The 119,048-nt window shown below is 37.6% G+C and overlaps 4 protein-coding genes across 4 annotated transcripts; 1 reads left to right on the top strand and 3 right to left on the bottom strand.

The window, feature by feature from the left end:
- Positions 1 to 8,839: 8,839 nt before the first annotated feature.
- UBR3 (ubiquitin protein ligase E3 component n-recognin 3) lies at positions 8,840 to 99,989 on the bottom strand (the record flags this gene model as incomplete). The annotated part of the gene is made up of 40 exons (XM_079539337.1): positions 8,840 to 8,957; positions 9,291 to 9,430; positions 10,525 to 10,734; positions 11,835 to 12,011; positions 12,708 to 12,818; positions 13,314 to 13,421; positions 16,455 to 16,579; positions 24,880 to 24,976; positions 31,903 to 32,012; positions 39,653 to 39,738; positions 42,996 to 43,132; positions 43,872 to 44,084; positions 45,728 to 45,838; positions 48,068 to 48,201; positions 48,613 to 48,762; positions 53,703 to 53,791; positions 55,887 to 56,347; positions 57,451 to 57,480; positions 57,678 to 57,851; positions 58,411 to 58,518; positions 60,109 to 60,250; positions 61,666 to 61,762; positions 64,461 to 64,602; positions 65,865 to 65,950; positions 66,437 to 66,570; positions 67,122 to 67,174; positions 67,255 to 67,383; positions 68,052 to 68,141; positions 68,221 to 68,286; positions 68,891 to 68,977; positions 70,816 to 70,949; positions 71,611 to 71,790; positions 72,612 to 72,840; positions 77,405 to 77,535; positions 81,207 to 81,273; positions 84,277 to 84,326; positions 84,919 to 85,062; positions 86,719 to 86,877; positions 87,076 to 87,215; positions 99,544 to 99,989. The coding sequence occupies 40 exons, from the start codon at positions 99,987 to 99,989 to the stop codon at positions 8,840 to 8,842; spliced, it is 5,595 nt and encodes a 1,864-aa protein (XP_079395463.1).
- A 628-nt stretch (positions 99,990 to 100,617) lies between these two features.
- Positions 100,618 to 103,618, top strand: METTL5 (methyltransferase 5, N6-adenosine; the record flags this gene model as incomplete). The annotated part of the gene is made up of 6 exons (XM_079538764.1): positions 100,618 to 100,726; positions 101,380 to 101,494; positions 101,915 to 102,096; positions 102,460 to 102,542; positions 102,836 to 102,887; positions 103,503 to 103,618. 6 exons carry the CDS (start codon positions 100,618 to 100,620, stop codon positions 103,616 to 103,618), a joined length of 657 nt encoding a protein of 218 aa, XP_079394890.1.
- A 474-nt stretch (positions 103,619 to 104,092) lies between these two features.
- On the bottom strand, positions 104,093 to 108,968 carry SSB (small RNA binding exonuclease protection factor La; the record flags this gene model as incomplete). Its single annotated transcript, XM_079538917.1, has 11 exons — positions 104,093 to 104,190; positions 105,491 to 105,613; positions 105,773 to 105,956; positions 106,332 to 106,472; positions 107,168 to 107,210; positions 107,296 to 107,367; positions 107,584 to 107,684; positions 107,782 to 107,889; positions 108,055 to 108,229; positions 108,386 to 108,489; positions 108,903 to 108,968. 11 exons carry the CDS (start codon positions 108,966 to 108,968, stop codon positions 104,093 to 104,095), a joined length of 1,215 nt encoding a protein of 404 aa, XP_079395043.1.
- A 3,643-nt stretch (positions 108,969 to 112,611) lies between these two features.
- KLHL23 (kelch like family member 23) lies at positions 112,612 to 116,306 on the bottom strand (the record flags this gene model as incomplete). The annotated part of the gene is made up of 3 exons (XM_079538742.1): positions 112,612 to 112,922; positions 113,479 to 113,631; positions 115,094 to 116,306. 3 exons carry the CDS (start codon positions 116,304 to 116,306, stop codon positions 112,612 to 112,614), a joined length of 1,677 nt encoding a protein of 558 aa, XP_079394868.1.
- Between the last annotated feature and the right edge of the window lie 2,742 nt (positions 116,307 to 119,048).

Here is a 119,048-nt window from a genome sequence, read left to right as displayed (position 1 = left end):
TGACCCTCCTGAACAGCTAGCAATCTTGTCTAAGCAGGACCTCAGCATTTAATTCTACATGCTTTCAGCTTACAGAAGTTAGAACACACAAAGATGGGAGCTCTGGGTACTCCAGATTTCTCCCACAGTTCATACGTTGGTTTTTGAATCACAGAAACTTCCCTGGTTATGACTCTTTTGTCTGCTACAACCTGGACTTCCTTGGGCTCTGTTACAAAAATTCATCCCTATTTACTTATTTTTTAATCAATCCCAATGGAATATTTTTTCCACAGTTAGTACTATGCTGCATTTAACTGATGAGTGTATTCTATGAATGAGTGCAGTTGCTGCACATTGTAATTTGTGTCAGCGTGCACATGTGTGAATCTGCTGGTATTTAAATAGGCATACGTTACTGACTAGAAGTCAGTTGTGTAGCCAACAAAATATAAATGAAAGTGTTTTAAAAAAAAAAATATAATTGTAATGAAACCTCCTCTTTCTATAATTGAGAAATTGAGATGCCCTGATATAGTGCTAAAATGATCTTATTTAAATGGGTATAAACAAGCATTATTCACTACAGTACATTTCCTCTAGAAGTCCAGATTTCATGCTTTTTAAATGCCTGTACTGAATGCAATTTACTTTGCCCAGAGATGGCCTTGTAATTACAGACAGAATGCCTGGCTGCATTAACCTACACACATCCTACACACTGTTTCATCAGATGTTAAAGCAACAACATTACACCGGTTTGCCTGAAGAGATATTATTGCTGGAGATCTTGAGGAGACTGCTGAAGTGTGTACCTACTTCCATGAAAATCCTGAGGCAGTTTGAATTTTGGCTTAGTATGGACACAGCACTATGAATCATAAGTATCTAAATCAATATTTTGTTATATTTTCTTGACCTACCAGGTCATATGGGTGCTGCTTTGATTTTTCTGTCCTAGCTATTAAGTAAAGGCAAACGCATCCTTGTTCAAGAATTGCCACCATCTTGGAGGAAAAAAAAAATATCTGTGCGTAAGTAGAAAAAAGAAATCCTGAATATAGAAATACTGTATTATCTGAATACAGAAAACAGGAAGGGGGAAAGAAACTGAGGTGTTTTACAGTGCGAATTTGAAGGAAAACAAAAGAAACAGCAAAGGAGGCTGAAACCAACCTCCATTAGGAGATTATTAAGCAATGGATTAAAAGAAATAACAGATAGTCGCAGAATAGTTAAGGTTGAAAGGAACCTCTGGAGGTTATCTTGTCTTATCTCTGCTCAAGATGGGGCCCAGAGCAGGTTGGCCAGGAGCTTGTCTAGGCTGTTTTGGGAGGAGACTCCACAAATTCTCTGGGCAATCTGTGCCAGTTCTCAGTAAAGCAGGGCTTCCTGATGTTTAGATGGAGCCTCTTGTGTTCTAGTTTGTGCCTACAGTGACTTGTCCTAGCGCCAGGTACCGGAGAAGAGCCTGAGTCTTCTTTGCACTCTCCCTCCAGGTATTTATACGTGTTGATAAGATCCCCTCTGAGCCTCCTCTTCTCCAGGCTGAACAATCCCAGCTCTCTCACAGACTTCTTACAAGAAAAGTTCTGCAGTCCTCACTAGTTTTGGTGGCCCTATGCCAGCAGTATGTCCGTATCTCTCTTGTACTTCAGAGCTCAGAACTGGACAGAGGACTCATGAATGCTGAGTAAAGGGAAAGGATACCCTCTTGACCTGCTGGTGATACCTTGCCTAATGCAGCTGGCAGTATTAATACAGGGGTGGATGCTAGCATAGAGGATTCCACTCTTTAATTATGTTTACATTGGTAAAGAGCAGGAGAAGCCACTCAAAATAATAGCTCTAGCCAAGACTAAAGTGCAAGGTATATAACCATAGTCCAGCCCTTATAGATCATAACCACAGTTATCACTTATGATTACAGTTAACCACAGACTACAGACAGACAAGTGTAAACAGAAGAGGTGAGAAGAAATACCTGATGCAGAGAAAGCACTGAAAAGTAAGTAGCATGACTGAACTATAGGGAGTTATTGGATTAATTCCGAGCTGTAAACTCCAAGGGAAAGGTGACTCAGAAGACTTAAAAGCCAACAACAAACAATGCATATAAATCCTACAGATTATATATTCTAGAAACCAATTGCCAAGACAAGTATCCTGATTTCCTACATTCTAGGAAATCATCCATACCACAATTAGCAAATGTAATGCTCTTCCACTACATGAGCCAGGTCTGCAGAGTTTCAGTGTGATGCTCCACAGACCGATCCTTAAGAATAAACTGTTTCGTACAGCTTTGTTCACAAAGGCAGCAACAAAACGATTGTGAATGCCATTACTGTCCTCATGGCTGCGTTCAGAATTACTGCTGGACAGACAACAGAATTTTTTAAAGTAAATATAATTATAAATATAATTTTTATAAATATCTAAATTTACACTCAGTTGGTGTATGTCTGAATCACCAAGCTGCCTACATCACACAAATGCTTGACCTGAGGAAGTATGTAAGACATAATGAGTAGAATTTGAAAGACACTTATGATAATTGTTTATCTTTCTCCATGTTCTTTCTCCTGCATTTCCACACACAGCATATACTTTTTTTCCATAGTACAGGAAATTAACTGCTGCATTAAAAAAAGAACAACCATTAAGAATCTCATTTTATACAAATAACCTTTGCAAATTCCAAACAATTATGCAGTATACTACTCAAATAGTAACACTGGGTTAAGAGAAATCTAGTCATCGGCCTCCTTTCTTCTTACAGCACAGTGCCTTTCTAATGAGTTCCCTTAGTGTTCAGCATCCCTCATTGTTGTGACACGCTTATTAAGGTAAATCATTTGAATGGGCTTAGCTTTCTTCTATTTACTGTTGCCACGGGAAACACTTTGTTGGTATTCACCAATGCAACACTTCTTATGATGTGCATTTCAGGGGACCAGATACAATAGATGTGCAGCACCCTTGGAAATACACTTGCACAGAACAAGCATTACTGAAATACGTCTGCTTGAGATTGCTTCATATTTCTTACCTCTTTACAATGACTGTAAATTATGACTACTAATTGTAAAATTATATGTAGCAATCTGATTAACATTCACCATTTCTGCCCACAATTTAAACAGAGTCCCAGTCAGTGAAACGCATTGTTCTAATAGAACCCATTTACATTATTATTATTTTAAATATTTTCTCCCTTGTATAATATGAATGGATTATTTTCCATACGTAGTCTTGCCTTTATCAGATGTGTGACTGAAAAAGGGAATCCAATAGGAATAAAGCATAATTATGAGCTATTTCTGAATAACTAGGTATCTGAGGGTTATTTGAATGACATCAATCACTTGCTGGGAAGCATCAGTTGCACAAATACATTTGTACTAAACTCATGAAAGGCAATAAGCATCTTTGACTCCCTGCATATTTGTTTGTTCCTTAAGATAGCAGCTTCTGGCAGGAGAAGAAAGGGTGATGTACAGATGCACATGATAGAAATGATGATGAAGAGTCAAGGTTGGCTGCAAGAAACAAACCACTTTTAATTTCCTGGTGATTTTGATTATTGCCAAAGTACCTATGTGGAAAAGGGTGACGTTTGAGTGTGGAGGCAGTAACATATGAAAACATAAAAAAAGCATGAAAGTAAGGGGAAGCATGAAAGAACCATATCTCACTCAAGTCCTATGTGCATATTTATAATTCTTTGATGATGGTAGATCCTACAGTCTAGATTGCTGTAACACCATTTGCCCTACCATTACAGAAGAGCACTTTCATTTATTTGCAGTACAGAGCAGGAGATGCTCCTTGCCCTAAAGGAGTTTACAACAGAAGTGCAAGACAAGAACAGTGGGCTCAAGCAGACAGCTAAAGAAACTAAATGACACAATAGTCAGCTAGAGCAAGAAAGCAAGCAGCCACAACTTCTCCAGAATACTTTTCAAGCTGTACCCTCTGGCTTGTTGTCCCTCCCTAACACTCTCTGAGAAAATGCAATCTTATTTGCCAGCTATTATTACATGATCTTCTGGAGCTGCCTGGGCTTCTTTTGTTGTGGAATGATACACAAGGTAGTTGCACATAAAATATGTAGCCAATGAAAAGAAGTTGCATTATATGGAGAGAGCCCCAGGTTGCCAAAGAAACAAAAGGAAAATAAAACTTCTCACAAACTGCATTAGTGGCTTCAACAGCCAGGTGCAAATGATATTCCTTGGCACCTGGAAAACAAAGGCTCATTATCCACTGTATGTATATGTTCACATGTAATGCCTTAAAACACATTGCTCTGTTTTGATGAGAAGTGGTTCCGTACACGATCCCATTTCTAGTTTAGTAGGAATCTCTTTTAAGGCTAATGCATAGATACAGTGGAAATGGCTGAATGCTTAAAAAAAAAAAAAAAAAAATTTCTCAAATGAAGACAGTTTTTATTCCCGTTGAAAGTAGAAGTGGAATGAGCCTAATGTTATTTTTTGTCACAATGATCAGAAGTTCAGCAGTTGTAAACTGAAAGCAGTCCTACAATGGGAAATGTATTAGACAACAGGAGCTACAAGCAATTCAGCTGGTTAAAACATACAGACATATATGGCATAAGGAATTGACTGAGAGAGCTTGACTTCACAGGAAAAGTTTATCTTAGAGAATTCTTGCTCTGTGATAGCAAGTAATGGAAGAAAAAAATACATTTTTAGCTCCTGTCATTAAAACACTTGTTTCCATGCTCAAAGGAAATGAAAAGGTTTACCACTCATGTGATACCTACAAGAGATAAAGACAAAGGGATTTTTACGTTCAATAATGTGAGGGATTTCTATTGAACTGGCTGCTGTTGTTACAAATTAAGAGAATAATCTGCTCTACATCAAATAACAAAATTACAGGAAACTACTTTATAAATAATGGTACTTTCATGAAGGCTCATTTAGAAACATTCCTAACTGGGACTCAGAGCTAAATTCAAAATGCTTTTCAAAAAAATATATTTTTTTTCCACTTCATTGTTTCTGGTACCATGCATAAGTACACTTTGCAAAAAAATCATGTCTTAGGATGGTAAGATTGGCTTTTAAAAATATCTTTTGTTTAACAACATTCAGCTGTTCTTTCTCAATGGCATTTCAAAGAAACAGCATTTGAAGCATGGAGCATTAAATCTTCTGAGCAGTTTTGGTGATGAGAAAGTACAAATGCTATTGTATGGAAAAATCCAAACTCACCAGGGGAAAAAAAAGTTAATTTACTAAACCACTCTGCCCATTTATACAAGTAAGATCTCCAAGTGCTCAACTTCACTGAGTATGTTTTTCCTACTTAGGCATGTTCATTTGCAGGAATTAATAGCTAATATAACCTAGTAGAAATTACAGCTGCAGTGACAGTATATTGGCAGAAGAACAAGTCCCAGGTTTGGACGTGCAGCAGCTGAGGCTGTTCTCAATCTATGAGCACTTGCAGGCTAACTGCCCATCTGAGAAAAAGCAGGGGTGCCCAGGGCACAATTTCTACCAAAAGACTAACTCTAACATGGGCTTTCAGTATAGAAATCACTGACAACAGTGAATAATCCATGTAACAGAGAACTGCCACACAGCCAGCTTTCTCATTTTACATGCATCCATCATATCCAGGAGCTGGTTTAATAGAGAGCTGGGCACCTTCATACATTGGGTCAGCCCATCCCTGTGATATTCTTATGTTGCAGACAGCATTGCTTCATTCTTATCTAGCTTAATGCTCAGTCTCCATTCCTCACTATCCCTGCCTCTGAAAACAAGGAAGCGCAAAGCAGGACCGACAGAATCTGGTTTAGATGAAAATTACATGTAAAACATACCAAGACCTGCATACTAATTTACTGTATCTTCTGGCAGCTGCATACACACAGCACAAACTGATCTCATGGGATTCCAAAAACTAAAATCATTTTTTGGATGCTGGAGCAAAACAAGCACTTTCTTAAAGCAAAACATCGCATTCTTGTGCAATAATGTGAGCTACGCGAGATTCCTACTGTAGAGATGATGAAAAGATTCACTTAGAATTTCAGGCTGTTCAATCAAGACTGTTTCACCAAATTCATCAAAGGTTAAAAAAAAAAAAGGCAAAATTTAATACACAAATGTATACATACAAGAACTTGCAGTGATAGTTATTCCAGAAGCACATTTGACAGAAGAAATGATCAAGAACCGCTTTCCCAGAAAGACAGTTTCTTAACTCAGCATTTTAATGTTAGTGCTTTGCAGCAGCAACACTGTAATAACAGGCATAAAAGTAAGCACAGCCTTAAGTGGTGCAGGTATGCATAAAATGAAATAATCTAAATTACTCATCAAACATACACAACTGCATGCAAGCAACAAAGGAATAAACAAATCAGAATTATTCTCTACACAAATTACTTTGCTTAAAATTCTGACATTCAAATAACTGCCTGACTATTGTGTGGAATTCAATAATAATTGCATTTTGGATGTCTGAGGTGGAAAGAAACAAATTCACCAACACACAGATTGACAGGAGACTTTTATTAACATATCTTACAATGCCGATTACTGTATTCCTAGTTTTGTAGTTCTCTGATGCATTTTTAAGATAGATTTATATTCTACAGTAATGTACTGTACTTAAATGATCATTCCTACAGGATATCACACCAGAACATTTGAGTAATGCACACACACGCCACTCTAGTTTGGACCTGTTATTTTTTCAAAGTTAGCTTCATAAAACAGGATAAAAAAAAGTAATGGGGGAAATCAAAACTCTTGTTTAGCAGCATGCAAGGATATTCAAGTACAATTTTCAACATAGTAATTTTTTTGTGTTTTTAAATTGACTGGTGACTAATTCACCAGTACTAAAATAAACGCTATGAAATACCCCAATGTTAAAGTTAAGGCTAATAGTTTAATTCACATCCATATGCACAACCAGAGAACGCTCCATTTCAAATAGAATACAGTAATCAAATTCTGGATACGTTATCTCGTGTGAATATAGCATTGGTGCTTCAAACTAAGGATTACTCAAGTTCATGAGCCCTGTAATAATGTTATGCTGGAGATGTAAAGAAACTTTTTGCTTCTCAACCACACTTACAAAATGGCCTGATACTCATAATGAGCAATGCAAAAATATTACAGGCAGAACTTATAATACAGTATCAAAAAAGTAATATTCTGGAAAAAGACATAGCTGCTTAGTTGGTGAAACAGTAATTTTAATCTTACAGGAAGTACTGTAATATTTTTGAAATATATATATATATTTATACGTATGTATAAAAACCAGCATCCATTATTGTGGGGGGTTTTGAGTTGCAGTTATCCAGAAAAATTCATTGTATTTACTCACTTTTCCTTCTGTCCATTCTCCTTGATTACTACTCAGTCATTCTGTTTCCCCTATACACTTTTCACTATATAATGACTTCCACTGGGGAACTGTTTTCACTGTATACATGTTTTTTTTTTAATCATAAGATGTTTTTATCTTACACATACAAATTTTATTTTACACACAAGCTATGAAAGTCAAAAATACCAGGAACTGCTTGGTAGTGCTGTATGAAATAGCCAACATGTCCAACACCTGTGGAAAAACATCAGTAGCGATATATTACATACCAGTATTTTAACTGTAATCTTTCCTGCCAATGTACACAGAGCAGGGTTTAGTCCAGTCTGGCCTGTTCTCTTGAATTGTTTTAGCCCTCTAAACATGAACTGATCTGGCATTCTTCCAGCGAGGCTACATATGCACTGTGTGTTCACACAGGCTACCCCTCAAGGTTTTGTTTTTTTTTTCTCTCTCCTTTCCTTTGGAAAACCAAGCAGAAAGAATATTGATTATTCTGAACAAATGCAATAGAAGAACCTCCCAAAATGACAGGAAAGGTACAAAATTATGTTTCCTTCGTAGAACAGCCTGCACATTTCCAAACCAATAATTCTGAAACATACGTTTGGTCTGTAATGAGAGACAGGCTTATGGTTGTTACATTTATGATTGGGATCTGCTGTGTCCGGCGCCATACTAATTCCCTATATACAGCAACTTCTGTACGTGTTATCACTAATGGTTTATTCAATTGATATGGGAAAAAAGTCAGGAAGAGAACAAAAAGAATGTGTTTTCTGGATTATGTTAAGAGCAATGACCTACCTAATTTACAACTATTTCATGTATTTTATGGAAGAAAAAAAATAATCTATGAAATTCCTGAGAAAGCATAAGTTTTCAGTAATGCCTGAAATATTTCAATAGACCTCTTGTGGTAAGTGAAATCTTTAAAATTCAACTTTCAGACCAATTGTTACCATGCAGTCTCACAATCATTGTACAATTCATGTCTAATTACAAATGCATACCAAGCAAAAAAACTCAAACCAACACAAGAAAGGCAAAAAAAATATCCAACATAGAAGATGTAGTACACATATACAGTTTCAGCAAAAATTGCTAAAAACTCAACTCCACGCAGAGAAAAATAAAAACTTGTCAGCTATCCCTGGAGCCTCTAAACAACTGTAAGTAAAACTTGTGCTTCTTAACAATATCAGACAAAAAAAGTAGGACTACTGAGTGCAATCATTGCTCACACCATTTTGAGGATTTAATTTCAAATTATTATATGACTATTTAATAGCAACAGCAGCATATTATGCAAAAAATTTCATGTGTTGACCAAGTTCCATTTCCCTTTTATGCCCATTCCCCACTCTACCCCGAGGCAAAGAGCTCAACTCCCATTCATTTAAAGCTACTGTCAGTCAAGATGCATTCATTCGTGGTAACAGCGATGATATGGTATGAAGATGATGGTGATTTACAAGCCATTATAATGTGGCCCCCATCTTTTATTGATATGATCAAAAGTATGAGACACCCACTGCTGCTCAAGCACTTTGTATCTTTCCTTGCATATGTAGAGAGGTTTGCCACGCCTGTTTAAAAAAAAACAAAACATACTAATGGTTAATACGTCACATAAAATGGAAAACAACTTCATTGTTAAAACAAACATTGTCAATATAAACAAATATATAGAATATTCATATTTCATCCTTCCCCTCCCCCAGAGAAGCATATATTTTTATTAGTAGGGGGCTTTTGGTTTTAAGTAAGATTGCTGCACTCCTTCTCCGTCTTGGAGAAACTTGCAGAAAGTGGGTGTTTTCCCTTCAAGGAAAGTAGAGACTTTTATCTGCTACTGCATTATATATAACTGATACACACAGAGCAGCAACAATAAAACGTATATGTAATTAAATCATTACCTAAGATCTCTGTCTTCTTCACCATGTGCATCTAGATAAACAGAGCCCCAAAGGCAGAAACGATGGCCTCTTATGATGATGATGACAGATGCATTAATCAAAAGAAATATTCCTGTCCCAGCTCCACAGTTTTGTGAATGCTGTATAATTATGAGTGCAGAAAGGGAAGAGTACAAAGATTGTTAGTCTCTGTTAACTTTATAACAAAAAGGACTTTCAAAATATAAACTAGTTTTTCTTGAAACATGCATTATTTACTAGGGTACAGTTTGATAAGGTATATCCTGCCCCAAAATTCACCAGACAAACCAGAACTCTGTATCTTGTGCTGCCATAACTTTACATACAAAAATGGTTCTGATAACACAAGGGAAAGTACTCATATTCTGTGAAGAGTCACATAAGAAAAATGAACAAAAGCATTCTCTACAATATTTATAATTTGATGTATAACAAACCATTTAGAATCACCAAATATTCTGCATAGATGGCAAAAAAAAAAGAGAAAATAGTTAAAAAAAAAAAATCTTGCTTTCTCTATCTATGCTCACAGATCTAGTATGCAGTTCTACAAATCTTTTGTTTAATTCCTGTTTGCTTCTGTATGTAAAGTATGTATTTTTTTCTAGATAGCTTTATTACAAGCAAAGGGTATGACTCCACTGACTGAAGTAAAATGTAATTAGTTACATAGGTTCTTAATTTTTTCCAACTGTTTGCATGAAGCATACATACACCTTGTATGTAACTGTTAATTGCATTTTAAGTTTTGCCTACTTCTCTCTTCTCCCACTGTAATAGCAGAATAAGGGAGAAAGATATGTGTAAGGAATTACATGATCCTTATGGAATTTATTTGGGCTTGACTTATGCCCTAGCTATAAATTTCTCCTCAGTTTTGCGAAGCCCATGTATTTCCAGACTTCTTGTAACTGTCCAGTGATAAGAGCATTCTGAAGGCAGCAAATTTCAATAGGTTCAAATGAAAACAATGTGTCAACACTGCCCACAACCGCTTTTTAAGAGTTTTTCCACAAGGGGAAATTAGGCCAGAGGCTTAAAAAGATTAATAAAACTGTTTTTCAGAATCCAATCTAGGTTCAAGTATTAGAAATAAAGGCTTAACATGATACAAACATTCATATGAGATCAGGATCACATCAGGACCAAGCAATGGAGTTAAAAATGCCTGTCAGAATGAGAACAAGTACAGAACTGGAATTATCTCTCTTACCAGTACACATTCACAGTAACTCTGTTGTTTGCAGCATAATCCTTTCAAGCATACAAAAGTACCACAAACTAGACAAACAGCAGGATCTTTAGGAACCTTGGTACAAACAGTACAAGTCTTTCTGTGATAATACTGAAAAATGGTATTATAATTCTCAGGCAACTGAAGGAGACGTGGTAAGTCCCACTTCGGCTCCTGGACAAGCAAAGCCTAGAAAGAAAGAACAATGTATCAGTTCTGCACATTCACTTACATAAAACTAAGACAAGATTATCGAAGAACGGAAGAATGTCATTCTCTCAGTCCTTCTATATTTCACATACTAGGAAGTGTCGTGCAACAGTCCCCTGCTTCTGCCTGAACACCCTTCCTGTGGACACATTTTGTCTTTTTAACAGGTACAAAATGAGTGCTAACCATTTCCCAAGGATGTTTTCTAAATGTGAAATCACTGAAGTGCAATAACCTTCATGGCTAAAACGGAGAGGACTGCTGCATCCACATCCACTGGAGGAAAAGTGAAGGAAAATTCGGCTTATTCAAATCCTGTTTTTTTGTTTTGTTTTGTTTGCTTGTTATTGTTCTTGGGGTTTTTTTTTCGCATCTTTGGCAGAAGATGCAGAATCTGTTACAAGTAAACTGTTAAACAGCTTTTATCATTTTGATCTTTTTCAATACTGATGATGATTTAGATTGGACATAAGGAAAAAGGTGTTTTTTTTTGTTTGTTTGTTTGTTTTTACAATAAACATAAAGCATTGGAACAAGTTGCCCAGAGATGTGGTGGATGACCCGACCTTAATATTGAAGACCTGGCCAGACATAATCTGGCTCTGAGCAACCTAATCTAACCATGGATGTCCCCGTTCACTGCAAGGGATTGGACTAGATGACATTTAAAGGACCCTTCCATCTCAAACGATTCTTTGATGCTCAAAAATATCGCTAGCATCTAATAGGCACAACAGACTTCTGCTAAGTATTTTCTTTGAAGAAAGCTTCTGTTACATGACCTGAATAGGCACTAGGTGCAGAAAATATGGGAACAGTTAGAAAATAGAAATGCCATCCTTAGATTATAATGCCTCCAGTAATCATATTGAAAATAGTTAGGCTTTCTTATTCCTTTTTGTAACCATTCAAATCCATATCCACTAACTAACATTTCTAATCACAATCTCTTTCTTATATACAAGTCAGGTTCTCTGATCCTACACAAGAGAGCATGTACACAGTCAAACAAGTGGCAGCTGCTTCTGCATCAGCACCACATCAGCTACACTTGCATCACAAGTAGTTTTGCTACATACCTTTACTTGATCTGGATGTCTGTCTGCAAAGGAAGCCAACTCTGAGCACCATTGTGATATCATGTCAAATGCTGGCACTGGCCAATCAAGACAAGAGGCACTGGTGAATTCATCAGATGACTGAAAAGATGGTAACAGACCCAGACAGCTTGCAAGAACTGTGAATTCTTCATCTTCCTTTTGATACAAAACCAGAGATTTTAGATTAGTGCCTGTGCTTTAAATTTTTATATTTATTAGACTATACACAGTTTATTTAAAAATGTCTCTATTCCAATAGCAATAGCAAATATATTAGCATTATTGTACTAGAATATATTCACAAAAACAGAAAAGGTTCTATTTCCTAATTTCTTCTTCCAAATTATCTCAAACTGGATTCTCAAAATAAAACCAGTCAGAATAGGAAAAACAGAACAAACAATAAAAACCAAAAAGTTTGTAGCGGTAGGTGATAATTTTGATGCCATGAAACGAGAAGCAGAAAACTATTTAAATCAGCTTAATATCTCACAGAGCTTAAGCACGATTGTCTACTGATGCATTGTCTCTAAATTAAGCAAACTCAGGACTGAAGTCTAGTTTGTGTGCAGATTGTCAACTCTGCAAACGCACTGTAAGTTTTAAAGCTCTGCTGTAATTTATGAGACAGATAGGTATGATCAGTTAAAATAAGCACGTATCTGCTGTGAGTCTTTTTGTTGTTGTTTTGTTTGTTTTAAATATAACATTTTTCAGGGAAAACGCCCTGGAAAGAAATACAAAGAAGAGAAATAATGTTGCAGAGGAATAGGCGTTAAGAAAAAAAAACATCAAAATCAATACAATAGCTTTTAAGTGGATACATTTGAGTGCGCCCTTCCCAGTCTGTACCTGGCAACTAGGTAAATCCCCTCCAAAAAGATGGTGTTGAAGTAGGCTGGTGATCCTGAGGAAAGGTAGGCAGAACTGCTGCAGATAGCACTCTACAGAATCAGGATTTACCTACAGGGGAAGGAAGCAATTACTAAATTCTGAATAAGCTGTCGCCAATGTAAGAAACTGCAGTATTTGTCAAATGTATCCACATGCACTCCCATTAAGATACAGTGTATCACACACATTTCCAGGGCTGGCAGTCCACTAATAATCTGAAAGAACTTTGTTGCTTCCAACCCCCTGCCCCCCTCCACAGAACTTCCCCAGGCAGATACTTAAACATTCAGTTTTCCAAGTTTCCGAAAGGCTTTTTGTGCATATGATTAGAACACGCAATTACAAGAAATATTTGTCAACAACTTTCTCAACGCAGCACTGTCAGTAAAAGAAAGGTTTGCATAGACAAATTCTCCCAAGGGGATGTGCTTTGATCTAGAAAATAGAGTGGTACTGCAGTCTTTAGCAAGATCAGAGAAAAGTCATTACAACAACCACGCTGAAATACTTCAACAAGAGATAGAAAAGGGACGTTATATAAATTTTCAAGAGATTTGCCAATACCACTGTTAATTCATCAGTCTCTTGTTCTTCATATATCTTCCCCATAGACAGCTCGCTCACCACATGACCCAGCAATACTTCCCAAGATTTTTCTCCATTGCATGTATTCTGAAAATAAAGAAATAAAAATTGCCTGGTCACAAAAAGAAGAATTTCCTGTAAAAGAAACAGTGATAAAATACACATTCTTTTCATCAGCACATGCATTTTGACTGATAAAGCTGCATGTTGTTTAAAATAATTTTACAAAAAGGAAATGCATTTAGTTCATAGAATGAAATACGATTTACTACCTTAATTATATATATTCTAAACAGTGTTCTATGAAAACACTTTTTTTTTTTTTTTTTTTTTTTTTTTTTTCGAGAACATAAAAATGTTTAAAGTTAGAAATAATTGCTTTATGGATAGATTGTGTTTTGGCAGAACTTGAATTTTAATAAAACTGATTTTAGAAAATGATTTTTTCCTAAAACGCATCAGAGTAAGTTACAAACTCTTGCCATGTATTGTAAATTGAAACAAGTCTATGAAAAAAAAAAAAAAAAAAAAAAAGTTGTGTTTGAAATGAACAGTATCTACTGCAGATGGGAAAAACATGTTTAGTAGAAAGAACAAATAGCCACTTAGCTTTGCATCACACCATTTAAAGGCAACAATTACAAAAGCCATCAGAAACAGAAAGCTGTATTCCCATAATTACTTTTCTTCCAAGTCATACCAGATTGTACCTAGGGAAATCACAGTAAGAATTCTGAGCTACGTTAGTGGTTTGATCACTTGGTGTCAACAGAGGGGAAAGACTTCAGCTCAGGCATGGCACCCAGAATACCGAACAAAGACTCACTTGGCATTATCCACAAAAGACAAAAGTGTGATCTCTGTAGGCATCAGAGGATCAAAACATCCAGCGTTGTCAGCATGCAAGAAAAAGCCAGCCTGAACCAAATTTTTAAAACCATTTGGGCCTTCAGAAACTCTGAGGAAAAGCTATGTTCCTTAAATAAAGACAATTTCCTTCATCACATGCAAGCAAAGTACTTAATCTGAGGACTACGGCTAAGATTATGTTTGCTAGGTAGGCATTAGCAGGAACATGGCTGATGAAAGAAGAGATGGGCCACAGCAGAAATGGGAGAGAGGAAGAGGAAGCTGTGCAATTACCACCAGCCAGCACTCAGAGATCTCTTGAACACACATTGGGTCCATGCAGCAACATTATGCAGGATGAAGAAGAGGAAGAAAATCCAGAAATACATTTGGGGAAGGACAAGCTCATCTGTGGGCCTTTTGCAAAACTACTGCTCTTGGGCTGGAAGTCAAGAAGGAAAACACAAGGATAACGTAGAGAGTAACCTGAGCACGTACAGCCAAGCTTCTGTCAGAACTTGGACCTCTGTACACAGATGATCTACACAAGACAAGAGCAAGGAGGAGGATGTTTTTAAGAGGGATTGAGAGACTCTCCATGCAGAATATATGCAGCAAGGAGCAGCATTCCTATTTACCTCCTACTTCTTTGCTCTACCACTCAGAAAACTGTCAATTTCCAATGGGCTTATCGCAGGAGAAAAGCCAAAATTCTCAAGCTGACAGAAGTTAATTTGTTGGGCTCTTTGAACCACATTAGATAACAGGATCCATTCACATTAACGTCCTGTTTAATATACTACAATTTCCCACTCATTCTTAACATCCAAAGACAAGCATACCAGTGAAAATTTCACTAAAATGGAGCTGTCTTCAATATCAAAAGAAACAGCTACTGTAGAAAACCATTATCTGAGATATTATCATTATTCGCAAGCCTAAAGCACAAGTTTCTTTATGTGCTGCAAATGCTTTTATGCTTCTATAAGAAAACATCTTAGTAACACAGGTAGCAAGCTTACTTGTCAATGCCTTAAGTCGGTTTTTATACAATCGAATCTCTCACTGCAGACAGCAAAATAAGCATTGTAAATGTATGTTCAGATAAACCCAAACTTCTGCTGCTAACAAAAAAGCAGCCCGTGTTTATCACATGGACTACAAAAGAATATAAACTGGTAGCACTTAATATGTTTTAATGCCTTCCACCAATGATTTAAAATTGTAGAAAATCCATCATTTGGGAATCACTTAAGTAAACAGAAAAATACAAAACAAAACCAAAAAAACCCACAACAGCAACATTCTTAAGCAAACGTTCTTGAAACTGTAATGACATAAAAATACATTGAAAGAATTACATGAATGGAAATTTAATGAAGTGCACTATTATTCAGTGTTGGCCAATGCATGTCATTGGCACCTTGGAGTACTGACAGACCAGAGCTACAAATCCAACTTACACGTGAAATGCAGGTCGTGTTTCTCAGTGTGCCTTTCACTTTACAGCCAACAGGCTGTAGAGGAATACTCCTGCTTCCATTTCCTCTCTTGCCCCAACACTTCCATCTTTTCCGTTGGTATGCACAGGCAGCCTTCTGACTAATCAATCCATTGAGCAGAAGACTAGCTGAAGGATTAAGTGAATGATAGTGCCAGTGCAGGAAGAAGGTGGGGAAGACTGGCTAAGGGAACTGTGTCTTTTGGTAAGAACTGGCATTCAATCAGCTGAGCTTCCCTTTAACTCGTAAATGCCATCAAAAGATAAGGAAATGATAAGGAAATATTTCCCCTATTTAGTTCACACTTTTCTTAATTTCCTTCTTTGTTTCTCACCTGAGCACCTCAGACTGCAAATTGAGAGACATGAGGATGGCTAGCCAAGAACAGCGTGAACAAGAAAGGTTTTTTCCAGCAATAAGCTTGTCTGCCTGTATGTCTGGTAAAGGAGTGGTGCATCTGACCAACACACGGTTTATCTAGGAAGGAATACTACCTTTTTACCATTGTAACAAACTCAAAAGTGATACTACATAGTTATAATCTCAAATCTGAAATTCACTTCTGGAACTGGAAGGTTTCCCTGAAATCTGCAAAGCCTGTAAAAATGGCACATACAGAAACAAAATACTCGATTTTTGTTAAGAAGAAGCAAATTATTATATGTAAAGCAGAGCATTTTGTTACATTTTTACCAGGAATATAAATGAAAAATTTTAGTAATAAATAGTAATAAATGAAAAATATTAGTATTTTAATAAATTAACCAACCTTTTTGAGAGCTCCTGACTGCTTCCATGCCATCCTATCTTCAGCACTGCATTTAACAGAAAGTGCTGCCAAGGCTTGGGTGTACAATAAAGTAAACAGCACCTTTACAATGCAGGTGAAGTGTTCTGTAAAACAAAGCAAGTCATTTACAAACACTTTATATTTTTAGCAATCATACTGACTGCAGAGGCTTTAGCTAAAGATTTTTTTGTTTGCTTTTCACTTGAAAGTATAAAAAAAACCCAAAGACATAAAACCATTATATTTACTTACTTTCAAAACCAACTTCAGTACCCTAGTGAACTGAACAAGTAAAGGGCAAGTAATTTGCCACTGTTCCATATGTTCATCTTAATCCTGATCACAAGTAATCTCTCCTAAGGACTTGATGGTGTTACAAAATTCTGTTTTGTCCAAATGTTGCCTCATGTTAAGCCACTGACTACTGATGGCTACAACTAACTAGGTCCTGTAGATGTAAGCTAGCATCCTACCACACCAACTGGTAATGACTTAATTTGAGTTAAGTCACAGTCATACAAATACTGGAAGAGTTAATTTTGTAAAGAAATCACAGCACAAAGGACATTTATCATACTCCAGTTTCTTTCTGCATCCAGATAAGGATCCAGTCATATCAGACATGCTGCAAATCACTCTTACACTGAATAATTATTAACCAAACATCATGTGAATACAGAAGTAGGATAAAGGACAGATTATTGTTTTAGAACTTGGTTTAAAAGAAAAATCTTTATTTGCTTACGCTTCTTCATAATATTTAAAGGGCTTATCTCCTACATATAAGCCGCAGGAAAAAGGCTTTGAAATCTTTTCTGGGAAGCTAATAGAGTTGATATGCAATGTCCTAAAACTGGAACAGGAAAAAGGTGAATGTAATCATCTCTAAAAGGAAAATGCAGCAACAACCTCTGTCTCTTTTTACTTTGGGCTGTATCTCTCTTTGCAAATGATCTGATTTCTAAAAACTTCAGGTAGATCAAAGAAATTTCTATCATTAGTTTTACCACTTCTTAAAGCACAACTATAACAGCAATATATTAAATCTAAAACAATGTACACAAAAATGAAGATTTTATTAAAAAAAAAAAAATCTACTGAAGCTTTGAAGTTAAGCAAAATAATTTTATTTATGTAAACACCTTACAAAAATTGGGTTAAACTTCATTTTTTCTTCCCAAAGGATTTTAACAAGCTTCTTACATGAAGATGAAAAGGAGATAAGCGAGATGAAATGCCTTCCTTCTCTTTTCTTCTACCTGGTATCAAAAACAACTACTGATTTCTGAAATGAACACACCTAAGACTTAGGTGCATAATGAAGTTTATGAACTAACAATTGTTTTTATATTTAACAAATGTTTACAAATGAATGCGGAGATAGATTTTGATACTTTTAATGTCATTGAGTGTATAAAACAAGCATAATTTAAGCACTTAAAAAGATTGTTTATTCTAATGATGAAATTAATACTTTTTTTTTTTTTTTTTTCTCATTATCTTCCTGACTTGTTCACATCAAACATGACAACAAACTCCGCTACACTTCACTCAACCAATTCTTCAGCAGGTAGCATTATAGCTGGCTTTCCTCTCCACATTTTCCCAGAATGGGAATCCATCATATCCCATTAACACTCTAGGCCACACTTTTCTCCTCTGCTGAGACTTCTACTTCCTTAGAAATCCTTCTGAGGAATAGAAGGGGTAAAATTTCAGTAAGCTTTTTGGGCTGAGATGCACAAAATTCAACTATGAGCACTCTGAGAATTTATAATTGCCTCTTCAGCCTGAGCTACAGCCTACAACTGCAGCTATAAATGACCTCAAGCACAGAGTTCCAACTCAGCCAATAGCAGACACAAGCAATAAAGACCTGTGAAAACAATAATGAAATTGTTTTTTCTGCAGATATAACTGACTCAGACAGAAGTAAAAACTTCAAATTTCACAATCTCCTATATTCATAAGACAAGCTTACTGCAGAAGTTATCTACTTTAAAAATATTTGGTGCTGCTCTAGCTTTAAAAAAAGAAAAGGATTCAAAGAGAATGTAGGCAAGTGTGATTGCATACCTATGCAAGTACCAGTTGTCTTCCCAACCTCTTGCCTAACTGCAATCTCTTTTGAATACTGACTATCTTACATGAATATGAAGACCAAGTGGGGCTCCAAGAACTTTGGTGAAGCAAACACTCAGCAAGAAGGTTGCTATTTTGGCTAATCTACCAATACAGATTAGCTGTAATGGTTCTCACACATTTGCTTTATCTCTTTACATATTGTGTTAAATTTTAAAGTTTAACTTTTGATGTTCTAAGTAATACGAATAGCTCTCTTTATTCTTAAAATATTGAAGAACATAATTCACTCAATTCAACCAGAAGATATTAACACTCACCTGAGAGAACATTTTGTTGTTCTTTTCTTTATATTTTAGTCACATGTTCAAAATCAGAACAATAGATATATTGAAACAGCTTAGTTAGCTCAGCTAAAAACACTGGTATGCATCTTTTGTGTTTTGATTAAATTGTTCATAATTTAAGTGAACAGAAGACAGCACTCTTGAAGCATGAAAGGAGGTTTGGAATACACCACCCAAGAGACTCTCTGAGCTGGGCCTAACAAGACAAGCAGGATCTGGAGATAGAGAGCAGTAACATCTGTATTTTAAATACTGCCCTCTCTGTCCTTTGCTTTTTCTTGGAAATTCTAGGCTTTGCTGACTAGAAGAGCCTCTTAGAAAAGTTCTGTTTGCCAGCTGTGTTTGAATACAGCCTGTGTCAATAACAGCTGAGAAATGATTCCAACATCTAACTGAAGAAGAAGCAAAGTGTGCAGAAGGCTTTCTCAGTGGAAATCAAGATATTCCTCCCTAATACAACATTGCAAAGATTTCGGTTGTATCAAAATTATTTATGCCAGTAACAACAGTCTGCATTTCAATTATCAGATTTGCATCTTGGAATTTATTTTTGTTGCAGGAAAATCAGACCACTGATCACCATTCAGCAGTCTGCCACAGCCATGTCCTCCTCTAAATAGTTTCTTCTGTGATCCTACAGTGCACACATGGCACTCCTTAATATGCTAAAACTATTACATTTACTCAAATCTGATCTTCGTTAAATATGATTCTTCCTCATCTCTAATTCAACCCCATAGCTTATTTTTAAATTCACTAGAGATCTTTATATCTTACATATATGTTTAAAAATAAATTATTGTTGTATTTACTTACATAACTCATAAATGATGACGAATTTGTTTTTTTGAGAACAGAGAATTATGTTCCAAAAGCACACGTTCAGCTAATACAGGAGAGTGCCTGGGCTACTATTAGGAGGTCCTGACTTCTGTAAAATTTCATGGCATATTTTCAGGAAATAGATAAATAAATAAAATCAGAGGAGCATCTCAGAGACAGTCTGCTAGTCTGCTGTATAATGAGGGCCCAGGCTTAGAGACATGTATTTTATTAACAAAAACATCCCAGGGGAGCTGCATTAATAAAAAAAACCACTAGGATGACCAACTATCATCCCACTATTATATGAAATTTCTTACTACTAAAATGAAAGATACTTGACATCTGCAGGTATCCATAACTGTAGAGCTGTTACATTCTCATCTAGCACAAAGAGCTGCTTCCTTCCTTTGTGAAGCGCTATCTTGTCTGCCTTTCTGTTGATGCTGCACTGTGTTTTCTTAATGGCCCCCTGGTGGAGCCTGTGCACTTCTGTTGTTTTTTCCCCCTCTAGTAATTCTAAAGATTGCTAGTATATTTGTAAGCTGTGATGCCTTCATCCCTTCTGCTGCAGATGATACACTGTGAAACATCCTGCACTAAATGCAATTAGGACTTAGGTATATGCCTACAAAGACTAATTAGTACTATTCTGACAATCTAAAAGTTACATTAGTAAGACTAGGTCACTATAAGTGAGAGAGTTTAGTACTCAATTTTTGTTCTTATTTTTGCACAACGTTGAGAAATGCTTTTATGTTCCTACTTGTAAAAAATTTTTGGAACGAAATTACTTCACAGCACCCTATTCCATTAAGAGCCCCTTAAAAACAGAGTTTAAAATACCTTAAGAATAGAGTTTATATAGGAAACATTTCAAAAACCCTAGCTTTAGTATTAGTGCAAGAAGTGTGCAGGTTAGTGCATTATCAACAATCTTCCAGTTTAATTGTTAGCAAATCAGATAGCATATGCTGGCAGGTGATGACAGCAGAAAGAAAGCAAAAGGAAGAATCTTCGAGTGAACTCAAAAGGGCATCTTCATATAAACAGCCTTTGAAAATTTTCTTCCTCATCTACAACTTGATCAGTTATTTGAACAAGTATCTTCAGAACAGAGCGCTGAACTTAATACAATCTATGAAAGGCATACTGAAAGCCTCTATATATACAGATAAATACTTCAGCTTCCACATTCAAATTCGATACTATTCAAGTTGATTACATTCATCCTATTTTTAGACAAGATCCTTATCCAATCATTAAAGGAAAGCTTGAGTGTTCACCCCGGTGCTGCCTGCTCTACTTTCGCTGCATGTCATTGAAACTTTAGAGAAAAAAGAACATGTCAGAGCATGCAGGTCAGACCCTTCAGCATCCAGGCCTTATCAGAGCTGGGAAAATAGAAATAAAGGTGTGTGTGCAGGCTGAACTTAGGTGTTACACACTAAAGAAGAAAACCTTTCCCACAGCATATGAAAGTTAGGCTAAACTCTCAGTGTCACTCTCACATCACAGACGCTCCAAGCAGCACCGCTGGGCTGCACAGTGGAGCCCCAGCTAATTTCCGCCCCTCCCTGCATGTGAGGCACTGAGGACAGCACCAGGCCACTGACAGCCAGCTAGCTCAGCAATGGCCCTGTGCACCTGTGAGCCACACACACACCTAGAATCAGTTTTGTTTTGTATTTTTAAGTACTTTGCAACAGTGATTTTATTTATTTATTTATTTTAATTTTTATTTATTTTACTTTCAAAGCAAAACAGAATTTGAAAACAGTAGAAGCGACAAACACTGTGCAATTACAAACCTGCTTGCAGGGGTCTCAAGTCAGGTCCTTGGACAATAAAAATTTTCACATTTAATGGCAACTATGAAGAATAGTTTATTTTTAATTAAGAGATTTGTTCAATATATAGGAATTGTGTCACCAAAAGGCTGTAAATTTGGTTTACAAGGACAATTAAGTTTTTAGCATCCAACAAGCTGCTGTCTCCATTTCTGTACTGCCTTTCTTCATACAGAACACCATTTTGTATTTCGATAAGAAAGGAGCTAGAGCTGCTAAAAAAACAAAATCCTCATTTACTGTTACTCACTGTTGGTAAGTCCCAACTGTGAACTGCCTATCCTCTGCACTACAGCTGCAACAAAATGAAACCAGAACCTCCTTTGTGGATTATGTGTTTAGTCTTGAGCACATTTCAAAATGCTGAGCATGTAAAACTATAAAAGCTACACCCATGTTCTAGTATCAAGCATTTTAACAAATTATGATTAAAAACATAAAATTATTTTCATTTATTGAACGCAGAGGCTATTTTGCTGATTACACTACAAAAGAAGTATACTGTATATTTTTCATTCTCTTCTTGACAAATTCGGTAAGTGCTTGTAAATGCCCTGACCTCCACCACAAAGTTCCTCCAGCAGAAAAGGATTTAATTTGCTGTGTTCGTTGCGATGTGTCCAGATCAATTTTCTTCTCTGAGTGAAAAGGCTGAACGTTAATGGCATTTTTATTACTTAATTGATGTCAGATTGTAAAAGATACTGACAGCCATCCAAGAGTTAATAGGATAGTTAACACAACTCTTAGTGCTGTATCCGAAGGGCAGAAGATGAAGTTTGGGTCCTTTCCTTACAGAGCCCTCCTGTTTGCCTATTCTAAAAACAGTTTTAATGAACAGAAAGATGATTTAATACTTGAGCTATTTTAGTTTCCTATAAGGATACAAATATTGCTTCTATGAACACATTAACATGCCTATAAAAAAAAAAAATACTGCAGAACCAGTCCCATTAAAAGACAGCACTAAAAGAGGAAGGAAATCTTTCATTCTCTAAGCCCCAAACATTCTTCATCACCATTACCATGAGGTTCTGCAGCACACTGCAACTACACTGCAGATGAGGCGGTGTTAAGTCTTTTATTAAAAGAATATACTCAAACTTATCTATCAGCACACTGGCGCCTGCCCTGTCTGAGTGCTGGTGTCAGCCAAGCCCACAACTCCTGCACCCTGCAATCACCTCAAAGCAGCAAAGAACATTCAGGAAGCAGCAGGGTCAAACATGGATTTTTCCATCTGTCCCTAGCCTGGCATGTGACCCAGCAAAACTCATTTTTACCTTTTCACGCCTAGCCTCTCTACCAAGAATTAATGATATCTGCACTCAACTCTGTGACCTATACCCCCAATTACAAAAGTTCTACACAAATATGTTATTACCTATTTTTCTGAACTGCATTCTACACCTCAGGACAAAGTATTATGAAAGATCTTTTCACTCTGCCTGTTTTGATGAAGCAAAAATTAGAAAGATAAATACTAATTTATTTCTGATTTAATGCTCTGCAGTTGTGAAGCGGTTACATTCATCACCTTCCTGCCGCCTGCCTTTAACCTTTCAAATGCAACAAATACTAAAGCTAAGAGCAAAATCAAGATGTGCTACTGATGTGTAGTATGTTACAGACTTATCCATAGGATGCCTTACCATCACTAACTGAACACTGCCTTTCCTAGGATAGGCTTTCATAAATGGTATTCTTCAGTGCTGTCATGGTTCCATGTTTTTGTTTTTGTTTTTTGTTTTTGGGTTTCAGTATTCCACATCAAAACATCATGTAGTATATGGGGCATTAAGGTGTCACTGCCCCAATCCCAGGTACCTGTCCCTGTACATTACTGAAGTCACGGGATCTGGCCCTTCCGGGTGGGGGGGCCGCTCACTTGCTGCCTGGCAGTGGGTGCTGGAGGGTGCTTTCCTAGCCGTTCCAAGCTTTTCAGGTTTGAATCGGTCCCGGGAACTCTCTCTCTCTCTCATCTTGTCTGGTTTATTAATCTCAATTTCAATTAAATTGTATTATATTTTGTTATTTTGTATTGTATTTGATATTATAGTAAAATAAGTTTTCCTCCATAGATTGTTGCCGCTGTTCTTTTCCTCCCTTCCTTCCTTCCCATTTTTGTGGGACTGGGGTGGGGAGGGGAGGGCAGAGGCCTGTTGCCCCGGTCACAGACATAGATTGGTCTAGTCAACTCCATGACAAGTGCTCAACTGTAAGCTACAAAAAGACTATCGTTTGGACTTTGGCTTGACCACTCCCTTCCCTGAAGTTTCTCTGTTTAGGCTATATTTTGCTGCTCTTAACTCCAACAAAGTTAGTTTACATTAAAACTGGTTTAAAAAAACAGAATGGTAAGTGTTTTCAACAGTATGCTTCCTACTCCAGATTTTTTACCTAATAATCATTGGACATGTTTAGTCCATAAACACATACAACATAACAAACAACACAACCCACCATGTTGACTGACACAAAGTTGTTTGAGCTCAAGTTTTAACTCAATTTGAACAATCAGTAGTGAGGACTGAACACTTCCTTCAGCAGAAAGTTAGGTGTATGTAAAACAGCCCTCATATTTACCTATTCAGAAATTAGCAAAAGCCAGTAGGCATGAAAACAGCCACACAGATCCCAAAGCAGATTAAAAAAATGGTTTTGCTCTCTTTAAAAATCAAGGTATAGCTATAAATAATCAAAGCAGAGAGCAGAGGGGCTAAGTCACCATAACCTGAAGCATACACTACTAGCAAGATGGACAAGTTTCATCTGATCCTTTTATACAGAAAATTATGTTTTAAAACATTTTTCATTGCTAAGATCATAACCGTGGTTCTTAAATTAATATTTACTCCAAATTTTTTTAATATGCTGTCTCTACTAGGGTTGCAACATCACAGCAATTACCTATTATACACAAGTGCTGCAATTTAAACTCTGAATTTCAAACTAAATTACAATCTTTCAGCCTGAGGCACTCAGTTCAACTTGAAGTATTGAGCTGCCCGTCTAAGAGATGAAGGTCAAACAAAGGACACCTCTCCTTCAGGAAAATAAATAGTTTTGGCTCAGCTCTTGTATCTTTACTGAATAGGCTGACTGATAAGGTGAGAAGACAAGGGACACAGATAAGCCTGTCGAACTACAGCAAAAATTTCTGTTCAATGCCACCTTCTGTAGATAAGGGAGAAACATTATTTTAGAATGCACAGTAGACAAGCTACAATTTACAATTCTCGAAGTCACCATGAATGCACACTCATAAATAATCTTTTAAATACACATATTCTTGCAACATACCTTTGCGCAATGGCTGAGGCATGGTTAAAATCTGGATTAGCAAAAGGGACGAGACATCTCTGTAAAGTACAGGAACTTCGGGCAGCTCTTCACTTATCAGTCTGGAAAGAAAAGCCAAAGGAAATTTTTCATTCTACCATATGACTCCATATTTTATTTTGTACCGAGTGTTAAATAGTATTATATTTTATATCAAGCTTTTAGAAGCCAATCACCTGTCAAATCATTAAATTCATTTAATGCCACTAACAGATTGGAGTAACTCATTAAAAATGTTAACTATCCAGGTACCTAACTGTTGTTATTCTAAAGCTTTCAAGAACTGTCTGTACCAGTTATTTTTATATACTGACTCAATCAACATTCAGTATTTCCATTTAAAAGTTTTGGCCCTAATCTAACAAAATACAATGCATAGTTACATAGCAATGTAATTATTTGTTTTTCAAAGTATGGAATTTCACAAGCATGCTATAACAACTAATATTCAAATTGCATTGACGTTACAAGGAATGTTCCTATTGGGAAATACTGAGACCTCAGAAAAGATTTGCCTTCCTTCATGCAAGGATATGAAGATTCAAGCAGCCATCCAGGTGGAATTATCCAGTTTTACAAACTTCATTCAAAATTCCACAAAGCTTTAAGGACAGCAAATAAGCACAGAGACAGCGCAAACTTCTGAACTAGTCAGATGAATTCAATAACTTCATCTTATTGCCGCATACTTAAAAGCAGAGTATGTTAGTAGATGGGAAGCAAAAAGAATTTTCCCCTTTTTAATTGACAGGGAAGCACGAGCAAGATCTCAAGCAGAGATGTATAGCAATGCCCAAAGACATCCCCCACTGTCACCTTTCCTCTTCTGCAACACTCACAGAAAAAACAGCTGTTTCAAGTCTTATTCCCATCGCCAAACAGTGCCGGCACTAGTTGGCTGGCTGTTTAAATGCCAGTGGAAGAACTGAGATGGCGACATTAGAGATGATTATCTCCCTACTACAACAGGAGTTGCATTGTAAGGAACAAGAATAACTGATCGACTCCCCCATGGAAACCAGTCTCAGGCTGACAGATAGAAACACTGGAAAGGAAAACAGCACATACTACTGAGTTTCTCTCAATTGCTGGGAAGTTTAAGTGTTGCCTTCACACATCCAGCATTTCTTTTGAAAATCTCTTCCCTTAGTCCTTAGGCTTTTCCCATCTTTTTTCCTCTTCCGTTGTTCTCACCAGAAAGTGCAGGAAAATATCTCCCTCTCTTGGTGGGAACCTCACTTATTTAAGGCAGCTATAAACCTTCACACAACATAGCAACTTCAATGGGCCCTTCATAAAAACCATCTGAGAAAAATCAGCAAGCCAAAATGTATCCAACCTGCTACAGCTTCAAGGCTTGCTGAAAAAAAATGAGAGAAGCTGTCTGTCCTGCAGGTATATTACAGTTGATTTATATATATATATATATATATATATATATATAAAATCAACTGTGATATACACTGTAATATACACATATATACATACACACACATATATATGTGTATATATATATATATATACATATATATATCCTTATTATAACGTTAAGTCTCAAGAAGTACAGAACAAAACAGCCTCACTCAAACAGCTAGAGAAAAAGCTTTCTGTAAGGCTTTTTATATAATTGATCTGTAATTTATAATCAATCATCTAAAATCGATCATTTCAGAAAATGACTGCTCTGAAACAGTAATATCCATATTTATATATGCGTGCCTCCTAAAGAAACAAAAATTAAATTCTACAGAAGAAGGAGTATCAATTCCTGTCATGTTACCAAGTCTCTCTTTCAAAGTGATACAGATAATGGATTTGCTTATCTTACCAAGTTTCTCTAATTTAAACTACGACTACTTGTATTCTACAACCCATGACGCTGGTTTTTAAACTTGTTCTCATTATGTGATGACTGAAAAAACACGGACAATCTCTTAAACTATTTCTGATCTTTATGTTCTTAATTTACATATAGTTTTCCCCCAGAATTTAACTTGAAATAAGGTTAAGATATCAACTTTCTGGTCATGTTTATTTGAATAATTGATGTCCTTGTAGTAAAGAGCGTGAGTATTATTTAACAGTCACATAACAGTGAGGCAAATACTTAGTCTGACAAAATTAGGCAAAACTTCTTTATGTACATAATACAGTGATTGACTGTTAACGTTAAAAATAAATGAAATTATTTTTGCGTTCAGGAAAAAACAAATTGCCTGATTTATTCATTTCATATAAATTGGAGAAGTTAAGTCACATTAAATGTCAAGGTTTTACATAAGCTGCTTCAGTTTATATCGAGCACAGCAACCACATTAAGTACTTAAAAACTGCTCTGTCATTATTTTAGGGCTAGTGCAACTTCCTCATTATGACACAAACTGAATTTGTGAAACATGTTCAGAGTACGGAAATTACTCATCTGCTTATAATCCCCAGTGCACATGGGAAACCTTGATAAATCTGACTGTACAAAAACTTCTGCCACAGAAGCAGTGAATAAAATGAAAGGAAGTATAATTTCAGATGGGACCAAAGTAATGTAAAACGAATCCAGTTGCATTTGTAATCTGTGTCCATTTGAAAGTAAGAAGAGGTGGGGAAATGAACTGTACGATGAAATACAAACACACCAAAATAAAAAATGCATTGTTCAATTTTCTCTGGAACTGACCTCTGCTCCAGTCCAAGGAAATTGGGCTGAACGTCCTTGTGAGCCAACATCAGAGCTATCTATATGCTGACAGCACAATGACAGAGTCACTTCTTTGGGAATGGATACAGAGGAAGAAAAGACTCTGTTCTGCTGTGAAACAAGCAGCATCTTAACTCTACATGCAAACAGGCACGCTTTTCCTTACATAAAACCTCTTTTTTCCCTCTTCTCTCAGCTACAGACTTCAGTTTTGTTTGATACTAACATCAACTGATTACGAAGTTAAGAATTCAATAAATAAAGCGGAAGCTTTGAATTAACCTTAGGCCTCACAACTGTCAGAAACAGAAAGCCCAGGACACAGGGATAAGGACAAAGCTGAACAAAGGCTTCATCACTGAGGGCAAATTCATATTTTTTTGTTTTTGTAATAATGTGAGATGCAGCCTGCAAATCCCAGCCTGCGGAAAGGTCAGAGTAATACACAGCTACTGATGTTAATAATTAGAAGGTAGAATTCTAATATTTATTCTGGCTAAACTCCAGGATATGATCACAATTCTTAGCTGTTGCTGTGTCACAGCAGATTTTTCAGCACGGCAGTTTTTCTCATTATACAACATGGGATTTCACTGACAGTACTGAATCAGACATTTCCCATTCTCCCTTTCACCACTGTGCCCCTGGCACTCCTCTGTCACCCACTGCCAAACATATAAAAAATAACCTTTCTAAAAACAGATGAATTCATTTACTTGGTTCAAGACACAGCATGCTCAAGTTACATCAAAAAGCTGAAGATGGTGAGCTACTGCTGAAACTGCCTTAACATGACCTGAGATACCAGGGTTTGAGGCAGAATTGTCTGTTCACTGAAATCTGTCACAGACAATAATGAACAGGCTATGTAATGCCATCTCTTGCACAAACCTTAACTGAACCCTATTGTCTCATCATTCTGTCCTCTATCTTCACAGAAAGTTTTATTTTTCCTGTTTCACAACAGTTTTTGTGATGGCAGTGTTAGTTTCCCAAGCACAGTTGCTCAGTCTCATCTCTGTGCTGCAGTTCATTGCCCTGGTACAACATTATAAGCAATCACTGAAGCGATCAAGCTTAGAACAACAAAACACTTAAGTAAAAACAACTTAGTGTATTTCAGAATTTCAGTTCATCGTGAAGTTCCCATCCACTTCCCAGTGGCTTCTAGTGCAAAGACTGTTAATGCTTTACCAAATTGTTCTTGCTAATACACATTCTTTGTCAACACAAACAAAAAAGAAAACCCCTCATGAGATGTACATTTAAAGAAATACATATCCTTTTATTTCAGGTTTGCCATTCCTGAAATTCTGGCTATTTGGACTAGTCCATTGAATTCACATCTGGGTCTAGTAATTATTGCCTCCAGCTGCTCCTCCTTCGTCGTTCCCTGCCAGAAGCTATTATTCCTCACAGCACAATAGTTGGGTTATTTGATCATCATTGAAACCAAATCCATCCCGAATACAATAATTTGCTTATGCACAGCCTGTGGGACCAAGCATATATTACATTTCACTGAAGGAGCCACATAAGAGAAAGAATCCACTATACCATGATGTGAAAAATCCAGCACTAACTCCATCTATTCTCTGGAGTTTCATAGTTCACCAGATTTAGCTTTACATTTTTTTTCCCCTCTTATTCCTTCCAACAGTTTACATTAACATCCTTTTTCATACAGTATCTTCTTGTCCAAAATACCCTTGATTTCTCCTTTACCTTGGTGTCACATGAACTACTGCATGAACTACTTCCTCATATCCTTCTCAGCTGCCATTTTCAACTACAGTGTGAACCAGGTACAACTAGCTGACACTAGGCAAAAACAGAGACTTATGGAAGTGTAGCACAGCAATTCTTCAAGTCTTTACAAATTACTTCAAACAGTTCTTCCTGACACATGAAATCTAAGGCACTGTATGTGAATTCTGACAGCTGTGGATAACAAAGCTAAAAATTGTTAGCTATACACGGGTATTTTTAACAGTAAACATGTATGTAATAGAACAAGGGGCTGTGGGCAGACTGGAACACAAGAAGTTCCATTCTAACACAAGGAAGAACTTCTTTACTGTCAGAGTGACAGAAAAGTGGAACAGGCTGCCCCATTCCCCCTGAGAAGTTGTGGAGTCTCCTTCTCTGGAGAGATCTGTTTGGAACCAACAACAGACATTTTCCTCTTGCTGACATTTTTTTCCTAAGAGCTTTACTTTGCCTTAAAAACCACTGGTCAGATTGACAGTTTAGACTACTTGGTTAGCCTCAAAATGGCAAAGTACTATCCACATTTTAGATCTCCCACCACTTTCATAAACTTCTCCAGTTTACAGCAATGTTTTTCCTTCTAATCACTTCAAATGCTCTTTCCTGCATATACTATTCTGGATCTCTCAGAATGCCTTGACACTGAGAAGTGTGCAATTAGATCATTCACAAGAATGCCATCTTGAAGTGCAATTACTACTTCAGATTTCTAAAATACCATAACAGATATCTCATGTTTTAATCTGTGTCCTAAAGTCTCAAATAATCCAATGAATCTCTCTTTTCTGCAAGCTTTTTGGGGTCTGCAGAATAAGACAGTAAAGATAGTAAATGTTCCAAGAAATGAAGAAAATACAGTTTGATTGCATCTGAACAGTAACTATTTACTAGCAAAGTAATCTCTCTTAAGGAAGGTAAAGCTTCCTTAATCTTTTCGGACTTTATACTGACAAACCTGTATCTACAAGCTTATCATGAAGTCTCCTGAAAACCAGTGCAGAAAACAGAAGTGCTCAAATGCATTCCCAACACATTCTACGTCTAGGAAAGCATACTGTTACGTTCCATATTACCATTCCTTTGTAAACACAGAAATATCTAACTAAATGCAGACTGACTTAACTATATTTTACCTGCCACAATCTAACTTTGACGCAATCAATGCATGATGAATTCCACCAAGTCTCTAAAAGTGAAGAAAGTTGGTGTTTTGGAAGACATACAGAAAAAACAGACCCTCTGTTAATATTTCCAAAGCCAGCAAGCTCTTCAAATACCAAAATCACAAATGCAAGATCAGTTCCACAGCCACTCTGTAAATAGTCTGTCAAAATGGCCTTAATTTCCTGATATAACTCAGCAACCATAGTCCAAGTTTATTAACCTTGTTCTACTGTTCAATACAGGTCAGAACAGAACTGCATGAAAACAAAGTTAAAGAGAGGCTTGAATGTATGTTGAATAAGACGGGTTTTCAGATTCTCATTGCTTTACTAGTAGATTAATTAGACCTGATTAACAGAAATTCTTACTGAAGTGATCTAACACTGATAGCAAAGAAGGCCTAGAACCAAGAAACCCAACAGTAAAATCTCAAATTAAAAGCAAGCACAAACGTTTCAGGACTTTTTCCCTCATTTTTACAATAGAATTACTACATTGCTATTCTAGATTAAAGTTTGAAATATCATGATGCTCTTCACTTCAGGATCCTAGAAACACACCAACAAACATCCAGTTGGACAGGAACTAAAAAGACAGCTTTCAACACTGCTTCAAGCTGTAAAGTGGAGATCCTAGTTCTGAAGAACTTGGGCAAGGTTCTGGGATTAAAAAGAAATATTGCTTTCCTCCTGTGATGTTAAAGCTAAGGAAAGAATTCAGAATAAAGAGTCTCATTTTAGGAAAGAAAGAAGGTTGTAATACATGTTTTTTCTGCTCACTGTCAAGGTAGAATGTGAAAAGCAAAGGGTCTAATGTAAGGTTAGGACTAGTCCTCATATAAGACAGATACATTGCTCTACGTATTGTACTGTTAATCCTTGTACAGCTCCATATGCTACGCAAGGTTAATGTTACAAAATCAGACTCAGGTGAATAACTTGTTTCAAATAAAAAGCATGATGAAACCTTTAACTTACAACAGAATTATTTCTCACTTGTATTAGGCCTACTTATATCATTTCTGTAACAGCTTTATGAATTCAGTATCAGCATAAGTTTCATCCAGCATCCATACCAAGAAGTACATCAAGCCTCTTACCCAATAGCCAGAAATCTCCATGTATTTAAGCTTGAAAATGGTATATTTAAGTATTAACTAAAAACTGGAAAGTGTCTGATTTTATGTAAAAGAAATTGTAACATTTATTATTACAAAGATATATGCACAATTTCAGATGTTAAATTCATAAGCCTACCTCACAAAGAATTTAAACTAAGACAGAAAGTTACTCAAAACTCTGCTGAAAGAATGCTTTGTTAATAAAATAAAACTGATATTTGGTAAGTTAAAATACTTGCTCTGAATTTTTATCTTGCATCGTCTGGGTTAGTTTCCTCCAAGGATTGTACGCAGAGTCAATACTGTAGAGGCGCATGTGCATGGCCAACACATGGAACAGCTGATCTGAGGGGTGGAGAAGACAAACTCCTGATTATTATACACAATAATATGAAGTATTTCACATGAAGGTGCCATTATTATTGTTCTTAAAAACACATACACTCTTAACACAAAAGGCTTTTATTCTTTTCTCTCATACATAATTTCTGTGTTGAACGTATCTGAAATTAACCTAAAACGTTTCTGGAAATGCTGCCTTGTAGCAGGATTGCTCTAGTCCTTCATTCTTAAAGGTTATTATTCCTCCGGCCTTCACAAGATTATTTTGTAGATAACTTTTGGAACACAAACATCTTCACGCCACAGTGACACTAAAACAGCAACAGCGTTCACAATGGAGAAGATTTGTACATAACCTGCAGGCAAAGTTTGTTGATAGTTTTCAAAAACATCTGTACAGTCACTGTGTAAAAAATATTATCTGCAAAGCAATTCCAGATGCCTCTGAAAAAAGCAAGTGTACTTAATTATTCATACACATTATTGCAGTACCATGCATTAAAATGCACAGCTTTCAAATTGCTACAGAAAACAAAAATGAAAATTCTCTTTTTATTGATCAGCACAACTATAGACAAAATCCAATCTACTCCTCTAAAGCCAAGAAGACAAGCACAATTTATACAGACAGCATTTTCAGAGAGCTAAGTACAGTAAGAATGTCAGATGTCAATTCTTTCTCTGTGCTTACAACACAGTCACAATCTGGGCAAAACGTACAGCAAAGCCATATCTCAAAGTATTATTTTCCATGATTTTGTTCAGGTCTTTCCTCCTGCCACGCTACGCCTTGCTTTCTGTTTCTCCTGTTCACTCTTTTGGGAGACTGCTTCCTTTCTCTCCATATCTTTCATTTTCATTTTTTTGCCACAGTATCTTGACACGTTTCCCCTCTCTTTCCTCCCTCTCCTTTCCCAAGATTCTTATTCTTTCAGCTAATCCCTTTGCCTCCCACTCTCTTAATTTCTCTCCCTTTTCTACAACCCACTTGCTCAACCTACACACTCTCTCACAGGTCGCTCTTTTAAGTAGAAATAGTAGCTATTAATTTATTTTCCACAAATAGACAATTACTCAGAGGGATGCAATTGCCAAAAAAGTCGCATGATGAAGTCAGCTGACTGTCAGAGCCTGAGGGCTGTAATTAGCTCCTGGGGTTTGCAAAATAATTGGAGATGTAGATGGCATTGGAATTGATTGCTGTCACCTGCTTTCTGAATAAAAACAGTCAATGAGGACAAAATAAGTCATCTTTTCTCCTGGCAAGAGATTCTTGCAAAACACCGCTTTGCTGACAGACTTCAAAACCCTGAAATTATACTGATGTTTCATAGATCTACAACTGGTTCATTTATTTTTGTTTAGAATGAGAGCCATGAAAGCATTAATTCCTACCCTCTTTGCCTCCGTGCTATGAAAATGAATGTCAGCTTTTTCCAAAAAACACTCCTGACTTCAGGCAGAAAGGGACAACTATGCAAAAAATAAAATTCTTAGCGTAATCAACCCTCTTGTCCTTTAATAGCTACCTTCCTGAGACTCCACTAACACAAAATGAAGCAGGCAAGTATCAAACCCTAGAAGGAGAGAATGTACCTGTAACCTCCAAGCAGGTAACATTATAGAGTCAAGACACACTGCAACATCAACTGAATCTGAACAGAAATATTGAGGTCAGCAGTTTACAAGATTTTTCATATGCCACAAGGCAGCCATCACCGCTTTACTACGCATCGCATAGCACGTAAGTGTAAAGCTGGGAAGCAAGTAGTGTGACACAGTGACCTTTCACAAAGTATTTTGTATGAAATGACTTAACACTGTGATAGTCTCCAAGTCAGTGCGACATGACTCAGCCAGCTCTGACTCCAGGTACCAAAGGAGCCCCGCTTCCACCCATGGCAGCACTGCTGGAGAGCCTGCCTCTGTGCACCTGCGCATCTCTGTCTGCTCCTACGGCATTCGCATTCCTGAGAAGATCTGTAAGAAGTACTTGAAGCTAAGGATTGCCCAAAGGAAGACACAAACGTTTATTTCTTCACAAACACTCTTCGATTTTATGTCACAGCATGAGGGCACAACAATTGATATTTGACAGAGAAGTTACAGCATGTTTTAAGCTCATGCCATGGTTTACAGTTCACGGTAAGTGCTTATTTTAGTGCTTAATTACATACTCTCATTTTGCCATAGTTTTTTATTTTATTTATTTACCAACTGACTGAATTCCACTGCTTCACCTCAAATTTAACATTTATTTTCTTCTCTTTTTGCCAGTCGTTTGACCATAAAGTAAAATCTCTCATGAACAAAGTTGAAATCAGATTTTTATCTGTCATTAACATCACTTAGTGTATAACAGTGTGCTGTACTAAATCTGAAAATTAACTATTGCTTGACCTTGTTTTGGTTGCAGAAGTCTAGATGACACGTTTATTCCACAGTTCCGAAATTGTGTTTTAGATGGATCTAAATAACACATCCTGACCACATGAATATCTCCACTTTGCTATTTTGATCCAATCCTTTCTTTTTTATTTCCAGAAATGACTATTTGTATTTGAAATGCAGCAGTAAAGCAGTTCACCACAAGGGGTACAGAACTCAGCCTTGTGCCAACTGCTGTGTGAAGATCTTACCAGATTCAGAGCAATTCTTCATCCACAACAACCACTGCAGCTGTCAAGGTCACAACAAAAAGCACATGATAGAAGCAGATGGGAATTGACTGTTAACATGGGAATTGAAGAATTTTTTCTCCTTGTAGAGCTTTTGTGTGGTCCACTTAGCAATAGCAGCTGCAAAGACCTGCTGATAGCATCTTTCCACTCATCAATGATCCAGTAGGTTGGAATCAGTGAAGAAAAGAATTGTGAAAGTTAAGAAAAGCCTAAATCTGAAGTCTTAATTGTTGATGAAGCAACTAATTATTCTCTATATTAAACTTGTCAGTGCATGAAATCTACTTTAGCAGTGGAATGCTTTTTTCCTTATATAGAAGGTACCTCACTCTTTATCCCTCTCATACCAGACATGAATGCCAGATATTAACTTTTTTACAAATAATTGGGATCATTCGTTTGTGAGAAGAACTGCTGTTTTAAAGTTAGAAGGAATGGATGCCTCTAAATTGTAGAAAAAAAACTTTTTTTTTTCTTTCAGTGACTGCAAAGCACTACCTGCAAACATATTTGTATTAGTAGATTACAGGAAGAAGGATTGTTGCACTGAGCAACAATAAATGAACAGAAAAAGGAAAATAATATTAATAATTAAAAAAAAGTGAAATTATAGCTCCTCAGTGGTAAGAACCATCACAGAAGGTGTAATGGTCCTGGATGCTTTATTTAAGGCCAGATTATATGAGTCCCAAATACTTTTTTGATGCCCACTTGTGAGTGAATGCCTCTTCCAATTAGTGCATTTGATGCCAAAACGCCAGATTCTGTGAGCTATAGGGAGTGTAAGGAGGAAGAGCTCCACATAGGGAAGCTGGAGCAAGAGGACAGGAGAATTTAATCCTTCCTGTAAAACAAAACAAAACAACAACAACAACAACAACAACAAAAAAAAACCCACACCAAAAAAAACCCCAAGCCTATCCTTATGGCAAAGGGAAAAAGAAATAATAACAGCAGTAACCAAAAACCAGAAAGATCTAGTTAGAATTTTCTAGAAACATTCACCAAAATTACTAGAGTAGAAGTCACATAGAAATATTTCTACATAAATTTAAGAGAAATATACATCAGTGGTAAGAACTACTAATTGCTCAGCCTTAATATTGTGTTCTGAAGATGCTCTGTAAGTACAAAACAACAGAAACAAAAACAAAAACCATTGGTTCTCAATCATCATAAAGCAGAAAAGAAAGGCCTGGGCAATCATTACATAATTACATACCACAATCATTCCCTAAAACCAACAGAGAATAAGGCTGTAGATTTGAACTACAGTGAGGCCCTTAAGATACACCTCTACTTTCTGCCTTTATGAGTTCTGTGCAGTAACACGCTCCTGCCTGCACACACAACACCCCCCCCCCCCACATGCTTGAAAATGGAACTGTTGCAGTCACATTTTCTTCAGCATTCTCGTCACACAAACTCGATCACCGACGCAAGCATCTACATTAATCATTCTTAATTTCACATCCCAAGAGCAGCTGCCCTCATGGCACAATCACTAAGGCAGCTCGTGACCTATTTGTTCCCACTGCCTGCGCTGACGCCTGTTGCTCAGCAGCTCATCTGGGACAACATGCTGTGCTCTGCTACATCTAATCGTCAAACTTTACAGTTGTCACGAGAGCAGTACGGAGCAGTGTGCTTAATCACAAGAGATGCCTCATAACCTCATCAGAAAAGAAGAACTGCTTATAGTTTAAGTTACTTTTGCCATACAATGAACTGTGTTTAAAAATAAAACCAAAAGCAGCTTCAGTGCTGTACAAGCAAGACTAAGCAAACAGCACATACGTTCTAGAGGAGGTGGGAGTCTTCTCAATCATTCTTAGCTCACCACGTATGGTAATTAAGAAGTTGATGGTACAGTCTAAGTAAAAACTGAAACCATCCAACCAGGAATATCTCTTGGAAGAAAAGACTACCGAAAGAAAATCATCTTATACCTTATTATACAATCAGGTATATATCTGAAGAGTAACATCCTTTTTCCCCCCCCATAAATGCAACTGTATGAAAGAGGCAATGAAGAAAATACATAATTACATAATTGCTTTGGTGAAACAAACTCTGCTGTATATATGGAAAAGAAATTCTGCAGCCATATTTAGATTTTCAGTCATATTTAGATTACTGTCCAAAACTAAATTATTAGCACTAAATAGAAGAAGAGTATGGCTCTGTTCTAAATGGACCCTTATAACCTTACATTAAAAATGAGCCAATTTTATTGCAAGATTAAATATGATTCATTTACTACAAGACAATTTAAAAAGTACTAATCCGGTACATAAAATCAGCATGTGAACATTTTAACAATGACCAGATGATATTTGTGTCTCCGCACTGCTTAAAGCGCACCACGTCCATTTCATGTGCTTTACACCCAAACACTTTCATGGCCTTCAGTTTTCTGAGAGCAAGTTAGATATTTACACTAACATCTGATACAGATCTACATATGAAAATTATAATCACTCTATAGTGTTCAAAAAGCTAATGCATTGCTTTTAGATACTGTCCCTACCTCCTCACAGCAGAAGATACACACTAGAACCCTTACAATAATAAAGCTGAGGAAGGAAATAGCAGAGTTTTTGCCTAGAACATTTGGCCAGCAGAAGTATACAATTCAAGAAAGGAACAAAAAAAGATTGTAATAAAGAGTTTCAGTGTATGAAAACACTTGAATTGGATCACAGGGGGAAAATATTCCCATGCCTACACAAAAATTCTGAAGAAGATTCACAAGTTTATCATAGTATTTTATTCTTTACATAGATAACTAATGCACAGTCTGGAAACGCTGCTAGCAAAATATGTCCCGAATTATCACAACTGAAAGTATTAAAACCCAGATAGTAAAGAGTTGTACGTTTTATCAAGAAATAATAAGATCAAAACAATCAGTAACATTCCCTCGAGCTCTGTTCTTTTACAGAAGAGAGGCACTCTACACAAAAATTCCATGCTTTCATTTTCAGGGAGATGAACTAGATGACCTTTAAGGGTCCCTTCCAACTGAAATGATTGTATGATTCCATAAGGCTGATGAATTATGCATTTCATAAACATTTAATATTTTGTAAATACATACTTCTAAAACCAATAGTTTATGTAATCTTATTTAAATCTTCATTAAGACAACTTTCCATATTTTTCAGTTGTGAGGAACATACCTATTTCACTGGCATAAACAAAACTTATAGGAAGTTACCTATTCTAGTGAACAGGCAGTGATTCATTCTTTAAGATACATACAGTGTTACTGGCAAAATATTAGAAGTGCTGGAAAATAGGAAAGTATGATATGTGTACTTAGACGTGATCTGTGCCATTTAAGTCATTATCCAGCACAATGCAACTCTCCAGTGAAGATGCATTCTCCACATACAATTTCCAATTTGGGAATTCTCCAAAAACAAACATCCCCAATGACAAACACGTTCTACATACATTTCAAGACTTGAGATATACACACACACACACACACACACACACACACACACACACACTTATATATATAAATATAAAATCCTGACTGATCTTTTCATTAGTTGTCCGCCAATAGTATGCTCTTTTTAAAGTAGCACAGAAGTACTTAAAAGACCTTCTTTATGCAAGGTGAGGTTGAAGGGATGGTGCAGAAAGTAGAAGAAAGTAGAAGAATTAAATAACGTATTGCATAAACCACTTACAGCCAGCTACCATGCCTTCAGCTCAGTATAATTTATTTTTTACTTTGAGGCAGATCCTCCTTTGGCATCAACTGATACAGTTCAAACAGAAACAATGGAGCTATACAGGCATACACTGAAGAAGCTGTCCAGCCCTCTCATAGTTCCACCATTTTCTGTAAAGTCATGCCCTTTCAAAACCTGATGATATTATCTATTATTATTATTTCACTTAATGAAATCAACTGAACTCCCTTTGCTAGTCATAACAGAAGACTCCTGGTCTGGTATAGACACAGACAACACCAGTACATGATAGGATTTATTTGATGGCTCATCACCTCAAATGGTGAGGAAAGCACTGTCCAGAGATAATGTGCCAAAAGGCAGAGATGGACCCAAGTTTTCTGGCATTTTTAGCACTAAATCTCCTACTGCTGCAGCAACATAAGCTCAATTCAAATAAGTATTATTAGCAGTATTCTGACAGGCTTTCCAATTTCTCCTGACCAAAAAAAAAAACCCCAACATTCCTAATAGTTTACAACCCAGTAAAAGAGATTTTATGTTAAGAAAATAAATTACTTCTGTCAACTACAAATGCTTTATTTGCTGCTTATTGAATTTTTAAGAACAATAAAAATTCGAGAGATTCTACTGAAAAAAAGTTGCAAAACTCTCCCATCAGTTGAAGAGTTACAGAAACTAAAATGGGGGACACCATCTTTAGAAACCTGCTGCTATGATGAGCTATGCTAGCCCTCAGAGGAAAAAAAAAGATGTATATAAATATATAAAGATATATATAAAAGATGTGTGTGTGTGTGTATATACATATACACACACACACACACACATCTTTTATAAAACTATTAATAAATATATATAAATAACAAATATATATATATATATATATAAAACTATTATTAGCAATTGCAAGAGTGAAACAAAGCTTTCCTGCTTTGTACACAAGTTTTGCTTCATCCTTAAAATACTTACTATATTAACTCACAAAAACATAAAATAATTAGAAAATACTACATGGACACTGTGACAATTGCTTTCTAAATGCATTACACTTGCAATACATGAATAGCTCTAATAACTTGTGAAAATTATACTTCAGATTTCTCAAATTGTAACAAAAATAAAGACCTGCTGTAGCAGAAGAAAGGTTCTTCAAAGAAGAAAGTTAATGTTATTTTAAAAGATTAAAAAAGAATCAGACATTTTGTTCAGTCTTCTCATAATCAGTATTGCACTTCAAAAAAACAAGACTTACTTAAACATGATCTTTTTCCAGCTGTGCTTGCACCTCCTGAGCACAAATTGCCTCCTCGATGGACAAGCTCAAGTTCCAGGTTTGTTCTGCATGAAAAACGTTAACAGTGTTGGAATAGCATTCTACAGGCTTTTGGAGACATGATTGTCACCACATACTAATCTCAAGAATGCTGTGAACATACCTTCAGTTTTGGATACTGTCAAAATATGTCTCAGGATAAAGCAAACATCAAGACACTGCCACACGTCATCTAAAATGGTTCAATTAATAAGCCCCATATTAACTTTCACTTATTTCTCAATCACAACTCTCTTAACATGGAAGCTTCTGTCCACACAACTCCCTGAAAATAAGGGAATTTATGCGCAATTTTGAAAAGAAAATGCACAGCTTTGTTAAATTTTATTCTATCAGATATGCCTGAAAAGTGCTCTCTTTAAAGGCTGGGCTTTTGTTTTGCTTTAAACAAAAAGCCACGACAATGAGTACGCCATCAAGTCTCTAAGTATAAAAATAGCTTAGATTATAATGGAAGTACTGATCTTTGCTGCTAAGTTAGTTAATAAAAGCACTAGAGGTTAATTCTGAGCAAAACGCTGGTATTCATGCAGCTCATTAGTATGACACAGGAGCTGTCACTAAATCTCTGCATGCCACATTGATGCTTGCTTTCTCCGTATTACTGTAATCTGATACTTGGGCATCAATTGTTTCAGCCATATTCAACAGCTTTGTTTGATTTTGGAATTGGATGTTTCGGTACTGCATTATCTTTTACCCTTAAAACTGGGAGCAAACAATTTGCATTATGCTCTCTGATAGGCTGTTTAAACAAATCAACATACGTTCCTTTAACTAGAAGGAAGGAATAAGTCTATACTTCTGCTTATTTAATCCAAAATGCAAAGCTCAGTTTTAGTCCTTTAGGTAAAATTAAACAACTTTATTTTCAATACAACATGATTGAGTACACATTAAAATCTATTCAAAAATTATATGCATAATATATTTCACTTAGAACATCCTCCCATGCACACACATTTATGAAGAAACCAAAGGAGACTACTTACTTAGAATATTTCTTTAAAATTTCAGCACCATCAGTTTGAAAGAACAATATATTATTGATATGCAGTGTTTATTAAGACACTTTCATATGTTTCTAAAATAGTTACAATTCAGAATATTACCGTGCCTAAGTTTGCAGCTTATGCCACCCATTTCTGAAGGAATGCTTTAATCCTCCCTATTCAGAAAAAAGGCAATTTAACATTGATAATGTGCCTGCTCAGAGCTCCATCTGGTTGCTGCTGATAAGGGCATCTGTGTGACAGGGGAATTTTCCACTCTTCAAGCGATTCGCAGTGCTCACTGAACTTCTAAAAATCTACCAGCAAGGAAGCAGGGATTTCATATTAGTGGACAAAATAGCAACCGTACATCAGTACGTGCCAGTTCATCATGGGAATATAAATGAAACCAGCATGTTTGATTTATAGAAATCTTTTGGTAACTAATTTGGAGAACAAAAGTAATGACAGCTTCCCATTAAAGCATTTTTTAAAAATTAAGTCAAAAGACACTACCTCAATGTATAAGAACACTTCTAGATCCAGTATGTTCAATTTTCCAATCACCAAGACATACGTACTCTGACAAAACAAAACTTTAAGACCATCCTGAAGAAACTCTTCTTGATGTATTCTTCACTCTACATAACGTACAGAGAGATTTCTGGAATCAAATACTTCCTCACACATGGCATACTAATTCTCACTTCTCCACTGCCCCAAGCTCCTCAAAGGCAGGAGCTCATATTTCAGCTTTCATAAAAAGCTAAATATTAGCCTTTCTCCTAAGATAGCTCCTTTGAGGCACACTGAAGCCTTGATAGAATAGCACACAATAAGAAAAGCATCTTCTGTTAAACTGAAACACATCTCACTGTAAGATGGTCTACATCAGACACGGCCCCAGTCACTTTTGAGAAGAACTAGTGTATCTTCCGCCTATTCAAGCTCCCTTTTGCCTAGAGAATCTGATAATAAAAACTTGCATACCACCTGCTCTCTACTGAAGGGATACAGAGCTCTCACTGTCTAGTCTCTCAAAGAAGAAAAACTGTTATCTGGTATCACTCATAGATATCTGGTATCTGATAACAAAGGATATTTCAGAGACACCTGTGCTCCACTGTTCCACCTCAGCCCCCTCAACAGGAAGAAAACAGGATAAAAATCTATACAACAGACAGTTTCCTCTACCTAAAAAATTATTTGCGCCATTCACTGAAACAAAGACTTTTGTAGAACAGTGGCTTTATCTTCTTACCCGTAGAAAAAAAAAAAAAAAAAAACCTGAGAAAACAGATTTTACTAAGTTGTGCAGACTCCTAATTAAAAAATAGCTCACCTTCACATCTCTTTGTGGGCTTTCATAAAAGAAAGTATCAAGGAAACAAGAGGTATGCAGATACTGCCTGTTTCTTTACCTTGTATCAGGAAGAGTACAAAGAACTAAAAAAAGAAATGCTACTGGATTATATCACGTGCATTCTTACACATTCTCTGCAGTCAGCAGCTTCCCTACTGGAAGTAGGAAAGTCAGGATCTAGAAAATTATTTGGTTTATTTCAGCATTATCTTCTGAGAAAGCCTTGTATAACAGTAAGTCCAAAAAGATTAACTATTTGAGCATATTAAAATTAACAGCATGGCCAGAGCAGGAACCATTTCCTTTTCTTGGCTCTCCTGGCTGATAGTGACAGCAATATGTGTGGAATCACACAGCCCAAAAAAATACTGGTAGTTTTGAAACTTTCTAGAAAAAAATAAACGTTAACCATATGAGAAGAAAACTCCAGCTGCTGACGTAGGAGAGGCTCCTTCTGTGAGCCCCAATTAAGTAAAGAAAACTTATGCCTGATGAAGAGATTAAAAACATCTCATGATTTAAAAAGCATCAATACAGCAGTGATACAGAAATAGTCTAATGCTCTGAATAACAGCAAAGAATATTTAACAGCTTGGAAAGGAAGGAAGAAAATAAATTCAGCCAAAAAAAAAAAAAAAAAGAGCAAAGCTTTAAACCAAAAAACAGACGAGATAAACAGCAGACAAGATGGTCTCCATGTTTTGCACCTTCACTGCATATACTAAAAGTGAACAGAGAGACACATCACTCCATCTTGTGCATGCCTGCATATGAAAATCAGAAAACAAAATCTTCATGTACTTTGTGGAGAGTGCAATACTTCTTAAAATTTATTTACTTACAAGAAGAAAACTTGTTTGGTTAATACCATTAGCGATGAACTTATAATACAAAAAAGCATACTCACCTGGCTACTGAATACATAAACAGAAAGTCATTGTCAGGGGATCCAGGACTCTTGCTGTAATCTGTATACTTCTTCTGTGTGGTACTTTTTATGTCTTTCATTACAGATTCCATTTCTTTACTGAGGTTAGTTTCAGACTATGAACAAGGACACAAAAGTTTAGTTAGTTTTACTCAAAGAAGTTCAACAGCTGATCACGAAGTTTAGTACATTCATGTTTACATGAATACATTCACAGTTATGTAAAAAACAGGCATTAGAAGTCAATATTCTGTCTCACAGAACGTTACAGGTTTTTGTGACTCTGAGAACAGTGCAAGCAGTGAGATTCTTCACCTTGCATTATTTCAGACCGTATCTGCATTGCACAGGGACATGAAAATAACACACCTCCATCAAGACTGGAAGATTAAAAAAAAAAAAAAAAGGCCTGGTGAAGCTTTGCAATAGGTGGACATCTGGTAAACTACACTCCAAGTACAACAAATAATCCACATCTTAAACTGCTCTTAACATTCTTTCAACAGCTTCCAGTCAGAAGGATATTGATATTTTTATATCGTAAAGAAATGACAAATTAATTTAATATTATATCACTCAGTTCTATGTAAATAACAATGGAGATAAGTGAAAATGCAATCCACAAAAAGTTACAAATCACATTTTTGCTTTCTTTTTTTATGGCTTACTCTAGCAAGCAATCCAATAAATGTTACAAGTGCTTGAAACATTTTGATCAAACAATGAAATAATGTTATCTTGTGTATAAAAACAAAATGAAGCTTCCCACTTTGTTGCATTTCTAAGAGGTCACAAATACAATATAAGGTAAAACTGATACATAGAGGCAAATTAACAAGGATCTTTCTGCCTTACACTGATGCTTACTGGGAAAGTTCCCAGCTGTTCTTGAAGATCTTCCACTTCCTGTACAAGATCTTGCATGCACTTGTTACTATGACTTTGCCAAAGGCTTCTTTCCACGTTGTTTCCAGGATAACAAGGAAGAACGCTGTTAGCAAACTGCCTACAGAGAGGACAAGTAAATTCCCCTTTGTCGACTGAAAAACCCTGGAGGACCTGGTCATTCTAAAAGGAAATAAAGAAGATGTAGCTGAAATCTGCTCAAGATTAGACTTCATAGTTCTAGGTGTATTGATTAACAGAAACTCAAACCAAAAACTGTAAAGAAAGAATAATTCTCACTTGATAAAGTGTAAAGCTCTACTACAGACTGCTACAATCCTCTAACTCAACTAATATTTCTAATTTTAAGTACTCCTCAATGTTTACAACAAAATAGATAAGCAAATACACAATACTTCAGTGTGGTACTTCGAACAACTCATGCATGCTGTCTCTGATACTTCCCATCAAATTTGATATTCCTTTCATAACACCTTTTCATTTGTCAAAAGATTGTTTCATTTTCAGTCACAAAGTACTTAAATATGTTTGAGTAAATACAGACCAAGAAACTTAAGTAATCAAGTCAAATTATAACTTAAATATCAAGCAATTGGCCCCAATGCCAAGACATTCTGGTAAACTTACACGTGCTTTTCTGGATATTGACCTCTGATCGTATTTATCCACATAAAGTCTATAAATCATTTTGGTACTAGGAATGCTACAAATAGCCAAAATTACTACATGCTAATCCAGCTAGCAGTGATAGAAACTGGGGCCAAAAGTTCAATACATAAATCTTGAATGAGATGAGTAAAATTTTATCTGGTGTTTAGGTAAGAAGCCACCAGGAAAGGAAATTCAGTATCTATATGATGAAAGATGTTACTTTTCTAAAATTCTGTGAAGTGAGATTCTACAGGGAAAGTCCAAATTTTACTTTATTACCTTGATGATACAATTACCCCTAGAGGTATTTTTACAGTTAAATGGAAAAGAACAATTTATTATTGAATCCAAACGTGGCTCAGACTCCAACTCCTCTAAAGGTGAATTTCACATGATGAACAATGCTGATAGTTAACTACAGAATGTTGTCATAGACTTTGTTTCTATTTTGAGAAAAGCTATGAACAAAACAAAACTAAGGAATTATCACATAAATTGTTTTCAATAAAAAAGCAGTTCCACATTGAAAAAAATCATGATTTAGTCTTTATTTTATTGCACTAAATAATACAGAAATAAATAATTGCTTAATCTGATGACATCCTACCACTTTTCTTTTTCTAGTAACATTCTAAGATCCGCACTTGGGCTGCAAAAAGAGGCCAGCAACATAAATAGAAACATCATCCCATTTTCTCAGACCATGTATGAAAAGTCAGTTTTGACACTAAGTTTATGCTTTTGAAATACATCTTTTTTCTTCAATTCCTGGGTGATTTCTACTACACATTGAACACCAAAACAGGAATCTATTCAACAGAAACGAATGAAAACATGAGAAATGCACTAAGTGAACATGCATGTCAGAAAAAAAAAGAAACAACATGATTTCACTTTTTAATGACAATGTTACTTTAGTCAAGCATTATTTCCCGATATACCTAAATAAGTTATAAAACAAAGTACTTTTGTTAGTAACTTCAAGGGGTAATAAGAAATCTATGGTTTGGAATGGTAATAAAAGCAATTTGTCCATTGATGCAAAACATAAGTACCAAGTCATTTTTCTCTGAATTGGACAGCATAAATCCAACTGAATTCATTGAGAACTATATAGATCCAAGTGAAAAAAGACAATCTGCAGTTTTACTTACCCGTAAAGACTCCATGTAAGATTTATGACAATCAATGTGTAAAGTGTGACCACAGGTTTGTACATAAACACCTCCTTCCCAGCCTATTGAGACTGCTTGCAGGCAGGAACTCTAAATAAATAAATAAATGAAATACGTATAAAGGTTATAAAAGATATCCACCACAGCATATTCTACAATTAAAAAACAACACTGCATGCAAATAACATAATTTAAAAGATATATATTATGGAAATAAAAAAAAAAGTATATATTTTCATAAGGTATTTACTTATACTAATTACTCACATGTATGCCATAACATTATTCTTTCCAACAGAGCTCATCACTTCAATTAAATTTCTGTACTTCTTATCACTTAAGACTATGACCTCTACAAAGAGTTTCTTGCAGTACATTATGAGAATTTATACTTAGATCTTTATACTTTATACTATACTTAGCTTTATAGTTATACTACCTATTCCAGTAATACAAGCCTGGCTTTCCCATGTACAATAGCAACATGCTCCTGCAATGGATTTTATTTAGTTTTTTTATATAGTAAATTTAATAACCAACTCAGTTATGTAACTTAATGCCAATCTGTTATTAAAATTCAGTGTGGTTTTTTTTTTTTTTTGATGAGTTGTTGAACAACACTTTCAATAATTCAACATATAGGCAATCATATGTTACTAGGTTTAGTGAATTAGGTTTTATACTAGGAATGCTTTGAAAACACGAACCTTACTCAAATATTGCACTTAACAGCCCACATTTCAAACTTAAACAATGGGTACCTCTTGAAAAAGTAATGAACTGAAAAAACAGTCACCATTGGCAAGCTTACAATGAGGAATTCTTGAAAATATGCTTGCAAACTATATAGATACAGTCAACCTAATTATTGACTATAATTAATCTCCGATTCCCCAATAAGTAATTTATTTCATAGACAGATTGAAATTCCAATTAAACATTTAAACAAGAGAAAAAGATTTACAGCTAACTAATTTGTATATAGAATACAGCTTTTTCCTAGTTTTTCCCTTTGCAGGTAGAATAAACTATAACATGTTTCATAACTAAAAAATGTTCCTATCAGGAGGCAAGAAATCTGTGCTCGGAAATCTGTTGTTAGAGGAAGGACACTCACTGGGAAGGACACAGATGATAAACAAAGGACTTTTAATGCTTAGCTCAGCTGAACTAGCCACTCAAGACACTATCAGATGTTTCCATTTTTACGCCAAAAGTAATTTAAGGATTAATTCTTTCACGCTGAGACATATTTTAGCACTGTACTGACCTAGAAACTTGAAAGTAGAAATAGCTTAATTCAAATAATGTTAATGACTGAAATTTTTGAAAGCAGGATGCATTTGCTCACTGCATTATAGCGTGTCTTAGACTAGTCTGTTGTTAATGTTACTGCACAGAAGTGGAAAAATGCAATTTTTTTTTTTCCTCTTTAAAGCCAGTATCTAAGCTTGGAAATGCTTATTTGGTTAGACCAGCCCAAGAGCTAGCACATCATAGGATACACCTCCTCTTCCAGAATGATACCTCATGACAGAATTATATTGTCTTACACAGCTGATTTATCCAGTAGCAAGGAAAATAACAGGCAGCGTTTCCATGGAGGTCTAACAGTGAACAAGTCCTGTTAAGTAACAAGAACTGCTCTCAAAATTAAATATGAGAAATCGTGATGTACTGCTTTTAGCTTCATGAAGCAAAGCAGAACTCTCTTTGGAACAGCCAATAGACTTCTAAACAGATAATAATGTATCAGCGAATGTACATCTGAACTTACTGAATTTTGTGCAACATTCAGGATATAGCAGAACAGGACTTTCTTCTGCTGGCCCCTCCTTTCCGTTCACTCATCTTCACTTTATGGTGGTTCAGAAAGCTTTTACAGGTCAAAACAGTTCTATTTTCTCTCTCCTGCTGAACTACTTACTACCAACAGTAATTCCTTGACTGGGTTCACAAAATGGCCACAAGAAAGCCGGTGTTTTGAAAATAACACTTAAGCCAGCAAAAATGCATCTCAATTATGTGGTCATGCTAAAATGTCAAATATTCTCTTCTAGACAGTATCGGCGGGATTTTTAATAAATATACATCTGTAGACATGGTAGTTTCCTATACCAAAAACATAGCTAGGGGAAAGCTACACATCATATGAAAATAAGGACCCTATCAAATGTAATCCATGTGGACTATTACAATAGGACAAAGTATTCACTAAGTGTAAAAAAGAAGCTACGAGGAGGAATCTGTTGTATTTTCATTTACCTTTTCACACAACTAATTTCTTAAGTGTTAGTTTCAATCGAGTGAAATACTTACATCTTTAAAGTATCGCTGTAAAGTCGTAAGCCTCACATCATGCAGTGCTGCGCAGGTATCCCAAGGATATATCTGCTCCTCCTCAGTAGTTGGCAGTTTCTTTGGCTCAGTGCTATTGCGGCACTGACCCAACACTGTATACAGAATAAAAACAATAAAGAATGTAATGAATAACAATATACCAAAGAATAAAGAAAACAAGCAGGAATACTCTAGCTTACAGCTACAATGTGTTCTGTTGAAATAAGACAGTAAAAAACATTACTAAAAAACTAATACTGAAAGCAGTGCTTTTGCACTGGAATTGTATATGCACACAGCTATTTTCTCTTTCTTCTGCAACTTATTTTCTATATATACTTCTGGGTTTGTAGAAATTATGAAGGAATTAAACAACTCTTCCAAACATTTAAAATTTCCCAGTACCCTCAAAAAGAAAAAAAAGACTTCGTTGTCTTTCCACACTTCATGATACTCAACAGTATTTATGCGTTCATTATAAAGGCTATAGAATCACTGCTTATCTATAAGTCAAACGTTCATACCTGAAGATGCTTGTAGTAGTACAACTAGCCCGGTAGGTCTATCTTCAGTAGAAGGCCCACTTTGTCCACAAATAACACAATCATATATTGCCTCAGAAACATGCTGTTCTGATGTAGCTATTTCCATGGCAATATCAGCATCTGGCGATTCTGAGAAGGGAAAAGAAAACCAAGGGAAAGAAATCCAGTTGCACTTGCACTGATGTAGTGAAAAACATGCCAAAATGATTTCTTTAGTTAAATCTAGAACAAAAATATTGAAGGCTACTTGAAACAAATCTTTCAAGTATAAAGATACCTACGCAGGAAAAATATACATTTTCCCATATTCAAGACTTTTGTATTAAACTTCATCTTTTTAAAACATCTATACAACTAAGATGCAACTTCTATTCAATTAGATAGTATCCCAAAAACTCTGAATACATTGAGATGAAGGGCAAATAAATACAGAATCTCTGCTAAAACTGGAGATCCTCGTAACTATTTCCATCTAATTATTGACAGAATAAATCTAACGTAACAATTTTAAAAATGCAGAGACAACTCACATGCAGATTAAGTCATCAATTTTAATTGCCAGTCATTTTGTAAGATAAACATAGTTTAAAAGAAACATAATAAAATTATGCTTCTTTTTAAATGAAATTTGGACAGTCTTCAAAAATTTGGAATGCATTAACAAAGTAATATGTTGTCATGCTGTATAAGATAATAGATAATATAAAACTCGCTATCTAAAATTTGTGTTTTTCCAATGATCTACATTGTGATTTCCTAGAGCACAGACAAACATACAAGGCTAAAGATCAGCTTCAGAGTACTCAAGCAATCACAAATGATGCGACTCAGCCCACGTGACAAGCAATGGTAACGGGTTTTGGAAGTGGAGGAGGGTACAGCGTCAACCAAAACAGAAGGAATATTGACAATATTGGTATTTGTACAGCTGGTTTAATATCACAGAAGGGCCAAAGAAGACACAGACCTCTGGGGGTCCTCTAGTTCAACAGCCCCAAAGCAGGGACCACAGGTCCTGGTTACCACAGGTCCTGCAGGGCTGTGTTCCATCAGATTATGCCACCAAAGTTAAGTGGAGGAAGATTTTCTTTGGAGACATTGTGAAAATTCTTTAATTACCAGTTCTCACACATTCCTAATTTCTTAAGCTTAGTTTGAGTGAAATTTTATGCATGGCCATAGAAAAGTACAAAAGTTATTTCTGCAGATTGCATACAAATAGGATGTGCAAAAATCTGCTTGAGATTGTCTCCACTGAAAACATCTAGAAATAAAGCTAAGAATTATTTTTTTGTTTGGAAGAAAACCACCTTAGGACTATGTGATTCTCTCCTAACTTCTTAGGAACACATGGTATCAAGACTCTTGATCTAGAATATGAGTATACATGCTTTCTGTTCTTGCCCACTAAGTTTCCCAAAGAAAAACACTTCCTGCTAACCTTCAGCCACGTGCTTCATCTCCCTAAGGAGGCCAAGGTGCTGGACACAGAACCCAAAAACCTTCAATCTATCAACAGATCTCATGCAGAACAGTGGATAGAACAGGGATGCTCTTTTTTTTTTTTTTTTTTGTTTTGTTTTGTTTTGTTTTGTTTGTTTGTTTGCTATGAAGGACTCCAACGTTTTCATTCACAGGGCAGCATCAAAATTACATTGTTTTAGCATGTTTGGATTTCTCAGTCACTTACTGAGGGTCATATGAATGAAAACGAACTGCAATCTTCTTTGACCTACAGCTGTTAACACTGTACACACATTTATCACCATCTAGTGGCAGTCCAATGACAGTGAACAAAAAAGCAGAGCAACTGAAACATTTTTTTTATTGCTCAAGTCCAAGCAGCCAGAAAACCTCCCAGCAATTGAAACACATGAGAAAGAAAACATTAAAGCTATTTTTCATATTTAACATCACCTCATAATTGTGCAAAGCATACTCACACATACCTGTATGTCAGAGTTACATGATATGAGAATGACCTTAGAACTGCTGCCTTTTATTTTTTATCTTTTCCTAAAATGTCATAAATGAAACACATCCATGCATTCAGTATTTTACTAAGTGCCACACTGTATTCTTTTCCTACAATTTGATTTTGAACGAATCAGCTGAAGTACATAAAACGAGGTAACATTTTACTGATAACAAATTATTCATTCCTAAGTCTCATTCATTATTTTAAACCTGAGGCAAAGAAATACAGATCTTCAAACATAAAAGAAATTTAAAACCAATTCAGTATGCATGATCTTCTTCTATTTACTACATATAAAAGGCACATCAAAAATCAGGCCAATTTAATTTCAGAATGCACATTTCTTTCCAGCTGCTTAGACCTAGTGCTAGGCCACTCCAGCAAACAACAGAATTCCATGGGAACTACATTTCCAGCACCAAGGAGGGCTTCCTAATCAACCAATTTCCTCCAGATATAATGAGAGAAAACAAAGTTGCAGTGCCATTTTATCCATTAGATATAGAAAACACAGAAACATAGAATAAAAACCATAAATCCAATTTAAAAAATTCCAAGCTCTAGACTGCTTAATGAAACAATTACTCTATTAAATGTCCTTTTATATTTATATTTGGACTTTGAATGCAATATAACTAAATTCCTTCTAGTTTAGCTTTGATACAAACCTAATTACTACCTTGACTGTAAGAGGTGCAAAAAAAAGGTGAAGAATAATCTACACCACCTCCTTTTGCTTCCACTGAAGCTCAAACCCTCACCACCTTTTTCCCAACACTGAGAAGGTATTCTGATGAAAACAGCATTTGTGCGTTACAGCCCAGAACAACGTTGCCTTACTGAGCACTGAAGGAATGCTTTACTGGCTATTTGCAAAGCCATACATTTGGGGATATTATCCCACCATCTTTCAAACAATTTTTGCATAAGCCTGCAGTTTTCCTCTGAGCATAACCTGCTAGCAGCCAAACCAGAGCAAGCTCAGAACCCTTATGAAGCAGCGCTCCATGATGGGAGAGAGAGGAGGGCCAGAGTACCTCCAGGCTAGGCCTGAGCCTGCCAGGTGGGCAACAACCATGTGAGACAGTGAGTGTATCTCTTGTTAATCATGCTTTGGAAAGCAACCAAAGTTGCTCATGGCTTCCATCTCTGAAGAGACAGTTTTAAACTAATTCACTGCACTCACACTTGTCCTAATGATGGCAACGCACATGAAGGAGAATCGCATGGGAAATGCACAATAAGGTTCATCCTATGTCATAACAAACCCCACAGCCTTACAGTTTCAGGACTTTTCTATACTAATTTACAGGGACAAAGAAATCTGGATAAATATGAACAAAGATTAAAAAAAAATAAAATAAAATAAAAAAATCACTGAAGGATGAAAATATTTAAACCATGACAGAAACCCAGGGTGGTGTCAAGCACTCGAACGCTCCCATGTTTTTAAAGAGTTATTTAGCTCTTTGTTTAGTTTCTGTACCAATAGGAACAAGAGCCCCAAAGTTACATAATCTCAGCATTTCCCACCTCCTAGCCAGCATGCATCAGTCTCCTACAGCCTCAGTTTCATCACAGAACACACTGCTGTCTGATTCCCACCCCCCCCTTTTTGTATTCTCCCTAGTTTAAAGGCATGATTCATTCCCGCTCTTTCCCCTACTCAGCCAAATCCCAAAACCTGAAGGGTTTTGTAGAAGTGTCTGAACACAATACATACAATTTACAACCTCTGACGTTAGTCAACATATTTCCTGCTGTACACACTGTGCGTCAAAGTGGCTCGCAGGCATCAAAGCAGCCATTAGCATGCTAATATCATCTGTACTGACCCAGCACATCTATTCTCTAGAGATCAGTACTTAATTTATTTTTCTATCTGGGTTCAGAAGATTGAGTGTTAGGAAATATATGTCACCTTGCATTAAAACTCTGCACTTTTTTTATAAACTAGCTAAGGAGCATTAGCTTGAAGGACAAAATGAGGTCCTGCTGAGACTCAACATCATGGGAAAGAAACACAAAATCACATCAGCCACTTCAGAAATAGACCAGTCTACAGATTTTTCACTAAGTTACAGTTGATTAAACAGTTTTGCAGCTTTGAATCACTGTATTTCATATTTATGAAACTTACAGCGATTGTTACAAATATCACTGTATTTTTTAAAGGCTACTATTAACCTGAGGCAGAGAGATTTATTTTTGTTCTTAGCAAGATCAGCCTGAAGGGCAGCACAGTTTCCAAAATCTCCTGCATGAAGTTGCACATGATAATATGCAAGCTTCACACCAAGACAAACACTCCCAAAACAAAAATGTAAAAGCACCTACACCAGCAGACTAGGTGGCCCATGGTGCCTTCTACAACACGTTTTTGACTCACTGGACAGTCTCAAGTGTTTCTATGTGCTGCCCTTAGTAAGATATTTTTTACACTTATCCTGCAAACAGCTACAGACAGCACAGTGGATTCTGTTCCATGCTAGTTCATTAACACAACTCTTCCTGAATTTCACTTAGTTATATGAAGGCAAGTTTGAATGGCAATGCCGTTGTACAGATGCCACAGAATATAAACAGAAGGTAACAGAAAATGCACATGTTCACTTAATGCTTTTCTCAATTCTATGCATAAACTCAAAATGCAAAAACCTTTATCTTATTAAAATGTGATGCACTCTTAAGCAGTCTTAAATTACATATTAAAAAATTCCAACATAGACTAATTTTGGAAAGTTTTTTTTTTTTTTTTAATAAAAAAGGAAATACTTTAGAACACATCACACTAATTTACTTACTTCATCCACTGCATACTAATTTAAAAAAAGCATATGTATGAAAGGTAATGTGCTGTTCTTAAATATTTTAAACAGATCATTCACCCTATTCCTTCACACTTGTGTTTTCTACAACAGATAATACTGAACACATGAGTTTAAGCAGCTTAAGAAAAACTTAGTGCAGAAGCTGATATAGTGGTAGAATATGTCTGGGGTTTTTTTTTGATTGTTTTAAACTGTAAAACAGTAATACTAACATGAAAATTTAAAAAAAAATTAAGTGCAGTTAATCACAGTAAACTTACCAACATCCATGGCAGTTTCCATGAAGCTTTTCTGCCTTGAGGCAAATTCAGCCAACAATTTCTGTTGCCTTTCCCTGGCCTTCTGTCGTCTGAGTGAAAGAAAAAGGGGAAAGTGGGGGGAAACGTGGAAAGGAAAAGAATGGAGTAAGTGTCAAATAGAGTGGAAAAATAACATCAGGCTGATTACAATTACCACTTTAGATATCATTCAAACTGCAAGCTCTCTAACTAAAAATCTGATTTTCAAGGAAAAAAAAAAATTATTGCATTAAAAGTAAATTCTGGTGAGAAATAAGCAAAAACTCTTAATTATGAAAGGAACTCATAAAATTCTGTCCTAAAAAAAAACTTCCAGAGGGTCCTTGCTATCACTAAAAACAACCAAGTGAAAGAAAACACTTCCACCACCCAGGTCCTTAATCTTGAAAGTCATCTTTCTACTATACAAACACAAAGTAACAGTGAAATGCCTGGCATCACAAAACTCTAATTTCTCATGAACAACCAATCAGCTTGCAAATGAGGTAGGCTTTTTACCTTTTTTTTTTTTTTTTTTTTTTTTTTAAATCAGGCCTGATTACAGATAATTTTCTCTATTTGAGACTCTTCATACTGGCATCCCCTCCCCAACATCCACCTATGATACTGGCCACCAACATTTTTTACCTCTTGACTTAAGTTTGAGATAGCTTCCAGTTTGAAAGCACTTGTTACAGAAACATTTCACTCCATTCTTAAAATATCACAATTAATTCAGTTATTTCTGTAAAATCTCCTAGTTCCTGAGTTCACCAATGCCTGTTTTCATCATCTTTTTACATTCATCACCATTCCTTTACCCACTACAACATGCACATTTACCAAATTTTCCTCTTCTGTAACTATCAGGAAGGGATCTTCAGTTTTACAAGAGTTTACAGATAAGGGAAATTGGAGAGTTCAAATGGGGAAAAGCCAAACCAAGCTCACACTATAGCTGCTCACCAGATGGAGCAGGTGGTGAGTGCTTTACATAGCACCGGCCAGTGCAAGTAGGGAAGATCTATCAGAGCTATGAACTCCGTTCATGAGCATTAACAACAATATTTTCTCCCACCTAGTTAGAGAGGATTAAGATAACCAATGAGGAATTTGAAAACATCTCTCAGCATTTAATACGAATCCTCTTCAGTTTACAGTACTCCTGACACTCACTGCTCTAGCGCAGGAACAGACACGTACAGGCTCAAAACAGCAAATTTAATGCAGTTTGTTACCCTAAGGTGCCCTGTACATCAAAGCTTCTAACCTGCTTCCCTAAAGGCACCTTAAAAATCCAAGCGTCTCTGCCCATTTATCTGTCATACTGCAGAGCCACCATTTCTTAAAATAACTTCTATTTACAACAATCCGAAGATTCATTATTTTGAGGATCACATCAGGGCATTTGCTAAACCTGTTTTTATTTATTTCCCCCTGGGAATTTCTCAATATATGCCTCAGCTGAAAGCAGAGTGACTGTAAATAGAGGCCTTTAATAAGACGACATAAACAAACTCTGACAGATTCAGTACAGCTCAGTAATTTTCCATGATGGCCCATGGGGGTATGACACTGCAATTCAAAAAAATACTGCAAGCAGCTCAAGTTCTCCAGTTCTGTATTTTGGTTTCTATGGTGACAACTCCTTGTATAAGCAAGGCGAAATCTGTCATCATACATCAAAGTAACCAAAGAGGATCACACTGAATGCTAAGTCTGCATGATCTTCATTAGTACAAAATTGCACTTACAGAAAAATAAAGAAATAAAATCAGGAAAAAGTAAAAATTACAGCCTGGCCATATAAAAGCAATGCCAGCCTATGAGATCAAGTCATTTTAGTTATTACATTGTCAATAAATGTAACAGGTCCCCAAATGCCTTTATGGATTTGAGAACAGGAAGATAGTCACTCAAAATCAAAGAATGACAAAACATTCATTTTCATGTATTTCATTCATATTCATAGATCACTGCAAATGTTTTATGTTTTCTAAAGGGAAATAAATAACCTCATCCTTTTCTGTAAGGAAAGTTACTTGATTCTTTGATCCCCACCTTTCTGTAAATACAGAAGTCTAGCACTACTGAGAACCAGATCAACCAGTAGATGCAAGACACATATTGCCCTTCTGCACCCTACTGTTTTGTTATTAATGTTACCTTTCTTCTTTATCCAATGTTTTCTTCTCTGCAGAACTAATTTTTTTTGGTGGTACAGGAGGCGTCACCTTTCTGCATATCTCTTCTATTATACGTTTATTCAGCCTGCTCTGTACGGCAGCTTTCAATAAAATTCTTTCTACTGCTGTCATTCCATCACCATGAGAGTATCTTGGAATTTCTGGGTGGATTAAAACATCCACATCATCCAACCATGGAGGATAATAAGAGTTCTGTTTTCCTGAGAGTTTGTGGTGTAATTTAATCAGCAAGGATAGCATACTTTCTTTAACTTCTAGAATGGCTGTGGTTAGCTGTGGAGTTGCACCAGGTGCTGACCATTTCATCGATGCTTTGGGCCGAACCACTTGATTTGCTTCACTGGTGTTCCGATTGATGATCTCCTGAAATTTTTTTCTACGTTCTGCAACCAAACTGAACACTTGAGCTGTCCCCGAGTTCTTGTGGAAATAAAATAAATCACAGTGATCAATTTTCAGAAATAAAGGATAAACAACATACATGTATATAAAGCCACAGAAATATTTTCAATGAGGAGGAAATCTACAAAACATTTTAAGATTCTCTCTTCCAAACTGTAAATTCAAAGTCAGTATACTAAAATATTAACGCTGCACATCATACTTTTATACAAACCTGATATACACAGCTGCATAGAAAGCCAAATACAAGAAGAAATTTTGTCCATACCGAAAAGCCTAACAACTAACTTTGTTCCCATTAAACTTAGAACTCCATTCTCCAAGCAACATTTTCTGCTCTTTCAGGAATATCCGTCATTTTCGTATCTTTGAGCTATTTTAAATTTCTTTAATAGAAGTCTACTGAGTACTGTCACACCATGTAGCTCAATCCCAAGCAGGTGATCCCAACATCCCCACAGGCACTGTCCATCCTGCTTAAATTAGCTGAGATCCAGAAGGCACAAACCCATTTTTGCAAGCAGAGCTTGCTATCCAGTGCCAACAAGTGCAGTTACACTAATGAATGAGCCTAAATCCATACTAAATCCATAGCAAAAATGTTTCCTGAATATTCATTTTGGCTCCCCCTGCCAAAAAAAAAAAAGAAAAAAGAAAAAAAAAGAAAAAAAAACCAAAAAAAGTAACAACAACAAAAAAACCTGCCAAAACTACTTGGTTTCAAATGCACTTTCAATTTAAGTTTAAACTAACCTAGATTTGAGAAAGCTAGAACTACTCTAAATTATTAAATGTTAGTAGTATCTTGGCAAGACAAAAAAAAAAAAAAAAAAAAAAAAAAAAAAAACAGGCCTAAACACAAAGCTCAAGCAGTAAGCTAACAAAGATGTTTTACATTTGATATAAAGTTTTAATTTCAAAATAAGTATAAATTTAAAGACCATTTTTTTTCCCCCCGTGAGTCCACAACCTAAGATTACAAATCAAGAATACAAAAAAAGCAATATAAATTAAAAGAAAATTCAGGCAAATTAGAAGATGTCACTGAATGTTAAGGTGAGCATGATTAAAGCCACATTGCTAGTTAATTGCTTAGGAGAACAAACTGCACACAGATCTACCTCTCTCTGAAGGCTCTTCCGCCTTGAACTCTGGTAGATTGAGGACAAAAAAGATTAATTAACTGTAACATCTGGAAGAAGATAATTGAAACAACTTCTGATGTAAAAAAAAAATTATCATAAGAAATTTACAGAAATAGTAAGAAATCTCCCCTTCCCCCCACCCCAAAACGAACCAAACAAAACCATCAGCCAACAGGAAAGAGGCAGTATTCATACATACTTACTTGTGATGAAGCTAAACCATCTGAACTGGTACTTGCAGGTGGTTCTTTCTTCACTTCTGGAGCAGTTTCTGGTACTCTTACTCGGACATAGTTAATGAAATGCCGCATGTTAGAAACCAAGTTACTACCTGGAAACCAACTGTCATGACAACGCTCTGGTCCGCCTGTAGATTCCTGAAGATAAAATTGTATATATTTCCTCATAAAAGCTGCACAGATCATTGCAATTTATAACTGTACTACAAAAACTTTTAGCTCTCCACAAGACATCAACATTATGATAAAAGTACCTCACTAAAGTTGATACAGTTTTTTAATTAATGATTGATGTCTACCTTGAAGACTACAACTGATAAATAAGTATATATCATGTTATCATTGCTATCTAACAAAAGCAAAAGAAACAGGGTAATAAGAAGCTATGTAATCTAAGAGTAACACAACAAAGAATCTAAAGTTTGTACAAGTCAACCTCAAAAATGAAAAAAATGCAATTACTATAAGAAAAATATGATTGCTAATGACAATGTTGATTATGGTTTCATTTGAAAATCTAGGAATCCGAGTTTTATATTCAACTCTTTTATTCCAACAAGCTACCAGTACTGATTTACAAAATAGAAAAAAGGACGTATAACTGATCTACATTGTATCACTACATGATACCTTTTTTAATAAACATTTTTCAGTGAGGTTTTTTGTTTTGTTTTGTTTTTTTAATGAAACATCTTACCACCTCTTCATCTGATTCTCGTTCTGGAGAATTTTCCAACCCCAATTCAATCAAATACAAAACCATACAAAGGACATGTTCTGACAAATTCTGATGATCCATTAATATCTAGGCAGAAAAAAAGATAACCACATCTTGAAAGGTTTTTATCTTTCATAGTCTTACAATCTCAATTACAAAACAAGAAAAAACTAACATAACACAACAGAAATTAACAAAAGCATGACAGGCATCTGTAAGTTACATTGGGAGGTAAAGAAAAGCCATAGGTCTCATGCGAACAAATACAAAGTACTGCCTGCAAGTTTTCTTTCAGCACAACCTTCTAGGTTACTTAGGCTACAAAAGCCTTTGAGCTACATATGCGATTTTCTTTATTTTTAATAAAATCACTGTGCTTTCAAAGAGTTGTGTATGAGATATGAGTTACCAGGAAAATATTAGCAGGCAGAAAAATATGAACATCACTTGCAACCCTAATGTATTTTTAGTAGATGCTGAGCTCCAACTTCAGTACTTAATTTTTTTGTCCATCATAGCACTTTAGAAGTCTTACCGCATTCATGATATTTTATTTTTCTACATAGATTTTTGAAATTGCACTCATAACATAGCAAAAGCTATTGCTTACTGAAGCTACTAATTTGTCAGCTTTTGAGAAATAATACTTCTCTAAAGGTGAAATCTATTGAATTAGTTCAGATAAATTCTTCAGTTTTCATTCATCCTAATGGTGCATTGTCAATTTATTAGGTACTTCATTACAGAAAGAAATTGGGTAAAACAAGAAATAGAAACAAGAAGCCTGTGAGTGCCACACTCTTACTGCTGTATTTAACAGATTCTCTGTTCGACAAAAGCTTAACAGTGAAACAATGAAAGAGCTTAAGGGTAGTAGGAAAATCACTGATGTGCCTCAATCAAAACATTTTTCAATAGTCCCTCATCCGCTTCTGCAGCACATTGCCCTGAGAACACTTTCCAAATACAAGGAAGGACTCAAAGACTCATCCTCTGATGCATATGTGCTCTTGAAAAACAATGCATTTCTCTTAAAGAGGACAGCTAACTACCAAAGGAAAATTTAAAGGCATGAATTAGTTCTGAAAACTAAGCACTATAACATTATTAAAGACAGAACATATCCAGAAAGTTACATTAGAACCAACTACAGATTTGAGACTTATTTGCCACTTTGGATGTAAGGCTGCTGCTGCCACCCAGCTCTTCAGCAGGAGCCAAAAGAACACCATACAAATCATTATTCTATCCAAAACCAAAATGCAACAAGTCAAACAGTAACTCCGATCATTAAGAGAGTACTTAAAGTAGGACTGTCCGTGTACTTTGGATACCTAACTTAGGAGAATGTAATATGAACTAGTCACTCATGAAATAATCATCGTGCTAGTCCTACGAAAGAAATGTAAAATAAGAAATCTCTCTGTAGTCATACAACAATTAATGAAAAGAATTTAACACAGTAAAAAGGAAATTTTAACCACATCAGTCATTTTGATGTTTAAATGTGTGCTCAGCTCTCAAGAAGAATTCTAATTGAAAGCATTACTTCATGAGAACAAAATAAGTGTTACATAAATTTGAAACTTACTATTCAAGAACACCAACAAAACCAAGACTCTAAGCATTCCTTTCTACAAAATAAAATACTGGACTTAATAAGAATTATGACAGTACCTTGTAAAGAAGTGTAAACAGCACAATGTGCAAGGTTTTACAGTGTAAAAGCTTCACGAGACCTTTGTAACTCGGATGTAGTGGTGTTCTTTTCTTGTAAGGAGGCCATGGGTTGCCAGGGAATTTACCACTCTGCTTTAAACTGTTGAAACATGTTAGATTTGTGTTAAACGTAAAAGTGATGCAGACAACTGTCTGTTACACGCAACTGCACTGCACTCTTGCAGATGTTCAGATCAACTTCAGAATTGATGACCATTTCTCAGTTTAATTTCTCTAAGCAAAATTCCAAACACATACACAAACAGCGCACAGTTCCATTTTTCTGTGAACTACCACTGATCAAAATGACTCTTGTAGAGCCATATGAATTCTTAATTAAGAATTCATTTTCTTCCTAAGACTTACACCGAAGAGATGTAGAAATTCTCACGTCATCAAAATCCACATTAGTCAGACATCAAACAGAAAATTCACATTTGTTCAACTAGATTACAGAAAGCAATAGGAAACACTAGAATTTTTAACTTTGCAGACATGACTGTGCTGGTAGATCCAACTACAGCTTAAGCATTAAATTCAATGTGAAGATACCTTTCTCTTACAGTACATGTTTATGATGAGCCTTTGACTTAAGACAATAACTAAAGGGGTGGAAGATTATTTTACGTTTTAATAATGTTTTGAACCTGATTTTTACTCTCAAGGAATGAAATAAAAGAAAACTAAATTAAGTCAGGTGAAGTGAAATCTGTAAGAAGAATCTTACTGGATGGCACATAAGGGACAGAATAACAATCAAATCTTGTTGCATCTTAGAAGGGCGCCCCTGAGTGGCTTTTCCTATATTTAAATCAGAATTTATTGCATTTTTCCATGGTTTCTGTCATGGGTGAACACATAAAAAAAAATGCATTACCTTCAACATCATTTCAATAGACAGAAACATCACAGAAATCACATTGAGGTTGGCAAGCCATCTAGTCCTACACCCGTTCTCAAGTTGGGATGACCAGAGCAGATCCCAAGGAGGACACTCCACAGGCTCTCTGGGCAACCTGTGCCAGTGGCTCCAGCAGCCACACAATACAGAAGTGCTTCCTGATGTCCACATAGAGCCTTTTTTTTTTTCAGTTAGTGCCACTGCCTCTTGTCCTGGCACCACTGGAAAGATCCTGGCTCATCCTCCTTTCAGTTTCTTTTACATATATACATAGACATATACATATAAAGTAATATTAATGCTTCAGTTACCTAGATTTAAATAATATAAAAAAGCTCCTTTCTGTAAGTGATATGACTTATTTTAAATATTAGATCTGTAATTTGTCACTTGAAATGTATTAAACATTTATGGAAGAGTAAAGACTAAGCTATCCAGAACTTTGGATAAATTTACACTGTGTAAATTTATGAGCTATTTACTCAAAGACAAATGGGGAGCCTGAAAACACTGATAATATTGTTAACGTTTCCAGAGAGCAAAACCAACAAACAAAAACAAATCCTGTGGTGCAACAAACAAGGTATTACATTTCTAAAACTGATTCAACTTACAAGGCTGTGTATCTGTCCATTGCAGACTGTACATCTCTACGGTAAACTGTTCGAAGAATTACCATTACAGGGTCAAATTCCTTATCCCAAACTTCAGCTGTTGTTTAAAAGAAGTCACAAGTTACAATTCTCTTTACGGACATCACAACTTATTCCCGAGTTTCTTCTTAATTAGCTTCATATCATTTCCCATTATATAATCATTTTTTGCAGCACAGTACATCATCTTTTTCTAATTCATACTACTAATAATTACTTTCTATATTAGCAATTATTACTACTTATCAAGGCATTACAATTTCACCAAAAATATTTTTTAGGTTCCAAAACAGAAAATAACCCATTAGTTAAGGGCACAGGCCTTTTCTATTAAGTAGCTTTATTTTAGTGTCTTCCACCTTTGTTTATTTTTTTTTTTTGTTTTCTTTTTTTGGTTTTTTTAAATGTAATTCTTTACTAAAGGGGAAAGAATCATATATTCCTGCTTTAAAACATACTTGAAACACATTAATAGGACTTTAAAATCTAAATAAATACATGTGCTTGCATCTAAGTATATTTAGGCAATCCCAATATACTATCTGTATGTTCCCGTATGAATCATGTCTTGCTCTTTTTGATTTCTGAGCACATCTAAGAAAAGGTTATAATCGTTTTTCCTTTGATACTTGATAACCACGTGTATTCTTGAAAATAGGAAGCAAAGTCTGCAAAGCAGTAGCCAGCAGGTGACATTTAAGTATTAAGTGCAGTGAGCCAAATGACTAACTTTTTTGTTCCGTCTTGACAGTAGCCAACTTTCTTCTCAAATTCTGAGATCAATCATTTAGAAACATGCCTTTATAATACATATATGTATCATTTTGGCATTAAGCCTTAATTATCCCCAGTTCAGTTTGTAGCTGTAAAGTAAAATGCTGTGGCTTCTCAGAGTGATCACAAATAGAAGTCTGAGCAGAATATTAATAAATTCATTGCACTTTCGTCCCCATTTAAAAGTCAATCAAAACCAAAACTAAAGTTTCCAATCTAAAGGCAAACGAAGACATTCCCCTTTATACATTGTTTTGAAGTTCCATGAATTCAACATGAATTCAAGAGTGAATGTAAGAAAGAATACCAAGAGAAAAACAACAACAGAAGTTTAGCTCCACCAGCAGGCATAACACAACATACGCATTTACAACATACTTCAAAGGCAAAAGCAGGCAACTTCATCCCATTGCTGAGAGTACTTCCCACAGCTGGGAAGACAAGTGGTCTGTATTCCTGTTAACTTCTACTAATGTTCATGGTTCTGCAGACATCCTCATGTGCTACTGAGGAGGAAAACTTGGCATAGTTTTTACCCTGTGTGAAAGATGATCAAAGAACAGCCTGCTTCCCAAGTTTTGTTTTGTTTTTTTTTCCCCCCCCTACTGGACAGAGTTTACTATCACAGTCTACAACACATCCCAAACTTGCTTTTCCACCCCCCCCCCTCCTTCTAAAACAGCAGTTACTGAAAATGTAGGATTTCTGCAGATCACCAAGTAGATTTTTTTCCCCCCTAATCACAGGGAAACAAGGCATTAGGTTGAAGTGATCTCAACATGACTTGGTTTAATTGGGACAAGCTGTAAGCCCCAATTAGTGACAGCACCCAAAATGTCACCATTCGTTTTGAGAACAAGTACAGTTATAAGATTTATAAGCATTTAGACAGCTATACATAAGAAAACCACGTCAGCTTTTATCCTTGCAGGAACTCTAACAAATTTTGTTGCTTTTTTTTTTTTAAAAAAAAAAAAAAAGCAGTGGGAGAATTCTGCACAGAAATACAAGTGACTTAAGAACAGCATCTCTAGCAGTGATTATTGAAAAGGGAAAAAAAAACTTCATACAACACATCACTGGTTGTTAATTTGTATTAAAGTAACAGTTACACTGACTCAGCCTCCTTCATACACACAAATGAACATCGCCTATAAACAAGGGGCTTCAAAGTGTCAGACTCAAACACCCCACAGGATGGAGATAATCCACGCCCAGCTTTGCTTTGAGCTGAAGTGCAACCAAAACACAAGGAGCATTTCAGATTCTTAGGAAGCTTATCTGCTCAGTGACAGGAAACAGTAATGGAACACTGTGTTCTAAATTCTTCCTCTCCTTTGATATACCAACACTGTGTTGAAACCAATTTAGACGGCAAGCTGGTCTGGGAAGAAGTCTCATTTTTGCATTGTATGAATTACAGAAGTACAGAACAATATTCTGCAATTGGTGTAGCTTGAACTTTGTTCTAGATTCTCACTATTGACTGGAAAAAAATGTTGTAAACTATCAAGAAACTTAAAGCAATATTAAAAAAATTCTGTACCATTGTATTTTTTAATTACTGAAATGTGAGCAAATTTGACCTAGTCTTGAAACTGACACGTGTATAAACAGTCCTAAATTCTAAGGAAAAAATCTGACTTCTGTCCAGTCATCACATATCACACGATTAAGCATGCAGATCATTGAAATATAAATAACATACCTGTTCAGTTCTCTACTTTTCCTGTGCTATCTAAAGATATCTGGTTAATATTACAAGCTGACATTTACTTATAACAAAACATACAGCTAAAGTCTATTAACAGTCCTTAGAAATGTTAGTAATTATAAGCAATAGACAATAATGAAAAAGAAAAACAGAGCTTTTTGTTGTGGTTTTGTTGTTGTTAGTTTAAAACAAAAAGAAAACAAAACCCTTCTGGTTAAACATCTCACTGCTGAATTAATGGTAAGACGACACTGATTGATTACTGTACCTTTAGGTGTATACATTCCTTGTTGCATGGAACCTCCGGGTTCAAAAACAGGAGCTTTAAAATCAGCAACTGCTGACAAGACTGATTCAAAGCTTAAGCTTCCTGGAATAATACCACTTTTAGGATTGGGATTTTCTGGAATGTAACGTTTGTGTTAAGAAAAGCAAAAGTAAATTTAATTGTAGGACATAGCATTTTACTTCCATGTTGATGCTGACACTCATTCCAAAGGCTACATTTGAGCAATGCTCTGTGTTTACCACAAGAGGTCCGTATGCTCCAGCTGCTATAGAACAATAACAATTACTGGAGTGATCCAAAGTCTCCAGGCTAGGAGATGACTTTTTTTTTTTTTTTTTTTTTTTTTTTAAGCAAAACCACTTGCTGCATCTGCATACTTACTCAAAAGCAAAGTATTAAATAAGAACTGCTACCTATGGGGTAAACAAATATGTTTTTGTGTTTGAAACTGTTTATGAATGCTAGTGAATCGCTTGGGATTCATACACGTACCAAACAAATCTCCATCTTGGACTGGCTACTTTTCCTTTTGGTAGCAATACTTTATCAGCTTACTGAAAATATCTCAAATCACAGACAGTGTTTAAAATAAGGGAACTTCTGCTTAGTGAGAAGTGACTGTTCAAAAGAATCACTTGTTTTACATACTCTAGTGAATCGCTCAAAAATAATCAAGAATGGGAATTTGAAACATTAGGAACATAATTAGGAGCATAAGTCAAATGGAAAGAAATTAAATAGAAACTGGATTTAAAAATACAATGAGCAAAGATGAAAGAAAATTTATATACGATTTACAAATTAACTGTTATGGAACATGACATGAATGTTATCACCGGGCATGAAGATCTAGAATTTGCCATCAGCTAAGTTAGATACTTTCCCCCAGAACAGAGACATTTCACTCTAATTTCAAAGCAACATTCAGAATTGCTACTACTTGCATTTTAAGCTTTTGATATCTAAAGCAAAAGCCTATACAACATGAGTGACCTCTTTTTACATTGGCATATAGTTAGCTATAATCAAAGGCTAAGAAGCAGATAAAGGCGACACTGACTACACTATCTGAGACATTACTGGGAAACAGACTTTTCACCTCATACTTGACTTTTGCAGTATTAAAACAACGATAAAAATCAAACCAGCCATTTAACATTTAGTATTGAAATTGTTTAAAGCTATTAAGTCTTGCTTACATTTTTAAGGAAAACAAAAGATGTATCAAATGCTTTGGCTGACGATATGTATATACAAACACATCTTTACACAATTTGTTACAGTTATGTAAGCTGAAAACTTGTTCAAGCTCCAAAATCTTATTATTCTCACAGTACCTGCTATTTTCATTCCCTCATGTTAGCTAAAATATTCCAAGGATATAAGGTCCAACAATGAACTGTGTGTCCTGTCATTCATGCACAGCTGGGCTACCATCTCTGCTCTGAGGATCTCATCATCTGTCATTCCTAGAACAAAATAAAAAATCCAGTAAAACAGCATAACACATTCTGCATCCATTTGCAATTAACATGAGTTAAATTTGATGCAATGTTAAATAATAATACAGTGCTATAAAAACACAACAAAAGATAGGGAGAGTCACACCTGAGAAGCAGTGAGAAGAAACTATGAAACGGACACAATCTCAGAAGAGACAAGTACAGATTAAAACTGCTTGTCTTTCTGAAAAACAAACTAAATCTTTCTGTGATCACATAACAACTCAGCCACTTATTTCCAGTAAAGCTCTTTTTCTCCGTTTCCACATATTTTGTCCAATTTCAAATTGTAAGGGATTAAAATTCAGTAAGTGGTGAAATGAAACCAAGCATTCAACACTCTACATTACTATCTGGCTAACCAGCTTTATCACAGAGACTAAAGGTTGAGAGACTTTAAAACAAACAGCTACATTACTTACATACAAGTATTTGTACAGTAGTGGTTCTTACCTAAATGTAAACGAAGACTTAACAGAAGGACCAAAAATGTTAAAGCTCCTTCCAACATGGATCTTTCATGCTCTGAATCAAGAACTGTATTTTGATGCTGTGATGCCATTGTTAGTAAATCTACCACCTTGAATCTAAACAGCAAAGAGCAAATTCAGAAATATTATTCTCCAATATTAAATATAATGTTAAATGCACAATTAACTCAGGACACCATTCAAACAGCTTTAAAAAAAATACAAAATGAAATATAAGTAATGCAGGAATATAGAACTCTCTCACTTTCTCACGGGAAAACAATTTATGTTTACCAAGAGCATAGAGCTAATAACAAACCCTCATTTTATTCTACATCCTAGAAAGCAGACATCCTTTCTGTGACTCCTACTATTGCAGTGTTTCTACTTTGAGTCAGCATAACCTGAAACATTGCATATGAACGCATGGAAGAAAAAAAAAAAAAACCAAACACACATCACCACCAAAAGAAAAAAAAACAACCCCTCACGCTGAAGACACTCCAAAATAAAAAAAACCTGCAAAATATCTGCAGTTTACATAAGTATTAGCTTTGGCTAGGCAAAGTTTTTCTACAACAGATACGTATCTTTTCTTTCTCACATAGCATAAGTTAGTCAACAGTTAGCAAAATATTCAATAAGAGCCTTTTGTCTTCCTATCCTACCTTTCAAAAACTGATGAAATAAAATAATCTGGGTCAAGCCTAGAGGCACAGACCTGTGGAAAGAGAACAAATTCATTTTATTCAGTAGTTTATTTTCAGACACTGGTTTATCTTTTCAGAAAACTGAACTTACTTGCAGTAGGTAAATGTCAGGATCAATCATTGAATTGCAGAAATGAGACTGCACGTAAGTCATAGCCTGTCCTTTAATTTGCAGGCCATTTCTAACCCACATGTTGCTGTGAATTTCAGAAAGGCTTGCCTGTTCAGGGAAAATAAAATAAAAATTTACAAACAAGACTTTACAGCTATTGAATCAACACAATCATTAGGAACTACTGCAAGTTTATGAAACATACCCTTTTACAGAACAGCTTCCATTTCATACAACTCAATTGATCAAAGACAAAGCAGTGATTTATTTAAACCTTGAGAAGTACTGCAAACCTTAAGTAATCAATGTTTAAAATATGTTAGGTATAAAAGCAATGACGACAAATCCCGCTTACTGCTATTTATGGAGAAATACAACTGTCTAAATAAATACATTTCTGAAACCACATCCACTTTTGAATTCATTCTCAATTTAAAATTCTGGATTTTCAGATTGTTGTTTCTTTTTCAACTAGCACTCCACTAGTAATTACCTCATGAAGAAACTTCTGTACTTATATCTGGCCATCCTGGTATTCTGCTATAGTGACTATTATTATCATACTTCCCGAGTTGTACTGCTAATCAAGAAACTAATGACATTTGATTTTGGAAACAGGAGGAGAAAAAAATTCATCCTAACTAATCAATATATTCTACAAATCATATCCCTCCATGTTTCTATGTATACTCAAATTACTGGAGCTAAAAACAATCAGACAAGTTTTTATCATGCATTTCTGCCTATGCATCAAACACAGAAGTTTGGATACATACCTGGATCTGAAGCGGATGAATCATTAGTTTCATTAGCATCTCCTGATCTGGCAAGATAGTATCCAGATCTAGTTCTTGGCACTTGACAGCCTAGAAACAAGCACACATTGTACCAATCACACTCAACAGGGAATTTCGATCTTCTGTGCAACTGAAAACACATGCTTACCTTACTTAAAAACATGGCAAAGTAACGGTGCAGTGGCAAATGAAAAGTAACCTGGTTAGGAGCTGGCTAAAAATAAAAAGAGATATTTTATCATAATATATTAAAAAAAAAAAAAAACCACAAAAAAATCACCCACATCTACAAATATCTTTTTCACAACCACTAAGAACAGTTAACTTGCATGCCCTAATTAAAGGGACTTACTTTCCACCAACCTCATATATTGCTTCATGAAGATTCAGAAATGCATTACTTTCTGAGGATTCAGAAATATCCCTTATTCAGTCTCCTGTAGTTAATCTCTTACATCCCAGTAGATAATGACATTCAGAACTGAATGAAAGAGTATCCCTTTCTAAGACAGCAAAGCTGCATCCCCATTATCTTATCACTGGAGGACTTCTGTCTCACCACTCCTCATTCAGGGGAACAGAAGTACAGCAAGGGTCTTGCTTTGCAAGACTATTACAGCAACATATTTAAATCATTAAGGCTCTAGAAATATAGGATCCTATAACATGACACTGCTACTATTAACTACAAAACTCACTTCAACAAAGCAACTCTTTTTCCAGGAATACCAGGAATAACAGCTTGGATCAGACATAGAAGTGCATTACTTCGCAATGTTAACCAGGTTTTCATAGCATTTAAGTCCATTGATACATACCTCATCTACAAAATTGATAGCATCAAACCAGTCCTGAAGCGCTTCAAGGCAGTATCTAACAACATTCCGTGTGTATTCTTGTGTTTCCTGCAGGAAGAGAAACTACTGTACTACAGAACTCAAAATAGTGCAGAGGTCACTGTTTTCCCAATATGAATAAAGGATTATTTCAAGACATGTATGCCTTCATCATATGAAAATCAGTAAGCATTAGGACAGTTTCATAGTTACTCTAGATGGCAAATATTTTAAAGGTGAGAACTGAGGCACTTTTAGATTGATCAGCTGCTCACTGTCCAATTTATCCATGTAATTTTACATAAAGTTGTGTCAACATTAGTAACATCGTCTTCACGTACAATCTAAAGGAATTCCTGTATCGTGGAAGTTTTATTTATTGAAAGATCTTTCATTTCACGTACATTTCATGTACTAGCAAACTGCAGTGACAAAACAATACTACACAGATTTTAAAAACAATAAAGAGCTTTATCATGATTGTGTATTAAAATGTAACTGTATTATAATGCCCTAATGCTAAAATATTTCTCATATTAAACCATGTACTTCAATACTAGAACTATATACTGCCTTCCAGGGACAAAGAACTGTTATGCAAGCATGGCAGGAGGTAAAACAAACCACTCTCCCAACAATGGAACCTACAAACCCCTCATTTTTCAGAGTCTTTTCCTTTAATCTGCCCTTCTCTCTAAATACAGAGTCCAGACCTGCCTCACACCCTTAGGAATCTATAACACACTTCTCATACAAAAGCCAAGTGCTTCAGCCAGGCGCAAGTGTTGACTTGCTCAGTTCCCTTTTCTCATCAGAAAATGCATCAGCCATGTTCCTACCCTGCTACTCTATGGCGACAAAGCTCAGCCAGCTTTCCTTCAGGCATGAGACACAAGCTTAGATCTCTTCCCACCCATCATGTTTCACTAAACACATACAAAAATTGAACTATAAGACTTCTAATTCTCTCATAGATTTACTGAGAACTACCAAAACATCTGACGCAAAGTCAGACAGGACAAAAAATTGTACAGGCTTTAATCTAAAAGCTGATCCTCCTGTCCCTACAGTCGAAAGAAAGAAGTACTTTCAAAAGCCAAAAAAATAAGAAAAAATTAATTCAGTGTTCAAAAGTTATACTGATATGTTCACAATGTATCATTATCATTTATATCATGGGAAGGTTTTTGCAACTGCCTGATTAAAATTGCTTTTAAAAAAATGCACAGAATGCTCATGCACATTTTTTCAAACTGCAATTCAAATCAGGTATACTGTCTCATGTACATTATTACACATCTTAAATACTTACCTTTGAAATAAACTTATCATTAAATAAAAGAATAAACAATCACAATATAAAAAGGTTTCCCCCCCACACACACATTACATATGCCTATAAGCTGATGGACTTCTTTTTCTTAACTGCGTTTTTATGTAACTTAAAGTCTAGCAAATACTAAATACCCCCAGATATCATTACTAAAACATTTTTACCACATATTATTAGTAAAACAACACAAAAACACAATTACTCCACTATCCATCATCATGAACTGTCTATATGCAGACATAGTCTACATTACAGTCCCATTGGGGATGACTTATTTATCTCCTTTCCCGTTGAACAAAGACAAAACAGCTCAGAGACATCTACCAAGCTCTTCATCAGATGAGAATTTACTCCATATGTACAATCAGTTCACATCCTAGACCTGGAATCATCAGTTCTGCAAACAATTAGTTAGGTACAAGCATGAATTCTATATTCATCGTACAGAGTACACAAGCTGATCATTTGGTAGGCAAAGAAGAGAGAAGATACACAAATATAAAACAGACCTTTCAGATTTTAGAAGTCTGAAATAAGTCATGAATAAAGCATGAATAATTACAGAAAGCCTTACCCTAACTTTGCAGTGTGACAGAAGACCCCACATTGGCTGGGCACAGGCTTCTAACTCAGCAGCAAAGGCAGCATAGTAGGTCTGTGATTCAAACTCCACATGCTCATTTAATTCTCGTTTATTTAAATTCATACCTTCAAGAATTTAAGCAGAGTTATACAATGAAGTACCTAACTAGGGCTAAGTCGAATGCAATATTTGTAGAATATTGCAAAGAAGTTTGAACATAAATAGATCTACAAAGAATAAAGTCTCTAGATTGGGCTCTGTAGCCATTGCCTTTAAGACAACATTAACATGGACAGCAGCCCTTCTACTTTGAACCTCAGTAACCTAATCAGAACTTTTGGATGGAAACACCTAGGCCTCTTTCTAGACATTTACCAATTTTTAAAAATTCCTGATGTTATTTTATATCCACACACAATTTTCTTCACAACAACATGCAGAAAAAAGATCCAAGTTTATTTGCTCAATATTTAACTTCCAACTACATCAAAGAAATGCTTCTGGTACAAGCTACAATTAACAATACCTACAATCTAAGAATCATGACACTGTGAATCTCTCAGTTATGATGCAATTACTCTTTAACCAGATAAATATCAATCAGATCTTTTCCTAATCTACCTGTGATCTCCAGAACATATTGTTACCTTCCAGAAATGCGCAGTTTGGGAATACTAGGGAAATATTTACATACAGCAGCATAAGGATTTTGCTACGGTAAATATTAAGCTGTCCTAACATCTTTGTATTAAAACTGACTTTAAACATCAATACCAAAGCACATACCTTGAAAGAATGATACAAAATTCATCCATGTTACCAAAAGACCATGATCTTCCAAAAACTTCTTTGCCACGCTTTGGTGTGAAAGTATGTTTATAAAATCACTAACAAGAGGCCAGTATGTATTATTCTTCAGTAGTGCTTCACCACAATTCACCACAACATGTAAACTATTTTCTTCATCTAGATGTTTGTTTTTTTTTTTAAAAAAAAAAAAAAAAAAAAAAAAAGAGGGTCTAAAAAAGAGGAAATAATAACTATTTTCTAAGTTGGTATTTTAAAATAAAGTTACAGAATAATATAAAAATAGCAATTTGGATTTACTGTAACCTTGCAGTAACACACATACAATCTGCAAAAAAAAGAACATTTACTCCGCAAAACGTGAATTTGTTTTATCATGGACTCATCAACACAAATGCCACTTAAGTAGGAGAAATACTCAGATCGAACAAGTTCAGAATCTCTGAAGTGCCACATGAACTTTAGCTGCACCAAAACTTCTAATATTCACAGATTCTCATGCTACTGAGCTGAAGATAACTTGTATGCTTGGGAGCATTTAACACAGTTCAAAACCTTCCTGAAATCACAAAGTCTGGCCAAGTAAAGAAACTTTGGTCATGCGATCCACACAACAAGGTGTGCAAATTCTTCTTCCCTCTGTGCTCACTTGTTAACAGCCATTTGACAGAAACTCTGTTTTGTTTTCCTCAAGAAAAACATGGCAAATTCAATTTCATAAGAAAGCTTTCATACTAGTGCCAAAATGAAGCAAAACTGGCAGTTCATATCCAAGTAGATGTAGTGGTGATGCTGAAGAGACGCATAACAGATTCGCACAAATTCAGAGGCGTGCCTTTTATGAATACTGCCAAGGTGCACAAAAAGTCCAAACAATGAAGTTACTCTTGTGAACTTCTGAAACATTTGAATTTGATGTATTTCCCATTAATCAAGCTACCTTACAGCACACAAACACAAATTCAGTGATCAAAACCTACCTTGCAATTCACTTTTAATAAGGCAACTTTCCATCATATATAACAGAACTGTGACCATAATGTCCAGAAGCTGACATTCTTCGGTTACTTGGCGTGCTAGTTCTTCATTGCTGAACAACTGAACACTGATATGCACAATTCTGTTAGACATCGTGTCTGACTCATGGCTTTTCTTCAGTGTTTTCATAATAAAAGCATAATGCTGAACAAAAGTTTTGGTAAAAGCAACCTGCAAATTATAAAGAAATTTGACGTTAACATGCACCACACAAAAATTACTGTTTTCTTTCTTTCATTCTTCCTCTACAGAAGCATGATCGGTACACCCTTGAAACATCAAGTTGCCATGACAAATCAAAACTGCTGGTCCTAGGTCTAGTTTCTAGAAATAGTTCACCTGAAAATACCTCTTTATAGGAAGGAGTAACTTATACCTCCAATTTTACTACATAACCTCAAAATTAAATCTTATTCTATAACTCTTCAGTGAGGAAAAAGAAAATAAAATCCATGAACACAGAAATGTTGAAACGCAGAATGAAAAGTCACAGAATGCATGTGAGAATAGTAATGTTAGAACATTAATTTATCTTTTTTTTTTTCTCCACAACCTAGAGCTGGGTGTGATGTCCCAAAATGATACTCCACAATGAAATCACTGGCACCTAATAAAAGGGCTGTAACTTGAACAATTGAAATCACCTGTCTATTCAGAAACATTTTGATTAATCTGTCAAGGATGATGCTTCAACATGGAATTTCACCTACTATCATAGTATCCTATTCCTTTTTAATAAATCTTTAGAGCTTTCTCTTAAATAATTGGGTAATGAGTAGCAAAGCTTGTTAATGACTCAACTGTTTTTTTTTTTTTTCTAAAACCAGATCAGTATTAACATATATTGATAAATATGAGTCTTAGTACACCTTGTTAGTCCTCAACTGATTGTAAACTAATTTTATGTACCGCATATACATTTGGGCATATCTGCCAGCTTTTAAACAACATTCAGTTCTTTAAGTTCTGAATTAACACCATCTGCACTTGATTTGCTTTATAGGAAAAGAAAATACAAGCTGCAGTGTGATAAAAATTTTCTGCTCAACATCTAAAACTCTATGCCTATTCCTTCTTGGTACTAACCTTTCATATACACAGGAGAAGAAACTCTAAAACCACTCTATATCACATGTTTTCACTAGACTGTACACAAATCAAAAATCATTTTACCTGCCTAAAACTTTGTACTCTCATATTTCAACTATAGCATTACCATGTTATTCTCACTTAGAGGACATTCCCAAAAACATCTCAACAGCATAACACACCGCTGTTAGGCACAAAGACAACTTCTTCCACCAAATATTCTGAAAACTAAAGATGAAGTTGCTGATGCAAAATAAATACACAAACAAACAAACCAGGGTATGTCACTGCAGGAAACATTACTACATAGCTTAACCCTCCTGCTTCAACTAGTTCAAAACAATGGCAACCTATACAATAACAGAAAACATCTTCTACTCACAGCATCCAGCACAACAGTAATTATTTGCAGCCTTTCAATACAGCCTCTTGCAGCAAATACATTCCAACATATTCATAGACTACTAAATTGCTCAGAGTTACTACAGTAGCATTCTGTATTCCAAGCTTGAACCATACAAATTGCTTTAAAATAAAGTTTGATAGTTTGGTACAACTGAAATCATTAGCAATGGCCTCTATAATAAACACTACTAATGTTAAGCCTCAGACACAACTGACACATTTAGCATCTTAAGTTAGTATATTAATGCTAGTAGCATTATTTTAATACTTTTAAAATGATTTTAACAAATACAGCCCTTTCCAATTTTGAGAGAAGAAACAAACTCAGCGTCAGAAGTTAAAATGCTGAAATAATGGTTAACTGAAGTCCATATATTAGAATAGCCACAGTGAGTTTAATCAGTCCAATCAGCTCAGTGTCCTGCCTTTGAGTGGCTAACACTATACAGACAACTACAAGATAAAAAACAGAATGGCACAATAATGAAAATATGACAGAGGACATTTTTCCAAGTACTCGCTCAGCTTCCAACCATTTGCAAGAAGTGCCTTCCTAAGACAGACACATTTTCTATATATTTAATTACCTTCACTGACACTGTATGATCTTGCACAGCCCCTGAATTTCTAGCCTACGTAAAAAAAGAAGTTACTTTTTTCATCTCACCTTTTCTTTTGGCTGCCACTCAACAATTTCATATTTTTTAGGATCCTAACATCAAAGCCCTGATTCAGTCAGAGAGAACTTCCATCTCTCATGCTGCCAGGTGAAAGTTGTGCTAAAGTTTAGTTTCCAATAGAAAAAAACTATTCTACAGAATTGGTACATCTGAACAGTGCATTTGGGAATCAGTGAAGTCCAACTGCTCTAACTACTTCAACCTTCACTATGGGAGATGTCTGAATATATTTATATATATAGAACTATATATTTAAACATGCTTGTCGATTCATTATCAGATGCTTTTGCATTTCACCACTTTGGTTATTCCAGATCACAGTAGAGCACCACTCTTGAATGATTTTTTACTACTCCAGGTTTCTGCTTAGAATCAACCACTGCTTTGCTTTCTCCTTGGTTACATGAAGGCCAGTCCCTGCAATTTCTTGGAAGCTCCAGTAAGTTTCTCAGCTATTTTCCTTTCCTTCACTTGCAAGTCTTCTGATCTTCAAATGTCAGAGTGCCAGAAGGGATGCCTCAAGCATAAGCGCTGTAAAGAAAAGATCATAAAGCTAGTTAACAGCTATTTCAGTCTACCACTTTCAACATACCACTCTTCCCAACACTGAAACCCTAGAAGAAAACTCGTTCCCCTCTTTTAAAAAAATCTGTGCACAGAGATTGCTAGTGGTTCACTGACTGCTGTGTAGGCTATATGGATTTAGCCAGCTGTTTATGCTGGAGACCAGAGATTTCAGCAAATGCACACATGTACAGACACTGCCACTCTGTGCCCACCTGTCTGGCTAGTGAATTCAGTTTATCAGAAAATCAACCTCACAAAAGAATTCTGATGGTTTAACGACCTCAAGAAGAATCAGACAAGTTGCCAGAAGAGCAACAGCAAAAAAAAAATTAAGACGACAGTATACAATGTCAACATCTATACACTGGTAGAGATGAAATGGGAGAAAGTAGCAGAAAGCTGAGAGATCATTCTAGAAAGTTTATATCCCTACAGGTATTTCCTGCTCTGAGTTTGCTTACTGTTGAAAAATCCCCTTCAGACAATAGCAGCAATTAAAAAAAAAAATTCTAAAAGATTTCAAAAACCTAGGAGCTGTGCTAAGTCTGTATAAAGGAGCTGAGTTAAATTTAATCAAACAATTATCTTGTTAAAAAGAACAAAAGCAATGTTTAACCAATTCTTTAGTTTAAACATAGAATACAGAGACTGAAAGACAGACTGCTTGCAGATAAATGGTGGCAGTCAGCAGGAAGCAAATATACCAAAATCTCCATTCTCAGCACACAATGAAAAATATTATGATGACATTCACTGAAGACTAAGGCTTCTTGCCAACGAAAAATGATCCTAAGCTCATTAAAAACTCTGGTTATTACATAGTATGAAGGTAAACACAGCAACACTTACCAGATTCCTCTGTTTGCTGCTAACATTTGGGTGTTCTCACAGGCAGGTGTTAAGCTGGCAAAGGATCAGGAAAACTGAATGTCCACGAGTCTCCAAATATCAAGAAGAATTCAAGCTTTATGATAAGAGATGATCAGTTTAGTAGTCCTCATGTCTTCTTATTTGTTAGCTGAATCCAGGACCAAGATGGATCTAAGTTGGTATCACTAATCAAAATACTGTCTTGACACGGATGAAGCACAGATGAAGATTCATGTATTATCCTTCCCTTTTTTGCAAGTTATCTTCATATCCTTTGCTCCAATGCAGCAAGGTTTTAACGGGTATGAATAAAGGATGGCCCCATAATAAAGGGGCTTATCTGAAGAAATCTGCATGCTTGGAATTAAGGATTTCTTTATCTTCGCCTCCCATCAGGAATTGAGAAGATCCATAACTTTAGCATTGCTCAAAGATACAACACAATCAGAGCAAAATGTTAAGCCTGACTGCTATGTATATTAGGTCTTGGAACATGTAGAGCAAACAACCAAACCTGGCTGCACACCAAGATTTAAAACAGGAAGATGACATCCAGCCTTCATGACTCCAAGCCAGGAGACACTTGGTATGGACAACTGCAAAGCTCTTTAAGGAAACAGCTAGAAGGCTGCCAAAGCTGCACAGGGCATAGCTGCAGCAAGAACACTCACATCATAAAGGCCTAGATGGAGAAATTACTGTCTACTACATCAGTTTCAACAGGAACAATAGTTTACCAAACAAGCTACACTGCATTAGCTTTGATCCACTTTTCTGACCGATAAAAATCCACTTTACAAAGTAAAATAAATCTAAAAAATATCCAACACATGCAAATGTGAACTAACAGCCAGACAATAGGAGAAAAACAACAAAGAACAAAACATACAAAACATGAAAACAAAATGAATACTGCTGCTCCAGAAGTTCTCAACCTTGCTTTGTCCACTTCTCTGTTCAAATATTATTTTCTTAAAATCTAAAGCACATAACCAAAACCAAGTAAATGATCCGCACTATTTCACTGCTTATTATTCAGATATAAAGATGTACGGTCTTCTGTAAGGCACAATATGCACTAAATACGAGAATTAGAAAAAATGCGAATGACACAAGACAAGTACCTTATAATCTTGATCTGGCAGCATGTTGAGTAAGAAAGTCACCATCTTCTGTGGAAATTCATATTTTATTGTCCAAAACAACAATTCTTCTAGAAAACATTTATGCTTCAAAACATCCATGATAGACTGATCTGTATAAAAGGTTGGAGGAGGGGATGTGTAACAATTACGTTGTAATTTTTAATCAATAATAACTATAGTGCAGCTGCACTGACATAGAACTAACAAAGCTTAAGAAAATCTTAATGCACTCTACATTTTCTCAAAAACCCTGAGGAAAACCAAAAATGGCCAATACTACACAGCACAGACTACACAAGAATAAAAAAATCCCCCAGAAAAATCAATGAGGTTTTCAGTACAATTCTGCCAGAGTCCAGTCTTCATTGATTGCATTGAACTGTATCACCTTACTGCAACAGCTTCACCCATTCTAGTCAGTCTCAGCAATTTACACTCTTTAGCTGAAGGAAGGAAGCAGTACAGCAGTACTTTGCCAAATTGAAAACAGCAAACCACTTATGTTTAACTGTTTTACCCCATAAGAACACTTATGTTCCATTTGCAAAGCACTAAAACTTAACAGAAACAACAGTGTATTAGCTATTCCGACTTTTAAAGCAATATGTGTACTTAGTTTTCAAGAGTTATATGTATCTCAAGTCTTCCTCAAAGCTATTGCTTTGTTTCTTTATATAAAGCCACCATAATGCCCTGATCAGATAATGAGAGGGTGTAAGAGAAAAGTCTCATGCATCCCCAGTGAACTCCTGGCAGCTCACTCTGTCATCTCATTCACGCTGACACTCACTTATACGTCCCTGGGGAGTACCTATAAAGAAACCAAATAACCTTTCCAGTTTGTCAGTGAAGTTTTCAAGGAGATTAGCTTTATGATACAGTTCGCAGCAATACTGCACAAACATCAATCTCTACTAGAATAAACTGTTCATAAAGTCATGGCATGATAACAGCATTAATTAACTTTATTTAAAAGAATTGCTAAAACAAAGTCTCTTTACCATCATTCTTCGAAAGAACAATAGGTATTGTTCACTCCCACAGTATATACAGACTACAGAAAATGGTAATATTATTTCTTTATAATTTAAAATTGACTTGGAGACAAACCCATTGCATGCAGAATGCCATACTACAGATGGGACTGCATGAAATGATTCCATCAGCACAGATCCAGAAGTGCCGAATCAGGACATGTTCTAGCCTTGGAGACTCACCACTTTAGTGAGGTATGTATGACAGCTTTAGGGATTGCCCTGAATGGCTTTGTGCTTACTAGTGAAGCAGGGATCCTTGTTTACCATTACCAAAGGTCAGAGTTCCACTGTCAAGTGATTAATCAGTCCAAAATATCTCAGGAATTGTGAAAGATGATGAGAAATAATGAATATCTTAAGTTTTAGGGAGTCACACAAAGAGGAGAATATTTCACTGAGTGTATTTCGCTAGTGCTGAAGTAAAAAATTTCTTTCATAGGCTCATGAAAGATGTTTTAATTTTCACAAAATATTTTGTAGAGTGTCACACATCACCTACTGCAGCAAATATTTGATCGATCATATACATTTTCCTTCTACACATGTGTAGGCACATTTCAAGTGCCCTAGTGAAAACACCAGGCATGAAGACAAGTCACACAACACCTTATTTGTTAGAGATGTGCAATTTCCCTGACAGCACATATTAACAGTTTTATACAGTGATTTCACTCAGTTTACACATATACCTGCTACAGAATTTAAGTAAGCAGAATGCTCTTACCCAATTTGCAAAATATGTTAATAACACTTGGACTAATGTTTCCACACTTATGAAAAGCACTACACAATCAAATTTCTTTCAACAAACTAAAAGAAAAAGAAATAATGCCTGTGGGTTCAAAATTGTCCTAAGTATTCTGTATTTCAGATGAATGCAAGTCTTAGAACAGAGAAACAATAAAAACATCTCTCAGTACTCAGTTGCACACCTGTACCAGCAACATCTCTGTATAAAAAAAGTAACATCTTTGAAGAAATCACAGAACCACAGCCTGTTTCAAAACATCTTCCTGGAATATGAGGCTTAGTGTTCTACAACATCCACAGCATATAAAAAACTCCAATATGAAGCCAGTACCACTACAGACCTGGAACAGGAGAGGGAGTCTGCTTGTACCGAAAGGTAAATCTGTTTTTATTCAATACTCAGTTTTCTAAAATTTTCTTTTCATACTCTTATTTTATACCAAATTGGACATAAAATATGAATACTGAAAACTTCAGAAAACTATTCAATATTTAATAAAAACAGATACTTACCCTTTCCCCCACTGGCAGACTCCCTCCTGTGGGGCTGATATTAGGAGCTATCAACATCATGAGCACAGTCCATGGAATACCTCAGTGGGGGGAAGACTACAATCCTGGGGGGAAACCAAATGTTGAATTAAAGAACCACTTTTCCTGAAATGCCATTGCTGATACTGGTTTTCAGATCTTCCAGGTTCCAGATCTCCGAGTTTCCTCCCTGCCTACTTCCCAAAGTCAGTTCTTACACATCAGAAAAATCTATTTTTTTCTTGCATTAGCTGACTAACTTACAACATAGGGAAGAAAACAGTCTTCAAGAGAGCCTTCCTTGTGTGACAATACATTTCTTGCATTTCTCCAGAACTATCACTGCTTCCACAATATACTGTTCTGTTAATTCTGATTTGTTCCAACTTCCACTCAGCTTCTCTTACCACTACTTATAAAAACATCTACTGCTGTAGTATACAGAAATCAAGGCACTCATCTTCAGAAAATTCATGATCTTTCACGTATCACTGCTAATATCACCTCTTAATAACACAAATGCCAAAACATTTAGTTCTCTGCTTTTCTAGCTTTCCTATCTTTTTTCATCACATCCGAAAACATCAAAAATAAGCAGTTTGCCTTTTCTGGAACCCTCACAGCACTTTCATTCCTTTCTACTGAGTCCATGAACTTGCACATCTCAAATTCAAACTCCAAACCTTCACTTCAAAGCCTTTACAAGAATGTTATTTCAACTTTCACAACTGCTTTTCACCCAAATGTTCTTTTCTCAAACTCTGCGATTTCTGCTTCCCATACCAGACTCCTCATACTCCCATGAAAGAAGTTTTAAAACATATTTTAAACACAAAAACCTCAGAAAAAGCAGGGGATAGGATTACCTTATCTCCAGCTTATTCATTCTTGAATTAAAACTCACACTGATGAGAGGTACTCATCTCAGGCTAGAAACTGCACACAGGATTAATTTCACTCTAGGGAAATAAAGTGGTAACAAAGGAGACTTCAGCCACATATCTTTCCTCAAGCATTACCAGAAGAATATTACAGAAAGACCAACTAGAACCAGAGAGAACCATTCCTGCCTGACTGAGAACACAATCACATTGTGTAGTGGCACAATGAAAAAAAGTTGCCAACACATCAAAAACCTGTTTGCCAAAATGTGCTGCAATCTTGTCAGCCACAGTGTGAAAATAAAATTGTTAGGGGTCATCTAATGACATGAAGGTGACAAAATGTTTTTTGGTCAAATTTCCAGAAAGTTGCGTTCACTCCCAGGAGAAATCAAAACTGCCAATTAGTACTATCTTGTTATTATTCTTTTCGGACTTTATCATGTTTAATACCTGCCACATGCAGCACCACAGTGCTTGGGAAGGGAAATGAATGATAGTATCCCTAGATATTTATTTATTTTTTAAGATAGACTAAAAGCAGATACAACACACTGAGATCAGAACTTTTTACATAAATACCTTTGGTGCTGCTGCTTAGTTTCACCCTCTTGCGCTTGCCCACACCTTGGCTACCATCCTGGTCCTCCTTGGATAGGGAAAGAGTTTAAAAAGTTACAATTGCATATTTACAGCGTTATTGCCAAGAGTCTGCATGCACTCAAAATTCAGGTTCAACTATCAAGTTAAATCAGAAATGTCCTGAATACACTCTTATCACAAAAGTTTTGCTGCTTACAGGAAACAAAGTCAGTGCAATACCGCTTTGGGAATAACACAATTTTTTAAAAACCACTTCCCCCTTCCCCCCCCAGGCGATCTTATCATCGGCAAGTTCAGACAACAGCATCTATTTAATTAATTTTGTCAGTAAGCGGCTTTGATTTCTGAAAATGATCACTACAAAAATGTTTAGCACTATAAAGTTGGTGGCACAACCAGCTGGTCATTTTCTAATCAACAGAAGGTTTTGATTCAAGAATAAAGTCTTTTTGACATCTCCAAGAGGCAAATTCAAATTGCCTATTCCCTACTGAATCAAAGAAAACCTTCATGCAGGCACTTGCCATCTGAAGCTCTCAATGTACTCTGTAGATGAAGGAGCAAAGGTTCCAAAACACAATGCAAGTTAAAAACCTCACCACCACTTCACAAAATCTAACACCAGGTATCAGAAAATAATGTGACATTACAGGATGATATTAAATGCTAAGTGTATCTTTTCTACTAATGGTAGTCCTAATGAAACACTAAAGAATAATTCCTGCAGGTGCTAATAAAATGAGAGATAACAAATGCAAATATCTACTGCATGACATATAATCAATACGTATAATGCAAATACATGAACAATATTATTCTTCATTACACAAGTGCCCTGCTTCAGTTCCAAACTTCAAGAGAGAGAACAGAGAACTGAATTGATAACTGTTCTTCCGTGGGGAGAAAGATAGTTCATATTCTAGATATAAGTACTGACCAAAATTATCATGTTGATGAGAAGGCTGAGTTTTTTCTCATCGTTTCCTGCAGCCAACTTTTAAGGATGGACATGCAATTACAGACCACAAGAGACCTAGGAGTTCATAAACACATCACTTCTGCACTCAGGAGCCAGTCAGCTCTCAGCATGCTGTCTCTGATCACAACGCTTACCCCACAGAGACTAAAGTCTCCAAATCAAAAATCGGACTTGATAAGAAATTACTTTGAACTGGAAGAGTCTGCAATTTAAGTCTCCTGTCCTAAAGACAAGGATTCTGAGCTCCTATTGCTAGAAAGGTGATAGTTTCAAGTCTGACAATCTCATCAGCAGCCTCAGTGAAGTCAGAGAGTTGTTAAGAGTTGTCAGAAAATCATGTACTTGGGCATGCAAATTTTAATTAAAGTGTTGGATTTAGAACTTCAATACTATTGCTCTGGAATTTCCCATTGTGAAATATGAGAAAAAGTTAAACAGTCTTCACTGCAACTGTACAGTCATTTCACTGTCAAGAAAATGAAATTAACAGCAACTCAATGAGAAATACTTTGTGGGATTTTTTTGTTGCTCCCCCCTCCCCCTTTAATAAAATCAGATGGTACAGAAAGTAAGTATTAAATCTTAATGTCAATATCAGGAATTTTAACAGCCTTGAGACAGTGAATGCTAGGTCACACTGCATCTCCCAGGCCAAGGGATAAAGAATAAGCACGCAAGAAAACCCATGTAAAACATCTTGGTTTTACCCACTTGATAATACTCTAAATACACCCAAATAACAGCAGAAACGCAGATTTGCTTTACATAACAGAATATTTAACTATGCACCTAAGGTGTCCCACTTCTATCCTAAATTCAAATAATAAATGTTATGCAATTTACAATTCAAGATACATCTGCAGTAATGTAATAAAATACCTACATACAATAAATGGCTGTATATATTTATACCCTGGAGATCAGAAAGAAAAACCTTTCCAGATAAGAGACATCTCTAATTCACAAGCTACAGTACAATTACTGTATCTCCTTCCTTACTTATAAAAATACTTTCACCTTGAAATTTACCCCAATAAAAAAAAATTTCCCCCAATATACACTTGTCTCTACCTTCATCTTGGACATCTTTCCCAACAGAAGTGCCACTGACATCTGATCTCTCTTCAGACTTCTACAAGTTTAGTTTACTCCCCTGTTCTGGCAGAGGTAAAACACTTCGAAGCATACTGAGCCATTTTAAATTTAACTGAAAGTACTATCTGAGCTTATTACCATTAACGTGCACTGCCTTTCCCATTGCCAGGCTGTTAGCAGTCATTTGCAGATTATTTTTTTTTTGTTAAGTGATGGTGAAAAAACTACAATATTCTGAAAATGCCAGATTATAAATAGAGCTGCTGAAAGCATACGAGATGCTGTTGTGCTTGTGACAGAGGCAAGTTTATCATACAACTGCTTTAAACATACGCAGACATTGTTTTTACTTCAATACTTGTTCACATATAATTTCTCATAGGAGTTTTAAATTCTATTTCACATAATTTAAAGTTAGTTATGCTAGCCCTACCATATGTCTAAGATTCAATTTGAATTGCTACTAAGACTCACTGGTTGATAATTGGTCTTAAATAATAAGGAGAAAATAAAAAGAATAAATTGAAAAAGTAACTCAACTTTCCTCATTAAGAGGGAAGAGATTCCCTCCTTTTTACTCCTCCTCAACTTGTTTGGTAAATAAGGTCAAGACTACTCATGGGAATTTACGTTCAGAGAAATTCTCACTGCCACTATCACCAGTCCAGCCAGATTCTCAGGTGCTCAAAGCTGCTAGTGCCATTCTGAACATCGTGTGATTTAAGTTTGCTTTATTCAAGCCCAAATTACTTGAACTTTTGAACTACGCACATGGTTTCTTCTGCGTTACTTACATAAATTGAACTGAAACGATGTAAGAAGAAATAAGAATTTTTCCAAAAGGCCCTTAGTAAATTGAGGGCATAAGATGTGAGAAAATAAATGTGGTAGATGAGTAAATGTCTGCAGGATTTGGATGCAATCTCTCCATTTAATACTGTTGCAGCTCATTAAAGCCTTTAAAATCAGTCTTACCTCATCTGAAGAATCCCCTTGTCCTGATGTTGCCGTAGCACCTGCCAAACCTTTTGAAATAAGAAAAATCAGAGATTTCTTTCATAGGTCTTATACTGGAAGAATATTTTATGATATTTAATGAACTAGTACAAAAAAAAAAAAAAACTACATTAACTTTCTAAAAAGAATGCAAGGGCTCTACTGAGAAGATTTCCAAGCAATACTCAAAATACAAAATTATGGATTTCCAAAAACATTGCACAATTCCAATGTACTGTACTAAACAGAGACAAGCTCTTTCAGAAATTGCAAAAATCTACAACAGTCCTTACTGATCAACAACATTCTTACTGAAGTGCTGTGAGCAGGTGAGTTAACCTAGTTGCAATGACAAAATTCCACCAAATTCAACTTCATCTTGCCTACACAAATTCCACTAATTCTATGGCAGGAAAATGACGCTTAGTATGTTAGGAGCAAAAAGAGAACAAGCTCAACATTATTGACAGAATCAAGTCCTGCAACTTGGTGCTGCAACTTGGTGCTGCACTAAATAACAGGTTTCATTAAGATTTACTGAGGTTTGCCTTTAAAAATGTAACTTTTAAAATAAACATCAATAAAGAGATGTGTTATCTCTTAATTTATTTCTGCACAAACCTTGAATGGCTAGTGTGCTAGTACCAGCTCCTTGTTCCTCCATGCCACATGCAAGTTTATCCTCAGGAAATGCCAGTCCTGAGCCTTTCAAAGCAATGAGGTACTTTTCATGACTTTTCTTCGCACATGCATTCTCTCCAACACCTTGAATACGCATGAAAAACAGCATTGCAGAACATATATGAACCAGGTAGCTGTTGCTGTAATATTCTGTACAAGCATCTAAAAGTGTCCACATTTTAAAAAGGTGTACAATTTTGATAAGTAGAAGCTAACAAGTTTTTCACATAATGAACTGAAACCTAAGAGACCAGAGACCTTCTCAATTTTTTCATCCTCTAACTTGGTGTTAAATAGATCTACAGTTTCCAGAGAAGGGAAGATAGTGACATAATGGTAACACTCCACACATAACTTGTAATATTTGGAATTTCTCTTCCAAAGTTCTAGGACTGTAGCTGCAATTAACAAAAACTGCTTCAAAGGATATTATCACTATTATCACTTCAGCCTAATGAAGACAAGTCACAGTGCATGCTTTGGACATAAAATTGACACCAAGGGGTGTAAAGAAAAAAGAAAACTGACTCTTCAGCAGAGTCTGCATGGTAAGACAAGGGGTAATGGTTTCAAACTAGAAGACAGGAGATTTAGACTGGACATAAATAAGTTCTTTGAAAAAGTGTAGTGAGGTACTAGAATAGGTTACCCACAGAGGTGGTGGAAGCCCCATCCTTGGAGGCATTCAAGGTCAGGCTGGATGGGGCCCTGAGCAACCTGATCTAGCTGTAGGCGTCCCTGCTTGTTACAGGGGAGCTGGACTAGATGACCTTTAAGGTTCCATTCCAATTCACACAACTCTATGACTCTATGAAATGAATTTTAAACGGAAAAGAAACATTAGAGGAACAAAATGTACTAGATGTTCTTCAGGTTTTCCTTTCCTTAAACATGACAGCAACATATTAGCTATGCAGCTTTCACATTCAAAGTCAGAAGTGCAGGTTTTGTTCTGCTATCCTCTTCTTTGCTTTCCCTACCCAGAAAGAAACTGAAATCCACTTCAGACACCTATTCTCCATTTTACAAGTCCTTTCAAATATATGAGGATTATCTGTTCTTCAGCTAACTACTGCCCAAGCCAATTAGGGCAACATAGCTACAATGATTACCATTTGTTCCCTACCTATGCAAAGGAAATATGGAAAGGACTCAAAAATGATACCTTCTAATCACAAAATGACAATATGGAGCTTAGGATTGGGGAACGAAGAGAATGCCAAGAATGATTTAAAACGCATTCAGATTCCTTGCAACTTGAAACAAATAATTGTGTGGACAGGATTATTTGCTTTTAAGAAAAAGAAAAAACTTTCCACAGAACTGCAGTACATATAATGACCTTTTGCTTTTCAAAGGTCTCCTCCAGTAGCATCTACAAGAATAGACATTCTCCTGAAGTACACTGAACGCGTTCCAGTAAGTGCAATGCATCTTACTTGGCAGTTGCAATCTGCCACATTCACTTCTCTTTTAAGAGAATGGATTTCTTACAAAACTCTTGAAATGATGCATCTTCATACAGTTATCTGGGACATGGAAGACAAAAGATGTGTGATCTATAGGTCTTCTGCCAACCCCCCTTCTAACAACAATAACAATATTCTCAAGAACACACATTTCTTTGGGTTTTGAGAAGTTAGATTAGAAACTCGCAGAAAATGAAGCGATAAAATTTAAGACGACACCTAAGGTCTTCAAAATTTGAACATATGAATACTAGAAATAACACAAACATACCAGAGCTGAGATCTTTATAGAACTGTTGGCTAGTCAAAACCTGGGTAAGAACTGATCGCATTGCTCCTCCCATTTTGGTCAAGTCTTCTAGAAAGGAAACGTGAGGCTCCAAAACCTGGAGGATTTTATGAAGGTCTTTCTCTGATGGCAGATCAAGAGCTGAAAGGCACATAACAAGAACTTTTGGTATAATCATAATGTAAACTGTCCAAGACCTACGCAGTGCAGAACAGTTATGACTACTATAAAATGAACTAACATATAATGCTCAAAAATTCACAGGCACATGTTTTAAATTGATTCTGACTTCAGGATCAATAGTACGACATGCTAGATGTGTGTAAATTTAAAACATACCTGGCTCGTTATATCCCTCTCGTAAGTGCTGAATGAGACTAAAGATAAACTGTGGAAGAACCAATTCTGACATCATCAACAAGTCTTTTGGAACACATGGAACATTTGAATTTGACTTAATCCGGTGTCTTTTACAAAACCTACAGCAGACAAGAAAAACATTAGCTAAGCATAATTGAGCAGATTTAACATACACTAAGAAAACACTACTATTTTTCCGCTTGTTAAGACAGCATATACTTGCAGACAGCATGGAAACTGTATTCTGAAATTCCACCTTTAAGTCCATCTTGTTTCTAAATCCAAGGAGTTATAAAGTTGTCCATTTTATTTCCCCTCCAAAGTTCATACATGTGACAACCTGGTTTCATCCCTTGCATGTACAGACATCTTGCATTTAACAGTTAAAATAACAAAGCATTTTTTTCTATCTAGACATACCTCCTACTTTCTAAGCGATCTAATTGAAAGCATCCAATTAACACTGGGTTTCCCTCCTTTCCTGAAACAGTAAGAGACTGACCTGATGCTTCAGCTCTCATTCACAGGATAATATAATTCAAATCAAAAGACACTTAAAATTCCCACAAGTAAACAAGCTTGCAGGATTAGTACTTCAATATAGCAACTAACATTTACTTTCCAAAGGATGATAGAAAACTCTATGAAAACTATGCTAATTGCTTCACTTAAAAAAATGAGAAAGCATTTCTTCACTGAAGAATTCCTGTATGGTGGTAACAGAGGCTTAACTAATACACAAAGACATGAGGTTGAGCCAAACCCCATTAAAGCAGACAGAATGATTTCCCACTGACTCAACCTACATCTGACTGAAGAGCCACTTTCCTGCTCCCAATCTATTTTTAGAAAGGGCATTTACCAACATCAGTTATTTATCCATGCCAAAGAAGTAGCTAAGAAAGAATAAGGAAGTCTAAATTAAAAAAAAAACAAAACAAAACAAAAAACAGCATGAAAGAGTATATTTGACTAGAAAGATTTGCTACAGCTTACAGGTAATTTTTCAACATGAAGATTCAGAAAACAATTCAGTATCAATGACATACAGAGTTCTGTCTGAATATGAAAACTATGTTCCAAATTTATCTACACCTTCACTACATTTGCTACGCTATATCTTTCAGAAGAAGCCTGGTACTCTGACTATTCCAGTACCACCTTCAGTAGGGAAAGGAAATAAAAGAAAAAGGATTTGGGACCAAAAAAAACTCCAAAGCAGATACAGGTCTAGTGATTATGACAGTATCTTCTCCAGACTATTTTTACTCAAGTGCATCTTCACAACACCAAAAACTAAGAGCTTCTCCTTTGCTGTTACACATTCCAGATTACACTTATTTATTAAGAAAGCAGAGACAGCATTAGTCAGACAATGTGCAGTTCATAAATACAGTCTAACCATACCTGGGAAAAAAGGGTGCCCAAGAGAAAGAGCTCAGTGATAACTGATAACTTCCATAGTCAGTTTGCACAAAAGGAAGATTTTCATTTTGGTCATTCACAAAAATGAACACTCACAAAGTCATGAAAAGCCATTCACTTTCACTTCTGTGATCCACATTTGACTCACCACACACAGAAATCTGAACGGCCCTAAATCACAAGTCTGGCACCTTGGTGCTGCAGTACAGGACAGTCTTAAAGCTATTTGGTTTCACTTTCACCAATAGCCTTACAAGAAGGAATTAAAAGAAAAACAATAAAAAGACTTAAAGACACACTAGGAAAAAAAAAAAAAACAGCATGCAATGCATTTGTAAGTCTTCTACTGGTCTTCTCCACATATTTTGTATTCAGCCAAAAGATATGTTTTAGTGGGTTCTCATCACAAGCTAAGGCAGTCATGGTAACAAAAGCAAGATTATTAACTCAAGTGCAAAGCAGTTTTGAATCTCAGCTTCTACTACATACAGGGCTCCCTTCCACAGGACATAAAAAGCTCTGCTCTCCAGGAATCCTACACCAGCAAAGTGCTTGTGAATCAGCCCATGGGTCTGCTAATCTATTGCCGCTATCCTGTAGCTGAATGATGAGAATCACGTCTTCTCTTCAGATTCGCAAAAAGGCTTTAAAGATATATAGATAGATATAGATTTTTTTTTTATTTTTTTTTATTTTTTTTTTTTTTACAGATTTTCTGGAAAAATCACAGAGGAAACCAAGTTATAAGTCACTGTAAGGAAATACGCTGTCCTGTCACTGTCATACACACAGTTTACACCAGTTCCAAATAGATAACAATTGCTAGATACCAGATCCTAAACCCTGAAGGAATGTTCAAGTCATTTTATAAGACAACTCATTCTTACATCTATCATTCAAAGTCTGCATGCTTTTAGAAATCAATATAAGATTCAAACTAGCAGCTAGAAAAGTATACATAGTTCTAGGATCTTTACACATCCTTACTGAGACCATCTGCTGCTGGATAACCTATTGGCCATACTGAATTTCAAGGGCAAGAATTAACCTTAGGCCACAATGACCCAGAAAGCCAATGCTTAGGTTTTACAATTTAAAAACAAGAGTGTAGAAATCTCACTGAGCCCAGGTTTGTAATAACTGCTTATGAGACTCTGCTTTATCCAAAGCTTCAAAAAGCATACAATGGAAATACTTATCCTCTCTTCTACTCAAAGGTCTGTTGCCTACACATTTCCACAAATATTCACCAAAATACCAGTCAAAGGCTTCCAAAATCCTCAGTTTAAAAACAACAGCCGTTTTAACTAAACAGACAGAATCTCAAGCTGTGACAAGGAAGAAACAAACTGAAGCTTCTTATGTAGACAGAAAGGGACACTTGTGATAACCTTCACCAACAGATTATCCAGTCACTAGACAAACAGCAAACAAGCCTATTCCTTAATCAGTCCCCTATACTTCTGAAAGGGCTTCTTAATCATAGCATCAGTTAAATAATTGTTCTACAATTGTGTACAATTCTGTTCTTCTACAGTTTCCTACCTTTGAAATTGTTTTTTTTTTTTTTTTTTTTTTTTTTTTCCCCCACAAAAAAGCACTGCTAATTTCAGCAAAAGGAGGGAATAGCAGAGTAACTGGCAGTTAAATAGAGGCTTATCAAGCAATCTTATCCACACGACTTCAAATACACTTATTGAAATTTCTTATACTGCACTGAAGTGTTATCATTTATGTAAGAGTAAGAGTAAGGAATGCTGGCTATTTTGATGTAAGCAGCATTAACATCTTCTGGGCAACCTTCACTTTAGACTTGATAGATTCAGTCTTCCTCCTGTTTAAGCCTTTAGTGGTTACCCCTGGAATTTCTAAAATGTATATTAAAGGTAAAATAACTGCTTTCCTTTAGGCTACAGTTTCACAAAGGCTTTGGTTGAACTAGGTCAGCCCCCCAGTTGTCTTCTGCCCTTACTTCTTTCAGCACTGCCACTCGATTGATCCTGTGCTACAGCACAAGGTCAGGGAACCAAGCGATCAGAAAATTACCTACTCCTCAAAAACAGATCCATACACAAATATATAAAATGTATAAATCACACAGAACAAAGAAATAATTCCTCCAAGAATGCAGAAGGGCAGCTGAAATTTCAATGTGCATAATGTCTCACAACTGGCAGATCAGGCAGACAAGGCTCACTATGAGACCAACTCCTTCACTTCAAAGGAAGGTTTTTAAGCTCCCCCAGTTATTACAGCAGCCGACGAGCGCCTTTGGCACCAGCCAGACCACACCCTTACAGCTTTTGAACATTTGCACAGCCTTATGTTGCATCCCCCTGCATCTCAAGTTTCAGTCACATTCCAGAAACTAGACATAAGTTCAGGCATACACAGGGACTATTTTTACCCTCACCTTTCCTCGCTTTTTTGTTCCCTGTTTCCCCATGTTTAGAAGTCATTTGTTTTAAGTTGAATGATAAAGTTGCCTAATGAAGGCATCCCATTCTCAGAACGAGCACCTAATTCCCATAGAAGCTTTCAGGAATCCTCATCTGTATAACGATTACTCTACTCAACAAAAGGGCTCCAGGAAAACTCCGTGGATCTCAACTCCTAAACAACTCAATTCCAAAGCAACAAAAATAAATCTGTACCTAATTCATCTATTCAATAGCCACATAAATCACATTTAAACTGAAGTTTTTTAGGACAACAGGCACAAATTTAATATCGTATATTGCAAGACAAAATGTTATATAGCATCTCATAAAGTATTCAAATAAAATGAACAGATTTTGAACATAAGAACCCAACAAACACTTCAAGAAGAATATGCATTTTGTCCCAACTAAAACCAGCAAGCAAATACTACATTGTTTCTACAAAATAGATGCAAGATGCAAGATATTTTTAGGGCTACAATTGTCTCCTAGAGATCTTACAAACTGATTTTTCATTCTTCACATACTGGTAATGAGTTTCCACAAATTTTCCCTTCCTTTACTATACACATACAAAAGCAAATATTAATTCAGAACAAAATATAACTTCTATAAACAGAATTAGAAATTTATCTTAATGAAAAAAGCCTTTGATATATTGCAGCCTTGCTTTATGGAAATCCACTTTTCCTAGCCAACATCAAACATGACGTTAATTGAAAAATAAGCCGACTATCCCACTTGTTAATTTAGGTTCGGGTTTCTTTGCTCCCTACATTAATTCAGTAATTGAATTCAATATTTCAATAGCTAAATTCATTCCTTTCACCTGCAAAACAGGCTTCCAAAAATGAACCAGTGTGGTGCTGACTTCAAGGCCTGAGCGGTGACAGCTTCTACTCTGTAAGGAAGCTACCTACAACCAACAGATGAGCTATGACAGAACTCAGCATTTGCATTTATACCACTAGGGATGTGCTGGCAAGGAGCAAACTCAACCACAAGGATGTGTGTAACTCTCCTAACCAGGAAGGCTTCAAAGTAGAGACTCCGGAATCAAGAGAGGATCTGTGAAATGTGCAAGGAGGCCCACAAACATACTTAAAGGACATCCTTCCAGAATATAAGCGCTTGCAACAAAGCTGTTCAGCCATTCCAGGAGGCTAGAAATCCTGGATTAGGTATTTGGGAGATATCCTGACCCCTGCAGGACAGGCAGGAGCCCCCAGCAGATCCACAGTGCTGAGTGCTTCAGCTCCCCAGTGAGGACACACAGCAAATAAAGAAGCTCTGCAGAAGAGCTTCCATTATTCCCACTTAGTTCTCAGACACAAACATCTCACACAGTAGATAGAACTGCTATGAGTTTCATTAATGCACAAGTACCCACCATCAACCAGACAGTAGGTATGGCAGTTTTTATTGCAGAACCTTAGAAATACAGCAAGAATGCGGAGAAATGGATTTCTGAAGAGAGCTGGAACTGAGCTTATGTTCGAATGGATACACAAAGTTGTTAAATCTGAGCGTTTTGAGAGAAAAATGAGTAATTCAGAAGAGCAACTCATCTTCTGACACAAGAAATACTGTCTATCTGAAAAGGGTGACTGCTTTGGGATATAATTACATCACCATAATTACACATAAATACAGGTTACATTTACTTCTTTTGACTGAAAAGCCTCAACTCACACTATTTTAAGTCTATTTATACAATAACAGCCACACTGCTAGATGACTTACAAACGTGATACCCCTCTGAAAAAGCTACAGCAAAGAGAAGAACACGGTGACTGCAAAGCATAGCTATTGCATGTTGAAAGAGCATCAGTTACTCTGTTTAAGGCAGCATGAAGATCATTAGCATCACCTTAATTCAGCCATTTGCATGCACGCATATAGTCTCTAATCACATCTTCCAACAGGAAAAACAGCTCTTCCAGTTGAGGATAGGTATGGCACTACCTGAACAAGCAGTTCATTTAGCATTTCATTGGATTGAAGAAGGTAGCAAAGAGAACACTCTTCAGACTCAACTCTAAAAGGCAAATTTCTTGAAAATTAACTTTAAAGAAAGACCATGAGGTAATTGTGTCCAAAAGTATTTCACAATATTCACAGTATTTTGGAGGCTAAAGATATATTTATATATATTAAAGGTATAATTTATTTATTATATATTTTTTCCATATACAGAGCTAAAAATAAATAACAAAAAGCAAAAGTTTCAAATCAGAGTTAACAAAATACTTCTCCTACTAAGGAAACAACTACATTTTCCTATGAACACCCAGCCAGTAGCACTTTGTCCCAAAAATTTAGTCTGACAAAGTTCTAAGTAACTACATAGTATCACACGTAAAAACAACTTTCATTTATTCCAGATTGAGTCAGATGCATGGATTTTTATTAAAAGTTGTCTACTTAAGTTGAAGATACTATTTTAAGCTCCAACAAAGGGCAATATATGTAGTTTACAGCTTTCTCGGAAAGGTAAGTGCCTGTGAGTTCTATGCCAAAGCTATTATTGCTGCAGGCAGCATGCAAAAAGCAGAGATGGGTCCTGACAAAGGTAACAGTTAATTACACAGTCCTTGTTATCGCAGGATTCAAATGGCTGCCCTGCCACTCAAAGAACATTATTTTCAAAGTTTGCTCTCAAAAATCCTCTATAAAGGAGGGCATCTAGGACACTGTTACTTAAATCACTTGCAGTTGTCCAATACCACTGCAGACTTTTTAAATACAGAATTCCTGACATTCTGCAAGTTCTAATAAAGAATGACCAGACACCTGAAAGAACTTACATTGATTGCCATTAAGAAAATGTAAAAGAAGTACCTTACAAAAGTGTTTGCCAAACATGCATCCCAAATCCTGGCTACCCGGCTGCCAACGGATCCATTACAGTTCTGTGTAGATCAGATATGACCAGACATGTGATGCTCCACCCTGACAACTTTACAATCCCGGAGAGCTGAGAGTTTCAAAAAAGGGATAAAGGGAACTTGAGAAGATCAAAGCAAAGGAACTGAAAGTCAACGTTTATTAGCCCAAATCCAAACAAGTCCACACAGACTTCTAAAACACCAGCTCTTCTTAAATTGAGAACTGTCAAAGTATATTACAACACAATAGCTAAGTCACACAATAAATAAATCAAATTTCAGACAAGGCATGGTATACAACAGCACTGGTCTGTTCCTCAAGCCAGGCTGACCTTACCAACAAGAACTAGAGGGGTAGGACTATCACTTATCTTTTTACACAGGGGGTAAACACAGCAAGAACTGAGGTTGTGTACGTTGATGCATTTGAATCCAAGCCGGGGACAGTCACCTCATGCTCTTACCAACGCCTGTGAAACAACTGAGTTTTCCTGAGGCATGTTTAAAGCACATGGTGTCTAGTCAGGCCACAGCTCTGAAAGCAATAATCCAAAATTATCACTTGGCTGCCAACCATTTGGAAAACACTGCAGCTTCTACTTCAGAGACTGATGCAGCTCTCACTGGATACATTCTTATAAGAAATCAAGACAGACAGATTTGTGAGTTGGCTGTAAGTCACAACGGACTTAATTACTAGTGATCCAAGATCTCTTGCTTTCCAAGGATAAGACCAAACTTAAAGCCCTACAAAAACTCCTGAATATTACTGTGGAACCCTAAGCAGCAATACACAATGCCAAGCTTTACATATGGGGAAGGTGAGGAGGGCAGAGGGATTCAGTTATTTCCTGCACAGTAACAACGTTTCTTCAAAACGCTGTGATCAGTACAGTGCAACATGAATTCCTGCAGCCTGTTACTAGAGGATCAGGCTGCTGAACTGTGTTTTGAAGAGTCACACCCAGAGCAGAAGGACAGGACAGAGTTTATTGAGACTCTCATGCCAAGTAACAGGCACTACAACCCAGACTTAGCTCCTAAGTCCCTTCAGCCAAAAGTCCTTGGTAGCCTAGAAGGTTTCAAAACAAAGAAGCTAAATGGCATTGATAGCAACCCTGCAGAATGTCCAACAATCCTGAAGACCTTTCAAGGTAGTTTCAAAATGCTCTTAGTCCAAACTCCTTGGCTACACGTACAGCCTCAGCCTGCTCTTGATGCATCCAGCCTTCAAGAAAGTTCGGGAGAAAGGCCCGAACAAGTACTCCTCCCCTCTTGGAAGCTGCATCACAAAGCCGCAGGTCCTGGAGAACTGGAACCTTCTGGCCCACCCAAGGACATAACTGACAGAGCCATGCTGGAAGGGACAGCCTTGAAGCAGCAACACCTTGCCTGTGCTAAATACTATTTGCTGTTGCAAGACAGTTGACAAATCACCAGTAGCACAGTCACTGCCTGTGTTTCTCATAACCAAGTCTTAAACTGACTTTTCTGATCTTAAGTGGATCACAGCTGCTACAACCAAAGATGATACCTTGCACTATGAACACATCTCAAAGTAACTGATGTAGCAGCTTTCTCAACAGCAAGCTTGTTTTTTTTCAATAGCTTGTCTAGAAAGTTTTTAAGTGTAGGAGAAACATCCCTTACTTTTTTACTTGGTAAAACAAATGGAAATAATATTCTGCTATAGCTCCCGCATAAGATGGAAAGGCTATTTCTATTGAAAAGAGATCCTGTACAGCAGTGTCTCTGAAGATGGATAAAACAGGGAATTTTGAAGAGGGAAAGAAAAAAGTGGGAACAAAGTAGCAAAGGTAATCAATACGAGGCATCTACTGTTGATAATTTAAACTTTACTAAAACTATTGTGTTTCCTGGTGCAAACATTTTTATGTCCTGAAAAAAAAAAAAAAAAAACCAGAGTCAATTCTAACTAAATTAAACCAGGAGAAATTAGCAGGTTGAAAACTGCGAGTATACTTATACTCAGAAGCATGAGAATTCTCCACTCTTTTTGTACGGGATCACAGCAGACCCAATAGATGGCCACAGACATCAAGACGGACCTGACCCAGTGTGCAGATCAGATGGGATCTCCAAAGCCTATAAGGCTGTACCCTCTCAGACAGCAGAGCTAAAACAAAAAGCAAACATGGATAACGAGAGACAAGGCTGCAGAACACCTACAGCTAGTTACATGAAGGTGCTGTTGGACACACAACATATAACACTGACCTGTACCAGTCACTTTGTTTATAACTAGATTGGTTTTTTCACTTCACACAAGCCTACTAATAAAGAAATGGCCCATTGTCGCATGCAGAAATTGATAATTTCTTTGACTTTTTTTAATAAGTCATAAGAGAAGGCAATGTTCCACGTCAACAGAGCCACGGTTGCCATAACTACCATCAAATACACAGCGAACATCAATACCTGTTTAATGAAATTCTTAACCCGGATTTCTGCCTTTCAGGATGTGCAACTTTTGATGGAGATATTCTCTTTGTAGTATAATGCAGCACTAAAACATCTGCTTCCCACATGATTAATTTAACAAATAAGCTAACACACAGCAAGGCACACTCAGAAACAGGACACGGGGGAATGAAACAGCCAAAGAGTAGAGGCTCTGGTATATCAGGTTATTGCCTACAGACGGGAAGGGGAATCGGAACAAGATAACCACAAAAGCAAGACAGCACTCATCAATAACACATCACTGATTAGTTTTACTCTTATTATAACCACATGGCATATTGTTTCTTTCAAGCTTGTTTTATACACTACAAAGTTTCATTCTTACACAAGACCATCTACCAACCAAAAAAACATTCCAGTCTGAATTTCCTCCTGTAGAACTGCAGCTGATGAGCCCATCTGCTGAACTGTGAGCATGTTCACCATCAACGCTTTAGAACTGAAGAACTGTCTCCAAAACATTAAGTACCTCCGACAGAGCTGCAAATTTCATCTGTCTATGGTTCAGAACCACACAGGAGAGGACTACAAATTATTTTCATCCACTGATGTATCACCAGTGCTCAAAATCTAGAAAACTTTGTCACAGTGCTTTTCATACTTGGACAAGCAGCTACATCCTTAAAATTTAAAAACTCAGGTATTTTCTAAAGTCTAAATTACCTTCTGGTAGATTAGATCAACTGAAGTTAACCACCAAAGTCACTGAGTCCTGAATGAGAATCACAAGGCTTAAGAGCATGACAATCTGCTTTTTTTTTTTAGAATAACTGAGAAATGCAGAAGATACCTAAACCAAATTAGCAGACAGCTATCACAGTGTATCCTGACATCAGATACAAAAAAATCAAAACTAATATTTTTAATTTAAAATTTTAACTCTAAAATTGCAGTTTTGATTACTGCCAAAAGATTAACAAACATATCTATCCTCATGTTGCAGACAAAGCCACCTCTAGAGAAAACGAATACATACTCCAGATGGTGAGCTGAAGAACTCTCCTTTACAGCAGTTCTGTTAGCTAACACCCCATTGAAACTATTTTTCAAATGACAAAACAAAACAAAAAAAAAAACACACACACAAGAAAACAACCAAACCATTAAACTCATAGGTAACAGAAACCATGAGAAAAAAACTACTGCTACTACATGCTCATTTACAGTACCTACAAAGAATTGTATCTACCATCTGCCTACTGAGTTTGCAAGCAGGTTCCACATTTGATTCCTCTGCTATTAATAGAAGCTCTGGTTGGGGTGGGCAAGGTTACACCAGGCTAGTCACACTCCTATTTCCTGAATCAACAACGAAAGCCTCCCAATCACGTGTAAAGCATTACCTTTGCCATTGTGCAGCTGATTTGTACACACAAAGGTCAATCAATTTATCTAAACATGCTGCATTGAAGTTATTCAAGTCAACAGGCAAGGCTGCGTGTTTGTGTGTATGTGCACAAGTATGTTTGCACTTGCTCATGGTTTTACATTGGTTTAAATTTAACTATCCCACATGATGGGCGGGTTTCCCACACAGCAGCAGGTTTGGCTCTGTATGCCCAGGGCTGGACAAGACTGCTCAGCCAAGAGTGTTGTTCCTAGACCAACACCGTGAAATCCTGTAGCAGGAAGGACTAAATCCACCTCTGAGATCTAGCTTATGCCAAAGACAATTTACTCCTGAATTCTACTATTAAAAGTAATAACTAGAATAAATATAAGAGAAATGCCCCGAGGGGCATCTGTTTACACTGCAAATTTATCAACTTCTTTATTGAATCAGCGCTCTTCAAGAAAAAAAACTGTTTAAAATAGGAAAAGACAGTTATGGAAGCCATAAACTCTCAGATGAGAGCAATATTAGAAGTCATCTTAATGTTTATCTGAGGTAGTTCAATTTATCCATGCTCTTTTAGAATCCTACCACTATGAGGAGCCCTCAATCTATCCCACACTGGAAGAAGTGACATGTACTTTTGACTTCTCAAGATCAAGGGGAATTGTTACTTCACTGATGCTGAGGAAAAAGAAAAAGCAGAAGTTGAACAAAAACTGACAGAGAAACAATCACTTCAGGAGCGGCCCTTTAAAGCCAATGAACACCTATCAAAACAAAAGAACCAAAAAACCAATCTCTTCCATTGGAGGGAGTCCTCAAGTGGAAGAGGCTCCACCAGAAAGGAAGGATGAAGAAATGGTGAAGGCAGAGAGTTAACAGGAATGGGGAGGTGGGGGCAAAAAAACATGACAAGAAACAAAGAAGGAAAGCACTTCAAGGCCTAGAGCAGGAGAACCGTTACCACAGGCACCGAGAAACAGAACCAGAAATGTAATCTTTAAGCAGAACTGCACACATTAAAAAAAAAAAAAAAAAAAAAGGAGGCGTTAAAAACACAGAAACTAAGGAAAGCATTTTAGTATTTCCACACTTCCTTAGCTTTCTCTGCCACCTCCACAAGGGAGGACTTACTGGGAGGAGATGGATCTTCTGGAAGCACACCATGCCAGCAAGGCTAAGACAGCTCCACAGCGCTAGTCAGAAGCCCCGTTCAGGTACTCCGAGCTGCCTTCAGGCAAACCCGTTGCCCTCCAGTAACAAACAGGAGCACAGCAAGCTCCAGAAAGACAGCCGGGAGTGAGACCAGAGGTGTATGAACCAGCTACCACCCAACACAACAGCCAGTCGGCCCATCTGTTCTTACTACTGAGTACAATGGAACAAAGGCAGATATAACGAGATACCGAAGTCTGCTCGTAAGGTCGGGCACCGTCCTGCCCGCAGTAGGTCTGCACGTCGATGGGGCGCTGCAGACGCCTCCCTTTCCTGAACCCTGCCATGCCGCACCCACCTAAGCGGTTCCGAGACCCCGCTTTAATGCCAGCAGAAGCCAACGGGAGGCAACACCACCCGTGGCTCGGGAGAACCGAGACTGACTCCCGCACCCCGATCCACCCGCCATCCGCTGCGCGCCCACCCCGGGCCAGCGGAGCAGGCCGACACCGGGCGCGGCAACTCCCGCCCCGGCGGCGCCCTGAGAGCCGGCCCTCAGCGCAAGGCCACCGAGCAGCGAGAGGCCCAGGGCCGGGCCGGGCCGGGCGAAGGCCGCCGCTCGCACGGTTGGCAGCAGGTGCCCGCCCAACGCCCCGGCCCGCAGGAGGGCGGCCACCCGCCCGCCGCTCCCGCAGGTGCCCGCCTGCCCGCCGCTCACCCGGCCTCCCGCATGACGTTGCTGTCGCCGCAGTCGCAGGCGCCCCCCGCCTGGCTCCGGAACATGTTGTAGTCGTGCCCGGCGTGTTCGCCCTGGTGGAAGCACTCCGCACACAGGCTCATGCAGGGCGAGATCCCGCAGGTCCGGCAGCGGTAGGCCACGAAGTTGGCCGTCCACACCAGGCCGCACAGCGTGGCCGGGTCGTAGGCCCGCACGGCTTGCACGAAGCCGTCCCAGGGCTCCCCGCCCGACAACAGGCAGCGGCACCACTCCAGCGCCTCGCCCGCCGCCTCGCCGCCGCCCGAGCCCGCCGCCGGGGCCAGCACCCGCTCCAGCAGCGCCCGCAACTCGCCGGCCGCCGCCGCGCTGTTCTCGCCGCCCAGCGCCACCTTCAGCCGCGTCGCCGTCGCTCGCTTATCCCGGCTGCTAGCGCCGGTCCCCGCCATGATGCGGAAACGAGGGGCCGTTACGGCCGCGCCGGGCTCCCGGCTCTACAGCTCCTCTCGTCGCCCTCTTCTCCTCTCTCCTCTCCTCTCCTCTCCTCTCCTCTCCTCTCCTCTCCTCTCCTCTCCTTTCCTTTCCTCTCCTCCCCTCCCTCCTGGCGGCGCCTCCCTCTCGCGATACCGCCCGGCCGCCTCTCCTCTCCCCGCCCCTCCCCTTCCTCTGCCTTCCCCGCCCGACGCGGTCCCGCCCCGCCGGGGTCCGGGCTTCCTCGGGGCGGCCCCGGGCGCGAGAGAGCCGGAGTGGAGCTACGGCTGTACCTGTAGGCCGCGAGAGAGAGCCGGGAGGGCGGCCGGACTGGTAGGAGAGAGGCCGGGGCTCAGCGCTCGGTGCCGGGTGCTCATCGCTGGGAACGGAGCCCCGCGCTGAGGTGGGCGGCACATGGCAGGAATGGGGGCGCCTGGCGCTGCCCGGCCCCGCGCTGTCCGCCCGTAGGGGCCGGCTGTCAGCTGTCAGCTGCTGCGGGGGGCTTTAAGGTTAGAACTGCTCAATATTGTGATGCTTTGTATTATTCTTAGTTAGAATCATAGGAGAGTGGGAAGGGATACGTGAGGATCGAGTTCCAGTGGAAACATGAAGAAATTAAAGCTCAAAGAACTGGAAAGCTGCCTGCAGCAGGTCGATACCTTTGGAAGTCCAAAAGTGCTCCTTGAGCAGTACCCGACCAGACCCCACATCGCAGGTAAGGTTCACTCCGGGCTCTCGTAACACGTCCCATTTACTGCTTCTTCCTAAGAGTGTTTGTTGCATCTCCCACTGTACTCATTTACAGCTTTCACCACAGAAGTAGTTGACAAATTTTATCTAGCAGGAAGATGGATTCGTTAATTTTTAATTACGTTAACTTATTAGAAGTAAACTGATAATTTACAATCCCAAATTAGTGTTAGTGGGTTTAAAAGATATGTTGTGATAGAAGCATCTTAGCCTGCAAATGGAAGCTGGAATGGTCATATTTTGTGACATACAATCCAGTATTGCAAGTACACTCACCACTACCATAATTCTGAATTTTTCCACTATTTTAAAAGTTTGGAAGTTTCTGTCGGTTTTCCTCCCCCAAAAACTTTTCCACAAATTTAAAAGTTCTCTAATCTTTATTAATTATACCCACCAGACCAAAAATACTGTTGTTTTTTTTTTTCTTACCTGCAAAAATAAAAGTATTTTCACATAAAAGTGAAAACAAGGATTACAGGCAGTGAAATGAAAACATGGGGTTAATTTTCCATAAGAGAGATTCAGTTCAGTTTTCTGGAGGCAGAAGAAAGTAATTTCTGTTGATTAATTGGATGTATATTTGGAATTACTGATGGTGTTTCTTTCTCCCCTCAGCATGCATGCTGTACACAATTCACAATACTTTTGATGATATTGAAAACAAAACAGTTGCAGATTTAGGATGTGGCTGTGGCATGCTCAGCATTGGAAGTGCAATGTTGGGAGCAGGGTGAGTATTTCAGTACTACGTTCTGGTCTTTTTTTTTTCTAGTATAGAATAGGAGAAAATAAAATCAGAACATAGCAGTGCTGAACAAATCATGCTATTTAACATGTTTCTATGGTCAGTAACCTCTCAAACAGTGGAAGAGATGGACGGTTGCCATGAAAGAAACAATAACATTTGTTTTCTCCTGAAGTGCTGAATGAAAACATGGAACTTCTTTCACAAACCTTAAAAGGATACTTGGAAAAAGCAACAGCTACTTTCATTTCTATAAGCACTAAACTTGTAATTGCATGCCTTTTTCTGAGTTAAAACAAGCTCACACTGCTCCTTTTCAAAACTTTGCTACAGAATTGGAAGTTTCTTATTTTGCAAACTAATGTGGTTGTTTTTTGTGTGGCTTTTGTTTTGTTTTAACAATAGATTGTGTGTTGGGTTTGACATAGATGCAGAGGCATTGAAAATATTCAACAGCAACCTTGAAGACTTTGAGCTCACAAACGTTGATGTGGTTCAGTGTGATGTCTCCTCTTTACCAGACAGCATGTCAGAGACTTTTGACACAGTTATCATGAATCCTCCTTTTGGTACCAAACATAATAAAGGTTTGTAATTCTGAAAGTCAGTCAGATGCAATTAGGAACAAAGCATCAGGGGAGATACTTTTAATGAAATCTCTCTGTTGCAATATGGGACAATGTTTCGCTGTCCTGAAATCAGTTTTTTAAGTAGAGGTCAACCACTCCAGTGCTACAGCTAAAAATCACTGGGTTTCAAACATACACCACTATTTCATATCCTTTATTTTTTTAATTAAAAACAGTTGGCAAAGTTGCAGAAATACTTTCTATAACATATTCACTGCTGTTTCTCAAATAGCTACTGCTTCAGAAAAATTGAAGCATGAAACAGTTCTGTAAATTCTCTTAAACTTGCATTTAGCAATTCTGATTTCAGCACTCTTCTAGGGATGGATATGATCTTTCTGAAAACCGCTTTACAAATGGCAAAAACAGCTGTCTATTCCCTTCACAAGACTTCAACAAGGCAGGTAGGTCCTTCCTGTTAATAGAGTGAGCATTAAGCAAACAATTAAGTAGCTTGTAATTTGTCATACTGTCTTTAGTTTCTTTGATTTGTTCACATTTCAATGGTTTGTGCCCATTTTGAGTGAATACTGATATCAAAGACTACCTGTGATTTTGCATACACGGACATAAATACATCAAATGTTTTAGGTTGAAAAACAGGCATTGGAGATTTCCTAAATTCATACGGATGTGTTGATATTCATAGAACTCTGTAAAAATCAGCCTTTAAAGACAGCTCTGTTTAACACTGCAGCATATTCAGAAGAAAGCAGATGAATGGGAAGTGAAGATGGAAGTCATAGCAGGTAAGATTAATTTCTTATTAAAAGTATTTTCTTAGGGGCTAACAGCTGTAAGACAATAGAAACAACATCTAGAGGGAAATTTAAGTATGATTTAAGACTAAAAATGACACAAGTGTTTTTTAAGCTTTTATTAAAAAAAAAAAAAAAAAAAAAGAAATTTGCATAATTTTATTTCTTCCTGGACTAGCTTTTGTCTTCAGGCAGAAATTACCCATCTTCCTGCTTAAGAAGGAATAACATAACCAAAAAATTGAGTTCTTACATGAGAAATCATCCTGCCATTGCAGTCAACCAAGTATTTTGGGCAGTTCAGTTATTCTCCTGATCCTTAAGTATCATCAGCTACATGGCTTATAGTCATACAACTTAAGACATGGAGTTGCACAAGTGCCTAAGATGCATTTTTGCTTCTCAGCTGTCCACTTGTCTGATATAGGCGGATTAAATTTTCAGTCCTAATTAGTGAAGAAATCTAGCATAGAGGTCAAAACTATTATCCAGTCAAGGCTCAGAGATGGGCAAGAGAAGCAATAGAAGGTAGATGTAGGGTGTAAGTTAATAAACTTACAACTTACAATAATCATTGTAGAGTAACATTTTTTATACTGTTCACAGAACTTAGATATGACCTACCAGCATCATACAAGTTCCATAAGAAGAAATCAGTAAGTATAAAACCTAACACAAGTGAGAAGAAAGCATCTTGTATGAGGGCAACTGAATTCCACTGAAAGAACCTAAGTTTTAGGCTCATACCTACTGGATGATTCATAGAATTTGAGAAAGGTTTCTTATGGCAGCAGTAAGTTCCATTGCGGTTACTACTTAATGGTTGAACAGAGGGGTCAGCAATGAGCAGTTTTCAGTTCCGAATTTATTGGTAGCTACTATGTAATATCACTTTGAGATTATGAAGTCAGGAACCTTTTACATTTGAATGGGATGCCAGAGAATTTGAGAGCATTGACAGTATAAACAAAACTATACATACAAAAGAGTTTTCCAGAGTGGCATCTTAAGAATAAGCATGCTGCTTTAACAACAACAAGAAGTTGTAACCCAATGAAATGAAGGTCTCTTCTCATTATAGGTTGACATTGAAGTGGATTTCATTAGATTTTCTACCAGAAACTCCTGAACTGAAGCATGTCTTTAAAACCTATTTAAAATGAACTAATAAAAACAATGGTATTTTTACTTTAGTATTACTGAGCTCCATCTCCATTTTCTGTTTTCAGTTGTTTTGGTGCAGATTCTTCTTTTTCTGTTTCTTCTAGTGGTCTCTTCTTAGGACTTACTGGTTCTGCAAAATTGAATACATAGTCATTTATGGTAAAGGAAAGCCTTTACACTACCCCAAATCTTCTGGGAAAAAAAAAAAAAAAAAAAAAAACCCAAGAAACCACAACTTAAGTTACTCTGAAATATTCATACATGTTTGCCCAAGCATGGGTCCTAGATTGATCCTCAGCCCTGTGGCTATGGTAGATGGTTTGCTTATTATGTGACTTTGAATTTCTACGCATTCTTAAATAATGAAAGCATTCCTTGTTGTCCTGGTTTCAGGTAGGACAGAGGTTAATTTTGTTGATAATGTCAGGTATGAATCTGTGTTTTGGCTTTAGGAGAACAATGTTTATAACACATTTTAGTTGCTGTTGAGCAGTGCTGCGTAGAGCCAAGGTCATTTCAGCTTCTGGTACTCCCTGCCAGTGAGGGGGCTGTAGCAGTACAGGGAGCTGGGAGGGAACAACCAGGACAGCTGACCTAAACTGGCTAAAGGGATATTCCATATCCCATAACATCATACAGAACAACTGAACTGGGGGAGTTGGCCGGGGGACTGTCTGGGCATCAGGCCAGGTGGTGAGTGCATTCTGCATCACTTGTTTTGTAAATATGTATATACTGTTAGCATTACTATTTCTGTCTCAGTAAACAGCTTTTTTACTTTAAAATCTCAACCAACAGGTTGTGGTGTCCGCCCCCCACTTCCTGCCAGCATCCCACAGTGGAAGGGGGAATTAGCAAACAGCTGTGAGGTGTTTAGCTGCCTGCAAGGTTAGATCACAACACCTGCAGAAGTTCTACCACTAGGGCAGGTAAGAAGATGACAGAATGAAATCTAAGAGGTGGAGGGTTGAATGGTTGTGTTTTGTTGGTTTTTGTTCTTTGTTTTTAAAGCAGATCACATCTAAAAACCAGAAGATTTAGCTGTTCATCTTCTCTGAGCCCCATACCGCTATCCAGAACTACTGGACTTGATATGCCTCAAGATGCTGGGGTAGGGATGGGGAGAGTGGCAGTAGTTGATGGTAACCACCGTCCTCAGTACAGAATGCCTTGAATAGTCTTGCAGGACAAACTCAGCATCTATTAAATGTTTAATACTTTTTTTTTTATTAAATGTGTTTTGGACAGTTTTAACTTTTGAAAAGAGTTGAGCAGAGGACCTTAACATTTACTTTACTAGTACTGACAGAGGACAACAACTGAAGTACTACAGCATAGGGCCAAACCAGAAAAAAATTTAGAAAACAAAAAATTGTCCATCAACAAGCCCCCTGCAGTAAAGAAGGTGCATCCCATGCAGAATAGTATACCTGTTTTAGTATCATCTTCGCCTTCTTCCTCATTCTCAAACTTTATTTTCTTGCCCTGAAACTGTACCTTCCCTTTGTGTGAACCTTGAGGTATCTTCCCCCCTCTTCCTTTAAGTTTGCGTCCTGTTGGGATAAGATGACAGGAACTTGGTATCATTTGTCTTTTAATTGACAAACTTAAAATTACGCTTTACAGTTAGTAATTATCTCATGATAATGAAATTGTGAATACATAACACCACTCCTAGAACACTGTAAATTCTTCAACCAGTCAGAGAGGACCTTTTCCTTTTTGTTTCAGCAATTCCTGCTGATCTTCTAGTATTTTTTTCAGAGCTTCTTTCTCTGCATCTCCTTCTAGCAATTCCCAAGTAACATCTTTGTTCCGAAGCTGTAAGTTTCCATTATGTGCTTCCTTAGCTTTTTCCAGAGCTTCTTTTGCAGCATCCTTAAACAGGATAATTCCCTTAAAAAGAAAAAATGGTATTTGCATTTGAATTTTATCATGAAAACATTCAACTTGAATGATGAACATATCCTGCTAGGTACCTCAGCAAGTTCAGTGTTTGCATGGTGTGAAATATCTAGACTGAAGCAAAACCCTCAAGCTGTTATAACAAACACTCTCACTCTCAGGTTTCAACTCATCAGCTGAGGAGGCTGGAATCTCTACTCATCCTTTTGAAGGAATTTAAGCAAATGATTTTATTCTCTAAATATTCTGCAGTTGCACAAGTCAAAGAGAAAAAAAAGAATTACTTGATATAAAAGCATATGCATTTAATGATTCAGTTTCAAACTAATTTGAAGATCTTAACTCCATGTCCAAAGTTATACTGACCTCTTTTGCACCTCTTACAAAGTGTATCCATTTGATTTCTCCATGGTCAGAAAATACTGCATGGAGATCTTCTCTGCATGTTTGATCATCTAAATCACCGGAAAACTTCAAAAGACATCCTGTCTTTTCTTCTAGAGATTTCTTTAAAAAAAAAAAAAAAAAAAAAAAAAAAAAAAGTTTTTTTATTGAAAAGCCAAGCTTTGAATATATTTTTTCCATCCCTCTAGCGTAACATCAAAACACACTAATAATAAATAAGCAACTGAAGTCAGCCTTTTTAGCACCACAAGTAAGCAAAGCATCCTTGCTATGTATTTATGCTGATGTCCAAGTCTCATACAGTTCCACTCAAGACATTTTTAAAAACACTTTTTCTTTCTTTGCTTACTGATTTATTTATGTGTAAGTTGGGAACCCTTTCCATAAGATATTTATGCTCTTGAGATTTTGAAACAGTTCCGAGGGCTGAGAACTCAGGTTGAAAACGTACATAACACAGATTAAATCCCTACAAGAGTCTGTAAGTAGGAGAAGAAAATGGTCATCTAATTGATACATTTAGGATCCTGTCTGAGCAGGTGAACGTACCTACTAATTCAAATCCAGGATAAGCCTTTAAGTCAGTCTCTTGAAAATAAGACACAATACCATGACAAAAGGAGGTCTTACTGTAGGTTAGTTGTGGAAGTTATCTCAACTTTTAAGAAAGTGATCTATTATAGAATGTAAAGGTGTGACCATCCCCCACCTTAGCTTTACAGCGTGCAGCTGCAAAAGGATGGTTATTGAAAATCCATGAAAAAACAGTTTTCAAGTACAGACAGATAAATTCATACCATCTCAGCATCTGCTGCTTGTTTCTGTTTTGCTTCTTTTTCCCTGTGGAGAAGTTAAGATTAGTTAAGAGGCGGTTCTTGTATGGTCAGGTGATCAAAACCAGGCATTTCTGCTGATAAGGACTTACTGTTTAGCTCTTGCTTTGGCCTCTACTTTGTTTTGTTTCCTTTCTTCATTCTTCTTTGTACAATACTCTTCCCTTCAATGGAATGTAAACTTTGTTAATACTACTTAGATTATTCCACTGTAATTACTTTATAAGACAGTCTCAACTATTAATTGGCTACTTCTGCCTTTAGCTGTCAAAATACTCATCTCCAAAGATCTGTGTTATTGATATCTGTAAAGCACCATAGAAACTTCAATCCACCCTTGACCACTCTTATCAGCTCACACATCAGGTAGGTGGACTTACTTGAAAAGCACTATCAGCTCTGTGTCTTTGTACTTTTGGTTTGGGATTTCTGTGAACTTCTTGGCAGATTCAACACTATCAAACACTGCAAATATTGACCCCTGTTGAGTAAGATACATTTATTTTTAGAATAATTTAACAAAACGTACTGCGCAAGGCATCCCTGCCCCAGGTCTAACTGTTCATTGCAAGAGCTACCTTGAATGTTTTCTGCAGTGTTCTCCTCATTTGAATGTTTTCAACTGGACCTTTATCCTCCAGCCATTCTTTGATATCATCGAGAGTTGCATCTAATGGAAAGCCTTTCTGTAAAACAGCACAAAGCTTCAATTGTATGCAACAAACTGTAATACCTCATCAGAAATAACTCCCTGACTATCTACTATGAATTAACTCAAGTTGATTTTGGTTAGATGCTTTTCAGTCAAAGCCACCCAGAATAGCTCAGAGCAAAGGAAGAAGCTTACTTACAACATATACAGATCTGTTTTTAATTGCAGCTTTGTATTGGTCGTTTAATTCAGGAAGGGGTTTATTTGGAGATCTTCTGATTTTAGTTTTGTCTTCATTTATTTCCATTAGACCAGTCTTGGATTTTCTTAGTGCTTCTACTATAACACCAAAATCTTTCGAAAGGCGACTTAACCTATCAGGTTATGAAAAATACACAGGGAGAAGCTGAAGCCAAATGTTGAAACAGCAAGAGGAAATGCACGTGCAGAACAGACACATTTGGCCACCAAAACAGATTTTAGTAGCTGAAAATTACCCTTCTATCCAAATTAGATGTACTTTGCTTTACCTGTTGAATTTGATCATTACTTCCAAAGGCACCCAACCATCATCTAATTTGATCTGTTCCTTTAGGAACTTGTCTCTTGGTAGGTTGTGATTGCCAAAATAGTACTGCAAAAAAAGAAATATTTGTTTTGAAATGTTCACGCTTCAAAAGCTCTTTTCTGTTAGACAATTTACAGCAGTGGATGAAAATGTTCAAGATTCTAATTGTTATTTTTATTGGAATTCTCATATTATTACTTCCTGCTTTAATGTGACACTTCCAAAAGTAAATCATAATAGCAAATTATGCAGCTTGCTAATAGTTTGAACAGCACAGATTCCCAAACAGGATTTTTCCCCCACAATTAAGCCACACTGAATTAAAATGCATCTTCCTATTTGCATGCAAAGAATAACCCCAACAAACACAGTAATAAGTTGTTTACTGATGCACAACTTCCCGTTAGCCAAGTCCCTACCAATTAAGGTCTCCAAAAACTACATTTCCGTTCAGGTCCCAAACTATAAATTGAACTCACCTCAATTTGCTGACAGATTTTGCTCTCCAAGATAGACATGTTTTCACCATCTCCATTTTCAGCCATTTTCACCAGCTGTGTTGAAGAGAAATCAGAGCAAAGTCACTAAATACTAAGAGCTTTTCTGTAGTGCTGCATTTAATTGCAGTCTCTACAAGATCTTCAGCTGCCTTTATTTTTGTGAATCAGCTCTAAATGTGACCACGGAACTTCCAGGTGGAAACTGGAACAATTAACAAACAAATAAAATACTTCAGTATTTCAGTTTTTTGCATTCTACATTCAAGATTGACAGTATTTACCTTTTTTCTAGTCACAGATCCACAGCAATAGATTTGAGCCAATAATAACTAACATTTGTCACATCAAACCCAAGGCCTCACAGCTAGGCAAAACATCTGTAACAAGATTTTTTTGATATTTCCAGTAAGTGTAAACACTTCTCAAGGAAAGAATGAGGAAAAATGTGGGTTTGTAAAGGTGTCAGAAATCAGCCTGAATTCAGCTTTGAAAATCGAAGCACAGATTTTGAGTTTCTCCCTTTGGGCTCTTATTACACTCATCAAACCCAGCTGCAGAAGATGAAGCAGATTCACAGCCTTCAGTTTCCCCAGTGTTCAGTCAGTGAACATCAGGACTGCAGGTGAAGATGGGTTTGCATTCCAGTCTTGCACATCCTAGTCTCCACTACTTCCACCTGTACCTAAATGCTGGGACACTTTGAAAAGTATGATTTTACCAAGTGTTAATTAACAGCCATGCTCAAAGCATCATCCATCTATAAAGTACTCTGCAGAAACTCAGGCCACAATCTGCTGGCTCACGGTTGCAGTCATTTCAGAGATGTCCCACAGCAGGCAGCCCAATTCCAGCAAACCAATCAGTTCACCACCTCACTCAGGTGCCATCATTATTACACTCCCCCATGCTGTCGTCCCTGACACCTGACTCCCAAATAAGTTTCTGATACTACCTAACCTTGTTGAATTTATTGTCAGCTTACAGAATAGACTCAGCTTTTTCAACTAATTAACCATACATAATGTGCCTTTGCAGCACCTTATCCAAGGAAGGCCAACCCACTGAAGAACTGTTCCACTTGATTCATTTTATCACTAACTTGTTACAGATTCTCAGAGACACCTTGACAGGGCTGGTGGGGCTGGGAGATCAAGAGACCATGAAAACCAGGAATGCCCTTCTGTCTGGGGAAGGTGACTTAGCACACATTGCTATGGCTCTTCTCCAACATGGCCGATTTTGTTAAGCACTATGCAATCTTTTAAGTGAACCACTGGCCTGCAGATGCTTTTCACAATGCAGCTCAATTATTTAAGATAACATACTACCTACTAGGAGCTATGGAAAATGTTACTGTCTTGCATATTCTGATGGGAAAAAATAATATGATGGATTTTAACTATGTATCTTTTTTAAAGAAACCCCAGCACAAGGAGAAAATGTGCAGTCGCACCTACACTGAACTGAGGAGAGGAACCATGCACCATTAGCTCACAGCTGGCAGCATCCAGCAGGACAGTAGGAAAAGGCCAGGCAGAGGCAACTGCTACAAGATCCTCTCGGGGTGAAATGCAGCCAGGCTACACCAGTCTGTCCCTTCAGCTGCTCTTGTTGTTTGGTTTTACAGTACCAAATGGTACCCTTCATACAAGTCTCCGTTAAAATAAGATCAGGGGTCCTTTAGGCCACTAGGCAGTGCTGCGCAAGAGAGTAATGAGCAGAGGCAGCATCTGAAGTGACAGGGTGACAGAAACACTCAGCAAAGCCAGCTGTTATGCTTCAGTTTTGTCATTTAGAGAGAACTCCCTTTCAGTCTGCTGGGGGCAGCGTGGCTCTTGTAACCCCCCCCAAGAAACATCCCTTCCGAACCATGCAGGCACTCCTGTTTTTACCACTGGGTACCGCAGAGGCCATTAAGAACCGCTGCGGTAGGAGTGCCGTGCAGCGTTATGGAAAAACGGGCCCTCGCCTTAACGCGCTCCCTCTCGTCCTTCACGGCCACTCCGCAGCCCCGCCGCCCGCTCTGGGAGCCCAGCTCCCCCAGCGCGCTTCGCGCAGAGGCCCCGCTCCGCTGCCAAGAAGAGCAGAGCTAATCCTACCTCCTCGATAGCACTTCGGGGCAGAAAAACATCCCACAAGGAAGCTTAAAGCAACGGAGGACTACGGCAAGCCCTTGAGATGAAGCCTTAGAACCGAGAAAGTTTTACTCCTGGGCACGGCATCCAGGCCGGCAGCGCCGAGCCGTGCAGCGCCAGAGGCCGCTCCGTCCGCCGCACACAAGGACCGCCGCAGCAGCGCGCTAGAGCAGGACGGTCGCGAAGTAGAATTCGTCGTGCCGAGCAGTAAATGCGAGAAGCACCGCTCCCGGGCCGCCCCGCAGCGGCGGTTCCGCGGGGCACGGCTCTGCCGCTCGCCATGTGCCGACACTCGCGGGCACACAGGGGTGCGGCGCGGGACGCCGACAAGCAGCGGGCAGCGCGTGCCCTGCGCGGCGGATGCGGGCGGCGGCACCATCCGCCCGGCCCCGCGCTCCCGGCCTCCTTTCCCGGACGGCCCGGCAGCGAGAAGCGCGGGAAGCACGGCCCGGAACGGCCGACGGCCCCGGCCCCCATCACCCGCCCGGAGCCGTCCCCGCGCGGAGTCGCCCTCACGCCTCGCCGCCCGCATTCCCACCTGCGCCGCTTGGCCCGGCTCAGACCGCACGCGGCACCGCTCCGCCGCTTGAAAGGCTGCAGGCTGCGCCGCGTGCCCAGCAGCCACCGCCGCCCTCACGTGGGTGCCGCTTCCGGGGCGGGGCCGCTACCGGAAATGGCGTGTGGAGGCGGGTTGCAGACCGTTGTAGCTGCGGCTATTGGAAACTGCAAGCATTCGAATACGTTTGCGTTGAAGATGCTAACGGTGCTATAAATACCGCTGTCACGTGGATAAAAGCTTTAATAAAGCGCAGCGAGTTCATCGATTCAGCTTACGTGCCGTTCCTTCAGTTCGCCAATGGAACAGTCAAAGGATCGCCGCCCCCGGACAGGGTCAGGAGCGCAATGGCCGCCCGCGTACCGCTCGCCGCTAAAACGCGTCAGGGGCTGAGGAGCCCGTTCAACTGGCAGCGCAGGTTACCGTACAAAAAGCAGCACCGGTAGCAATAAAGTCCTTGAACTTTTACACTCTGTTTAACGCATTCACAAATCTCTAAGCCCTGAGGGCTTGTCAGAAGTCACGGCAGATGCCGCACCGCTCTCCCAGCCCCGAGGTTCCTCTCGCAGCAGCAGACCGGGCCCCAGCGCTGCGCTGCAGCCCCAAAACCGCCCCGGCTTTCCTCAGAGCCAACACGCCGTGTCCGGGAGCTGACGGAACGGTGCTGGCAGGCACTGCCGCTTCCAGCCTGGGTCGTAGCCCCGCACCGAGCTGCAGCTCACAGGGGTGGGAGATGTGGCGCAAGAACGTCGAGGCCAGCTACAAGCAGCTGCTCCCGTCGTCGTGTTTTTCAATACGAAAACATGAGCTTTGAAATAATAAAAACGTTGAAAATATTTATGATTAGGATAAAAAAAATGCAGTGAACTCAGAGTTCACCTCCTTGGATCATACCTGACCAATCCAATAAAACCCAAGCTTATTTCCAATAAGAAAGGGCAGTACCATTAGGAATATTGCTTCTGTTTTCTTCACCAGCACTGTGAAAATCTAATGCTTACACATTATACACACAGACACAGCCATGTGAACGCATGGCGCTGGGAAGGTTGCCTACTGCTTCCCAAATGTTTAGTTCGGGGTTGAATTTCTCAATACTCTGCAGATACGTTCCTTTGGAATAGGAATATCCTCCTGTCACATAGATGCACCCGTTCATCACCACCGCGCCACACTCCATTCTCCGTTCCAACATGTGAGCCATCTGCTTCCACTCATCCTGCTCTGGGTCGTAGCAGTCTGTGATCGTGGTCTGTCCACCCACAAAATAGATCTTGTTTTGCAATGTGATTGAACACAGTCCATATTCTTCAGGAAGAAAGGAACACGGTTCAACTCAGCACGATAACATTAACTGACATAACAAACACAGGGCACACAGAGATCAGCTAAGGGTCCTCAGTGAGCTGAGGGGGCACCTCAAGGATTTCTGCTACCCATGGTCAGAGCAAGCCCAAGGTGTTACAAAGCACACATAGGAAAGCAGCAGTATGCACTGATAATCTCTTTAGAAACTTACTGTTACCAAATCTAGGAAATAAAGAAAATCCTTTTAAAAAGCATACAAAAGATCTTTGCCAAATGTCCATGAACCGACAGATTTTATGGAAAGCTAGCTTGCTATCATACTTAATAAATTGTAGCCACTCCTCAGCCAAATGTTTATGGAGTGATTTCCATACAACATATGCTTGTAAGAAGGGCTTTCCCCTGGTAAATGGTCAAGCATCCACTCTGGACATCCACGCTGGACATCACTATATCCACTCTGGACATAACCTACCGGATACCTTCCTTTCAGTCAGAACACTCAAAGGGGTTTAAATGCCCCTTTAAACATCACATTCCAGAGCTTGTTGTTTACCTGGATGTGGACTTGTGGTGACGATGCTCCACTCATTGCTACCCAAATGGTATCTCTGGATCTTATCATAGGTGCAGCTTCCCCTGTAGCCATAATGGCCGCCAGTTACGTAGATGACTTCGTGCAGGACACAGGCAGTGGCGTTCCCAACACCTGCACAGTACAACATCACAACACACCTTCAGACCACACACAGCACCCAACGGCACTTCCATCAATAACCCCAATTTAAATAGCTTGTTAATTAGTGTTTTAGGATGAAACTATGCTTGCAAGTATTTAAATGAATGTGAAATTAAATAAACTGCCAAGACATCTTATTTTAGCAGGATAAGTCATGAACAATTAAATAAAATTGCAGTAACTGACATGTATTGCACATAACTTGGCCACAAAGAAAAATCACAATTTTTATGCATCACTAAGGGCATGGTAACACTGGTTTTGGAACAGGGAATTACTTCCACTAGGTTTAACTCATTTTTAAGTGTCACATATATGGCAAGGACAAAGTCAATGGAAGCTGAGATTACTCAGTGTCTCAGCATATTTTTCCTGATATTTTGAGTCTTTCTTTTATTGTTAGCAATGCTATTATACAAAGAAGGACACAAACAGAATGTAGCTGATAGCTCTGTCTCTGGGAGAACAAAACAAAAATAAAACAATAGCTCTGCAAGATAACATGGACAAAAACTAGCATGTTGGTGTGTTTTTAAGCCTCTAGGAAGTTTCACACAGAAAATGGGCGCGAATATCTGCTTGCAGTATTAGTGTAGCATTCGTAATTTTAAATTAAAAATGACCAATAATAATATTTGTAGGAGATATGTGAACATTGAGGAAACAGTGGCATGAGCACAGTAAGTGTTTTTCTCCTGTTAAATACCTCAAAATCTCTGAAAAAAATTACTTTGCAACAATTTACAATAAAATCTTTTAAAATATTTCATAACAAATAGTAAATAATTACATTAAGTTGTAAAAATGTATGATAAGACGTATGATCGTTTATATGCTTTATAACAAAATAATATCTTAGTTAGGTTGTTCTCCAAGCGCATGTATTTTCAGTAGGTCACTATTTTGGCTGCTAAAAATAGGTATCTGTGCTTTTCATTATCCTTACTCAAAGATTTAACTAAGGATCCTGAACAGGTGATACTCTGGAATATGAGAAAGCTGCATGCAAGATGTCTTATATGAAGACACACTTATAAATAAACTGTACAGAAAACCATCAGGCCTTATACCAAACTAACACAGTCCCTTTACTGGAGCTCACTTTTTGAGGACCTGCTGAACAGACTCTAATCCCAGGCAGTGTTCTATCTTCTTTCCAACTCAAATAGAAATTTATCTCCTGAAGGAAGACAGACTTAAATGGCACTGCCATTTGCTTGTCCACTCTGTGCCCGACAGCACAGCCCAGTGCAGCCATTGGGTATTTATAGCAGCTTGGCCCACACAGACCTGAACCAAAGCCTCCTGACATCAATGGGACAATCCCTCTGAACTCGACTCGGCTCTAGTCCTGAATGTGTCTGTGGCACTTCTCAGTGGCAAACACAAGATGACTGACATTGAGGCTGATGCCTCATGAGAGCTTACGTACCTTTGATCATGTTTGCAATAGGAACCCATTTCTTTTTCAAAGGATCATAGAACTCAGCTTCTTGCACCGGAGCTCCCTTCTGGTAGCCACCCAGTGCGTAGATGCAGCCACTCAGGGACACTGCACAGTGGTAGTATCTCGCATCAAGCATGGGGCAGCCCTGTGCCCACTCATCCCGTTCACTGTTATATATCCACACAGTATCCAGGGCTTCAATGCTCTCTGTTCTGTAGCCTCCTGTCACATATATGTCTGGCCCCAGGCTTGTGACCCCATAGCTCTCTCGAGTGTGATCCGGCATTTCTGCTCCTGGGAGCCATGCGTTAGTTAAAGGATCCCAAACATGCACTTCTGATAAGGGATGCCAATAATATCCTCCAACCACATACATGGTGGCCGTTGGTCTTTTGGAAAGGCCTTTGGGACTGGGGTTTAGGGCCCTGTACACGAGGGACCTTATCTTATTATCATTAAGTCGGCATTTTTTTTGCAGGCTTAAAGCTGACCTCAAATACATGTTATCCAGGTCTAGTTTGATGCAGCTCAGCAGTTCATAGATGTCTTCAATTCTTTCCTCTACATTGTGCGCAACCCACCTAACAACAGCTCCAACAGCTGCCTCTTCTTTCCAGACATTGAGGTTATCTCTGGAGAGGATGAAAGCCAGCTTCTCCTTGCTAACATCCAGGAACTCCTCCTGCTTCCACACTTCTTCAAACTGCCACAGCAACATCCTCCGGGACTCCTTTTCCAGTTCCAGACAATTGTGGTGCTCAGCAAAAGCATGCATCCCAAGGCAGTTGTCAGCATCCAGGTGCCTGAGCAGAAACTGCTCACAGGCTCTCTTAACTGAGACAAACTGAAGGAGATCAGCCGCCTGCAGCAGGCTTTGCACGTTTCTCTTTGTTATTTGGATCTGGGAGGTGTACGCATAATTCACAAGGGCTTCCAGCACGGCATGGCTGAGCTCAGGAAGCCTGATCTGGTTTTTAGATTTCTCTTTCATATCGGCTGTGAACATGGCTCTGAAATAACAGCTGCAAGCCGCCAGGACGGCTCTGTGGCAATGCAGCAGGACCCCCGAAGCGGCCTGAAGCGCGATGTCAGTGAATAACCCGTCTAGGTAGAACGCCCGGAACGCGTCCAGCAGGCACGCAGGGTGCGATGAGTCGCGGTAGGCGAACACGTAGTCCTCCTGCCCAGGCAGGGCCATCGTTACCACTGCACAAAGACACCCGCAGCCCTGGTACTCACCCAGTGGGGGCCCCTCCACAGGGTCAGCAGCCCCCAGCTGAAGGGCGGGGAGACGCCGGCCTGAGTCGCTGCTGCCGCTGCCCCGCAGCTCCACAGCCCCCAGGGAGGGGGGGGAAGGCTTATGGCAGCGATGACATACGGCCCCGCGGCTGTCAGCCCTATTAGGGACAGATGCTCCGGGAGCGTCACCAAGCCAGTGGCACACGGCCACGCAACAAAGCCAGAGTGCCTCTGACAGCCTGTGAGGAGCAATGTGGAGAAGGGATCCCCTAAAGAGGAGATAAGGTGGAGGAGGGCTGAGCCCTCCTCAGACACCTGAGTGTTTGCAGAGCATAAATGACAGTCACAAACCGTGCTGGCTAATGCACTCCCAAGACTGTGCTGACTCCAACTTACAGGCAAATTGCCCAGGAAGAAGTTTATATGGCTGTCACTGCTTCTGAAAATGAGGTTCACAGTTTCTCTTCTCTGCTGGCACATTTCCTACAGATACAGGGATCCCTACATGTAAATGAAGCACAACGAGCTTAAGGTGGTTGTGCTCCCCCCAGTGGGAATTGGACCTTCGGACCCGCAGCCGGGCTCTGACTGCCCTGCCAGTGCCCTCCTGGGCTGAAAGGGCTGTCCAGGACCCCTTCACCAAAGGAAGGCAAGCATTTGCTAGGTTTAGCAAAGTGTCTGCACACCCTAAAAGAAGAAATTAGGAGAGTTCCTGCTCTGCACAGATTAATAAGCTTTTTTTTCTTTCTTTCTTCTTTTAATTACCAGTGGTACTTCCTCCCTAGTTTCCACTGAAGTGTGAATTAAAGAAGGAATCTGAGTGGGAAGGTGTATATGGACATCCCACTGCATCCCTCCTCACACACAAATTGTGCAATAGGACTCACACTTTTCATTAGCCTTTATGTAACAGCACAAGATGTGAACAAGCTGATCCAAAAATACCTCGCAAATTCTTCACATATCTTTGCCTTCAGTTTTTTTCAGCCACTTCTGATGTATTGTCAGCCCAAGAAATCTGAGTTATGTGGTGCGGTGCAGCCCAAAAATTACTGCAGCCCAGCTGCTCTCACCAGCGGCTGTCCCACAGCTACATTGCTCACTCCTCTTCTTTCTCTGGAGCATTCCCATGTAGGGTCCCAACTCTGTTTATACGTCCCCATGCCAACAAGTTTGTTTTGCTGCTGTTTTTCACTTTCCATTTCACCAGCTGCCTATGGATAAGCAGGAACTTCTCCCAGCTCTTGGCCAGCCTCCTAGCATATAAGGTCAGGGTATAGGATTTCAGCTCAGTACTCCCCATACTAACTGGTGTGTGGTAGCAGGCCTGTCACCATACAGAAAATTTCCATATACACAAGAGCCTCCCATTACATATTCTGTAACATCTCAGCACTTCCTCAGAAGTTGACACCTCCCTTTCACAGAGCACGTTGTTTAAACAGCCAGCAGTCACGTCAGTAACAACCTACACTGAACCAGTGCCCCGTCAAGGACCTGCTCTGCCCTCCCCTTGCCTTCCTGGCTGCTACCAGCTAAAGCTGACTTCACAATCTGGAGATACTCATCTCCCCCCCTTATACTCAAAAGTGGAAAAGTTTGGTAACTGCGGTGCTACAGAAAAGTGATCTCTTTTATTAAAATGGGAGCAGGGAGGGCAGAGGGGGAGGACCTCATTAATTGCTTAATGGCTTACCTACCGGAATGGACAAGTTCTTTCTGTCTCCAATATGCACTTTGCCCAGAAAATAGCATTGGCTCTACACTCTACTAGAAGTGATTGGATCATAATTGCAAATCTTTTCAATTAGTTGCTTCATTTCTTCTCATCTCCTGCTTCTCTACTCTTAAAAACAACCAAAAAAATTATTTCAGTATGAAGGTGAATTTCTTGCTGAAGGAATCAGCAACAGAGCGAACTACAACATGAGGTTTCTAAGGCTAAAAGAATAACAAACGTAAGTGGAAGTGAAAGATGAGTACTTATTTATATACCAGGTGGTTGGGTTTGCACTCTGTTTTTTAAATAAGCAGTGAGATCTGGGGACAAGCTGAAAGCAAGCTGCTTTACAACCAAGATATGGAAAGCACAATATCTGCAACCCTTAGCAGCATACCTAGAATGAAGGAGATCACGACTTCGGAGGGAAGAAAAAAAAAAACACAAAAAAAACATGCAACACCACACAACACCACACAACGTTTATCACTATTTCTCGTACAGGCTACAAATCAGCAAACTCAAACAGCTTGAAACCTTCAGTTAGTGAGATGCTGTCTCTGTGCCCATGCACAATACAACAGGGCAAACTTCCCAGTACAACTCAGACAGCTATCAACTACCCATCATTAAAGCCATGCTCCTGAGAACCTGTATGTATCATCTGGGACACCTCAGTCAACAAACTGTTCAAAGCAAACTTCTGTAATTAGTTAAAACAGATGAAGAGCTAAAAGCCAGACTATTTACAAAGCAGTACTTGAAGAAAATCTTCATTTATACATTACTGGACTTAAAACAGGGGAAACCATTCTTAAAAACTCTCAACTTAAAAAAAAAAAAAAAAAAAAGTGAGTAATAACAACATTAAATGCCAGTAAGAAAATGAAAACAACACCCAAAGACAATGCAGAAGACATCTACATCAACTGCAGGCTGCTGAGCCACATATCTGACACTTGCAGCCATACCGCTGCAGGT

This window comes from Tetrao urogallus (genome assembly GCF_951394365.1).
Source record: "Tetrao urogallus genome assembly, chromosome: 8".
NCBI lineage: Eukaryota > Metazoa > Chordata > Aves > Galliformes > Phasianidae > Tetrao > Tetrao urogallus.
Note: the sequence above shows the minus strand (reverse complement) of the source record. Positions and strands in the feature narration are given on the sequence as shown.